The following is a 137,606-nucleotide window of genomic DNA, read 5'->3' as shown; positions in this document are numbered from 1 at the left end:
GGTCCAAAATGCAGCAATTTAGCAGCAATGGTTACAATAACCCCTGATGTTCTCATCCCTGTCTTGACCACATTTCAGGGAGGGCTGTCAACTAAACCCACCAACAGTTGTTTCCACAGATGACACTTCATGTTCTGTTATCTTTGAAAATCTCTTTGGAAGGGGGACTTCACTTCACTTTTCACTTCCTATCCTTGATTAATATCATCCCCCTGCAGTCCCAACCAAAGGTCACCACCGAATCACTTCTGCCATGGGTTAAATCAAACCTTTACTTGAAGCAATCCAGAAGGGACAAAGGCTTTGTGCAATATCATTGCACTGTCCTTTGCTAGTTTATTCCACCTTGGCTTGCAAGGCAAAGTTATCACCCAGTTCAGGGCACCAAAAGTGCTGTTCAGAGAACAGCTGAGGGTGGGCTGTGTTTTGGACAATCTTTCGAGTAGAAAGACACTTGAACTTGGATCTCTGACCATAGGAAGGGCTGATCTGTCCACCCATCACCTTCCCACAGAGCTGCTCTTTGCTCTTTTCTTGATGGCCTGGAGCTCACCTTGCTGAGGAATGGGAAAATTTCTACTCTTATGATTATTTCCCACCCTGTACAAGCTGGAAAGCACCTAAATACCCCACATAAAGGGATGGGAATAAGAACCTCTTCTCATCTTTGTGGTGGATCTTCCCAAGGCACTGAGGCATAGGACACAGGAGGAGGAACCTGGGTGTCCCTGCCAGTGTCAAGCCAGTCTCTTCAGCAGACTTTAAATAATACTTAGGGCTGGATTTGCTGGCACATTTCAGATTTCTTTTTAATGCAGAGTATTTCTCTCTTGGCACTCAAGAGGCACCAAATCAATTCCTTAATCCAGCAGGTCTACATTAGTAAATCATCCAAGTGCATTGGCCAAAAGGGGTGGGGAAGACAAAAAAGGGGAAGAAATCATCTCCTGGTTTTGAGTCTAAATAACCATGTCACTTGACAGCTCCAGGAATGGGCTTGCAATGCACCCACTGAGGCAGAGACTAATGAAAATAGCCCCAGACCACACAGCTGGTGTAATATTTTCTACCCCACACAGAGCCTACACAGCCAGACTGTGTCTGTGCAAGAAGAAAATGAGCACAGATGCTCTAGTGAGGACCTGGAGTGTGGTCCCACCACTACCAGTTGCAACTGAGGTTGGATTTATCCCACCAAATGTTAGGGATGGAAGTCAGCTGACAAATGAAGACATCCAAATTGAGATGCCCATAGTAGATGTCTCCTTGTAACTGGTTGCTTCCATTGAAACCAGTGGTGATGCTGGGCTCCTAAATCTCAGTTTGAAGGACTTTTCCCACAATGGCTTGAGCTCCTGAGCAAAGACACGTTGAAAACCTCTGGCTCTGCTTTCAAATTACCTTTCTGCCCATCATCCCAAGGAGGCAGCAGCCTCCAAAGAGGTAGACTCGAGCATTGCCAGCGTTTGGGATGATCTGTCTGCCTGGATGGGCTCCATGTAACACAAACACAAGCACGCTGAAAACGCCAGGAATCGCCCCATTTTGCTTCAGGGAGGGCCATAGTTACATCATGTCTGTACCATGCTCAGAGATGATCACATGAGGAAAATAAAAACCACAGCCCTGCAAAGCATCAGAAGGAATTTCAGAGCTGGGTTTGTCACTCAAGAGGTGAATGATCCAGGGGAAGATGGCAGTTTGCCACAAAAATGTTCCCGATCTTCACGTGGCATTTCAGGGCTTTAACGCTTCAGACGTGTTCCAGCACGGAACTCGGAGCCTGACGTGCTTCACAGCACTTAACATCGTGTTTGGGGGTTGGAGAGGACTGGAGTGGACATCAACATCCCCCTGGGGAATTCCAGTGGAGAAACTAAATGTTGCATGAGAAAAGGCGTCCAACAGCTCAACCCAGAATTAGCTGATCCTGCATAGCTCAGGGGCTTAAAGGACCACGTTGGCTGGGAGCATCGTTACTCAGGATGGCAACATCTCTGAGAGGGAAGACAGGGATCTGGTCACATGAGTTGCCTTGGGAAGGTGCCTCTTTCTTGAACATGACAGTTGCCCAAATGAGAACATCTGGAGGAGGGAAGATGGAGATATCGTGAGACGAGTTGCCTTGCAGAAGTCTCTCTCTCCATTGACTGTGGTTGGGGAGAGGGTTTGTTTCCATCTCAGGGCACGAATCTGGTCCTCAGTGGGTGTATCCTGAAGCAGAGAAGAGGTAGGGAGACAGGCTGGAAGACAAACCTTGTTCAGGACCTTGTTCAGAACCACGTTCAGGACTTTGTTCAGAACCACGTTCAGGATCTTGCTCCGTCCCTGTTCAGGAAGAATTCATCTGGTGTTTCTGTTCAGCTGCTTTCTGTTTAAAACTGCTGAATGGTAAAAAAGACAAAGTTAAAGAAAGCAGTCCTTCATGGATGAGAGCGTTTTGGGGCTGGAAATAATGATTTAGCAAACCCAAAGTAGACTGGGTCAATACCAGGGAATAAGGTGGAGCAGGCTGGAGGGTGGGTGGAGGAGAAGGATGAGGTGGGACTTGGGTTATTAAGGACACACGCCATCCATTAATCAGAGGACCCTCTCAACTACATCTCACTGTGTAACAGGAGTAGGTTCAACACTTTGGGAGATTTCAGGCTCTGAGAAGGTTGTACCCCAGGTACAGCTGGACAAAAAAACCTGCACCTCCATCAGCACAGAGGAGACAGAGAACTGGGGCTGCAAAACCAGAGCAAACAACAAGATAGTCTTTTCTTAAGTCCCAAAGGACTAAAGACAAGGAATTGCACCGAGGGCAGTTTATGCTGCAGTCTTGGGCCACGTTAAGCACATCCAGCACTCCCACAGGGACCAAGATGAGGCACAAGCCAAAGTCAACATGGGACTTAAACACCAGGTCATGGGAAATGGGTTTGGAGAGCTTTTCCAAACCAAGGGATGGGAAAATTAGTTGTGCTATTAATGTGGAGGAGATCACCCATGAGGGATGTTGCCACCCACCATCTCCCTTCAGGATCCACGTGTCCTCGAGGCTTTATGGTGAATTATCAGTTGTGTTGGAGCTTCTTGCAGTAGGTGGGAGCTCTTCAGTGCAACCTGGACATGCAAAATAGGGTAGGCTCAAGGACACCTGAGCTTTCCCTGATGGCAAACCATCTCCTCAAGAAATTCACAGCTGGGGAGGGACAGATGGTCTGATAGGTGAGAAGAGATACGGGTGTGAAGGTGGTGGGCAGCGTTGGATGGAGCCCCTGCTCGGCACCCATCAGTTTTAGGGGTTGAAAAAAAAGAGCTTTTAGTACTGCCAATGATTATTCTTAATAATTAGCACCACCAGCCACCACATCCCTCCCATATGCTGGCATACATGTGCTCTCAAAGTAAATTTACTTTACAAGGAGGCTGAAAAACGTGCACTTTGAGAGGAAGGGAATAGACCCAACTCGTTTACACAAACAAGCAGGAGAACAGGCTTGTCACATTCCAGGCGTGTTTCCTCCAGCCCCCTCCCACCCTGCTAAAGGAAAAGCTCCTTTTTCAAAAGGAATCCAGCAGGGAAACCTCCCCATCTGCAATGATCTGGAGGGGAATCTATTGACAGGGTGATTTGTACACGTGTAGAGGTTATAACTGAGCTCCCACGGCAGTTTTTCCATCCCTGCCTGGTTGGACAGCAGAAAACAGAGAGGATGAAACTTCATCTCCCAAAGAGCAGCTGCTCAGCAGGGGCTGTCACCATCTCATCCCTTCCCCTGAGCAAAGTGGGATGGTCCCTGTCAGGATGGGAAACTGGTTAGTGTTGGAAAACTTGAGAAGTGGTCCTGAGTCCACTGGGAAGGCTCCAGTGAATCCCACCAGCACCCTACTGATGCTCTCCTGGAAAATCTCAGGCCTGTGAGCCCCAGGGGAGAAAGTAGCCTTGGTTTGCAGGATGGGGGGAAAACACACACACACCAGATAAGGCACATTCCTGGGTGCACATTACTGAAATGACTTCACGTCGCAGCGCTAATGCCCATACTTGACTGGGGAGCTACACAAACCCACTTGATTTATGGAGACAGAGGCACAGGCAGAGAGAGGCTGAGAAGGCTGTTCCCCTCCCCTCCTGGTAGCTCGAGGAACAGTGACAATGTCTCTCTTGTGCTTGAAGTGCTGCAGGAGTAAGCGATGGGAGAGCGATAAGCGGTGTTCCAGCCGGGAGGGCAAAGCCACTCTAGGGTCATCACTCCTCAGCTGTTCACTGGCCATCTGGGCACCCTGAACCAAGCCATTCTGCCTGCTCAGGCCTTGCTACCATGACATAAAGCCTCAACATCCACGAGGGAAGGAAAAGCAGCCCATGGTTTGACTTCACCCCACACACGTATCACAGGGTTGTCCCTTCATGTCACCAGGCACCAGCAACAATCGGTTTCCATCAGCTCTCTATCTTCTGCCAGGTCTCCTCCATCCACATCCCAACACCAAACTGATTTTCCCTCTCTTTGGAATGTCATAATAATGTTGAGAGCAGAGATCAGTTCCATAGCTCTCCTTGTGCATAAGGGGAAACTGAGGCACGACAGAGACAGGAGGCTCTCCACCCTCAGCACTTGCAGCCAAGCCTGAACATGAGCTGGAAGCTTCCTGGGCTGATGCCTGATCTTCCCTGGGAGAAATTTCTTTGCCTTCACGCCTCAAACTGGAGGGGGAATTCAGAAGGGTGTGATGCAAAAAGCCCCGCTGGGACCCAGCCCTGACAGCTGATGTTTTGGGCTGTTTATTTTCTGCACTGATCTGGCAGAGAGAAAAGAAACAGGGGTCATGGCTAGGGCTCAGAAACATGAGCTAGCACCTCCCTGAGTGCTCCCTGCCTCAGTTTTCCCCCCCCTCCACTGACTTCTCAGGGGATAACTTTGCTTTTCTACCTCCCCACTCCAGAAATCCCAGGGGAGTGCTGTGATTTCACCCACCATCCTGACTGGAGGTGCAGCTCCAGCAGCCTGGGTCTGATTTCACCCACCATCCTGACTGGAGGTGCAGCTCCAGCAGCCTGGGTCTGATTTCACCCACCATCCTGACTGGAGGTGCAGCTCCAGCAGCCTGGGTCTGATTTCACCCACCATCCTGACTGGAGGTGCAGCTCCAGCAGCCTGGGTCTGATTTCACCCACCATCCTGACTGGAGGTGCAGCTCCAGCAGCCTGGGTCTGATTTCACCCACCATCCTGACTGGAGGTGCAGCTCCAGCAGCTTGGGTCTTCTTCAGCTGCCTAAAGCTGCCCTTGCTTCCTTCACAGCCACCCCAGTGCTGCAGTTGTCAGCTAAAACCTGCTGCCTTGAGTCTTGCTGCTGTAGTGCAGACATACCAAGCCACTGACTTTTACCTTTGTCCATCCCAGCCATGGAGTTTCCTGGCTTGCTGCTTGTTTATGCATGTTTCCTCTTCAAGCTGTGACTCAAGCCTCAGGTATTTGAGAATTTGGTCATTACTGAGCTAAGCCACCTTCCCAGCACTGGGAGTGACTTTTGAAGCCCTCAATTAAGGTGAGCATCCAAGCTCCCACTGCCTGGGGCTATGGCATGGCTTCCCTTGCCCTGGGCTTTGCACCCCAGCATGCTGGAGAAGCCTGCAAGGTCTGGTGGCCCCAGCATCTGCCTTGGCCCCAAAGGAAGGGTTTGGGTGGAGGGGCCAGGGCAGAGAAGCCAGATCCACATCTGCCTTCATGGGGAGGTCCATCTTGAGTAGGAATAAGCAGCTCCATCTCCTTTAGGGTCTGACAGATGCCCTATTGGATGAGGGTCAAGGGATGGGGGTGTTGGGGCTCAGTTTGGGTTTGTCCTCACAGCATAGGGATGATGTGGGACATAAGCACAAGATCCTGCACAGGATTGACTGCTTCTTGATGTGCTCCTACAAGTAACCCCTGTGAAGACTGCTCAAAGCCATGTTGATGCCCTGATACACCCATCAAACAGTAGGAGTTGGCAGTTGGACACTTTCTTGAGTCCAGGCATCTTCAGGGACCAAAGAGCCCACCTGAGCTGCAGAACCCCACCAAAAGTCAAGGACAAACAGGAGCTGAATACAGGTACAGCTACCAAAGGCCCAAAATCCAGGAGTGTGGACACAAAACTAGAGTCAACAGGATGAAGAGGGACCATTCAGCTCTTGGTCCTGCTCTTTTCAAGATGGTGATGATGATGGGCCCATGAGGGAGAGGTGTGGGTGGAATGTTTAAAGCTGCTCAGGTTCATCGAAATCTATTAGCATCCTCTTCTTCTTCACAGAGGTGAAGAGGACAATTTTTACCCTCAGACTCATTTATCCTGCTGCATCACTGAGAGGAGAGTACCAACCATGGGTACCAACCACGTCTGGGGACATCCTTCATACACCAGCCCCCTAAAAAGGCTGATGTAAAGGCTGTCCTCTAACTCATATCAGCACATCATGCCATGGAGATACCAGCCAGGTGAGATACAGCTCACAGGTGATGCAGCAGCCATGAGACATGAGGGAAAGACACACAAGTAAGGCATTAACTTAATATAGAATTAACCTTTTAATAACACCCCAGGCAGCTTCAAACACTTTCTCAGCATGTCCTGGATCTCACAGCACTCCTGGAGAGCTGGGATGTATGCTTCTAGCTTTCATACTCAGAGGTAAACTGAGGCATCAGTTTTCAGGGAGCTCTATCCTGGAGGCTCCTGCTCATCCGCTGAAGAGGGTGTTTCCTACAGAGATGACCAAGCCTGAGGGACCACAGCATGTGCATCCTCTTGAGTTACTGAGGGAAAAGCCTTTTCCTGGCTGAATCATAGCAATATAGAATGGTGGAGGTTGGAAGGGACTGCTGGAGATCCAGCCCAACTCCCTGCTCAAGCAGCTTCCCCTGGCTCAGGAGGCACAGGAATGTGTCCAGGTGGGGTTGGAAAGCTCCAGAGAAGGAGCCTCCACACCCTCCCTGGGCAGCCTGGGCCAGGGCTCCCTCACCTCAGCAACAAAGGACTTTCTCCTCCCATGACAGTGGAGGTTCCTGTGTTCCAGCCTGTGTCCATTGTCCCTAGTCCTGGCTAGGGGCTCCCTAGGCTACAGAAAGAAAATATTGCCTCATCCTCTCAACACCTGCCCTTTAGGTACTTATAAGTGTTGATGAGGTCCTTCCTCAGCCTTCTCCAGCTGAACAGCCCCAGTTCCTGCAGCCTTTCCTCAGAAGGAAGATGCTCCAGTTCCCTGATGGGTGGCCCTGCTCTGGCCTCTCTCCAGCAGTTCCCTGTCCCTCTTGAGCTGAGGAGCCCAGAACTGGACACAGGACTCCAGATGAGGCCTCAGCAGGGCAGAGCAGAGAGGGAGCACAACCTCCCTTGACCTGCTGCCCACAATATACCCCAGAATACCACTGGCCTTCCTGGCCACGAGGGCAAGAATCCATCCCATTGAGTCCAAACACAGATGTCCCAGATGGATAAGAGATGGGAAATATGTCAGAGGAGGAAGGTGCAACAGTGTTTTCCCCTGTGCTCTGAACGCTCAGGGACAAGCCAGCCCAGCTCATGCCACCCCAGAGACCTTCACTGTGAGACCCAAGCATCCCCCTTAGCCCTGGAGAGCTTCCCCCAGCCCCTTGCAGCCAGCTCATCCCCACAGCAGGATGGCTGATGGACAGCCAGCCACCAACACTCTGTGTTTCAGACCCAGATGTCTGTCCATCACCTCTTAATCCCCAGCCTTTGACCTTCTGCCTTTGTGCAGCCGAGGAAAAAACGCTCGTGTTAAGGCAACAAGGAAATGACCCCGAGTCTGATCCCCCTGATCCTTGCTTCACCTCCTGGGATGGGCAATGTCTCCAGGGGCCAGACCCTAATCCTTCAGCCACAGAAGCCAAGCAGCTCACCAAGGGATGGTCCCCACCACAGGGCTCTGAACAGCCACTGAGGTGTGGCAACCTGCCTGAATGCTGCAAAAAGAGTTGTTCTGCCCCAAATTCCCTTCAGGCCCCAAGATGCAGGGCAAGAAAACAATGACTTAAAGACAAGGGCTTGTTTTACTCCTTCATGTCTAGGGTCACTGCACCATCTAGCGTTGAAAAGGTCCTTTCAGCAGACAGTGCTTTCCCACCAGCAGTGTCAGGGCTGGGCAGGGGACAGGCAGCAGCCTGGAAGCTCGGTGAAGCTCTGTTGGAGAAACACTGAGCCCTAGTGATTTCTTTAATTACCAGGAGGAGCTGTCCTTTAGTTCCCACACATCCCAAAAGCTTTGCCAAATGATATGCAAAGGGGATGGAGACTCCCCCAGCTCCTTGGGCAGCCTGGCACAGGGGCTGACAACCCTCTCAGGCAAACACTTCTGCCTCAGCTCCAACCTCAGCTGCAATCTCAGCCTCCTCTGTTGCAACATGAGGACATCTCCTCTGGGCTTATCATTCATTGCAGGACTCATCCAGGTGGCACAGTCTGCAGCAAAACTGCAGGAGGATGCTGTATGGGCAGTGGGGTTTGGCTTCCCACAGAGCAGCCCTAAAATACTGTCCAGAGCTCAAAGTGGGAACCTGAGGCATGGAGCAGTGGTCTGCTGTCCTCCAGGTAACCCCCTGCCTTGAGACCTCCTCTGGGGGTGGCACTGCCCTGGGAAGGAGGTGATGGGGTAAGCAGGGGGATGGAGGCATCCTCCCGAGTGGCAGCTGGTCCTTGACCATTGGTGTCTCAGGGCCAGGAGGAATTTTGGGGTGCAGATGTTTAGCAGCTCGAGATGCATCATTGCTTTTTGTTCTAGAAATGGAGAGAAAGGGAAGAAAAGCCACAGTGACAGGGGCTGTCAGGGCTCCTGACCATCACACAAGCCCCTCTGTGCATCCCATCTCCTTGGTCCCAGCCTCACACACCCCCTCCCATATCTGCCCTGGTGCCACTAAGGACTTTATCCAGGTCATACCTTAAAGATGGTGCATCCAGCCAGGGCTGTAACATGAGGTGCTGAATGCTCTTTTGGTTTCCCTCCTTCCCTTGAATACAACCCCCCCAGCAAAAGGTTATTTGGAAAGGGAGGTTTGCCCACCAGTTTGGGTATTTATATCAGCACTAGGAGTGCTTCAAGACAAGAAGTTACACAGAAAATGCCTTTTGTCTGGCACCACAATCTGCTTTTTTGTTGCAGGGAAGCCAAGATAATTGGAGCTGGGAAGCACTACCTTAACACCCTTCCACTGGTCATGGACTTAACTCTGGGCAGAATAACTCCCTGCAGCTCTTGCTGTAAAGCAACACAGCGATTCAGAGCAACCTTTTCACTCACTGATGCTGGGGGGGGACCACCCAGGCACTGGGAGGACAAAGCCACCCCTCTGCGAGGGGCACAGAGGACCTGGCTGGATGTGGATGCTCACTCCAGCAATGGTTACCCCCCCACACACTCAAACCCCTCCCCATTTTAGGGAAGGGATGCAGCTTGGAGCCCCAGCCCAGTGATGTGCATGCCCTGTGCATCACATGAGCAGGAGGCACATGCAGAAGGAGAAGCCAGCCTTGCTGAAGGCTTTGCTGGCTCCACATCCAGCGTGTGTGGGAAGGCTGTGGGCAGAGGGATTCATGGTTTAGGAGTCACATATAGACAGCCACCCCTTCACTGCCATCTCTTCCCCAGCTGCAGAGGTGTTTGCCAGCTAATACATGCAAATCTATGCATATCAATACATAGAAATGTATGTTAAAGGAAAAAAAACCCATACAAATCAACCCTTTCTTGTACAACCATCATCTGCCTTCCACCCACACAGCCTCCCCTTCTCATCCTGCCTCCCAGAGCAGGTCACAGACATCAACAACTTAACAGCAACTGTCCAGAAATCTAAAGTAACTTTGGCAGAAACAAAACCATCCCAGAGGAGGGCTGAGCCACCTCTCCAGCCACAGCTGACTGGCTGCTTTGTGCCCAGTCCCCAAGGGATGCTCAACAGGAGCACACTATCTCCCTCCTGATGGACAGCAAAGCTTCATCTCCCCTATGATAGAATCCAGAGGGCATCTCTGCCACTGATATCACACCTATGTGGCCTTGGACATGTTAATTGTCCCTGTTGCCCTCTGGTCTCATATTTGCACCAGGCATAGGTCTGTCCCAGGTGTGTAAGCAAGGGCTGGATGGCTGCTCCCACTGGAATTTCATCTGCTGATTGGGATGGGCATTTGTCTAAACTGAGACTGAAATGGGATGAAATGAGTCTCTAGAGTCATAGAATCACAGAATAGTAAGGGTCAGAAGGGATTTCTAGAGCTCATCCAGCCCAACCTCCCTGCTCAAGCAGGTTCCTTTGATCAGGGGGCACAGGAACATGTCCAGGTGGGTTTGGGAACCTCCAAGGAAGGAGTCTCCACACTTTCCCTGGGCAGCCTGGGCCAGGGCTCTCTCACCTCAATAGCAAAGCAGTTTTTCCTTCTGTTTAAGTGGAACTTTTTGTGTTCCAGTTTATGCCCATCACCCCTCATCCTGTCACTGGAGACAACAGAAAAGCCAGGGCTGCCTCATCCTCCTGACATCCACCTTTTAAATCCTTGTGTTACTGACATCTCCCCTTAGTCTTCTGTTCTTTAAGCTATTGGTGGAGAGGATGCACACCCACCTCATCAGAGCCCTCCCTGATTTCACAAAGTAAGCTAGAAAAGGGACAGAAAAAGGGGAGAAACCACGTTCATGAGGATGCACAGACTGCTATGAGACTGAGATTCCAGGGGGAACGCTCACTGCAGAGAAATAAGGATAAAGCAGACAGTCTGTATCTGTCCATCCATCTGCCCCAGCTCCCAAACATCACAGGAGCTGATTCAGCTGCAGCATCAAACATACCAAGATCTCTGGGGTCGTTTAAGCTCTATATAGACCTTCTGAAGAGGGGGGAGAAGAGATTACACAGCAGAGCTGAAAGCATCTCAACCCCTGTGTTAGACACTGGAGAACCCACACAGGTTAACCCAGGCACCTGGGTTTTCATGCTGCTGAATGCAGTAGATGTTAGCTCACCGAGGGAGCATTTTGTGTCCCATCTTGTGTCCCATTTGTGTCCCATTTTGTGCATCTCTCCCCTGTCCCAGCTGCTCAGCCTGGGCTGTGGGTGCTGCTGAGCACCCAGCAGGTCCCTGCCATGGCGTCTTCCCAAACCCACTGCTGCCATCTGCTGCCAAGAAACCTCTCTGGGAGCCAACAACCACAAAAATAGGGCTGGAAAAGCCTTTTTTTGAATACAATCTTTCCACTGCTGCAGTTTTGGCCGTGCCTCAGTTTACCTGCGGGGTCGGGGGGATGTCTCCCCTGAGCACAGCATGAACTCACTCAGGTTTTGATGTCAGCATCAGGGGTGTTTTGAAATGGTTGTCACAGCACTGCTGGGGAACATTTGCTCTTTCTGAGGTACTAAAATACCTGGGGCAGCTCATTCAATCCCCTCTCTGCGAGGAAATAGAGACTTTCCAGTGGGACAAACCCTTCCCTGCAAGTATATTAACTCATGGAAAGCAAAATGAGCAGGAAAAAAGAGAAAGAGACACATTTGATGCTGCTTCTCCCTGGAGAAGAGTGCTCAAAATGTTTAGTTTGGGTGGGGTTTGAACTGCCTGCTTGTTTTCCTTCTTTACCCCCTTTCCCTCCCTCCAATTTTCCATGGTCTGCTTGAGTTCAGGCCAGCTGCCTGGTCTGGCATTGCAAAGAGTTGCCAGTTTGCTTTCAAATGTTCATTTCTCAGGAGCTTTGCTTTTGCTTTCGTTTCACTTTGGAATGGGTATGAGAAAAAAAAAAGGGGGAAGAAATGAAATGAAACTGCAGAAACCTCTCACAGGTCCTTAAGAGCACGTTCTGCTTTTGCACTGGCTGGATTGAGAGCTTAAAAACCAACAAGGAGCTCATTAGAACCAGGGGAGCAGCCAGCATCCCTCGAGCAACAGGCCCCTGAAAACAGGATTAGACCCTACAGGACCTCCAAGCTGAATTCAGGGGTTTCCTTGGTACCCAAGGGGACAAATCAGGTGGATGGTTGCTGGTTTAGGAGATGCTGTGAGGACAAGCACTAGGGAAAGCTATTTCAGGACATCTTGGAGCAGCTAGTGGAGGCATTTCAAGCCAAGGAAACTCACTGCTGTAGCTTGTTCCTTGGAAATAAACCAAAGGATCTGGGCCCAAACTCTTTCCAGGAGGTATGGAACAGAGCAGCTGAAGTGAGACATGGTCAGTCTGAGCTGCAGCAATGTGGAGGTTCTTCCAGGGTGACTCAGTCTGAGGACTTCAAGGATGAATAGTTGCTCCTGGGGGACTTTTCTCCACCAAAAGGCATGGGGTACACCCACATCTGATAGCAATTCCAGGCAACACATCCCAAACCCATGTCCTCCCCTCTGCTGAAGCCACCAGCCAACCTTCCCACCTGGATATGGAGGAAAAGATCCCCAGAAGAAGATCTGTCCCCTTATGACCTTTATCTCCATGAATTAACCAAGCAACCCATCCCAAAGCTACATCCCCACCACTCTCACGCTGTGCCCAAGGGCCAAGCCCATGATGGGCTCATTAGTGGGTTTATAACTACAGGCTTCACCCTTCTGGACACATGTGGCTTTGGATTCTGGGTGCCAGCTTGGAGTGGGTGAGGAGAGCTGTCCCATGTCCAGCACCTCCTCCACTGGGGGCCCCAAATCTTCCTTTTTTAACCCCATTTTCCCATGCCTGCCTCTCACATGGCAAAGGGAAGAGGCAGACAGTCCCCTCCGAGCTCTCCATCTCACAGCATCAGGAACAAGCCCCCGTGGCCAGCTCACATCTGTCCTTGCAGAGTAAAATAGGGCTCCAACCTTTCTTTTGGCTGCAGAGGCATAACTTTACTTTCACAGCTGCAACCAGGATGTGCCTCTCATCCCAGACAGTGGATCAGAGAAGAGTGGATCCTTTTCCACAGCAGCAGTACCAGCAATAACATTATCTGCTGAGCACCCAGCTCCCACCCCAGTGAGTTTTCAAAGGTTATAGAGCTGATTATTAAAAGCCTGATTCATTACATTGCCTTTGTAACTGCCTCATGGGTATGGGCTTAAATGTTAATTGCAATCTATCTCTTGAGGATAAATCACAGCTGTTTCTCTAGAGACCAGCGTGGTACACGGGCTGCAAACATCCAGGAGACAAGTGAAGTAAGTGAGTGCTTGTCCAAGGGACTGAAGAAACCCTGAGGACAGATTATAGCATGAGCTGGGCACAGGTTTCCCACTGCATCCTGGGACAAGATCAAAAAGACACTCTGGGATCTCAGCCTTGACCAGTCCTTGCTTGGGAGCTGGTAGATAAAAGTCCTTCCTCTGCTGCTGTGTGGTCTTGGGAAAGGAGATGGCCTTGCAGATGATGCCCTAGCTAAGAAGACCTCTCAAGCTCCCCATTTGTGATGTTTGTAGGTACCACATAGGGCTGCAGTCCATCCATGGCAGATCTTCCATCTGTGGAATGCTCAGGTCCACAGCTAGAATCACAGTCCTTGAGAGGTTTTTCCTCCCATGAGCTCTGGACCTCTATGAACTTTCAGCACTGACAGCACCCTGCAGCAAGGATGCTCCCATCTGCAGTTAAGTGGGAGGATGCTCAGGCACTACTGCACCACAAAGGCCATGGGCTCAGGTTAATTTACACTTCCATTCCAGCAGATGGGACCTTGGGAGCAGTTGTTTGCTTGATTTCTTCTCTGCATTGCATGCCCAGCCCTGCTGCTGAGATCAAACTGCCTTTGACTTCAGCAGATTTGCCTTGAGTCAGAGAAAAACCTCATGATCTATCTCAAGGGAACCCACAAGCTGAGTCTGCTGAGCTTCACACAAGTGCTGGAGGCTGCTCTGTGAGCCCATCACACTCATGCTGTCCTTGCAGATCCTTTGCCCCGTGCTCAGGGCAAGACAGAGGAAGGTTCTCAGGTTTGTGAGACAGTGCAGAAGCTTTAAAACACACAGAGAGGGATCTCAGGGATAGCTCTAAGACCTCTCAAATCTCACCTGAGGCAAGTGGAGAGTGTCAGCCCAGGACCTCTCATCCCTCTAGCCCTGCTCTTTTTATTCCTGCCACACAGATCTGCTCAAATGAAGACAGCAACTCCCAGCTGACACTGCAGATTCCTCTGAAGATCTTTGGTCCATCACTGACCAGAGCTGTCACAGTGGGGCTGAATTTAACACTGCCTCAAGTTGCTCAGGGCCTCATCTCCTAGAAAGAATACATCTCCACTGGAGCCAGAGCCCAAGGCAGATTGAGCCAGTCCTACTGGTGATGATCATCTCAGATATCTAGGAAAGGGTGGTCAAATCACAACTTGAGGTCCCTGTTTCTCAGCAGTGACTGCAAAAGCAGGTGTTAGATCTCCCATCCCTGGAAACATTCAAGGTCTGGTTGAACAGGGCTCTGAGAAACCTGATCTAGTGGAAGATGTCCCTGCTCAGGGCAGGGAGGCTGGATTAGATGACCTTTAATTGTCCCTTCCAACTCAAACCATGCCATGATTCTGTGATAAAAGGGAATTACCTAGGCAAGGGATCATTTAACCTCACAGAGATGCACAACAAGGTTAAATGATGCCATCCTGCAGTGGCTGAGGCATTCACCACCTTTTTTACCTCCTTTCTGTTCCATACCTTTCTCCTAACTCCAAACCCTTCTCTATGGTCTTTCCAAACCCTACTGCAAACAGGATTCCCCTTGCACACTGGCATTTCTCACTCCTGCCATTCCACCAGTTGCACTGCAACGTTCATCTTCATATTTCCAGCTCCAAACTGATGCTGGGTTAAGAGCAGCTCTTCAAGGTGACAGTTTTTTCCCCCAGCCCAGAGTGGCCACAGCATCTCAGTCGGTTTCAGAGCAGCTCAATCCCAATCAGCACCATATGGCTTGGGGTTGGGTTTTTTTTCTCCATCCCACAGGTGTCCAGCAGGGTTATGTGACCTGACATTGATGGTATAATTAGGCTGGTCTCCATCTTTCTCCTTGCAAACGAAACAATCGCCGTCATTCTTGCAGGCGGTCAAAGTTCAGCCTGGGCCTGGGACGCCCGTGACATTGATTGGCAGGTCCCAGGGCAACTGCTGCCTTCTCCTTTGAGGCAAGTTGTCAGGTTTAGGCATATCAATTAGTGGCTGTGCAAGCTTAATGAGGTTTTGATGATGGAGAATAGTGGAAAGCTCGTTCCCATGCAGGAAAAGGCTGTGGTGATAACCTCCATACCTCTGGTGGTATGTTTTCCTCTAGATCTCCATAGCCAAATGACTCCACGTGGAAAGCCAGAGAGCTCTCCTCTTTTACAGCTCATTAACTGAGAATCCTGTCTGGAAACAAGCCAGGGGTGACAGGACATGATATTAGTGTTTCAAAGGTGGCAGCTTTGCTGGCAAACCGAGGGATTCCAGAGCACGGTGCTGCTTGAGCTGTTTCAGCTGAGTGCTTGAAATGTGGGGTTTCTGTGTATGGGCATTAAAAGCAGAAGGGGTTTTATGCCACATCAAATCATGGAATCACCTTGTTTGGAAAAGACCTTTCAGATCATTGAGTCCAAACATCCACCTCACACTGCCGAGCACATCACTCACCCTCAGCACTTCAGCTCCAGGGCTTTGCACTGTCTCCAGGGATGGGCACTCCCCCACCTCCCTGGGCAGCCTGGGACAAGGGCATCAACAGGAGACCTACTGAAGGTGATGTCTGGAGCAGGATGGGTGAATCACTCCTCTTTGTGCAGCTGAGGGACTTGCTCAGCAGGGACATCTGCTCTGTAGCAGCTGAAGGAAGGAGGGATGGATAGATGAGAGTGAAGGAACCAACTTGCCTTTTCTAATCCATTTTCCCCAAGTACCAATCCACAAGGCTGCTCAAACAAGGCATCATCCCACTGCACAGCAGCTCAGACCTTTATCCAGAGGTGTCAGCAATTAGCAATGCTGATGTTATATAAAGCTCTTCTCCCCAGCAGGTTACATTGCACGTCACTGAGTCATGAAGTGCAGCTATTTCCAAATTCAGGAGGGAAAAAAAACGAGGCAGAGAGAGCTGCAGCAATTTGCCCAACATCCCTGGGGAGTTGGCATCATGGGCTGAGCTGATCTGCTTCCTTTGCTCTCCAGGCTTCAGTCCCACACCTAAGATGCTCTCAAAAATGCTCTGGCTGCTGCGTGGGTCCTTCTGCAGCCTGAGGAAGCTCTGACTGGAGAAACCATGGCAAAATAAAAGCTCTTGCTGCAGATATTCTTGTTTTGCTGCCTATCAAGGGAGCCATTTAGAGTTCAGCTTGCTTTTCTCCCCATTTCCACCTTCCTCTTGCTGTCAGGGTGGTAAAGCCTGAGCAGCAGGATTAGATCTCTCAGCTTTTCCACAGCCTAAGCCCATCTACAGGGGATCACAGGACCACAAATAGAGGAATGAACTCTTTTTTTACTAGTAGACAAGGTAGCAAATTGCTTGGGTGGAGGCAATGTCTCAGCTCCTGTGAGTAACCACAATTCACACCTCAAAGTGAGAGACTCAAAGATGAGAAATCCCTAAGACAGGAATCCCTAGGGCAGCAGAAAGCTGAGCAGTGATCAACCCTGGTGCCCTGCAGTCCCTTCCACGTGGGTGCTCATCCTGGCATCAACCCAAAATACCCCAAAATGACTTCACCATCACACTCAGGAGGGATTTTCAGTGGCTGGACGTCGCTGCCCCCAGCTCAGAGGTCTCCACCTCCCCGTGATACCAGACACGAGGGGAATATCATCAGGCAGTAGCATCTCCATAAAGACAATTCATCCACAGTGGGGGAAAAGGCTATTTTGGGGGACCCTGGAGTTAGGGCAAATACAGGCTGTGGTATTTTAGCCAGGGCAGATGCAAAAGGAAAGGTATTGCTTGAGCAAGTGCTTTGTGACTCCAGATGATATTTTTATAAGCTCAGAAACTCACCTTGCACAAACAGTTTTTTCTTCCTTTAATCATAGAATCAAGAAAAAAAGCAGCAAGAACAGGGTGTAGCTCAGCTGGCACATTTGTCACCCAAATCTCCTGGCACAGAGGAAAACTCTCCAGCTTCAACAGGGCCATCAAGGAAAAGCCAACCCTGGGAGCACCCAGCAAACGAGCTGAGCTGCCCTGAGGGATCCCTTCCCATTTTGTCCTTCTCTCACATTGGCTTTTCACAGAGGAGGGAAAGCAAGTGACATGTCCACCCTCCCAGCTGCAAGAGGGAAAAAAAATGAGACCTCTTTCTCTCCATGAACATCATGAGTCACAGGGCAAAGTATTCACCTTGCATCATTCATGAATCAGCTCCACGGGGCCACGTTTCAAACGGCTCCATGAGTACAGCATCAGCTCGAGTCTCCCCCAATCATGAAATCATTGATCATTGATGACATATCACAGATGATATGAATGAAATTACCCCCCCCTCGACTCACTTTGCACCCTGGGGAGGGCAGCTGATGGGATGGTGGGACCAGCATCTTCTCTCCTCCTCACCCCCCCCCCAGCCTGTGAGATAGAGCAAGGAACTGCTCTGGGTTAAAAATAAAGCAGAAAGAAAGGAGGGGGGTGGGGGAAAAAATGAGAGAGAAGGGTTATTTTTAACCCAGAGCAGTGTCCTGATCCAGTTCACTGTCCAGGCATGGAAACAAGGCTGTAAAACAAGCTGGCTGCTCGGCTCAGCAATGGCCAGGAGGGGATCTGGGGATCACAGAGTCACAGAGGGTGGGGGTTGCAAGAGACCTCTAGAGATCATCCAGTCCAACTCCCTCCTTGAGCAGGCGCCTCTCAATCAGACAAATGCATCAATGGGGTATTGCTGTTCCCTTGAGAGCAGCTTTCCCACATCACCCAGCACGTGGACACACAGAGCATGACCTTCCAGCACAGCTCCTATCCCAGAGCTCACTCAATATATCCCCAACCAGCAAGCACAGAGGCAGATATTCCCCACAAGCCCCAGGCAAGAGCAAATCCTCCTTTCCTTTCTCTAAGGTGTTGACAAAGGGTTAAATCCCACTTTGTGTTTTGTGTTGGACTCTGTATCTCCTAAACCCCTTCCTGAAGGATGCCATGACCCAAACAATTCACAGACCCAGGGCTGCACAAACAGGGGAAGGGGACATCTGCAATCCCAGTGGTAGGTGTCCATGCCTGGATGGCAAGGTGGGAAGCAATCTGTTCCTGGCAACAGCCACTCTCCTCCTGAAACCCCCCATTTGAGACAAAGTGGCTCCTGCAGCCTGTGAAAAAAAGAATTCATTTGGTTTCTTGGCATGTCTTTGCTGCCACTGTCTTGGGCTGTCTCTGGCTGTTTGGGGAGATCTTAATGCGATTTAGGTGCTGCCTTAAGGAGAATAATATGAACTGCTCATGCACAGGGATGGTGCCTCTCTGGAAGAAGCAGAGATCTCACCTCCTGGCATTTCTCAGCCCTGTTACTGCCATCTCTCTTGCTTGTGACCCAGTTCTTTTAGGAAAAGAAGCTTTTGGGCTCACATCCATCTGTTTGTCTCTCTTCTCTTGCTTGTGTGTAATGTTTTCAGCTGCTGGGCAAATCTCAGCCCCATTTGACAGGGGGATGGAGGTCTTGGGGGAATTAGTTTCCTATGAGCGCCAGGGTGGAAACCTAGAAGTAAGCAGATTTCAGGGCTTCCTGCTGTCTTTCAAAACTCCTCTTCCCGTCTTTAAGAAAGGAAGTACTGAGCATTCATGTGTAGCATTTAGCCTGGGACAGCACATGGACTCCATCTGTCTTAAAGTTACCCCCAAACAGAAAGGAAGTGATCCTGAATGTATGGTGTATGTGCATTGGAAGTTGTTTCTATACCAATCCCTTGAGCTTTCAAACCATGTGCTTTTTTTTTCTTTTCCAAGGGGTACCCAAAAATTGCTGCATGTTCACCCATCCCTACGGCTGTGTGTTAAGGTGAAACAAATAGAAAGGGCTTTTCCCTGCGTAACTGAGGCACAGAGAGACAGGAGCAGCACCAGGCACACTCCATCCTGTGGGTCCTCTCCATCTATTTAGTTGTGAGTTAGTGGTTGCCACCCTCCTCTGACATTTTTACCTTTCCCCCCACTTACTGCAAATGTTTGATGACTCCATGCTACTTAGGCACTAGCCAGCTTTTGGGCCTTCTGAGGCAGGAGGTTCCCCCCTTATCAGTCTCTAGTCCTTCTTGAAGGATACAGAGTAGTTGGGTTCACATAACGAAGCTGCTGATTTATAGACATGTAACCTAATCAGTGTTACAGACCAGAATCACAGAATCATTTTGGTTGGAAAAGACCTTTAATATAATTGAGTCCCAGCCTTCTCTCACCCTGCCCACCCCACTACTAACCCCTGGCCCCCAGAACATCACCTTTGGGATCCCTCCAGGGCTGGGGCTTCCCCCAGCTCCCTGGGCAGCCTGGCACAGGGGCTGACACATCTCAGGGAAAAACCTCTTCCTCAGCTTCAATCTCAGCCCTTCCAGGGGCAACTTGAGGCTGTTTCCTCTTGGCATTTATTACTGAGGTTAGAAGATTGACCCCCCACTTCCCTACAACCTCCTTCTAGGGAATTCTAGTGATCATGTCTCCTCTCAGCCTCCTCTTCTCCAGGCTAAATAACTCTAGACCCCTGAGCTGCTCCTCCTAACACTTGTTCTATAACCCTTCCCCAGCTTCACTCTTATAGTTCCAGTGCTGATATCCCGGGCATTAACCCCTTCTTCTAACCATCAGAGACACTCAGCCCCTTGTCCTTGCTTAGGGGAAGAATGTACATCACTTTGGTGCCTCTCTTCCGAACTCTACCATCGTGTGACAGCACACAGCCCTGAGCACAGGGGCACACACACACACACACACACACACGCCCCACATCCGACCCCCACACCAACCGCCCCGCACCGCGTGTGCGCATCACGCCCCGGCGAGGTCACGGGTCGCCTCCCCGCGCGGCCGGGCGCAGGAGCGATGACCGCACGGAACGCGCCAAGCCCCCAGGGCGAGTCCTTGCTCGCTTCGGCAAGGGGCAGAGCAAACGCGTGTGTGTGGGGGGTGACAGCGGAGTCCCCCCGGCCCCGCTCCGCCCCGCGGGACCCGCGGCCGCTCACGCGCCAGGCGCGGGGGAGGGGGCGTGGCCACGCGGTGTGGGCGTGGCCATCTGGTGTTATCCCGTGTGGCCACGCCCCCTCGCGTCAGGCCCCGCCCCCTCCGGCGCTGCCCTCCTCGGTTACCCGTGGTGCAGCGCGCGCGGGGCTGGCACTGACGTGGCCGCCGAGCGCCGCCATCTTGTGTGCTTGGGCGGAGGAGCGGCTGAGGGGAGCGAGCGGGACAGCCCGAGGACGGACACGCAGACCCACTGCCCGCGGCAGCTGCTGACGCCGGTGGGTTCGTTAACGCTTTCCCTGTCCCTTCCTTCAGCCTTTCGCCCTCCCTCTCCGCCCACACCCTGCGGCCGCCTGGGGAGGCGGCGGCGGCCCGCGGGCGGCTGAGGCGCCGCGGCCATGGCGCTGAGGGGAGGGGGCGGCGGGCCCGTTGGGGGGGGGGGTTGGGCCCGACCGCTTCCTTCTGTCTTTCCTTCTCCCCCGCAGCGCTGCCGTCGCTCGGCGGGTGAAGGCGGGAGGAGGAAGCCGCAGCCAGGCCGCAGCGCCGGCCTCGGGCAGAGCGGCGGGCCTGGCTGGGGCTCTGCCCCATCTGCAGTCCCGCTGCCGCCTGTGGGCCTGGCTGCGGGCTTGCCAGCCCTTTCTCATCCTTGCTGGCGGGGCGTGAGCAGGGGCAGGAGAAGGGGGCCGCTCGAGCCTCCCCCCTTTCCCCGGCAGCTGCACCAGGCCCGGCGCCGCTCCCTCTGTAGGAGGGATTAGAGGGGATGCGGCGGGATGGGCTTGTCCTCCCTTCCCCAAAACGCTCACTCCGGCCTCTGCCCCGCCCGTGAACGGCTCTGGGGAGAAAGATATTTCCTCGTTTTCATCTCCCCCGCAAACGCTCGGCGATCTGGCAGTCGGTAGGCTAACTGAGGCTTGAATGAAACTCACAGGAGCGAGGCTTTTTTTCCCTCTTAAGCCCGTGGCAGCTGAGTAGGGCTTTCTGCTGGGCTGGGGCAGGGGGTGGGTGTGATGATAAGAAGTCGAGCTTTAGCCTGAAGCAAACTACCTTTGCCATCCACGGCGTGGATTTGATGATCTAGGAGATCAGTTTTCCTTGGTGTAGCAGCTCCCAGTGGGAGGATATTATATTCTGTCTGAAAATACTATATCCTGCCACCGTGAGTAGTTTAACATGATACTTCGGGCTGATAACCTCTGTCTGATAAAGTGATAGGCCAGCTATGCAAACCTTTTCATGGAGGAGTCCCATTTGCCCCAGCAGAGCACAACCAAAACCATGCTGGGTCATAAAACTGCCTAAATGTTGTATTTGACATTGACCTTGTTGCTTTGCTGCTAGCCTCTTGCCAAACCAAATTCCACAGGTTGATTAGAGTTATATCCAGAGGTCTTGTTTTGAAATGTAGCTTTGTCAATAACTGAAATGCAGACTATTTTGTACAACACTTTGAACTGTTGTTTTGCAAGGAGCAAGGCCTACAGCATGTCTTTGCAGGATATTCCATTAACCTTCTATTTCAGGCAGAGAAGTCGAGTCAAAGCAAATTGTCCAAGGTCATTTGGCAATATCGTTATTACTATTTTTGTTACTGATTTGGAGCACTTCTGTAGGAAAAAGGAACTGCAGCTCAGCTGGAGGATCAGTGTTTGGCTTTTGTTTATGGGTTTTACAGTCAAATTGTCAGTTTAAGTGCTCACAGCCTTACAGATGTAGAAAGGGAATGTCTGAAAGGAAAGTTTCCAGGATTGGTGTGATGCCATGGACTTGAAAACCATATCTTCAGCGCTTGAGAACCTTGTTGGACTGCTTTCCCTGTTGTAGTAATTACATTGGGTGAAAGGGTGAGGAAACTTGCCTCACTTGAACCTCTTAAACTCCATTGATCTGCCAGGTTTGGTGACTCTTCCACTGGGTAGAGCATCAGGAGTAAAAATGGCTCAAGCAGATTGTCATCTCCACTCTGCCTTTGCTGCTGCCGTGGTCAGTGGTACACATCATAGCTGCTGGATCATGTTAAAAAGCAAACACCTGGAAGTAAACCCCCTCCCCTTCTCAATGGTCTGAGACATTTACTGAGCTTTAGGGATGGCCTTGTTGTGAAATACAGTTGGAACCTGAAAAGGGACTGGGCAGGAGTGGTGTGTTTTCACTCTGTGCACGTAGTTCCCCCTGTGTGTGTTAGTCATGCTGACCAAGTGGAAGAGGGGTCAGGACTAGTCACAGCTTTTCAAGGCAAACAAAGTGAGTGTGGGAGTAGGGGATGGGATTCTAGTCTGATAATTCATCAGATTGTATTGGGCTCCAGTTCCACTTGTTCCAAAGCCTGCTTTAAGCACTCATGTGTCTCCCTGAGACACAATTGTCAGATAAGCCATTGATTACATTAATTGGTGGAAGGAGGGAAAGCTCACAACCCAAGATTCCAGCTGAATTTGCAGCGGTGAAGTTAAAAGAACCCTCTTTCTTAAAGTAAAAGATGGCTTTAGAAATAAAAGCTGCTGAAAAGCGTGGAGATGGACTTTCAAGCAAGAATTTCCATGTGATTCAGCAGCCTTCAGAAGCCTCTAGATTGTCTTACAGGGGATAAATTTGGTGAACATAAGTTGATTTCCTTCAGAAAAGGAATAGTTCTGATTCTCTTTTTAGAAATCTCTTGAAAGTTTTGCTACTGGAGTGCTCCAGAGTTTGTATTAGAGCACTGTCCTCAGCCATTATTCCCTTTCTTTAACTGATGAGTAAAGAAGTTTATAATCAGCTTCCTACTACAGCAGCTGTTTTTCTGTGTTATTCAGCATTTTTTTCCTCTCTGCTCGCAAGTATCCAATTTTATTTCTCTTTTCTAATGCATGCAGACATTGGGGGACTGGGGGACTACTTCTGCTGATGTTTCAGTTGTAATAAAACTCTCATGGCTGATAAAGCTCTTATTCCTACACTCATCTTGTCTCTGACAGCTGTCTGTGTAGGCTCTGCGTTAACTCTTTCCCCAACCCAAAAGCCAGTTTGGTTGCACAAGCTCTCATGTGAGTTCTTGCTGCTTCTACAAGTGTATATGTTGACTTAGTGCCCAGTTACTGGGAATGAATAACAGGATGTTTGGCTTAAAAATTCAGATTGTTTTGAACTTGTGAGTAGTTCAGCCTCAAAAACACCCCCCCATATACATTGCTTATCCTTGCAATAGCTGACTCTCTCACAGCAGTGCACCTACTGTTTCACAGGTGAAGTCACAGCCCAGGCTTGGGTGCTTTATTTCCTGAGCAGCCTGTAGGGAGTTCATGCATGTTCTTTATCTAAAAGCATGAACAGTGACTCTTTCTGTACTTTTCTTACCTGGCAACCAATCCTTTAAATAAAATATCTTTCAGACCAGGTGTGTTTTCCTTCGTGGTGGTTTGTGTGCTGTTGAGTTCCACATGGTAGCATAGAACTGCTTAAAGTAGCTAGAGATTTTGCTGTAGCTTGCTTCCCCCTTCCTGAAGGTGAGAAGGCAATAACTCTGGTTTGGATTTTGAGTAGCAAGTCACAAGACCTGCCCTCTTTGCCTGATACTGGCTTGTTTTATTCTGACTGATACTGTAGGAGTTCTTGTGCCTGAGAAACAGGCGTGACCCTGAAGGAAATTTGCCCTCTTTTGCCCTTGTTTTGATCTTGTAAATGGAAGTATTTTCTGGTTTCCTGCTGCTCTGAGCTCAGTTCTCTCAAGAGAATGTTACAGCATGTGGAAAATGCACTATGTGGGTAATGTGTACAGACAGCAAGATGGTCCAACCTACTTAAGTTGAACGAAGGTGCTACGGAAGGAGCAGCTCTGTGTTGGATTTTCTTTCACCCAGCGTCTCGCTTGCGGTTGACTTGACCTCCATCTGCCTTGAACACACAGTGTACATCTGGGTGCTTTTAGTTGGTCACTGCAAGCATTTGATGACCAAGTCCAGGATCTTGGTATCATATATCTTTACCTTGTGTTTCACATAAACACTTCAATGCCAGTAACTTTCCTCTGACCTCTCCTAGGAGATGTGTAACAAGTTTATGGTCACTGAGGACACCTTTTCCACCTCATGCTTGACAGAAGCTCCTCCAATGTGAATCCCTTGGTGAGGAAAGAACCTGGCTTACTTGTTAGCTCCTCTTAAATATTGTGTCTAGCCTTGTGCCTAGTGATGTTAGTATGCTCTAAAGCCTCAGGTAGTTCCAATCACAATTATTTAAGCTAAATTCCAGCGTTAAGTCCCCAAAGTTAAAGAGTTTGAGTTGATAAGTAGTCGTCTTTGCAGTCCTTCCACGTTTGATAACCTGAAACAACTTGTAAAAAGTGGTGACTATAACTGTACTGGATAGCTGTGTGTCTAGGGCCACCCTGGCTAGATGCAAAGAAGTGTTTTGATGGAGAATGTTTTTCAAAATGTGCTGTAGTGGAACACTTTAGTGCATCAAGAAATTGCTTTGGAGTTCAAAGGAACACAGCTGTACTTAACTGACTGTACCTGCTGAGTACTGGTGTGAAATACGGTGGCCTTAGATGAATCCTAACTTGTAGCAGGGTTCTGTTCTTGTTGGATCACTTCTCACATTCTCTTTTAAATCACACTTTATGTTGTAAAGAACAAGCTGCCAAGTTAGATTTGCACTTAAAATTATTTGCCAGTTGTTCACACATGTAACAGCTGTTGAACTTGAATATTTTTTGCAAAAAGCTTTCTCACCTCTTGGTTACACTTGGATTTTGTGATCTTTTGTCTGAATATTTTACTTCTCTTGACATTTTAAGCTGAAACCTTCTGGAATGCTATAAAATAGAAACATGACACAGGTCAAGTAGTGAGAACTGACTGAATTTCAAATCAATACTTCTGTTAAATAACAAATTGATCAATTTTTGTTCTCCTGTGACTGATATAATTAGTGTGTTAATACCAGGCTAGGAATTATGGGTTTGGGTTTTTTCTAATTGTATTAGAGGAGGAGTTAATGCTTAAGCCAGTGTCAAGTAGACTTCCTTTTAAATGGAGACATGCTCTTGGTTGTAAATTGGTTGTGTAAGCTCACCAGTTCCAGTTGCCATAGGGGTGTCTCATCGAAACAGGCGTTTAAAACAAAATACCAATGTCCTGGGGGGAGTTAATAGTTCCCAGAGACAACCCCTGTCCTCTGTGCCTCTGTATCTCAGCATACTGGGCAGAGAAGGGACAGAGAATTAAGCTCTTATTGGCCCATTTTGTCATTGTTGGTATTTTATTATGCAGAGATTTCAAGCTGTAGGTGTGTTTTTTTTGATATACTGCATACTCTTCTGGTCACGCTTCTGCAAGATGACTTGTTAACAACCAGCTCATCCAAGAAGTTTGGAGATCAAGAAGCATGTTTGACTTCTCTCAAGATAAGCACTCTGAATGAAATGACAGTAAAATGCATTAATGTACAGTTCAATATTAAATGCTGCAGGAGATTAAGTGTTGAACGATCTTTGGCCTTGAGATACTCCTCGGAGCTCTTGTTCTAACCACCTACAATTAATAAAAAGCAAATTGTAGTTCTCATGGGCCATATCATAGAATCACTTTAACAGACACCAGGCTGCCTGCTCTTGCAGACAGTCATTTTTAACTCATTACACTAAGCCCTTCTGAAAAAGGCTGCCTGTTCTCCTAATTGCTTATCTAAATGTATCACTTAGCAGAAAACAGGCTGTTTCCTGAAACAAAACTGCAGTCTTATCCCATGAGTGTCTTTCTTGCTGTTTGCCAATGGTATGTTATATCTTCTTACATGAACCTGCCTAACAGGTTTTTAATGCTTGGTGGAGGACCTTGAGGTGGAGTAGACTGCTTTAAAGTGTGCTTTGGGACTTCTGGGGTGATCTGGGTTTGGTGAGAGGTTGTGAACTTCCATTTCTAGAAGCTGAAGTCGTGCTGAAGGAACACAAACTCTCTGCAAAAGTAGTCTGTGCTGTTTATTCAAATTGTTGTGTTCCATACACAGATCTTTGTACTTAGCCTGGTGGGTACCTCTTTTGAAGATGTGCTAAAGGACTACAAGTACCACCCAAGCCGTAGTCTTTTATGTTTTCAGGCATTGTATTGAGTTTGTGCTACTAAAATGATCAGTGTAGCAATTACTGACAAGGTTTGGGTTGAGGAAAAGGTGAAGCTTCAGTGTAGAATATAGGTGATACATTGGTGAGTCTTGGTATGGATTACAAATGTTGAAGATGCCTGAAAAGCAACGTAATTGCTTGGTTAACCTAAAAGGATCTTAAATCTCCTTCTGTTTTCAGACTATGGTACTTCTTGTAGCCCAACTAATGGGCCAACGTGAGAATTAAAGTAAGCAGATTCAGCTCTGCAGTGGAAGTGATCACGTGATCCCTCAGCTGAGTTGTATTAATGGGGGGCAGCAAAGTCCTGGGAAGCAGCTCTGAATGCTCCTGGCAGTTTCTGCTGGGGTAGTGTCTGTGATCATTGACAGCAAAAATGGCCCAAAAAGCAGAGACCTGGTGCCTGGTCACAGTTGTGATGGTGATTCGGTTGAGGATTTTAATGATATTGAGCAAAGAACTTGAGGCACTTTAGCTTAGGTAATAGAAATAAATGAAATACTGTCAGGGGTAGTGCAGCAAAGGGCTGTAATATACAAAACTGGGAGTACAGGCTCTTTTTCTGTGGCAAGAGATGAACACAGTCCTAGATGCTGCTCAGAGGATGGTCCTGCTGATGGTAAAGACAGAAAACTCTTTGTGCCTCAGCAGCATCCAACAAGTCACTGCTGGGACCCACAGTGGTTTATGGGAGTTCTGTAGATGGGTTTCTCTTAGTGTTTTTCTTTTAGACTGAATGATTCTGCTACTTTCCAGGCAACATCTAAACACACTTGTCTTGCAGGGGTGGGCTAGCAACTGCACTACCTAAGTCAGACTTTCTGCAATGTCACCTACCCTGAGGTACCAAACAAGTCACAGAAGTGGTTTGTGTAGTAGGAATGTGAAGGAGAACAAGAAGGAAATGGAAAGCCAGTGCTTGAATGTATCTTAACTTCTACACAGAGTTCTATTTAAACATTGGGCAAAACTGTTTCACCATAGAGATGAGGGAACCCTGACACAGGCTACCCAGGGAGGGTGTTGGAGGTTCCTTCTCTGGAGGTCTTCAAAACCCACCTGGACACATTCCTGTGTGACCTGATCTAAGTGGACTTGCTTTGGCAGGGAGGTTGGACTGGATGATCTCTAAAGGTCCCTTCCAACCCCTCCATTCTATGATTGTATGACAAGGATAAGTGGTATAAAAGCAGCTTCAATGGAGGAGGGCAGACTTGACTTGGAAATAGCTGCTAGGGAAACAAGGATCTAACGGGATTTGCTGCTGTTAGTGCCAAGCTTAAGCAACTCGGTAAGCAGGCTGCAGTTTCTGCAGTATGTGGAAAGATGCTGTGGAAGTAAAGGCTGGGACTGGGCAGTGTTACCTGATTATGTGTATTAATCCAAGCATTTCATAGCCTATTATGCTTTTAAACCGAGGAAACAAAAGAAACACATTCTTTTGCAGGGCTTGCAAGGTACTCTTGCTACGGAAGTTCATTTTGGAGGGTTACAAGAGCTCCAATAAAAGGTTTACAGTTCAACCCTGGCTATTGCTTTCCAAGTGAAGCAGGAGATAGAGATAGCATGAGCAGCTGGACAAAGGAAAGCTTTGCAGCTTCCTTCTCCTGCCCAGCAAAAGCTGCAGTTGTGGGCTGGGGAGCAAGGTTTCCTGCTGTGTGAGTGACTTGGATAAATAGGGACCCTAGCAAAACTGTTTTCTCTACTTCCTAATTAGCTTTCCTGTTTATACAGCTTTCATATAGTCAAGGGGGAGTTGAATATTCATGGTTGTGCTACAGAAATATGAAGGAAATGGTGTAATAATAGAGCTTTCAAACCTTCCCTTTGGTTTTAATCCCCAGGCTGCCCTGTCTGGCTTTTAGAGGAGCTTAGTTTTAAAGGTTTGATCATGTTGAGCTTCAGTCACATAAAATAAACAAATCTTTGACTCGAGTTACTTCAGCAAGTTGACGTGGTGACTGATGTCATTCAGGAACTCTGGAGTGGACTCTGAACTGCGCTGGGGAGCTGCTTGTGCTCAGGCAGGTGCTTGAGTAAATGTTACAGCCCTTAACTTTTGGGTTAAAAATTGTATCCAGCAAAGCTTGCTGAGAAGGGCAGAACTGCTTAGGCCTTTCCCAGTGCTGAGCGAGGGCACCAGATTTCCTAGCACAGAGCTAAACAGAGCAGGACAAGGTTTTTGTTCTGTGGTGTGCTTTTCAGTTCAAAGCTTGTTTTAATGTTCTTAAATAGGTGTTCTGTTTAAAGTCTATTTCCAGTGAGAATTTTGTTTCAAGCCCACAGCTTCATCTTGAAATACAGACCATTCAAACTTCATATTGCCTTTCAAATCGTGTGCCTCAGTTTACAAGAAATCAATCCTTTGAAAGTTATATGGCTGTGTGTGCTCTGTCTTGAGTTTGTATTTTCAGTTGGGCTCAGTCTCTTCTTTTAAAACTGACACCTGAGAGCTTCTAGACAGAGCAGCAGCAGAGGTGTGAATCGGCACTACCGCCCTGTAACATCCTCATCTACACTCACAGCTTTCAGGCTGCTTTTCTCCTTCCTTATATCAGCAGAGCTGTAATTCTCTAGGTGATGTCAAACTCCTGTAAACTGGGTGGTAATAAGTTTGGGGAAAATGGTGGATTTTGTGGTGGGGTGGATCCCGTGCCAAGGGTGCAGGGAGTGTCTGTGAGGGCTGGAGTGGAGAGGCAGTTTCTCCAGTTCCCAAACAGGAAGCTCCTGGTGATGTTAATTGCTTCTAAGTGTCCAAGCAGAAGTGTTTGTTCTAAAGGAAGCAGCATTCATTTCTAAAGCTGCCTTTATTTAACATGGCTATTCATTTTTTGAGCGTTAAGTTTCAGCAAATGTGGATTTGCTTCCTAGAGAAGGTCTCCCTCCACTGTCACTGAGAGTAACACTGCATCTGTCATCTTCATATTCCTTCAGTGTGGGGAAAACTCACAGACTGTTATGGCCAGGGTGTGTAGAAAGGATTGGTGTTATTTAATCTGGTTTAGTGGTTGATTATGCCCTGGTCAGAACACAGCTGTTGGTAACTCATGATTGATATTGTGGTCTTTTTTTTCCTCTAGACTTCACTGGCCAGTGAGAACATATCTCAAGCATGGGAAATATTTTTGCTAACCTCTTCAAAGGCCTTTTTGGCAAAAAAGAAATGCGTATTCTAATGGTTGGTCTGGATGCTGCAGGAAAGACTACTATTTTGTACAAACTTAAACTTGGTGAAATAGTAACTACTATTCCTACTATAGGTAAGACTTTTTCTTTACATTTTATATAACTGCTTGCTTTGAGATTTGTATCTTACTGTTTGCAGCAGTATCTTATCTCTGCTGCCACTCTGTTGATTTAAATGACTGTCAGAACAAACACTGGCTACAACCATGGGAGGAAGATGGCTCTGCCAAATGTTTGGACATGACAGGGGATTATGTGACTTGTTTCACTCCTCTCCCTCTCTTCAGTCACTGTTGGAACGAGCCTTTATGGGCCCCAGAAGGGCAGTCTGCCCTCCTAAACATATTGTGGCATCCAGGAGATCAGACTGAGAAGCAAAGGGTGACTGTGAGAATGGTGTGGTCAGAGACATCCCTTGTTTACAGTCACAGAATCATAGAATCATGACGTGATCTAGGTGACCCTGCTTCTGCAGGGAGGTTGAACTAGATGATCTCTAAAGGTCCCTTCCAACCCCTACCATTCTGTGATTCTATGGTTTGGAGAAGACCTTTAAGATCAAGTTCAGCCCCTCACCTCACACTGCCAAGCCCACCACTGAACTAACCCATGTCCCTCAGCATCTCAGCTACATGGCTTTGCAATATCTGTAGGGATGGTGACTCCACCTCCCTGAGCAGTCTGTTCCAATGCTTAATAACCGTCTCAGTAAAAAAGTTCTTCCTAATGTCCTTAAGGCCCAAGAATTTCTGATCCAACAGAGTCTGCTCTTTATTTTGTAGCTGCTCGGGTAGCAATTAGAGTTGTTGTTCATTAACCCACCTGGATCAGTTCCTGTGTGCCCTACTCTAGGTGGTCCTGCTCTGACAATGGGTTGGACTGGATGCTCTTTCAAGGTCCCTGCCAACCCTTGGGATTGTGTGATTAACTTGATTATAGTGGAGGTGGGAGCAGGAGTTCCAAGATCCCGTATTTGCATTGAGGGCTTCAATGTAGAGTTCTGCTTATTTAAAGTAGACTTACATTTTAAGATCACCTTCTTAATGATGACATTCTGAGTGCCATTTGGTAGATAGAACAGGTCCAAAACCAACTTTATTTGACTGAGGTTTTTACCACAACTTGTGTTTTAGGTTTCAATGTGGAAACAGTAGAATACAAGAACATTAGCTTCACGGTCTGGGATGTAGGTGGCCAGGATAAGATCAGACCACTCTGGCGCCATTATTTCCAGAACACACAAGGTGAGTCCAAACACTTAAATCACAGGTTTCCAGACTCTTTACCATGTCCTTCCTAAAATAACTTTGCAGGTTTCTTGGAGAGGGACGATGGAAATGTTCATTATTATTAAAGGCTGTGTTGGTGTGCTGCTCTTCTGTTTAGCTAGTGCAGGTTCACAGAGGGGTGGGAAGCAATCTAGAAGCCAGCCTTCCTTGTCCATGTGACTCAGAGTGAGTTAGGAAATACAGCTTTTCAGAGAGGATCACAGCTCTCTGCTTTCACTTCAAAGCAGAGTCTTTATTGCAGGCTTTAACAGCCCCAGGAACTGAGACTTTGTCACTTATGCCAGTGCTGCACCTTTACAGTGTGCTGCATGCACTTGGGTCCTGCCACAGGATTTCAAGACTGGAAGATCGCAAGTGGTTCTGTTGATGGAGCACAGAAGCTCCAAAAGCACAAATGCAAGCTAACACCAAGGACAGGCTTTCAGACATGAGATCACAGTAACAAGGAAACTGTATTTTTCTGATATATACTGAATTGCTTTGCATTATTTTCTCTTCAGAGCTTGGTTGTGACCTCTGCAAGTGTTTATCATTTGTAGATGAGTCCTGGTGTATGCTTATCCTGCCTGTCTGCTTATTTCTAGGTCTGATTTTTGTGGTTGACAGTAATGACAGAGAACGAGTGAACGAGGCCAGAGAAGAGCTCATGAGAATGTTGGCAGAAGATGAGCTTAGAGATGCTGTTTTACTAGTGTTTGCTAACAAACAGGTATGGTATGCCCAGGAAAGGGGTCTTTCTGTAAGAACTCTTGTGAGTGCTGGATCTTGAACTTGACATTTGTGTTGTGTTTTCAGTTTAATAGCAGATGAGCTCTCAGTAACTGTCCATTCACTTTTCTTCAGTACAGCAAACCCATAGATCAAATTACCCTGTCCTCACCTGAAAGGAGCAGCCTTCTAAACAGTCTTGGCTGTCAGTTTTAGGGAAGAATTCTACTAGTTTGGGTTTTTGAAGGTTAACTTGTCTCAAGCACTGCACCTGCCCAGGCTTCATCAAAGTAGAAGGGAAGGCCAGAGTGCCTGAACCTCTCCAGGTTCTTCACTGGGCATCTGCTGGTGTTGGAAGAGGCACTGGGCTGACTTTCCGAGCACTTGTGTTGACGTGTGCTCTTCCAGGCCACAACGTGAACTGAGTGCTGCCTTCTAGTACTTAAAAAGGCTTTGATAACTTAAACCCAGATGTTGAGGGTCTTAAATACAACTTGAAAATGTAGAGAAGAAATGGCATCCTGCTTCATTGATGGCCCAGGGTCAGTGGTGAAGGGTAAAGAGGCTCTAAGTCTTGTCTAGGAGGGGGAAAGCTGAGCTATGAACAGAAGCAGTACTAAGCTGAGTAGTGCTTTATGGTAAGACTTGATGTTAAATTGTAACTGCAGTCACAGGAAACTCTTCCTGAGGAGAAAGTGAATGAAGTGGACCTTGAATTGTAAGTGGGTGGGGCTTGGTGACTTATTCCAGGCATCAGCTGTCTCACTTCTGTTTTCTGAAGAGAAATCATCCGTGATGTGTTTCTGATCGTGGTGTTAAACCTTCGAGACTTCTGTCAGTATGAGGGAAATACATCTTGAGTGTAGAAGTAATCTACTGAGCCAGTCTGAAAGGGAAGCTCTGAACACTCCCCAGCTTTCTTCTCATGGCTTTCAAGCCTCTGATCAAAGCTGGTTGAGGAGAGGCAGGCAGTAGGGGAGAAAATGACTCTTGTTCCTTCCCTCAGGACCTGCCGAACGCGATGAATGCAGCAGAAATCACAGACAAACTCGGACTGCATTCCCTTCGTCACAGGAACTGGTACATCCAGGCAACCTGTGCCACTAGTGGAGACGGTCTCTATGAAGGACTGGACTGGTTGTCCAATCAGCTCCGAAACCAGAAATGAAACCATAAACCTTCCTCCTCTTCCCTCTTTTTCCACCCCTCCCTCTTCCTTCCTCCTATTCGCCCTTCGCTTTACTCTAATGTGGCAAACTGTGCTACTTTGTGGTATTGAGTGCCGGAAGCTGTTTTCATTCCTTTTGTCACAGTATATATTGCATCATGCTGTAAATGTGGCAAATCCAAGCCTGAAAACAGTTAGGTTTCTTATTTAATGTAAATAGTTTTTGTTTCCAATGAGGCAGTTTCTGGTACTCCTATGCAATATTACTCAGCTTTTTTTATTGTAAAGAATCACTGCTCAGTACTTGGAAGGGATTGCGGTGGGTTGACGGAAGGGGTTGCCAGCGGTCCCTGTGCAGTAGAGCTGAATACGATCTCAGTCGGGTTGTGAGATCTGTGAGATCCCATTTTGGTGGTTGGTTTTTAACCTGAATCCTGTATTTTTTTAAAAATAGTCAAGGAAAAGTAAAAAACACTTTCAGCACACAAACGTTTGCCATGGCTTCTGCTGTTCTAGTTCTTAACGTGGCGGCTTCGGACTCTTTTGAACAGTTGAGTGGCTCGACGCAGCCGGTTTAGCCTCATCTGCTTTGAGAACAGATCGTAACTAAAAGCTCTCTGGCTCTGTAGTTGATGGTATGTGCTCATATTTGTTTCATACTCGTTCAAAGAGTTCTCAGATCTGGTTTACATGAGCTTGCAGACTCATGCTAAACATCAGACTTTGGGTTCAGGTGAGATTTGTCACTTCCATTCAACTGGAATCATTTCCAGAGCTCAACATTGACTTTTTTTTTTTTAGCCCTATGTATTTGTCCAAAGTGTTTTGTACTTTCCTTGTGTGTAAACCACTCCAGAAGGCAAACCTTTCCACAGAAAGCACAGCCTCTACTAATCCTTAAGCTCTATAGGCAGAAAGTACTGTACTTAACAATTGCCATGAGAAAGAAAAACACCAAACATCTATGTTATAGCATCTAGGGATAAAAAATACCAACAAAGCATGAGAGTTTGGAGAGTCATTCCACTCTAGAAGTACTCAATCCCATTTTGGAACAATCCCATATCTGTATATGTGTGAAAACCCTTGGCATCCCTCATACTGCAAGGTTCAGATTTGCCATCAGAAAAAACCCACAAAAAAAGACCTCTTTACTTTTTGTTTTCTTTTGTATTTTGATAAAACACTGAAGAAGCTGGAGCTGTTAAAACTTTAACTCGAGGAACTATCAGAACTGGTTTACTTAGTGTTGTGGAAACCTTTCTTGCTTTCAATACACAACTAGTAATCAACTGTTTTGTATACTTGTTTTCAGTTTTCATTTCGACAAACAAGCACTGTAATTAAAGCTGTTAGAATAAAAAATCTCTTAACTAGTTCATGTTTTTTATGCCTTGCTGTTCATTTGATCATCTTGGCAGAATCATGATGAGATACTTGTTGAATAAAAAGTTTCATGAATCTTGCACTGGTATCATGTTGTTTTGTATCATCTTTTGGATGGACCCAACTTCAGCCAGTGTTTTTGCCACATCACAACTGGTGTGAAAATGGGAGGAGAGTGTGTTTTCTAGATCCTATATCCTAGTTGGACTCCTGCAGATGAAGAGGTGGGGAGCAGGTCCTGCTCACTGGTGATTGTTGCCTTCTGCTGGAGTCCCCTCCTTGCCTCAGGGGCATCTGTTGAGCTTCTTGAGTAGCCCCATCACCCCCACAACAGATTGTTCTTCCTGCTGATCCCACCTCGTACTGGGATCTGTGAATTAGCAGCTCTGTGGGGAAAAACATGTTGTCTGCCTCCCTAAACAGCATGTCTTGTGTTTCTTCATTCTGCAGTTGCCTCTGGACCTGAGCTGTGGCTCCTGCCAGCTGATCCCCCTGCTTTGGCCTCTCCTGGCCAGAGCTGCAGCAGATTCCCCATCCCAGAAGTGTAGGATGAAGGGTCCGAGATGCAGGTCAGAGAGGTCTCAGTGGGGGTACCTGGGGCTCAGCACGGGTGGCAGAGGAGACTGTGGCGATGCCAGAAGGACATGGGAGCGCTGCTCTGTCAGCTGCTGGCCTGGCATCTGCTTTCCCAGTGATCTCCTGCTCTCTCTGTGCTACAGATGACACTTCTCACCCCCCACATTTGATTTTTCCTTCCTGAATCCTTGAGGCAGCACAGCAGCTGCTTACCATGTGTGCACAGAGCAGCTCTTGTCCTGAGCACAGGTTTGCTCTAGGGCTGGCCTCTTGGCCAGAGGCTTATCCAGGGGAATTGGTGGCTTCTCTGCTCCATCTGAGCTGAGGAGCTGTGAGGGAAGGTGGGGTTGGTTCTGGTTTCCTCAGCCCTCTTGTCAATTCCTTGCACTTGACTCAGCAGTAAAGGATAAATAGTAAACAACAGCAAACAATGGGATTGCAAAACTCCTGCAGGTCAGGTTATTCTCTTGAAGGCTGGAGTTTCAGCCCTCACCCCTAAAAAAGTGGGTGACCTGCTGGGACACAGCCCCAAGGCAGTGCAGGTTTTCATCCAGGGCACCTCTGCACAGGGGCCAGGGGCTGCCCCAGCCACAGGTCCTGCTCCTCTATGCACAGAACTTGCTGCTGGCTCAGGCTGGAAGGAGAAAAAAATGGGGAATGTGCTGATGTTATCTGAGATCACTGAGCTGTGAAGAGCTGTGGGAGCTGTGCCCTCTGCTCAGGGCAGCACAGGCTTTGCTCTGTTCTGGGCTGGGCCAGCCCCGGGAGAGTTGGGGCTGCACAGAGCCACAGCTGCCTGTGGTTCCTCCCCTGTTCACTGAGGAACAGAGCTCAGCAGTGGGGTAGATGGGGTGGGGATGGGGTCACTCCCCCCCCATTTGTGCCCTGTCTGTATTTCTCTGATTACTTTCTGTGAGTGTGAAGTTGGTGGCAGGCACCTCCTTGGAACAGCACAAGGATTCCTCTGTGTGGGGTCAAAAGATAGGAGCTGAAGGTGGGGATGCAGCCTGGGGTGAGCTGTGGCACTGTGGGGGCTTATCCAGGGACCATCCCTGTTTCCCCTCATCCTCTGGACTGTGCTGCCCCTTCCCATCTCTTTGGGAGATGAAGGCAGGGGAAGCAGGAGCCCACAGAGGGACTGGGAGGCCAGGAATGGTGTGGGCTCTGGGTTTTTACTCTGCTCCCTGTGGTGTTTCAGCTCTCCCAAAGATCCCTTTTCAGCCTACAGCCCATGGTGCTGAATTCCCGCTAAGCACAGCCTTGGCATGCTCCCAGTCCCAGCCTGGACCCCAAAACTCCCCAGGAGGGTGACCCCAAGCTTAAGTGATGCTGGCACAGCCAGAGCCTGTGGCCAGGGAGCACATGGGCTCGAGGCCACCCCACTTGTGCCATAGCGGCTGTGGGAAGGTTCTGGGGTTGCAGCTGCTCTGAGCCAAGAGGAGTAACCCTGTGACCCTGCCAAGAGGTTGTGAGTAGCCCTGACAAAACAGCATTTTGGGGCAGAGGAGGGGGATCACAGAAGCTCGGAACTGCTCAGCATCCTCCCGTGTCGGGGTTAAGCACGTGCTCGCAGGCAGGGGAGCAGGACAGAGGGGCTTTATTCCAGCTCCTCTCCCCAGTCCCGCTGTGCCCCCCCTCGATGAATGCTGCCCTTGTTCACCCCGGGCAGGCCTGCTCCCACCCCGTGCCCCTGCCTGGCTGCGGGCAGCACCGTGGCACTGCCACCGAGTGACAGAGGGAACCCCCCTCACTGCCGAAGCCGCTCGCCAGCCCAGGGCCTCGTGTCTGCCAAGACACACAAAAGCCCCCTGTCTTCGGCAGGAGAAATTGCATCATGAATTACACAAGCGAGGCCCTCGTGCTTGGTGCCTTCTGCTCGGGACAACCCCCTCGCCACTGGGATCAATATTTCTATTTACTGATGTGACATCCCCTTTTCTCAGTCACACAAATACTGGTGTTTGGAGGTTTAACTCCTGGGTGGGAAGGGAGCTGCTCCCTGCCCTCTGCTGTGGGGTGGGAAATGCCTGCAGAAGACCCTCCAGCCCCATCCATCAGCAAGTTCTCCCTGCAGCCCCTCATTAGGGCAGGTTCCTAATTTATTGGGGTTTTTTTAAATCCAAAATAAGATGGGTTTCTACAAGCTGGAACACAGAAAGTTCCACTGCAACGGGAGGAAAAGCTCCTTTGGTGCTGAGGTGAGGGAGCCTGGCCCAGGCTGCCCAGGGAGGGTGTGGAGGCTCCTGCTCAGGAGGTTTCCAACCCCACCTGGACACGTCCCTGTGCCCCCTGAGCCAGGGGAACCTGCTGTAGCAGGGGCTGGGGCTGGATGAGCTCTGCAAGGCCCTTCCCACCCCCACCATCCTGGCATTCCATGTGCCACCTGGGAGAGAGCAGCTCCTTACAGGCTTTGCCCAAATAAAGCTTTTGGGGACATGAACATCACCTTGGGGCATCCCAGCCAGAGCTCCCTGCTAAATCCTGCCTGGATGCATGGATCCAGGGAGCAGGGTGCCTGGGCTCCTCCTTCCCCCCACACAGCCTGGGGAGCTGCTGGTGCTGCCCCAGGCCGAAGGCAGGAGCTACAAACAGAACACCCCTCACCACACTGAGCCCTGGCAATCACAAACCTGCATCTTGTTTTAATTTAACAGCTTTAAAAAATATATAGAGATCTCCCTTGAAACCCCCCTCCCCCAGGCTCCCCCTCAGTCCTCTGAATCGGTGTCGTGGCGTTGCCTGGTCCCACGGGCCGGGGGGGATCTGCTCCTGCTCCTCTTCCTGCCCCTGTGGTGCGGGGCCGGGGGCCGAGCGCGGCCGCTCCTGCTCCTGCTGGGAGAACCCACGTCGCGCTGCCCACGGCTGCTCTGCGCTTTCCTTCCTTGCTGCCTGCAGGGACAGAGAGGGCTCAGGCACAGCACACACACTGGGGACACCAACAAGCCAGTTCTAGGGATGGAAAAGGGATTTTTGGGGATGCTAGAAGTTGATGGGGCATCCTGATGCCAGCCATGGCCACGGGGCTCTCCTAAGCCCTTCATCTGCAGTAATGAGAGGACAAGAGGAAATGGGCTGCAGTTGCCCCAGGGGAGGCTGAGGTTGGAGCTGAGGCAGAACTGTTTCCCTGAGAGGGGTGTCAGCCCCTGTGCCAGGCTGCCCAGGGAGCTGGGGCAGTGCCCAGCCCTGGAGGGATCCCAAAGGCATGGGGCTGAGGTGCTGAGGGCCGTGGGGTAGTGCTGGGCTGGGCAGGGTGAGGTGACTGATTCGACTTGTTGATCCTAAAGATCTTTTCCAACCACAATGATTCCGTGATTCCATTCTGTTTTCCAATGATGATCTAATCATGGGGAGGGGGATCAGGGCTCAGCCCCCACCCCAACCCAACTACCTCTCTTCCTGGTCTGGAGAGGAATCAGAGGATGATGAAGACGCAGCGTCCCTCTTGTGATGTTTGTCTTTCTTCTTCTCCTTCTTGTGTTTCTTCTTTTTCTTCTTCTTTTTCTCCTTTTTGGATTTCTTGCTGCTCTCTGGTCTGTGGGAAAGAGATCAAACCATGAGGATCCCTGCTCCTGCAAAAACTCATTCCCATCCCTCCTCACATCCCACCACACCCCTCCTTGGGCAAGGAGAGAAAGAAATAAATGTGTGGATTGTATTTTGAGGGCAAAACAGAGCTTTTGGGGGTGATTCAGTGCAACCCCCTGCCACAGCAGGACCACCCAGAGCAGGTCACACAGGAACTCATCCAGCTGGGTTGGAATGTCTCCAGAGAAGGAGACTCCCCAGCCCATCTGGGCAGCCCCTTCCAGTGCTCCCTCAGTGTTTCTCACCAAAGCAGTTGTCCCCATCCTCACCGTTTGTCCTCCACCTTCTCCTCTTTCTCCTGCTTCTCTTGCTTCTTCTTGGAGCTGGATGTCTCAGGGCTGCTGGAGACTCTCTGGTGCTAGAGGTGGAAGATGGGGGAAAACAGGGAATGAATCCATGAGCCCACAGCTTTGAATGGTAAGAAGAAGGGACTTTCTCCCTTTAAAAATGAAACGCCATTTGGAAAACAACTAAACTAGATTAGGGGGAGAGCTGCTTCCAAAAACCCACCCAGAAACCAACTCTGTGCAACCAGGACAAGGGGAGCCCTTGAAAGTCTCACCAGCTCTGCTTTTAAAGGAAACATCCTGAGCACAGAGAAAAGCTTTTTGCTTTCTTCCATCTCTTTCCTGCTCTTAAACCTGACGAGGAAGGTGTGACCGTACCGTGAAGACTGAGAGTCCCATCTTGGCCGCCTCCTTGTCCTCTTTGGAGAGCATCAGCCGGCCGGCGCTGCCGCTGGGGAGACACGTGGCAGGGCGAAATTAAAAGCACCAGAGGAAAAAAAAACCCCACAGCAGCAGCATAAAAATAGCAAAATAATCAAATGGAGTTGCCCTGAAATAGGTGGGGTTTGGTGCAGGGCTCCCATCCTTTCCCATACCTGGAGCTGCCCAAACCCACCACCCGGTCCACGTCCTTCTCGTCCCGCTCGCCGTCCCGCTTGCACACCTCGGCCAGATCCTGTGGGGAGTGGGGGAGAGCATCCTGTGGGATCCCCCCCCAAACAAAGAGACATGGGGAGGGATACCTGCACCTACACGTGGTGCCCCCCCTTACCTCCTTGCTGAGGCCTGTGGGCTGCCTCTTGACAGTCTTGTAGCCCCTGTGGGTTCAGAAGCGGGTGATGCGGTGCTGGGGAGTGATGCTTTGCACCTCGTTTCTTTGAGGGGGGGCAGGGGGTGTGTGTGTGCACTCACAGGGCTGCCATCATGGCCTCCTGCTCGGCCAGGCGCACAGCAGCCAGCTCTTCCTCACGGGACAGCGCAGGGCCTGTCTCCTTCTTGCCCTTGGCATACCAGGTCAGGTCCTTCCCCTTCTGCCACCGGCCCACCGGGGCCATCAGGGAGTTCCCTGCGGGGAGCAAGGACCCGCCCCAACCCCCCCGCCAGAAAAAGTCATCACAGCCAAAATCGTCCATCCCCACCCCAAAATGGTGTCAGGGAGGGTGGGGACGGGGAGGCTGGCAGAGGTCAGCCCTTACCCAGGTAGTTCTCACGCTGTTTGTCCGTCTTGACATCCTCCCAGCTGAACTGGTCCTGCCCGCCCCGGACGCCCCCTCGGGATGAGCCGAACATGGTGCCGGACCCCAGGGCGGTGTCGGAGCGGGGGGAAGCGGCTGCTGACCTGCGAGGGGATCAGCCCGGGGCTTGTCCCCTCCAACTCCTCCGTGTCACCCTGGGGGCTGTGGTGGGAGCAAATGTGCCCCCTCCAGCCAAGAACCGGTGGGGTAACCAGAGCCCCGCCGTGTTGCACAAGCTGGAAGGGGGCGGCAGAGGGGTCGTAGAGCCCAAGGGGACGTTGCACGACCCGACGCAGCAGTTGCTTGCGGGGCGGCTGCTCGGGGCGAAGGGGGATTTGGGGAGGGGGGGTTGCACGGTTCAGGGCGGGGAGTACAAACGCTCGCCCGGGGGAGGGGGGTCACTGCACGCCCAGGGGCTGCACCCCGAGAGGGGACAACGACCGCGGCCGCAACCCGCGGCCACAAAACACGCTTCTTCTCCCACCCCCGCCCCCCTCCCCGGGCCGCCATGGCTCCGGCTCCCCCCCCCCAGCACGCACCTCGCGCGCCGCTCCGGGCCGTGGCGCGCGCCCTCCCGCCCCCGCCGCTACCACCGCGCTCGGGGCAGGGGGAAGCGGGCGATACCACCGCGGCGGGAGGGGAGGGTGGGGGCCGCGGCGCCGCCTCCATCGCGAAGCCAAAGAAAATCCCGACCCCGAAGCAAACCACAAACGCGCTTCGGTTTGGTTTCGGGTTTATTTCACACGCTCGCTTATTTCTTCCAAAACCGCTTGTAGGTGTCCAGGTCGATGCCCTCGAACGTCTCCTCCGCGACGGCCTTTGTCCTGCTCGGGAAGTGCCTCCGCAGCCGGGCCCTGCGCTCGGCCTCGGGCAGCGTGTTGCTGTCCAGCGGCAGCTTGAGCGGGGAAGCAACGGCGTCAGCGCCGCGGCCGCCCGCGCCCGCCCCGCCGGCCCCCCGCCCGCCCGCCTCACCAGCAGGATCCTCTTGGGCTCCCGGTAGCGGAGGCGGATGGTGGAGCCGTCGGTCTTGACGAGGAGCACGGGGTAGAGGCGGCCGTAGAGCTGCCTGTGCAGGTGGGAGATGGAGGCGCGGCTGGAGCCGCGGCGGACCGAGGCGGTGAGCGGCGGCAGCAGCGCGGGGACGGCGGCGGGGCGCAGGGCGCTGGAGGGAGGGCACAGGGGAGCGCGGTCAGGCTGGCTGGTGCACCAGAGGCTGTGCTGCCAGTCAGCGGGAGCTGGGCAGGCTGAGAGTTGGGCAGAGAGGTCACCAAGGGCAGAGTCGTGCAGCTGGGCAGGAACAAGCCCCTGCCCCAGCACAGGCTGGGGGGGACCTGCTGGAGAGCAGCTCCAGGAGAGGGACCTGGCAGTGCTGGTGGGCAGCAGAGAAACATGAGCAGCAGTGTGGGCTGGTGGGCAAGAAGCCAATGGCCTGGTGGGCAAGAAGCCAATGGCCTGGGGGCATCCAGCAGAGTGTGGGCAGCAGGGCCAGGGAGGGTGTGCTGCCCCTCTGCTCTGCCCTGCTGAGCCCTGTGCCCAGTGCTGGGCTCCCCAGCTGCAGAGAGACAGGGAACTGCTGGAGAGAGGCCCACCAAAACGCTGAGGGGACTGAAACATCTCTCCTAAGGGGAAAGGCTGCAGGACCTGGGGCTGTTCAGCCTGGAAAAGGCTGAAGTGAAGCCTCATCAACACTTCTAAATACCTTAAGGGTGGGTGTCAGGAGGATGGGGTGACACTTTTTTTCTGCAGTGGCAGGACAAGGGGTAACGGGCACAGGCTGGAACACAAAATGTTCCACTGGCACAAGTGAAAGTGCTTTGGTGCTGAGGCGAGGGAGCCCTGGCTCAGGCTGCCCAGGGAGGGTGTGGAGGCTCCTTCTCAGGAGGTTTCCAACCCCGCCTGGACACGTCCCTGTGCCCCCTGAGCCAGGGGAACCTGCTGTAGCAGGGGCTGGCACTGGATGAGCTCTGGAGGCCCCATCCAACCCCCACCATGCTGGGATTCTGTGATCACCTCATGGCACAGCCCCACAGAGGCTGCTGCTGAGGGACCCGGCTGCTCTCCCAGGGAGCTGATCGCACGCTCACCTCAGCGCCCTCACACTCGCTGCCATCTTAGTCTTCGGGGTGAGTGAGGCCGAGGCCGGATCCTGCACGTAGGTCAGGCAGGGTGGGAGCTGAGGCAGCCTCTGGGCACGCTCTCAGCGACCAGGAGCTGTGCAGGGGCAGCCACGTGTGTGACAGCCCCGCGTCCCCATCGCAGGGCCGCCCCTCACCTCCCCTCCCCAGCACCCATCAACCCCTCCGCGGTCACCACCCCCTTCCCTTCGCCATCATGGCTCAGCCCAGCGCGGCTTCATCGCAGCGCCGGCTCTCCCCACCGAGCCGTGACCCCATCCTCGCCCGGGCTGGACCCGACACCCCGTTTCCCTCCTCCTTTCCCCGCCGCCATCGCCGTTCGGCCCCGATCGCCCCCGGCTCCCGCTCCCCTCCCCGCGCCGCGCTCACGTGGCCGCGCCGCCCGGTGGCGTCACGCGCGCGGGGCCTGGCGGGACGCGCGATGCTGCGGGGGCGGCTGCGCGGCGCCATCGCGCGGGCGGCCGGTGAGCGGGAGCGCGCGCGTGCGCGGGCCCCGCGCGGGCTCGGCCCTGAGGGCGCGGAGCCGCCGCCGACCCGGAGCGGCCCCGAGGGGGCTAAGCTGAGGCGAGGAGGGACCTTCCTCCCTCCCCTGGCGGCGGGGCTTGAGGGCGCTGGGCCTGCCGGCGGAGGGTGAGCCCCGGGCGGTGCGGGGATGCTGCGCTTGCTGCCCTGGCCGGGCCCGGGTTGGCTGTGGGCGGTGAGGCGGGCTTGGACCCGCACGGGCTTGACCACGGGCTGGCGTTGGCCCCGTCCCTCCAGTCGCACCGGGGTCCCGTCACTGGGCTGCGTGAGGGAGGCTCTGAGAGGATGGGCTGACGCTGTTTTCTGCAGTGGCCAGTGACGGGACAAGGGGTAACGGGCACAGGCTGGAGCACAAAATGTTCCACTGGCACAGGAGAAACTCCTTTGGTGCTGAGGTGAGGGAGCACTGGCCCTCTCCCTGCACGAGGGAGGCTCTGAGATGTGCCCTCTCCCTGCACGAGGCAGGCTCTGAGATGTGCCCTCTCCCTGCACGAGGGAGGCTCTGAGATGTGCCCTTTCCCTGCACGAGGGATGCTCTGAGATGTGCCCTCTCCCTGCACGAGGGAGGCTCTGAGATGTGCCTTCTGCCTGCACGAGGGAGGCTCTGAGATGTGCCCTCTCCCTGCACGAGGGAGGTTCTGAGATGTGCCCTCTCCCTGCACGAGGGAGGCTCTGAGATGTGCCTTCTGCCTGCACGAGGGAGGCTCTGAGATGTGCCCTCTCCCTGCACGAGGGAGGTTCTGAGATGTGCCCTCTCCCTGCTTGAGGGATGCTCTTAAATGTGCTCTCTCCCTGCACGAGGGAGGCTCTGAGATGTGCCCTCTACCTGCTTGAGGGATGCTCTGAGATGTGCCCTCTCCCTGCATGAGGCAAGCTCTGAGATGTGCCCTCTCCCTGCTTGAGGCAGGCTCTGAGATGTGCCCTCTCCCTGCACGAGGCAAGCTCTGAGATGTGCCCTCTGCCTGCACGAGGGAGGCTCTGAGATGTGCCCTCTCCCTGCACGAGGCAGGCTCTGAGATGTGCCCTCTGCCTGCACGAGGGAGGCTCTGAGATGTGCCCTCTCCCTGCTTGAGGCAGGCTCTGAGATGTGCCCTCTCCCTGCTTGAGGCAGGCTCTGAGATGTGCCCTCTCCCTGCACGAGGGATGCTCTGAGATGTGCCCTCTGCCTGCACGAGGGAGGCTCTGAGATGTGCCCTCTCCCTGCACGAGGGAGGCTCTGAGATGTGCCCTCTCCCTGCATGAGGCAGTCTGTGAGATGTCCTCAACTCACATCAGCCAAAGGTGAATCAGTCAGGTTTCGTGGGCACTGTGTGAGCTGGTGAGGTGAGACAGGAGGTTTGGGGTTAGCATCCTTACATCCAAAAATAAAGCTCTCTGTGGGGAAACACAGTGTAAAGGAGAGGAAGTGGGTGGTGAAGCTGCACCTGTCTGAGCTGAGCTCTGTAGATGTTTACCCAGCTCGGGCTCAAACCAGTTGGTTAGTTAAACTGGTCCCACTTTGCAGGAGGACAAAACCTGGTCTTGGAGTGACTCATGGCCTGGACTGGAGTGATTTCTGCAGTGACCTTGAGCAAAGGGTCCTTGTTCCTCCTGCTGCATCATCCTCTGGGAAGTGAGCAGTGTGAATTAACACAGCCAGTGAAAAGGCTAATTAGTGCTTCTTAAATAATTGTTTCCAGGATGAAAGGTGGCTGAGTGTTGCCTCCAGCTACTGCAGTGAGGATGCTCTGCTCCCCTTTCCCCACTGCAGATAATTCCCTTTATTTAAGCAACCTGCCAGCTCTCAGGTCAGAGACTTTTGCATGTGGTGGGCAGCAAGATGCTGAGTGCTGCCTGCTGTCAGATAGTGCTGAACTTTGTTGTGTTGCTGGCTTTGCAGAAAGTGGCCCCACATTTAGAAAGGTGCAAGTGACAGCTTTGGAAGGAGTCTGCTAAAAATAGGGAATGGGATTATAATCCTAATCCAAGAGACCTTTCTTGGGGCTGCAGGGAAACTGGCCTTTAATCTTCTTTTCTGCTTTGTTAGGGGGCTTTGCCTTCTGTGTAAAGCCTCTCTGCTAATCAGCATTAGTTTTCTTTAACTCTTGTGATGTCTGTCCTTTGCTTTACTGGTCAGGATAGCAGTTCCCAGTTAAAACCCAGGGCAAATGGGAGCAGACTGAGGAACATTCCTCACCCTGGTGACGTCCTCTTTCAGTGACCACCAAGTCTTTGTGCAGCCCAGCCAGGTGTATGTGGCTGTTTGTCCTCAGTTTTCACTGTCCTCACTTGATCAGCTGTTTCATAAAGACCCTCCTCAGATAACAAGGACCTTTATGAAACAGCTGCTCAACTCCAGCCCACCTTGGTTTTGATGGTGTTTGGTGGCTAAGATGAATCCCAAACTGGTTCAGGAGTCAGTAGGGCTGCCAGACCCTCCCTGCTACGTTAATGCTGCTCTGAAAATGCCCAAATCTGGGCAAAGGAAGGGAAGATGTGAGTTCCTGCTTAAAATAAACACATGCCTGCAATGTGACTGCTGCAAACAGCTTGAATAAATGAGGTGTAGGTGCCTTACCGGGCTGGGAACCAAAGGGGAGATTTAAAAAGCCCCAGATCTGTTTTCTCAGGGGTTTTTTTTTGATGCTTCACTTGTGGTTGTTGAGGTTTCAGGGTGCTGCAAGAGAGGAGCTGTGTTTGTTGTGAAGTGGGGAAGCCCCAGGGCACTGACACTGTCCTCAGGAGCATGTGTGGGGGTGAGGACACCTGCTCCCAGCTCTGTGCTGCTCACGTTTTGAGGCAGAGATCACCTCCAGCCTATCTCCATCCTCCACATCTTCACCCCCCAGCATCAGCCCCCAAAGTCCTGCACCTTGCTGAGTGGTGGGCACCTTCCAGAGCTGCTCTGTGGGAGATGTTTTTGCTCTGTGCTGGCACAGATGCCTTGTTTGCCAGGTGGGTGTTTGCCATGTGCTGCCCTCCAGGCCACAGCCCCTTCATCTGACAGGGCAAATGGCTTTTTTCCCCCTACACCCCAATAAATTCCATCTCGTTTTCTCTGCAGATGTTTTGGAGGGAGGCAAGAAGAAACACCTGTGAGTCCCTTGGTTTATTTGTAGCCCTTCTTCCCAAAGTGAGGCCTGGGGCCACCTTTGAGAAAGGAGGTGAGCTGGAGACCTCCCGGGGTCTTTCCCAGCCTGAAGGAGCCGGTGGCCTCGCTCAGGAGGTGCCACAGCTCTTCCTTGTGTGTGGCTGGAGGGGGATGTGTGACCCATGAGGGGAAGGTTCATTGATGTCTGACTGCAGCTTTACCAGCCAAGCAGAGCAGAGAGTGGAGAAGGAACCACCAGAGGAGATGAAAAGACCAGTGAGTGGTTTTCATTGGCCATCTTAAAATTGCAGCTCGGTAATTAAGGCTTTAGGCAGCTCACAAATAGCTCAGCTTCCCACTGGCTCACTTGTGCTGCTAGCCTGTTGCTGCTGCAAGGAGCTGGGCTTTAGACCTTGGCTGAAAGGGATTCAAAGCAAAAGGTAAGGGTGTGTTGGAGCCAGCACTCTGCTCCTTCCTCCTACCCCTTCCTGGTTTGCCTGGGCTTAAATGAAACAGACATAAGGGATCTTTGGGTCTCCCCTTTCCCATCCTTGAGTGAAATTTTGAGGAGGGAGAGAGGAAAGCTGCCTTCCCTCTAGCTGGGATGGGAGAGTCCTGGCTGGGAGCTGCAGGACTGTGGACTTGGCCTGTGGAGCAGCTCTGGGTGACACAGCTGCATGGTGGTGCAAGGGAAGCCGTGAAACACCCGGCCGTCCCAGCGCCACGCGGGTGCACGGCCAGGGAGCGTCGTTTGGGAGCAGCAGTGTGGCAGACTGCTGATGGAGGGTGCCAAACTGCATGGCTCCTCTTGTGAAGCCTTTCACAAGTGATGGTTAGGGCTCACCTGTTTCCTTCATGTGGGTGAGAGGAACTGGCAGGGAGAGAAGGGAGAGGGAGATGCTTTGGACAACTGGGCGAGGGGCCTTGTGCTGCCTCGCTGTGAGCACTGAACAGCATTGGGCAGGTGAGGGGGTGCAGGAGGGTGTGCTTTCCTCTTGGTGTTGAACAGTTAGGCAAAACCTGTGATACTTGGAGGTGATCAAAGCTCAAGGGTTAGGGGACAGGTAGGACAGGTCCTCAGAAGGACTTCCTAGGGTTGGCTCAGCCTTTTTGAATGATGGGTCTGGTCCTCCGAGGTTGCTGGAGAACATCAGATCTGGTGGCTCTCTGGAGCTGCAGGACCTGGAGGACACTTAACAGCAAAATAAAACAAGCACTTCCTTTTGGGTGGTGTTTGAACAGGGCTGGTTCTACACTCACAGTAGCTGCTGCTGGCATCTACTTAAGCTTTGTTAATACCCCATCCTTTCCTACTGGTCTGGATCAGACAAGCACAAAGCATCCTCAGGGAAGGGAGGGCAACCCTGTGGGATTTGTTAGCTGTAGTGCTGCCTGATGGATGTGTGTGTGCAGGAGGGATTTAGGGATGAGGAGGTACCCAGCCCACGCTGAGGGGCCGGGGTCAGGGAGGCAGCCTGGTTAGCTGAGCCCGCTGCATGCTCTGTGGCCCATTCTGTAAGAGATGGCATTTGGCTTAAGGCTGTTTAAAAAGTGCTTTGTAAGGTCAGAGTGAGGTTGCAATGATCTAATTGAACTGGGACAGGCATTACACTGTCTGGTGGCTGAGTGCTCCTCAGGCCACACCCAGCACATCAGGTTAAAAGAATGAATTTCCCAGGGGCTCTGCTGCTTGCAGCAACTAATTGTTCTGAACTAGGAGAGAGAGGTTTGTTTAATTTGCCCTGCTCTTGTCTCACCTCTTTTAGAAGCTGCTGAATGGCTGCTGACAGGTGAAGGTCTGTGGTACTCCTGTGGTACAGGGGTTTCCTTTTTGTTCTCATGCTGATAATTAACCTTTCTTCCTCCCCAGAGAGGCAGGCCCATGAAAACACTCATTTTTTTTCCCCCTTCTGGCTGAAGAAACAGCTGCAGAAAGTCTGTGTGGCCTCAGGCTGCCCTTTGGGGTTTTTTCCTATCCCAGGAACCAAACCCTTCTCTCATTCCACGAGACACCTTGAGCTGGAGTTTGAGTGCTGCAGGAAACATGAAAATCAACCCCAAAGCCTGTTCATGTCTCAGATCACCCCCCTGTTCATCCCCCTGTTGCAAGGCTTCAGGGAGTTGTCTGCTCATGGGAAGGGCTCTGGCTGTGGGTTTTTATCCCAGGACCGACAGGAGAAGTTGAATTGTTCTCAGTAGGATGTAAACAGGCAACAGCAGAGATGTGGTGATCTCCCAGGCATCCCAACCCTGGCACAGAGCTGCAGGTGTAACCTTGGCCAATTCCTGCCTGTTTTTCCTGGCCAGCATCTCCTGCACACCCTCCCTGAGGCCTCTCCTGCTGCGACTCTTATCAGGAAGGGCAGGTATTCATCTGGCATTGCCAAGTGTCCATGTCCCATCCTGCTTCCAGCATTTTCCTCTGGTTAGAGAAACTTTTCTTGAGGGTTTGGCTTCACAGAGAACAGAGGTAGGACAGAACTGGCTTGAATTACTCCAGTTTCATGGCAGCTGGAGCCCAGTTTCCTCCTCCTTTGAGTTCAACTGCAGCCCCTCGAGAGCGAGCGTTCATGCTGCAGTGATGACACATGTCCATCATCCCAGGTAGCTGTTCCCTAGGTAAGAATTGGGGGCAGCAGCAGAGCAAGGTGAAGCTGTGCTGCTGCTGCACTGCTGGTGGCCTCTGCTCTCTGCTTTCCAAAACGAGATCTGACTGACTCCTCAGGGCTCTCAGCTCAGATCTCTTGTGGTGGCACAGAGCCCCCAACAGTGTGTCTGCAGCCAGTTTGCTGGTTTCATAGTTCTTTGACTTTCCCCTCTTCTTCCCTGGGCCTTCAGTGACTTCCCATCAGCTTGTGACTTCTCATCATTCAGCTTTGCCTGCAGAGACCTGAGGGTAAAGGATGGATGCTGTTTAGTGGGGCTGAGCACCTCTGGGAATCTATAGCTGTGGGGTTTTTGGGGGGTGTTTCTAAGCAGACATGTGTTTTTCTGTGTCTCCAGCCATGCAGGGACCCAGACCAGTGGTTCTGAGTGGCCCATCAGGTGCAGGGAAGAGCACTTTGTTAAAGAAACTGCTTAAAGATTATGAGAACATCTTTGGCTTCAGCGTCTCCCGTGAGTATCTGTATGTGTGAGGGGCAGTGGAGGTGCTCAGGGCTGCTAGCCCACAGCCTGCTTCTGTAGCTGTGTTTGTGCCCCAAATAACAGACCTTCATGGATTTCATGTGTCAGGATGTCTTTTACTACAGGTATTGAGTGGCAAGTCAAAGGTTTGTCTGGAATTTCCAGGCCTGGTGTCTCCCCACACCTCTAAACAAAGCTCAGAGAGGTATGGTTGTGGGCTGCAGGCAGTGCTGGAGTCCTCCCTCTGCAACAGAGACTCTGGGCTGTGCCTACAGCTCTTCTACCTCATTTTCCCTGGAGTTCTGCAAAGTTACCACAATGTTTTCACTGTCCTGAAGCTTTAGACACTCCAAGTGAGATCCCTCTGTTGAGATCTGGGTTTGTCCTGCCATGAAAGGACAAATACTAGATGTTTCAAACTTTATATGTTACTGGAGGTGAAAACAACCCCCTTAAACTTCCCTTTCCTGTTGTGTGTTTCACCCTGAGCTCTTGGATTGAAGTGACTCATACCATTTCCCCCAAGGCTGCCTCTTAAATCTCCACAGGCCACTTCAACCTTGGCAACTGGTGCTTTGTAAGGACTTGTGTAAATGAAGCCCAGCCTAGTTAAGTCCCACACTGACCACTCAGCCCCTAAAGCTCTTCACTGACTGTTTTCAGGTTAGGTAGGATGGGGTTGATCTGCTGTGTCTGTGCTTTCACTTCTTTCCTGCTCATCCTTCCTGGGGTGATGTACAAAACTGACAGCTGATCTTTGCTTACAGATACCACGAGGCAGCCAAGACCTGGAGAAGTAAATGGCAAAGGTGAGTGTGTTGTACTTGGATGTGTCCCCTTGGAAATCCCTTTGCACAGATGTGAAGGTTCTCTCTGAAGTGCATGCATGGATCCCTGCTAGCACAGAAGTTGGTCCTGCAGGTGCATTTCCTCAGGTAGTGAGGTGCTGGAGGGTTTGTGGCCAGCTGGCCAACTGCTTTTCTGCTTTCTGGTTGCTTTGCATGCTCAGGTAGAGATTGTTCTTCATTTCCAATGGCACTTTTCACTCTGAAGTGAAAGGGGAGGGGGAATTTTAACCAGAGACACAGAAACACTCTTTTTTAGTTCATTAGATGTTGATGTTCCCCTTTGTCTCCCTCTCTCTTTCATCCCATTCTAGGCTTTGATCATAAATGCTTTCAAATGAAGGGCCTTGCCAGTCCTGCTGTGATGTGTTTCACACCTGTGGGGAGTCAGGGGGAGGTTCCTACTGCACTGGGAAAGGGAAAGGGTATGCAAAAGGGAACACAGCAGTGTTTTTCTCCACACAGAACACTCCAAAACCTTTGGAGCAGGTGTCTGGGTCACTGCTGTGGAGAGGGAAGGCTGAATGCAGTGACTGAGAAGCAGCAGCTCTCAGTCTGCCAGCGCTGTCCAAGGCAGATTTGAAGCTGCTTTTTCCCCTAAGCACCTATTGGGTGTCATCTTGACATTGAACTTTACCTTCCAAGCTGTTAATTGCTGGCTGGGTTGGGGTGTTTTTCCCCTCTCCAGACTATCACTTTGTGAGCAGAGAGGAAATGCAGAAGGAGATCGACGCCGGTGAGTTCATCGAGCACGCCGAGTTCTCTGGGAACATGTACGGGACGAGGTAGGTGGTTCAGAGCTGCTGCTGCTGAGCACAGGGGATGGGCAGGGAAGGAGTAACTGAACCCATTGAGACTGTTTTCTCCCAGACACATAGATTCTTGCCATAAGCAGAGCTTTTCATTTTGATAGCAGGGTCTTTTAAGGTGGCAACATTAGCTCTTGCAGAGAGCGGGCTCATGGTCATGAAATGACAGTTGTGCTGTGAGAGTCTCTGTAGGCTCCAGTGTTTGGGGGCTGCTGAGGAAGTTCAGATGTTTAACACTTCCTGCACAGGGGTGGTTTATCACAAGATGATAAAGGGAGTGGATCATCTCCCTTCTGAGGAAAGGCTGAGGGAGCTGGGGCTCTTGAGCCTGGAGAAGAGGAGCCTGAGGGGTGAGCTCATTCATGGTTACAAATCCATCAAGGGTGGATGTGAGGAGGATGGAGCCAGGCTGTGCTCAGTGATGGCCAATGATAGGACAAGAGGCAATGGGGACAAGCTGGAACAGAAGAGGCTCCAAAGAAACAGGAGGAAAAACCTCTTCCCTGTTGAGGTGAGGGAGCCCTGGCAGGGGCTGCCCAGATGGGCTGTGGAGGCTCCTTCTCTGGAGACATCCCAACCCAGCTGGATGAGTCCCTGTGTGCCCTGCTCTAGGTGGTGCTGCTCTGGCAGGGGGGTTGCACTGGCTGAGCTTTGCAGGACCCTCCCAGCCCTTGTGGTTCTGTGATTCTCCAAGTGTCTGTTCTGTCTCCCAGCACTTAGTTCCCTCATCCCTGTGTTACCCAAGGGTCTGAATGGGATGAGTTCAGGAGCAGTTATGTCTGCATTGGCTGTTGGGAAACAAATGCTTGTGCTGCTTTGGGTAAAGTGGCTGCTTACAAAGGGAGAAATTGCACAGCAGCCTTGACTGGGGTTCAAGAGTTGGGGCGGGGGGGGTGTTAAAATAGCCTTGCCCATGGCATTGGTGCTGATGATTGATCAGCCTTTAAGCTGCAATGCTAATTAGAAATCAGATATCTGACATCATTGTCGTAGCAAAGCGTGGCACTGTAGTGCAGGAGCTGCCAAGGAGGAGAGGTCAATGATTCTGGAGGGGTTTCATCAGTTGCATGAAAGAAATTGGTCTGATGAAGGAGCACAGTCCCCTGCCCTGGCCTTGCTGCTGCCAGTGTCACTGGTTTGGCAAGAGAAGCAAAACCTGACAGCTCATTTTCCAAATACCCAGCACCAAGGAGAAACTGAGCTGAAGCTCTTTAATCCCTGGCTTCATCCTGTGCAGGACAGGCTTCCTTCCTTCACATGTGTCCTGCTTAATCCAGCCACTCACAGCGTGGAGGAGGTGGCTGCTTTGTGATGCCTGATACACAGGTGGAGTTCATGTTGCAGAGGGGGTACTGAGAGGACACCTCAGCCAATTTCTCTGGCACTTGTAGGAATTCCATGCTTTAATCAGTGGTGTGATGTGCTTGGGTTTCTGTCTGATGTGCTCTCCTTCCTGGCCCTCACTTCTGTATTCCCCTCTGAGTGTTCACTCTGCCTGTGGGGGACACCCCCAGCCCAGCTCTGCCTTGGACTCTCTGAGCCCTTCCCTCTTTGCTGTGTCCCCAGTAAAGGTGCAGTGCAGGCTGTTCAGGCCCAGAACCAGATCTGTGTCCTTGACATTGACATCCAGGGCGTGAAGAACATCAAGAGGACAGAGCTGAACCCCATCTACATCTCTGTGCAGCCCCCATCCATAGACATCCTGGTGAGCCACCACCTTCCCTTGCCGTGGGTCATGTGGGGGAAATCAGCCTCTCCCTCAGCACCCAGGGGCTTCCCTCTCCTGCCTCACCTCTTGGGCGTGGGAAAGGTGGGGAGGACACTCCTGAGCGCACTTTTACCTCTTCCCTCTCACCCAATGCCAGGCTCCCAGGGATAAAAATACCTGTGCTCTGCTTTCTGAGTCCCTCCTGTAGGCTTTCTACACCTTGTCACATCTGCCTGCTCTGGGTTCCAGCCTCCACATCAGCTGAGCAGCCTCTGGATGTGTTAGTTGTGCTCATGCTGGGGAGAGGAGGAGATTGCTGAGCTCAGACTTGGCTCCAACACTTAGTGTTACACCGAGGGAAGTGCTCTGTCCCTCTGGTCTTAGGGAGCCCTGCAGATTCATGGTGGGCAGAGGAGGAAGCCAACAGCAGCAACAGCTGCCAGAGCCCAGCAGAGAGATTCCATCTCCCAGCAGTACCTGCCAAACATCCCACCCCAAACCAGGGTAAAACAGAACCTGAGCTCTGGGGGGATCTTGAGCCCAAACTCAGCTTGGCCCCTGCTTTGCTCTGGACTGGAAATGAGCCCCTGTGCAGTGTGTTCTCAGGTGCTGGGGGTAGCACACAGCCCTGGCTGGTGGGTAGGGGATGGTTCCTGCCTGCAGCATGAGGATCAGCATTTGTTGCCTGGGTTTGTGGTTGGCTTTAGGAGAAGAGGCTGCGGGACAGGAAGACTGAGACAGAGGAGAGTTTACAGAAGCGGCTGACCGCGGCCCGCGTCGATTTGGAGCTGAGTAAGTCCAGAGGCCTTTGAGTGATGTGCACAGAGGGAGGGAGGGAGGAGGTGGCTTTTGCATGCACATCTGACCTGTGCTTGCAGGGAGGGCTGGGACATCAGCTGAGGCTGATCTCAGCACCACGCTGTGTCCTTCCCACTGCAGTGGCCGCTGGCACAAAAGCAGGTTGGTGCTGGCTGAAAACACCCCAGGAGCTGGGGGCCTGCATGAGAGGTGAGCCAGGGGAGGAACTTGTTCTCTAACTCCTCTGTCCTCATCCCCTTCCCCAGGTAAAGAGCCTGGCCTGTTTGACCTGGTCATCATCAATGATGATTTAGAGAAAGCCTATTCTGAACTGAAGGGGATACTCCTGGAGGTGAGTCGCTGGGGCCCTTCTGCCTCACTCCTGGCAGGCAGAGCCTGGAGGCCCAGCACACCATCACAGACTTTATTAAACCCACATTCCAGGGCAGCATGGAAGGGTTCTGCTGGTTTAGAAGAGCCCCCAAGTCCCTAAAGGCTGGTGCCTCAGCTCTGGGCTCGTTCCTCTGATGCTGTGGAGCTGCTCTTGCCCGTGGCCTCCAGAGAAACCATGGCACCAGCTTCCCAAGGAGCTGTGAGCTCTGGGTTGGCAGCAGATGCACAGTTGTTTTCTTCCCTCTCCTCTGCAGGAAATCAAGAAGACTGAAGAATCCAGGAAGTGCTGAGCTGGGCCTGCCTGGTGTTGGAACTTTGCACATCATTCCTGAAGCACATCACACGTGTCATTGAGACATTCCCTTTAGGCTGACCCTCCTCCCACCCTCCCACCTTCCCCTAGGATGTTTCTATTAAAAGGAAGGAAAACAAACCCAGCTCACCCTCGTGTTTGTGCCCTCCCAGGGCTGTGTGTGTGCCTGGGGCAGGGACCACAGACAGCTGCCCAGGCCTTGGATGCCCTTGCCCTGCCTCAGGGGATGCCAGGCAGTGCCCCTGGAGAGAGGGGAGGGATTCAGATGGATGTGAGCCCCTGAGTCACGGCTGTCGGGATCCTCTGGGCTGCAGCCCCTCTGACAGCCTCTGCCAGGGCGTTGTGTCATTGGCCTTCCTGTGAGCTGCCATCCTGGCAGCACTCTTGGAATCCATCTGTGCTTATCCCACTGCAGTTCAGGTGCAGGTCAGCTTTCAGGTGCTGTTCTACCCACAGCCCTTTCGAGGGCAGCAACAACTCCCTTGCCCCAGGAGGGGTCCCTTTGATGCTCTGGCCCTCTCCCTGCTCTGTGGTTTGGCATGTGAGGAGCTTTCCCTGCTGGGGGCTGGGAGGATGTTTTGCACTTTGCTTCCTCAGCTTTCTTCAGCCTTGACTGGGGATAGCCCTGGGGATACGACCTGGGAGGGGTTGGCTCCTGGCTGGGGAGGTTCCTTCCCCACTGGAGATGAGTTGGGCTGTGTCTGGTACCTCAGAGTGGCTGAAGCTGCGTTTGGGCTGCAGGGCAGGAGCAGCTCTTCCAAGAGGTGTGTGGCAGAGGCTGTTGTCCTGCAGGATGCAGGTGTGTTGTGTGGGCTCCTCGGGGTGAGTCCTGCCCCCCAAAGCGAGCTGAGCTCCAGCTGCCACGGTGCAGGCAGGAGCAGCTGAGCTGGGCCACACCAGCCTGGGATGTTTCCTCACCAAAGCCCCATCTCACCAGAGCACCTGTGTCCCTTCTCAGCTCTGGGCTTTCCTCCTGCTTGCATCCCATCTCTGCAGCTTACCCAGCTGCTCTCCCAGCTCCAGCACAGTGCCTCTTGCTCCAGGCCACCTCCTCACCCACTAAATCCCCATCCACCTTCTGCACACCACAGCCAGACCTTGGGCATCCCTTTGAAAGCTTCGTTTGCATTCAGAAGCCTGTTTGGATGATTATTTTGATCACTTACTTCCCTTGGGCTGTTTCATTTACATCTATAGACCGTGTTTTTCCCCTCCGAAGCGGGAGGTTTTGGTCCCTTTCCGAGGGGCCGCCTTTGCAACGGGGCAGCGTGGCCTCTAGATGGCACAACCCCCAGCAGGGAAAAGCAGCGGCCGCGGCACACGGGCGCGCAGGGAACGGCTCCGGGGACCGTCACCGCATGGAACAGCCCAAGCGCTGCCCGCGCAGCCCTCCCGAGCCCGGCCCGAGGTGAGTGCGACCCGGCACGGCCAAGGGACGGTGCTTCGGCTGATGACCGCCGGGAAAAAGCGAGGGGGGATTCCCCTGCGATCCCTCAGCAGCGGGGGAAGGGGATGCTGCAGCCGGGGAAGCCCCGAGCGACGCGCCCCGTGCCCGGGGAGCTGCTGCCGGGAGGGATGGGGAGGGATGGGGAGGGATGGGGAGGGGGCTGCAGGGGCCGAGCTGGCTGCCGAGCAGGTGCTGAGGCTCCTCGGCATCTCCTGGGGGTCGTTTTGAGCGGCGGCCCCTCTCCTGGCAGGGTGTTTTGGAGGGTCACGTCGAAGCTTGTCACAGGATGGGTGAAGGCACCCGTTGGAAAGCGTTTAATTTTGGCACCTGTGAGGAAGGGTTTCATTTCTGCCCCCTGGAAATGAGATGCCTGGTTCATTCATTCCCTTTCTCAGGCATAAGGACTTTTCTGTGTCCCAGGTTTTTGGCAGCAGCTCCCTGGGGGGCTGCAGCCATCCCCACGCCTCGCTGGGCAGGCAGGGACCACGCTGGGCAGCGCGGCTGCTGCTCCATGCACGTGGCATCCAGGGACAGGCCGTGGCACAGGAGCACCCTCATTAAAGATGCACATCCTGGGGGACTCTACTGCCCACCCTGGAAGGATTTCCAGGCAGGAGGGTGCTGAGCAGACCAGAAGATTGGGGCTATCTTGGGGTGAAGGTGAGCGAGACAAAGGACAGGACGGGGAGGTAACGCTGTCACACGTGGCTTTATTCAGCTATCCCCAAAAACCTGACCCCATGGGACTGTGGAGAGTCGTTTCTCCCCTGGAGTGTTTTCCTTCCTTGGCTTTTCTCAGTGCTTTTGCAAGCAGCTGTGATTCTCAGGCTTCCTTCCACACCACTGCCAAAAGGCACCGCGGGGCAGAGCCGCGCTGGGTGGATGGAGCATCAAATCAGCACCGAGCAAAAGGAACAATCATGAGGAGTAACTGTGGTTTCCTTGCTTGCCTCTTGCTGTGTGGCTCAGTCTGTGTGTGAGCTAAGGGGGAGCACCAGCATTTGCCACCCTGGGGGCTGAGGGGCAATGGGATGTGCCCACGTGGGTGCACACGAGGTCAGGTTGTGGCTACAGGCAGCTGAGTGCTGTCAGGGGTTGTCAGGGGGGGGAAAACCACTTATTGCACCTCAGCCTGGGATCCTCGCACGTGTTTAGCACCTGCAGAGGTCTTTTAGCACATCTGAACGTGTTCAGCAACACAGCTGGGGAAGGGGCTGGAGCACAAAGCTGATGGGGAGCAGCTGAGGGCCCTGGGGTTGTTCAGCCTGGAGAAGGTTGGGGGAAGACATGAGCACTCCTTACAACTCCCTGACAGGAGGTTGGTCTCTTCTCTCTATCGAATGACAGGACAAGAGGAAACAGGCTCAAGTTGCACCAGGGGAGGTTGAGGTTGGAGCTGAGGCAGAACTGTTTCCCTGAGAGGGGTGTCAGCCCCTGTGCCAGGCTGCCCAGGGAGCTGGGGCAGTGCCCAGCCCTGGAGGGATCCCAAAGCCCTGGAGCTGAGGTGCTGAGGGGTAGTGCTGGGCTGGGCAGGGTAAGGGCAGGGCTGGGACTTGATCTTAAAGGTCTTTTCCAACCCAAACAATTCTGATGCTGTGACCTGTGGGGTTAGTGCTGGCTGGCTCTGGCACAGCCAGGGAGTCTGAGACCCCCCCCAGTGCCAAGTTCTCTGGTGTCTCACAGACCACGTGAAGCCTTTGCACTGGAGCAGGTGAGCTGAGGGGGCTCAGTGGGATGGGTTCAGCTTTCCCTGCCTGAGGAATCCAGCCCTGATGGACTGTTGGCTTCATTTTGGGGGGGGATTGATGCTTTGCTTGGGGGACGTGGTCCCTGCCCAGGGATACTGATGCCCTTTGTGTGCTCTCCCACAGGACAGCGAGGTGACCACCACGTGCTGGCTGCTGCTGCCTCCTGCTGAGACCCCCACCAGCACTGACACAGGTACATCTGTAGCACCAGCAGAGAGAAGAGCCCTCCCTGGGGCTCACTGACCCTGCTGGGACCCAGCCCCTGTCTGTACCCAACACAGGGCTCCTCTGGGGCTTGTTTTCCCTGGCTGTGCTGCTGCAGGGAAGCTGCAGGGGGTTGGGCTGGGTCATCTCTACAAGTCCCTTCCAACCCCCACCATTCTGGGACTCGATGTTGTGGGGGAGTGTTGGGTTTTCTCTCTAGAGCATGAACTGGAACATCTCTGTATGAGGAAAGGCTGCAGGACCTGGGGCTGTTGAGGCTGGAGAGGAGAAGGCTGAGGGGGGATCTCATCAGTGCTGAGAAATCCCTAAAGGGTGGATGTGGAGAGGCTGGTGGCCAGTGGCAGGACAAGGGGTGATGGGCACAGGCTGAAACACAGGCAGTGCCCCAGCATAGGAGGAGAAACTCCTTTGGTGCTGAGGGGAGGGAGACCTGGCCCAGGCTGCCCAGGGAGGCTGTGGAGGCTCCTTATTGAAGGTTTCCAACCCCACCTGGACACGTTCCTGTGCCCCCTGAGCCAGGGGAACCTGATCTAGCAGGGGGTTGGGCTGGATGAGCTCTGCAGGGCCCTTCCCACCCTCACCACTCTGATTCTGTGACCCAGCAGTGTGTGGTGCTCCAGGATGCTCACAGGGGCCATTCCAGCTGCAGCTCCATCACTGCATGCAGACAGCAGCTGCCCTGGCAGCTGAGCTGGGAGCAGGGATGTGCCTGCAGTGCTGGGTGCTGTATTTGGGTCACCCTCATCGACTGCATGTGCAACTGTGTCATCCCTGGAGAGCACAGGGCGCTGATCCATAGACCTGACGGGCTCTGTCTGAGGCGGCTCTCCCTGCAAGGAGCACCCAGACACCAGCAGCAACACCCTGCTCCCCTTCCCCACAGCTCAGCCCAGGCTCCACAAAGGAGGAATCCAGCACAGGCTGAGCTTTTCCCAACAAGAGCAGCTGTGACTCTGCTGGTCTGGGACGTGGCTGCAGCCTGTAAATAGCCAGAAGCCATCTGCAATTCACAGGCAACTGGTTCAGCCCCAGGCTGGTGAGCTCAGGGATGCACCCTCCTCCTCACACCTGCTCTCTCTCCTAGCCTTGAAACTAGACAGCAACAGGGTGTTTGCCCAGCTTTTACTTTCCCCATACCTGCTGCTAGAGATGTGAGGAGGAGGTGAGAAGGGAGGCACAAAAGGCAAAGTGCCAGTGCCCGAGCTGAGCTCAGAGGATTGATGTGGTTTGTTTCATTGCCTCAGAGAGGGGACTGTTTTGGTGAACCCACGTGAGGAGGAGACCCCAGGGAGCCAGGACCAAAGGGCACAAGGTCTGCAGTGTTCCAGTCCCTCCTGCTACAACCAGCAATGTGGTCACCTGGATAGACTGGGGAGGGAAAAAGGGGGGGGGGCTATCACTTGTCCTGGTTGGAAGTGCAGGATGCTTGAGCTGTGTTCCCACTCTTGGACGTGGTGGTGGTCCCACAGGTTCCCCCAGACACTGTGACATGGACTGGAGAGAGAAACCAACACCAGATGCAGGTGGAGAGGGGACACTGGTGTCACTGCCCATGCTGGGGCATCATTGCTCTCCTGGTATCTGTGGGCTGAGAGAGCTCATCAGGCCGTTCCCTGAGCAAGGAGGGTGATCTCACATGTTTAATTGGTTCAGTATCTGATTGCTAATTATTACAGCAGCCTGACCTATGGAGGCCAACAAGCCATGGTGCTGCAGTCACCCTGGCCAGTATGGATGCTCTTGTGGCTTCAGTCCTGGGCTGCACATCCCCTTCTGCTCCCCTCTGCCAGCCCTGGGCTCCCAAGCTTGCCTGTGCCAGCAGCCCTGGGGAGCAGCCCAGCTCCCTCACAGCAGCTTGGCCACATTTCATTTGCCTGTAGATACAACTGGGTTTGAATGCAGCATGGTTTTTTCCACCCCCTCTTCCCTCTGAAGCCCGAGTGCTGCTGCTTCCTGGGGCCATCACACTGCAGCATCACCCCAGCCTCTTTAGGACCTGCACTCAGACCCTCAGTCTTCTCCCCATCCTCCTGTTAATAGTTTTATTTGTCAATAAGGACTCCCCTTGTTTGTTCTGCTCTGACCAGACTCAGTTCAGCCTCCCCTCACACATCCCATCCCCCAGCCCTGACTCTCTTGGTGGGCTCAGAGTGCTTCTCCCCTGGATGCAGCACCCAAAGTCCCTGGGAGGATCCCCACACAATGCCACCCAGAGCATCCCTGTGTTTGATCAGGGAGCTGTTAGCTGATGGTGACACGATCCTGTTTCCCTCCTGTCTCAGGAGCCTCACACTGGGCAGTAGCATGAAGCTGTTCACGGGATCATAGAATCACCTTGGTTGGAGAAGACTTTAAAGACCGTGAAGTCCAAGCCCAGCACTACCCCATGGCCCTCAGCACCTCAGCTCCATGGCTTTGGGGTTTCTCCAGGGCTAGGGAGGGCTTGGACTCTGTGGCACTGCCTGAGCTTGGGGTGCCCCAGGACAAGACCCCAGACCCCTTGGCCTCCTTCAGCCTCATCCCACTGCCCAGCTCCAGCCTGGCCAGGGCCCTCTGCAGCCCCTTCCTCTTGGCAAGCCAAACCTGTGAGATCTCTCCTATCCCTAAATCTGTCACCCTGACAGTAAGCCAAAGCCTCCTGGTCCTTTCCAGGGAGAGGATGAAGGCTTTTGGGTGCTTGCAGAGGAGCAGAAGCCTCCCCCTGTGCCACGGCCCCCAGGAGCCGCTGCTCCGGACCGGACAATGAGGGCATTGAGCGCAGGGGCTGAAACGCTGCCCTATTGTGCCTGGCAGAGAGATGCCCAGCACTAACTGCCTCCTTGGCTTTGTTGCAGGGCTGGGGCTGGGTGTCCTGAAGGGCTTTTCCCCCAGGAAGGGCTCCGGTGATGCGGTGAGGAGCCGCAGCTCACACACACCTCGATTCCTGGCTGTGAAAGGTACGGCTGGTGGGGGAGGACGGGGGGGTGGGGACAAAAGGATGCTCTGTTCCTCATCCCAAGGGGCCAGGGCACTCCTTCAGTCACCCTTCAAGTACATTTTGTGTGTTGTGTATGTTATATACAGTCAGGATACGTTAGTGTGTGTGTTATATACAGTGGAGCTTGTGTATACAGTCTCTATAAAGCCAACCCCGAGAGCCACGGGGACTGTTGTTACCTCTTTCTGTGCCTCTGAAACGTTTCATCTTGCATCTATGCTTAAGATATGAGAGAAAAATCCTCTGCTCAGGCTCTGGGCAATCCCTTAAAAGTTTGGAGCCAGGGTTTTGCTTGGAGCTGTTTCAAACAAGGCTGCAGGAGAATTCGCCCCGAACGAGGGGCTGAGCTGGTTTAGACGTGTATTTAAGGGTTGCTTGCTTTTCAAGCTCAGCATCTACAAAAGGATTTACCTCAGCACTTTCTAGGGAGGGTGTTTTCCCTGCCCCAAAACTGCTTGAAAACATTTAAGGCTCAAGATTTTTGGCTTGTGACCACGTCAAGGGCAGCAGCAGCAGCGGGAGGAAGAGCTGCAGCCGTGTCTCTGCTCCTCCATCCCTGGAGCATCCCACCAGCTCATTCTCCCTTCAGAATCCCTCCTGGGGACACATCCCCTCCCTGCACAGCCAGCCAGGCTGGTTCCCAGCTCATTCCTCCCCTGGAGCAGCTGGAGAGAAGAAACACACTTGACAAATGAAATCAGGAGATGAAAACTTGGCTGCCCCATCCCAGCTGTGCTGGGGAGCAGAGCCATCCCCTTCTCCTTGGAACAACAGCTGCTCCTGAGTCCTTTCACATGGTGAGTGTGACTTGAGAAGTGCTGAGGGACGTGCAGGGGGTCCCTGGAGGATGAGGAGATGGAAGAACAGCCAGGTTTTAACAGCTCAGAGCCATTCTCATCCTGGGTTTGCTGAGATTTAGGGGGGATGGGGGGGGGGGGGGATGTTCTTTAATTACAGCAAGGAAACCTTTGCTGATTTGGGCTCCTGGCAGCCAAATCTCAGCCTGGCAGCACGGGGCCTTTAAGGAAAACATCAATTATTGTGAGATCAGCCATCAAATCATGCGAGCTGGCAACGGGAAGGGAACAGATAACGATGTACCAAAAGGTCATCACCTCCAGACGGCGATTGTTTAATGCCCTGCTCCTTGTGTGGGGCGACCGCCACATCCCTCCCCTTCTTCAACCAGAGACCTGCATGGGAGGGGAAAGCAGGAGGGGCTGGGGGAGCAGGGGGAAACGTCCCCTGTGTCCCCTTGCGGCTGTGATCTGCAGAGCAGGGTGATGCTTTGCAGCCCTCCCCTGCCCCGGGGCTGGGAAGGGGATGGAGGAGTGGGATGGAGCCTCCAGCCAACACCAAATGCTGGATCCAACTGGAGCGCTGGCTCCTGCTTCGGGGCTGTTCATTTAGACATAAAACTGAGGAGAGGGGGTGGAGAGCTTTTTGCTGTAGCTGTGGGGACAGGTCAAGCCTGCAGCCCTTGTTCCTTTCTGCTTCTCCCCCGTTTGAGCAGAGAGGAAAAGAAAAGCCAAGCAAGAAGGAAATGTTCCTCATCCCATGGCAGCAGCCCCGCTTCCCCCTCCTCCTCCTCCTCCTCCTCCTCCTCCTCCTCCTCCTCCAAGGAGCTCTCTTCTTGCTATTATTAGCCCTAAACCTTCACATGGGAATGACTCGAGTTTTTCCCCCTGGAAGCCTCTTTCTCCTCTTGTGGCTTTTTGGGTTCTTTTTGGTTGCTTATGAGCGAATTAACAACTAAAAGGGAAGGGACGGGTGTCCCGGCGAAGATGAGACCGGTCCCAGGAGCTTGTCCCGGTCCCGGGGGAGGTTTCCACGTCACCACCTCGCGGTGCAAAGGGGGAAAGAGAAGCGGGTGGGGAGGGGCGGGAGGAAGAGGAGCGGGAGGAAGAGGAGCGGGAGGAAGAGGAGCGGGAGGAAGAGGAGCGGGAGGAAGAGGAGCGGGAGGAAGAGGAGCGGGGCTGCGGGAGGGCTGCGGCGGCTCCGGCACGGGCAGCGATGCAACGACAGAGCTCGGCGCTTCTCCGTACGTTACTGTTTGGTTTATGCGCTTGGGGGTTTATTTGGTTGAGGGTTTTTTCCCCTCCGTTTGCACGGGTTTTGCCGGGCGCTTTTGGCTTGGCCGCTTGCTGCTGCTTTGCAGACCCTCCCTCCATCTGCTTCCAGCCGCTTCTGCCCCCTCCCCGCTCTCCTGTTGCTCTTCGTTTTCTGCCCTTTCCCCATCTGCTCGTGTCGCCTTTCCTGCCGGTGGAAACACACTGAATGTCCCTATTTGGCGCCACTTTCTGCTCACTTGACGGCGGGATAACTCATCCCCTGCTGTGCAAACCCATCAGCGGGCAGCTTGGGATGGAACCAGCAGCTCTGTCCTCATGGAAACCTCAGTGTGCTCTGGGACCCTCTGGCCAGTCCCCATCCCACCCCCTCTCCCCATCTCAGGCCATCAGGGAAGAGGAAGATGATTTTGGGGTCTGGTTTTCATGCTGCTCCTTCTTCTTACTCCCTTGGGTCCCAGTTCTGAGACTTCTGCCCTTACAGCAAATTTGAGGGTCTGCAGCCTGCTTGTTTTGGCAGCATCAGCTCAGGGGTGTTCTCCTCATGCATCCCAAGCTGGTGTTTAAGGAGCAGGCATGGGCAGAGAGCAGGAGCTCAGCCCAGCAGGAGATGCAGCCCTGCAGCTGGTTGTCTCTAACCCACAGACAAAAGGTCCATTGATAAGTTGATGTGCTCTGGAAGGTGCTGTTGCGTTGGTTTTTAAACCATCCCTGAGGGGGGGAGCACACTCTTGCTCCTCACATCTCCAAGCACCTCACAAGGGTGTCCTGAGCAGCCGGGGAAACTGAGGCACGGGGAGGGCAGTGCCTTGGCAGCATCACCACCAGTGGGAGCTGAACCTGCTCCTTGCTGGCCTCATCTTCTTGGCCACTGGGCCTTCCTTGAGGGAGAGAACTCAGCTGGCTGCCAGCCACACAGGTTGCTCCTCTGGGCTGGGATCCCCAGCTCCTGGCCCCCATCCACACCTCTCAACCCTTGGATGAGCCTTGCTTGCATTTCTGTGGCCTTTATCAAATCCATCCTCATTAGAACTCTCCAGATCTTACTTGTGGCTAATGAGTGACCCTTGGCTACATCCCTCCTACCTGCAGGTCGCTGGTGCAGCTGCAGCCACCTTGCTTGCAACCAGCATTCATCCAAAGGAGTGAGGCTGGGAGGAGTGAGCCCTCCTCGTCTCTGCTGTGCCCCTTGCATGGTAGGGAGGCATTTGTCTCTCCCAGGCTGGGAGCTCCATCTCCTCCCAGCCCAAAATGCCCTTCCCATCCACACCAAGCACAGAAACTGGGCTTAACAAATGTGTATAAGCTGTGCTTCATGGCAGAGAGCCGTGTCCTTGCCTGGCAGAGGGTGTCACCACCCCCATCCCCAAGAGCCTTGTGAGTCTCAGGAGGCCACAGGCACCTTCTCCTGTCACCCAACTTACCTTGAAATGCCCCAGGAGGATCTGCCCAAAGCCTCCTTAGACAGTCACGGGAAGGAAATCCACTGTAACCCATCCCAAGTGAGTCATGGGTGGGATGGGAATGGGGGGAAAGGGGGACTGGGAATCAGTGCCTTGTGCTTCTGTGAGCTATGAGAGCTATTTCTGAGACAAATCCTTGGGTGTCATCCAAGACTGAAATACCAGAAGATGGGGTTTTTTTTGGTGTGTGTAACAAGGAAACCCCTCCTTCCCTCCTTCCCCCACACCATGCTGCTGAGGTGGAGCACAGCACACAGCAGGAGCTGTGTCTCTGCAGGTCCCAGGGCTGGGGAGGACTCTCCTCTTTCACAAATCATGGCTTGCTTGGAGCTCTGCCACCCAAGGGTCATCCAAGCAGCACAAGGTTCAGCTGGAAGGCTGCACAGCTCCCTCTGACCTGCTCTCTGTTGCTTGGAGCTCTTGGTGAGCCGCCACGTGCACCGCTCATCGCTGCCAAGGAGAGACAGAACAAAACTGGTGGAGGGTTCCTGCCTCCAGCAGAGCAACCCAGGGCTGCAGCAGCAGGGGACAGGGCATCTGGGTAGACAATGAGGAGCCCTGTCCTAGAAATGAGTTGAGGCAGATGGAGGTAAATTGCAATTTCACTCTGAACCCCCTCCTTTCTAACGTTGCTGGGGCACTTGGTTTCTCCCCCTGCCTCTGCAGAGGGGCCTGGTGGCATTTTTTGGTGCTGTGGGGTGGCCCATCTGGCCTCTGACTGCCTTCCCAGGAGGTGACAGACCCTGGGGCTTCCTGCCAGGGGTCCTGGGCTGTCCCTAGGGCAATGGGCTGGCTCTACACAGGGTCCATTGGCATCCCCCATGGTGCAGAGAGCTTCACACTTACCTTGAGGGCAAAGCAGTCTCCTTGGGAGGATGACACTGGTGGGTGTGGAGGTGTTGAGCAAAGAGAGGACTAATGGGCATGTTGAGGGTGAGTTGTGCAGCTGCAGGACAGCAGCAGTACCTCAGGAGGTCATGGAGTAGGGCTGAGGTTGCAGTTGGATGGAGCTGCTCAGGACCCTGTCCAGCTGAGTTCTCTCCAAGGGTGGGGATCCCAGCAGCTCCCTGTGCCAGTGTTTGTCATGGAGACTTGCTCTTTCCTGTTTGATTTGGCTTTTTTGGCTGCAGCTTGGGCCTTTCATTAGGAGATTTCGAGAAGTGCCTGGACCACCTTCTCACAACCTCCCCAAGGCAGCTGCACACACCCAGACATCTTCCCCTTCTCCAGGCTGGTCAGACACAGTGCTCTCAGCCTTTCCTGGGACATCCCCTTCTGCATCCCACAACCATTCTGTAGGACTCACTCCAGTACTCTTATTGCACTGAGGAGCCCCAAACTGGACACAGTATCCAGCTGTGGTTGCACAAGGGGATCCAGAGGGGATTCTAACAGCCCAGCACAGGGGTGACTGCTTCAGCTGCAAGGCCAGGCTGCTGACTCGTGGCCTATGTGGCCATCAGGACCCTTGGTCCCTGTCTGCAGGGCTGCTCCCCAGCCTGTCACTCCCTGCTGTCCTCTGTCCCATCCCCACCACAGCCACCATTCAGCCTTTCTGTTGGACTCCACCTGAGTCCCACCAGCCTCATTCCTCCCACACAGCAGCATTGCACAGCCCCTATACCCATCCTTTCCCCCCCAGCTGGGACTGACCCCAGGCTTGGTCCCATCACCTTGATCACAAAGGACACTCAGCTTTGGCCCCAGTCACTGCTGCTGGGCTGGGTTGAGGCTGGAGCTGAGGGTTAGGCTTTTCCCTCAGAGGGGTGTGAGCCCCTGTGCCAGGCTGCCCAGGGAGCTGGGGCAGTGCCCAGCCCTGGAGGGATCCCAAAGCCGTGGGGCTGAGGTGCTGAGGGCCATGGGACAGTGGTGGCTGTGGAAATGTGAGGTGAGGGGTTGGACTTGACCATAAAAGTCTCTTCCAACCCAAACAATTCTGTGATTCTGCCCTGTGAGCCAAATCCAGGCACGTTTTTATCATCCCTTTTGTTTTCCTGCCAGGACAATGGCATTGCTCTCTGCTCTGCCCAGCCCTTTCCTCTGTGCTCCCAGACAGAAACAGTTAACAGGATTCACTCTGAAGTGAATGTCCCTGGTTTCCTTCCCACTCCCTGCTCCCAGCCCTGGGGAGGAGCAGCCATCCAGGAGCAGACAGTGTCTCTGGCTCTGTTTGGGTGACCCTGTGGCCTTCAGCAATGGGGGTCCTGCCATGGCCCTTGATTGTTTTTACTACAAAAACACCCCCAGGTTTCTAGGAGCTGAAAACCAACCTTGAACTTGTGTTTTGAGTAGAGGGGGTTGCATGGGCTTTGTGTGAGAGAGATGGAGGAACTGCAGTGGAAGCAGCCAGATGCACTTGAGCTAAGTTTTGTTGAGGGGGGTTTATTCCTTTAGTCTTTTCTTGGTTGGAAACAAAGACATCAGAAGATCAATTCCAAATCTGGCTTGGTTGCTTCAGAAATAAATAGTCTGAGATAACTCTGCCTTGGGGCCAGGGAGGGAAGAGGTGAGGGGAGATCAGCCATAGCTTCAGCTCCTGGTTGAATGCACCCAGAGGTTTGCAGAGGATGGACTGGACGTGGTGTTTGGTGGGGAATGTGGCTTTGGTGGAGTGTGAGAGATCCCACCTCCTCCCAGGCAGGGCATGGTGACCTGCCTGGCATCACAGAGAGGTGAGGAGCTGCAGCAGGAGAGCAGAGCTTTCCTGGACATGCCCAGCTGGTGACACAGACTGTGCCACTGTGATTTTGGGAGAGGGCTGCTGTGCCTTGTCCTTTGTCCCCAGCTTGGGAGATGGCTCAGGGCTGATACTGGCCAGTGCTGCTGGGCTTTCCCCAGGTGGGACCCACAGCAAAGAGACCAGGGCTGGGGCTGGTCCTTGCATGGGGGCTGCTCTGGACCTTCCCCTTCTCAGCTCTCCAGGTTGCTGTAGGGTCTGCCCAAGGCTGTTTCTGCTTGGAGATCACAGATAGCTCCAGTGGCAAGTGCAGGAGGTTGTGGCCTCCTGCTTCAGTCCTCAGCTGTGAGGGTCTATGGGGAACTTCAGAAGCTGGTTTGCAAGATAACCATAGTCCTGGCTCCTACAGCAGAGGAGGATGCCCTGGCAAAGAGGAGGAGATGGATGCAGCCAGCCAGGGGGGTCTGCTGCTGGTCTCTTGCTTCCTCAGAGCGTGCAGGGAAATTGAGAGGAGGAAAGGGAAGAGCTGGGAACTGAGCTGTGTCCCAGCTCAGCCCTCTTAGGTCAGGCAGATGTTGAGCTCAGCTCCAAGGAAGGTTCAACACCCAAGTTTAGGCAACTAAATCCCACCCAAAGTGCCTTTAAAAAAGCCTTGGAGGATACCAGGAGAGATGCTTTGAGGAGAAGCCACCACGCTGCACATGGTCCTGCCTCCACATCCCCCCACAGTTGCTCCATGCCCCTGCAGCCCCTGTCCTAGAAACATCTACTGGGACTCTCCTTCCAGGCAAAAGGGCACTGTACTCCAGGCCAGCTGGTTAGGAAAGATCCTGACATGCTTTAGGCATCCTGTTAGGTGTATGCTACTAGTTATATCCTACCAACCATTGAATGGTAGGGATTGGAAAGGACCTTCAGAGCTCATCCAGTCCAACCCCCTGCTCAAACAGGTCCCATCTAGGTCAGATCACACAGGAACGTGTCCAGGTGGGTTTGGAAACCTCCTGAGAAGGAGCCTCCACACCCTCCCTGGGCAGCCTGGGCCAGGGCTCCCTCAGCTCACACTGAAAGAGTTTTTCCTTGTGTTTAAATGGAACTGTTTGTGTTGCAGCCTCTTTCCATCACCCCTTGTCCTGGCACTGGATACAACAGAAAACTAAGTGCTGCCCCAACCCCCTGACACCCACCATTGAGATATTTGTAAATGTTAATGAGATCTCCCCTCAGTCTCCTCTTCTCCAGACTAAACAGCCCCAGGTCCTGCAGCCTTTCCTTGTATGAAATTAGTCCCCTGATCATCTTGGTGTCCCTGCACTGGCCTCTCTCCAGCACTTCCCTGTCCCTCTTGAGCTGAGGAGCCCAGAATGGGACACAGGACTCCAGATGAGGCCTCACCAGGGCAGAGTAGAGAGGGAGAAGAACCTCCCTTGACCTGCTGCCCACACTCTTCTTGATGCATCCCAGGCTGCCATTGGCTTCTTGCCCACGAGGGCACGTTGCTGGCTCATGGTCAGTTTATTATCAACCAGCACTCCCAGGTGTGTCTCTGCAGAGCTGCTCTCCAGCAGGTCACCCCCAGCCTGTGCTGGTGCAGGGGGTTGTTCCTTCCCAGATGCAGGACTCTGCCCTTGTCCTTGTTGAACCTCACGAGGTTCCTCTCTGCCCAACATTCAAGCTGGTCAAGATCTCACTGAATGGCAGCACAGCCTCTGGGGAATCAGCCAGTGCTCCCAGTTTGGTGCCAGCAGGGAACTTGCTGAGGGTCCCTCTGTCCCCTCATCCAGGTTGTTGATGAAGATGTTGAACAAGACTGGCCCCAGAACCCATCCCTGTGGAACTCCACTGGCCACAGGCCTCCAACTCGACTGTGCCATTGATCAGCACCCTCTGGGCTCTGTCATTCAGCAGCTCTCCATCCACCTCACTGTCCACTCATCCAACCCACACTGTTTGAGCTACCTCAGTAGGTGTTATGCTACTAGAAAGGGAAAGCCAGAGGACTGGAGCATTGCTTTGGGGCTGGTTTAGTGGCGTGGGCAGCCTTCTCTTGAAGGGATTTCTGGTCTCTCTGAGGCTGTGCCACCAACAGAACACTTCTGCTACTGGCAGTAAAACCTTGTCTGGCGTGTGTGAACCTCTAGTGACCTGTGGCCCGTGCTGAGAGACAAGCCTTACAGTAGGAGAGCCCATCCTGCTGTTATTCCTTGTAATGGGAAGCTTCCAGAGAGGAAGCCAAAGCAAATATTTGTAGGCAGGCGGCTGGCTGCGGGAGCTGACGTCACCCTGCTGCCTGTGCTCAGGAATGCAGGGCTTTGCCTGCCCTGCCAGCAAGTGCTGCTCACAAACAGACCTGCCCAGGGATGCACGCTTCACACGGCCCCTTCCTCACAGGGCAGAGGCTGGATGGACACTCCCCACCTTCCCTTTCTCCTCTCCTCGTTCTGGCTTCCTTTTCTGGCCCGTTTCCCCTTGTCCTGTCATTCATTGCTTGGGAGCAGAGCCTGACCCCCACCTCACTCCATCCTCCTGTCAGGGAGTGTCAGAGTGCTGCTGTCTCCCCTGAGGCTCCTCTTCTCCAGGCTCAACACCCCCATTCCCTCAGCCCCTCCCCAGCCCCTTGTGCTCCAGCCCCTTCCCCAGCTCTGTGCCCGGCTCTGGCCACGCTGCAGCCCCTCAGTGTCCCTGTGGCAGGGAGTGAGGGGCCCAGCACTGACACAGCCCTGGAGCTGCAGCCCCTCAGTGTCCCTGTGGCAGTGAGTGAGGGCCCAGCACTGACACAGCCCTGGAGCTGTGGCTGGAGTGCAGGTGGGGGTCAGTAACCAGCAATAAGACAAGAAGAAACAGGCTCAAGCTGCCCCAGGGCAGGTTGAGGCTGGAGCTGAGGCAGAACTGTTTCCCTGAGAGGGGTGTCAGCCCCTGTGCCAGGCTGCCCAGGGAGCTGGGGCAGTGCCCAGCCCTGGAGGGACCCCAAAGCCGTGGGGCTGAGGCGCTGAGGGCCATGGGGTAGTGCTGGGCTGGGCAGGGTGAGGGGAGAGGTTGGACCTGATGATCATAAAGGTCTTTTCCAACCAGAACAGTTCTGATTCCACACCTTGCTTATCCTGGTAGGGCTAACTCGTAAGCAAAGCCATAACTGCCCCTCTCTGCAGCCCTTGGCTTCTCCATTGGGTTGAGTATCCCAGCATCCCCTTTCCAGTGTCTTGAGCTTCTGCCTCCCTGCCCTGCCCCTGCAGCAGCTCCAGCTGCAGCAAACACCGCTGGCCGTGAGGGCAGGTCGGCAGCGCTGGCGTGTCACCGGCGCTTCCAGCAGCGGGGTCAGTTCCTGTGGGAGGGAGGCTGCTGCCAGCATTTCAATAGGTGGAACTAGGTGTAGCTCAGCTGCCCCGTCAGGAGCCCAAACAGGGTGATTTAGTGGTCAGAAAGGCAGGAAGGTTTTTGCTCTGAGTGCCTGAAAGAGGATGGCTGGCAGGAAAGGGAAGCGCCGTGCTCCTGCGTCCAGCCTCGTCACGTTTCCACCAGCTTTGGTTGATTCTTGGCTGTTACATCTGGACAACTCAATCCAGGGAAGGGCTCCAGCCAAAGGAGAAAACCCACTTGGTCAGCTGGGTTTTTTAAACAGGGGTGGAGTGAGGACCTTGGAACGGAGAGCAGCAGAGCTGTGCCCTGGGTCTGCCTCTGCAGCCCCGAGCGTGGGGAGATGTGGCACTAAGGAGAAAGCCCTGCTCGTCTTTGGAGCCAGCAGCACGGGTAAAACCAGTGGGGATGGACACAAACTGGAGCTTGGGATCATGGCAGGGAGATGCAGAGACATTTTGTCATGGCTGTGCACCCTGATCAAGGGGAACACAGGCAGTGCCCTGGCACAGGGAGGAGAAGCTCCTTTGGTGCTGAGGTGAGGGAGCCCTGGCCCAGGCTGCCCAGGGAGGGTGTGGAGGCTCCTTATCAGGAGGTTTCCAATCCAACCTGTGCCCCCTGAGCCAGGGGAACCTGCTTTAGAGCCCTTTAGCTCTGCAGGGCCCTTCCAGCCCCCTCCATGCTGTGACTCTGTGGAGAGACACCTTTAAGCACAAGGTGATGATGTCAATGGCTGGGGTCACCCCTCACATGGGACAGGGTGACATTACCATGGAAGAGAAGCTCTCTGGGACCTCCTGGGCTTGGCTTGGATATCATGTCCTACCAAAAACTCCCTTCCCTGGTCATATCTTGGCCACTTTCCCTCACAGGGCTGTGTCTGGTGCTGGTGATGGGGGCTCATGGTTTGCAGCACTCTTACTGCTTGAGGGAAGGCAGAAACATCCCTCCCTCGTGCTGTTGACTTTGGGAGAGGTGAGTGCCCTGCTCATCTCCACCTGGAATCAACCTAGAGAGTTGTCTGAGCACTGAGGGGGCTCCAGAGGGTTGGAGTGGAGGCTCCCAGGCTTTGAGGTCAGTGGAGATGAAGTTTTGCTTTCAAGTGCTGCAAGGCAGCTCAGAGGCTCTGTATTCCTCATGGCTCTGTGAGTCAGGTACCACCAGTGGGACTCTGCTCCTCCAGCTCCTCAGGGCTGCACACAGGGCTCCACCATCTCCATCCCTGCTCACACCGACCCATCACAGCAACACTGAGCAGGATTTGGGGGGTTTGCTCACATCCTTTCAGTTGTTGCTGCTTAATCTTTCTGAGAAGCACAGATGAGGTTGTGGTCAGTTATTTATGCCTGGAGGCTAAAGGGAGGATGACTTGGAGAGCAAGGGAGGGAAAGAACCAGAGATGGAACGAGTGAATTTTCAAGGAGCCTCCCACAACTTCATCTTCTTTCCCCTGCCTCTGCTAACAGCCAGGTCACTGAGGGCAGCTGTTTGCTCCAGAGAGTTGCCAGGGGATTTCCTGGCATGCAGAAAGGTGGTGGGCTGGGTGCCCAGCTGCTGGCCCCCATCAGAGCCCACGCAAAGAGGGGGGACCTGGGCTGACCGGCTGCAAACCCAGACGTGTCCCAGCGGCTGCCTGTAAGTCAGAAACCCCGATGTGGCATTTCTGAGGGCTATTTATCACAAACTGAAGGAGGATCAGGGTGTTTTTTTTACCTTTTGCACCCTTTTTCTGTGGTGTTGTCCATCCTCTTCAAACTCACCAACGTCCAGATGAGCAGGGGAGGTGGAACTGGCTCAGAGCTGCCAGAGGACGTGGAAGAAAAGTGAGTTCGAGACTGGGAGACTAGGAAGGGGCTTGCTGCATGCCAGGGGGGGATTTTAGATTAAACTGTGACTTAAGCATCCTCTATGTCCCATCCTCAGCCTCACAGCATTTCAGTTGGAAAAGACCTTTAAGCTCCTGCAGTCCCAGCCCTGCCCTCACCCTGCCCAGCCCAGCACTGTCCCATGGCCCTCAGCACCTCAGCTCCAGGGCTTTGGGATCCCTCCAGGGCTGGGCACTGCCCCAGCTCCCTGGGCAGCCTGGCACAGGGGCTGACACCCCTCTCAGGGAAACAGTTCTGCCTCAGCTCCAATCTAAACTCGAGCCTGTTTCTTTCCTCTTGTCCTGTCACTCATTACTGGAGAGAAGAGACCAACTCCCACCTCAGTGCAGCCCCTGTTAGGTATTTGCAGACAGTGATCACATCTCCCTTCAGCCTCCTCTTCTCCAGGATAAATCCTTCTCCAGGAAACACCTGCACCCACGTGCCTGGTGCTCCCTGAGGAAGATCTCCACCTTCAGGACCAGCCTGATGTGTAAGCCAAGAGACAAACAGCTGCTCTTGCCTCAGGCTGTGGATCAGCCCGTACGGTGCAGCATCGCTGGCTCGGACCCATGGCCCTGCCTCTCCGTGAGCTGCAGAGGTTCCCCTGTGTGACAGGCAAGGAAGGGCTGTCCACCTCTTCCTCCTCCTGCATCTCCCCCCCCTTCCCCTTCCACCTCAACGTGCTCATTCATGAAAAGCTCGCCATGGGCTGGCCGTGAGGAGAGGGATGGACGGTGGCGCGTTTTTTCCTGCACACCAGCCAAGGGAAGTTGCAGGCTCAGAGCTCTTTGTTTGCACAGCTGGATTCGATACTGACCCTTCTTCTCTCCAGCTTTTTATTCCTGCTCACTCAACCTGTTTCAAAGCAGTGTGTGCACTCGTGGTGAAGCAGTGCTGGTGGCCACCCACCACCTCCACAGCCCCGTGAGTTCCTGAAGGACCTGAGAACGTAAGAGATGATGCTTCCCTCCAGCTGAGGCCACGCTGTGGCTGGGAGGGAGAAAGGTGCCACTCCATCATGGTCCTCTGAGAGCACCTGGCTGCAGCTCAGATCTCCTGGCTCCTTCCCCACTGATGCTGTGTGGAGTGAAGGCAACTGGGTGGTAGGAACCAGCTTGGTCCATCCTTTGGCTAGGGGCTGCTGCCTTAGTCCTGTGTATGAGGTGTGATGGGACCATGGCAAACCCCCAGCCTCATGGTCCCAGCCTGGAGACATCATAGGTTGGAGGGGCTGTGGCGTTTGGTGAAGGGGGTTTACAGATTGGTGGTGGTGCTGGGGTAGGGTTTGGTGGTGCTGGGGTAGGGTTTGGTGGTGCTGGGGTAGGGTTTGATGATGCTGGGGTAGGGTTTGATGGTGCTGGGGTAGGGTTTGGTGATGCTGGGGTAGGGTTTGGTGATGCTGGGGTAGGGTTTGGTGATGCTGGGGTAGGATTTGGTGGTGCTGGGGTAGGGTTTGGTGGTGCTGGGGTAGGATTTGATGGTGCTGGGGTAGGATTTGATGGTGCTGGGATAGGGTTTGGTGATGCTGGGGTAGGGTTTGGTGATGCTGGGGTAGGGTTTGGTGGTGCTGGGGTAGGATTTGATGGTGCTGGGATAGGGTTTGGTGATGCTGGGGTAGGGTTTGGTGGTGCTGATGTAGGATTGGTTTGTATTTGTGTAGGGTTTGGTGGAGCTCTAATAGTGTTTGGTGGTAGGATTTGGATAGCTGGATGCCCAGCAGAACAGACAGATAGGTGTGTGCTCGTGCTCAGAGTGGTGGAGGAGGTGGAGAAGGTGCTGCCAGCACCCCATGGCATGCCCAAGGGCTTGGAACTCAAGCTTTGCTTCAAGCATCAGCACAGCCTGGGGCCAGGTGGGACTGGCTCCATTCCTACTGGGATGTCAGCCTGAGGGCACCGTCTCAAGCCCACTGCCTGCCTCTGGAGTGGAAGGAGGGACTTGGATTCAACACTTCTCCAGTCCTGTGAGCTCTGGGGATGAAAAGACATGTGGTCTCCCTTTTTGGCATGGGAGTACAGGCTGGGGGTGACCTACTGGAGAGCAACTCCAGGAGAGGGACCGGGCAGTGCTGGTTGAACCGTGAGCAGCAGCGTGGGCTCATGGGCAAGAAGCCAATGGCATCCTGGGGGCATCCAGCAGAGTGTGGGCAGCAGGGCCAGGGAGCTTCTGCTCTGCCCTGCTGAGGTTCATCTGGAGCCCTGTGTCCAGTGCTGGGCTCTCCAGCTCAAGAGGGACAGGGAACTGCTGGAGAGAGGCCAGTGCAGGGCCACCAAGATGCTGAGGGTTCTGGAGCATCTGTGTGAGGAGGAAAGGCTGCAGGACCTGGGGCTGGTCAGCCTGGAGAAGGCTGAGCTGGGATCTCATTAACACAAATGCCTAAGGGACAGGCATTGAGAGGATGGAGCCAGTCTGTGTTCTGCAGTGCCCAGTGCCAGGACAAGGGGTAACAGGCACAAGCTGGAACACAAACAGTTCCACTCAAACATAAGGAAAAACTCTTCCAGTGCTGAGGTGAGGGAGCCCTGGCCCAGGCTGCCCAGGGAGGCTGTGGGGGCTCCTTCTCACGAGGTTTCCAACCTCACCTGGACACGTTCCTGTGCCCCTAAGCCAGGGGAACCTGCTTGAGCAGGGGGTTGGACTGGATGAGCTCTGCAGGACCCTTCCAGCCCCCACCATGCTGGGACTGTTTGCCCAGCAGTGTCCAGATGTGAGGCACAAGCTGGTGACTGTATCATTATCTCTGTGTATAAGTACCTCAGTGGTTTATTTAGATATCTGTCAGACAACAAATGTCAGTGAGCAGAGCAGAGAGGCCTGCCCTGGCCACGCTGGGCAGAAGGGTAGGAAAGCACTTGTAGTAATAACATTCCCTTTCTTTTCCTCTCTTTTCTGGTGTGTCTGTTTTCTAAGGACAGTTGGCAAGAGCATGTCCAACCCCTTTGTTTCTGCATCTGTCACGTTCAGGTCTCTCTCTGTCTTCCCTTTGGACTATATTTAGACCTCATTAGCAATGGAAAAAACGGGGCCATGAAGTCGTAGCCAAGTGTCTGGTCTTTCTTCTTCAGCATTTGCTTTCTTCTCTTCAGTGTCCTTGCTGAGCTGATGCTGGATCTCTTCTTGCTGTGAGGAGTGGTGTCCAGGTAGCCAGGGCTGAGCTCTGGAGGACGTTGTGGTGATTCAGGGTGGGACAGAGTTTGTCTGGGGAGGAAGGATGGGTTTGTAGGGTGGAGGGAAGGGTCTGGCAGCCTTCCCCAGCCCTTTTCCCCCTTTCCAGAACACTTGGGTTATGGAGTGGCCTCACTTGGCAAGTCAGAGGCTCTCCCAAAGCCAAGAGATTGAGAAATGGGTGCCCCAGCAATGACTGTTGGGATCTTCAGAGAGGTTTAGTGTCTTAGATGTCCTGTTTAAGATAAGATTTTGACTTATCTGACATGTCCTTCCCCCTTGAGCTTCACCCCAGCTCCTGCAAGGAGCCCACCTGGCCAGGGGCTGGATGATTGCTTTGGGAAACCAGAGTGACATCCTTGGTAGAGCAGAGTGACAGGAGGCTGCAGTGAGGTGTGGGTTGGTTTCTTCTCCCGGGTAACAAGTGATAGGACAAGAGAAAACAGCCTCAAGCTGCCCCAGGGGAGGCTGAGGCTGGAGCTGAGGCAGAACTGTTTCCCTGAGAGGGGTGTCAGCCCCTGTGCCAGGCTGCCCAGGGAGCTGGGGGAGTGCCCAGCCCTGGAGGGATCCCAAAGACCTGGAGCTGAGGTGCTGAGGGCTGTGGGACAGTGCTGGGCTGGGCAGGGTGAGGGGAGGGCTGGGACCTGATGAGCCTAAAGGGCTTTCCCAACCAAAATGATTCTGTGATCCTTGCAGTTCACCTGCACATGGGCTTTAACCACACAGGTGCTTGGAGCAGTCAGGTGTGAGCTGTGCCCCCAGGATGGTGCAGGATGGGGCCCTGGCTCAGTGTGGCCAAGGCTGTACGAGGAGCATCATCAGAACGAGGTAGAGTGTGGGTCTGATTCCGATCCCTGAGCTGGATCCTGTAGGTAGGTCCTTGTCCTGCACTGGTTTGTGGGGCACTTGCTCCACTGCAGGCTCCTGTCCTTGTTAGGTCTGTGACATGGTTGCTCTAACCTACCCACATACTTTTGGGGCAGTAAAGAAACGAGGGTGATTTTGGACTCAGTTCTCATGCTGGGCTTCTCCTGCACTCAGGGGTGAAAGAAACCTCCACCAAATCTCCAATCCAAGAGCCTTCTTCCCTATTGCACCGTGGTTTGGGCAGGTGGATGTCCCAATAACCTACAGAGCTGAGTCTTCACTTTGGCAAATGGAGCCATGGCTCAGGATGGGTCACACTGTCCCATACTAGGGGCAAAACTGACCTTCACTGCCAAGGGCAGTGGCAGGATCTCCCTGGGCTGCTCCAGCCCATAATCCCAGGATGGTGGGGGTTGGAGGGGCCCTCTGGAGCTCACCCAGCCCAGCCCCCTGCTACAGCAGCTTCCCCTGGCTCAGGGGGCACAGGGACGTGTCCAGGCAGGTTTGGAAACCTCCCGAGAAGGAGCCTCCACACCCTCCCTGGGCAGCCTGGGCTCCCTCACCTCAGCACCAAAGGAGCTTCTCCCTGTGTTTGAGTGGAACTGTTTGTGTTCCAGCTTATGTCCATCACCCCTTGTTCTATCACTGGGCACTGCAGGGAGAAAGACTGGCCCCATGCTCGACACCCACACCATGGCTGTCCCCGTGTCCAACTGATGAGGTGGGAGCTGACACCATCAGTTTGCTCATTGGGACTGCTGATGCTGCACCAAAGAAGAGCCAAGCTCAGTCAGCAGTGTGCCAAAGCATTTTCCACACTAAACCCCAAAACTGTGTGTGCTTGCAGGAGAGGTTTGGTGAGGGAAGCTGGAGGTGCTGAGCGTGTCCTGCTTTGCCTGTGGGGATCCACAGAGGACAAACCTGCTCTTTGGGGGGGTTCCTGTCCTTACCCTCAGGCTGTATCTAAGATGCCCACCCCTCTGCAGAGTTCCTGGCTGCTCCCATCCCCTTCCCTCTCCCCCCACTGACGCTGTGGATGTGGCTTTCACTCCACTGAAGAGCAGGGGAAAGCGTTCCCCTCGGCACGAGCCAGGGACCTCACCCAGCAGCTCTTGAACGGAGCCCAGAAGCCGTGGCTGAGCTCCCACCCTCTGTTCCCACTCCCCTTGTTCCTTCCCCCTTTTTTCCTGGGGCTCTTCCAAGCTCCTTCCTAATGCATCATCTCAACCCATCCACAGGTGTTAGGGAAAAAGGACCACCTCACCTTTCTGGAGCAGCCAAAAATGTGTCCTCTCCACTTCTTTTTTTCCAGCATCCCCTAAGCTTTCCCATGCACCCTGACCTCTTTTCCACTGACACAGGGCTGCTGGGGGAGCTGTGGATGGAGGAGCAGCCGTGGGGGCGATGGCAGGAGGAGGTGATGTGCCCTGAACTTTTGTGCAGCCCTTTATTTTTTCCAGGAGGGGATGGATTTCCTCTGGTTTTTATTGGGGTATTTTAATTAAGGGCTTGTTGTTGTTGTTGTTTCACTCATCTGTACAAGTTCAGGAAGGTCCTTACAACAAGTCAAGCCTGGCTTGGTTTCAGAGGGTTGTGCTGCAGAGCAGCCAGAGCTGGAAACACGGGCTGGAAAGTTTCTTGCTTCCCGTTGTGAGGGCTCAGGGGAGCTGCGAGGGGTTTGCAGGAGGGATGCGGGCAGCGCCAGCGCCGGGCGCCACCCCAACGGCCGTGCTCAGGGATGGCCTTTCATTCCCACTGCTCCTCCAGCCACTTCAGGAAAGGGAAGCAAATAGAGAAGGGAATAATTGCCCCATCTGACCTCTGCCTATTGAGGCAGATGCTTTCTTTGGAGCAGGAACAGAGGCAAGGGGAGGAAAAACTGCTCTGATGGGTCACGTCCCCGGGGGTCTCTGCGAGCCCCTTGTTGCCACCTTTGGGTACATCAGCCCCTGTTATCTCCCCAGCCTTGAAAACTTCAGCAGAAAGGTTCCTGTCAGAACAAAAAAAACAGGTGGTTTTGTCAGCACTGAAGTTTTATCTCAAGAATGTGTCAGTCACAGGGAAATTTTCAGCTGGGAAGGGCTGGAATCAATGGCTTCTGCTTTCCAACCTGGGCTTAAACACTTCCTCTGGGCTCTTGTACTTTGGAATTGAAACCTTGGTGTTGTTGAACCATGTCAGGTTTTCATAGAGTCACAGAATGGTGAGGGTTGGAAGGGACCTTTAGAGAGCATCCAGTCCAACCCCCCTGCAGAAGCAGGTCCCACCTGGACCAGGTCACCTTTTGTAGTTTGCCATTCCAAAGTGCAGTTGCTGCCACCTCCCCACACTCATCAGCCACATCCAAAGGAGGTTTGTCCCTGGTTTGCAGCACAAGTGTTACTCAGCCTGCAAACAGCGTTGGCTTTCTGCTCCAATCACAAATGAAAGCGATCTGAACAGAAACTCAGCTTTGTGACCCATCTTCTGGGCTAACTGAGGTCCAAATTTCATGGCAATTCAGAGCAAGAGTTTCTGTTTCCAGAGTCCATGAGAGACAGCAGCCTTCACCTCGTTTTCACACACGTTACACAGCCAGAACCCCCCCCCCCCGCCAGGCTTTGGGAAAATACTTGTGAGAGCAGATTTTATCCTTGTAAAAGCCAGAGGCCAACCACAAGCTCCTGATCCAGATCAAAAGCTTCTTGGGCTCACCCAACAAGAAGAAAAACAGCCTGGTGATGAATAGGTAGAGACTCTGTGTGATGCAAGTGACAAAGTGGTCCCTGGTACTTCCACAGTTGGCCTTGGCACCATCAGCCATGGATGGAGTTGTTGGTTCAGGTGCTGGCTGATGAGGGAAATGGGCTGTTTCTGTGGCTGGGAATGGGACTGGCCCAAGGCATGTTCCCTCCATCCATAAACCCAAGTCCTATCCCAGGATGTTGCTTCTGCCCATGCTGGAAGGTCCTGTGGTGTGTCCCAGCAGAATTCCCAGCCCAGCCAGCACGTCACCAGGGCTGTGACACAACTCAGGGCCTTGGGTTGCTGAAGGAGACTCCAGGCATGAAGAAGGAGCTCAGGGACCAGCAGCTCTGGATACAGCCAGGACAAAGGCAGGACAATCGAGGCTGAGGAAAGGAGGAGCTTTGGGAAAGGAGGTTGCCACTCCTCAAGGCACATTTTTACATCTGGGGAAAACAAAAGCCTGTTTGAAGGCATTTGCAGAGCTGCAGTGCTCTGCTAAAGGCATGGAGCTGCAAACCCAGCCCAGCCACGCCAGGGACACTGATGGAACTCAATCCTGCCTCTTTTTCTGTGTAGCTGTAAGGTCTTAAAGTGCCTCCTTTGCATGCAGGTAAGACCTCAGCTGCCTTGCTGTGACTCTGCCCTTCCCTGGCAAACTGGAACCCCCCCAGATCTCTTTTTCTCTCCAACTGCCTAAAGCACTGGCAGGGGCTGCCCAGATGGGCTGTGGAGGCTCCTTCTCTGGAGACATCCCAACCCAGCTGGATGAGTCCCTGTGTGCCCTGCTCTAGGTGCTGCTGCTCTGGCAGGGGGGTTGCACTGGGTGAGCTTTGCAGCTCCCTTCCAGCCCTTGAGATCCTGTGACTCTGTGAAATTAGAGAAGAAAACAAACTCTTAGTGCAGCTCAGTGCAGAGCTTTGTAGATTTGCTGCCAGGTTGGATAAGGATGGTTGCTACTCATCACTGAACTAGCAAGGAGATGTTATACCAGATCTCATTACCATTAGAAATGGGAAGGCAGTGAAAAGGGGCCCACCACTGTTTCAGCCTGTACATTCATTCATGGCTAGAGAAGCTCTGTTTGCCTTCCAGTGTCTTCCTTGGGAGGAAGGAGACACAAACTGTGTACAGCTGTGTGCAACTACCCACACAGCAAAGGTTTGGGCTTTCACACCACGTGTTGAGGTGATGAAAACCCCAGCCAGGGCGTGCAGGGGAACATTCACCCACCTGGCTCTACCTCCAGCCCTCTGCCTCCTTCCCCTGGCTCATGGGTGATGGTTTGGTGATGGCAACCACTCGATCCCTGCCTGTGCAATGACCTGAGCTGCTGGGCAGGAGACTGGAGAAGGAGCAGATGTTGCTGTTGTTGTTGCTGAAGCACAGATGCCCCCCCCAAAAAACTTCCACCAGAGGAGACTGCTGTGTGTATAAATAACCTGTATGGTTAGAAAGCAAAGGCTGCATGACCCATGGGACAGGGACCGTGCTGAGCTGCCTTTTATCTCTAAGTTGCTGCTGCAGTCCTGCAGAGCCTGGAAGTTGTTCTCAGCTAGTTATTTTTAACTAACTAATAATACTTCTCTGGAGCAGGGGGCAAGTTTCACCACAGTTCCTTGATGGGAATGAGATCTGGGTAGCCACCCCTCAGGTCTGATGGATCGTTTTGCTGTGGTGGGCTTGGCAGTGTGAGGTGAGGGGTTGGACTCGATGACCTTAAAGGGCTTTTCCAACCAAAACGATTCTGTGGCTCATAGGACTTGTCTTTTAGAAGCAGGTGGTGTGACATGAGCTGGGGGCTGCAGGGTTCTCATGCAAGGACCACGTGGGCACTGCCCCAACATGCTGGAGGCCAAACCCAACCCCAGGAACACGCAGGGGTGACGTGGTCTCAGCTTGCTGCATGTTTTCACTCCCTCAGAGCAGGGGAGATCTCCCCTCTGTAGATCCCCAGGGAGGCTGAGGTGTTGCTGGAGGAGATCTCCAGCCCTAGGGTGCTCTCCTCTGAAGCCAGCTCCCTCATCTTGTGAGAGCACAAGCTTTGTCAGTGTGCTGGAGTTGAGGCAGGCAGCCAGGGATGTGATAGTTTAACTTCTTTTGAGGCTTATTCCCCCAGCATGCCTCCCAAAACCTGACTTCCCTAGGGTGGCTTGTTCCTCCAAGGGCACGTTCATCCCTACACCCAGTTTAGGGCTGTTCCACTTGCCTATCACAGATGGCTGCTTCCAAACAGTGAATTCACCTACCAGGGTGTATGGGTAATCAAGTCTATAACTTAAAACCTCCAGGGAAGCTACTGCAACGTGTCCAGAAATGCCATATACCATGGAGGCCCCATTAGCTGTGCTGTGGTGGTGTCACAGAGCCGAGCTCTGGTGTCAGCAGAGGCTGACACGCTCCTGAGCTCTGGCACAGCACCTGTCAGCACAATGGCCAAAGCGTTTGGCAGCGTGGAGCAGGGCAGGAGATGCTGCTGTGTGCAAAAGCATTGGTGCAAGATACTCCAGCAATCAGGAATTGTCCCTCCAGGTCCCTCTGGGCTCTTTGAGAAACCAGGGGTCTGACAACAAAGGTGGCTGTCCTGCTTTGTCAGGAGCAGGGATGGAAGTTCCTGATAAACCATATGGTTTCTACCAACCCCCTTGGTCAAAGGCTGTGTCTGATCTGTTTAGTGACTTCTTGGCCACTGCTCTCCCATCCTTCCTCCTCCTCACTGGCTCCTGGGGACACTTCTGCCTTGACTCTCCATTTGCATCTTGGCAGATGCCTGGAGCTCAGATCCCACTGGAGTGGCAATGACGAGGCTCCCCAGGGGTGAAGCAGAGGTGACCCCTGGACCATCGGGATGGACGTTTTCTTCTCCGCTTGCCTTAGGCTTCATGTACATCCCCAGGTTTCTTCTTAACTCTTCTTCCCTCAGCAAACAAGCCAAAAAGGCTCTGTGTGTGCTCAAAACCCTTTCCACATCCTTCATCTGCTCTCTGCTCCCATCCAGCAGCCTGGAGAGAGGCTGCACCACCGCTGTGAGAGAAAGCCTCACCTGGGAGAGCAGCAGAGCAGGAGCTTCAGAGCAGTTTTCCTCACCAGGGAGCCTTGCCTCTTTCCTTAACTCTTTTTTTTTAGTGGTTTCTTTTGTTTTGCTCCCCAAAGCAACCCAGGAGCTTTTGCCTAAATGTGTTTTCCACATGCTCCCTGTTAGTCATGCTCCCTGTCTCACAGATCCGTTCCCAGCGCCACTGCCTGATGCTATTCATTTCCTCCTAACCGGCTCAAAGAGCTCAGCACCAAAATTCCAGGCAGCGTTCCTAAAACCAGACCCAGCAGCTTGTTTAGATTTAAAAGTAGTGCTTTTCCTGGGATACATATAAATAGCACCTTCCCTCCTTCTCCTAAGGCTTGGTGAGGGAAAGAGGGGCCGGGAGCTGCGGTGGGTGTAGGGGTGCAGGCAGCCGGGGCAGGACCTCGGTGGTGGTCTGGCAGAGGCGGGGTTTGGCGGCACTTTAAATACTTCCCCTGGAGCTCGGGTTTCTAGGCTCTGGCACACGGCAGGACCGAGGCAAGGGGGAGTTTATCAGCACTGGAATGTCGGGGAGGAGGCAGAGCAGCCGCCACAAGCACCATGTCTCTGTAAGTAAGGAGGTTTTTTTTCCCCCTCTCATTGTTTTCCCTCCAGCTTAAGCAATGGTGTGTACAGTGAGGAAGGACATCCAGTTTTTTCTCTGTTTCTTTTTTTCCCTGCCTCCTGCTTGTTTGAGACTCAGGTGTTGAAGTTTCCCCAGTTCCAGCCGTTGTGCCTGTGACTGCACGGAGGGGGTGGTGGGTTTGGGGATGGAACCGTGGCGAGAACGTGGAGCCAGCAGCTCGCTCCTCTGCCTGGCTACAGACAGTTTTCACTGCTTTCAGTGCTGCTGGTGGGCTGAGAGGTCCAGCTCCTCCTTTGAAACCTGGACCCCCTTTAGTCAGGCTGGAGGTGACGTGTGGAGATGGATGAGTGAATGAATGGCTGGGTGTCAAAGGCAGAGGGATGACGGGTCCTCCCGTGAAATCTCTCTGGCGGATCATTTATCCTCACAAACCATCTCATCTGATCCCTCCACCTGCTGCACATCCACACAGGTGTTTTTCCCCACGGAGATGGGCTCTGTAACTTCCTCACTGCACAGGGGAATTAGGCCTGAAGCTCATGGAAGGTGTAAAATCCATCTCCTGGGCTTTGATAGCTGGCATTGAGAGGAGGTGAGACATGGTCTTTTCCTTGTACCGTCCTATTTGTCAGCAAGAGCAAGGTGAACAAGCTCTTCCTTGAAAGCTTGTTTGCCTTGTAACTGATTCCAAAATACAATGGTGTACTGACCCCCTCCCCAAGCAACTAAAGGCATTGAAACCTCACAGGATGGTCTTTCTAGCCAGTGAGTGGCCAAAAGCACTGGGATTTCAACTGAAGTGATTGTAGGAGGGTTTTTTAGCTCGTTTCCTTTAGTTCCTGCTCTCCAGTACAGTGCCAGGAGAGTGGGTGGACACATGGGAGTGTAACATCAAGGTGTGTTCATACAGAGGGGCCTGAGCGGGGTCCCGGGGGCACAGGAGCAGCTCGAGGCTGTTTCCTGCAGATGTTCCTGCAGATCCAGATGTGCACAGAGGGCTGAGCTGCAGTGTCAGGGGCAGGGCCAGGCCAGGCTGCTGGCTGGGAAGCAGAGGTGGTCTTCTCCAAGCAACAACCCACCACTTTTGTTGCTTTGCAGTTTCTTTCCTTCTCCTTGACTCAGGAGGTCTGGGAGTGCTTAGAACCAATGCTGCCAGGTGGCCCTTTCTAAAATGTGTCTCCCGAGGGAACAGTGGGTGCTCTGCCAACAGCCCTGACTAACACCAGACCAAACTCTGACTATTTACTCCAAAAGCCATCATTACCTGGCTCAGACCCTCCCTGCCCAAGCAGAAGGTCCCTGGGAGGCGAATGTGAGCCTTGGGGATTGCATCCTTGAGTAACACCTGCAAAAGGGTAAATGAGCCTCAGTGGAGACTTCAGGAAGCCTTTAGGTGAGCACTGAAAGGATAAATGAGCTGCTCCACAGGTCGTTTGTAGCCTGTGTTCCAGAACAGTTTGGGACTTGCAGCTAATTGAGGATGCAGCTGGGAGCTGGTGGGTGAACCCAACCCCTGTGGGACCGGCCGAGCTGGGGCTGATGTGTGCTTGGTTCCAGCCCCAGCTGGACCCGGATGCTCCAGAGACAGATGTGCTGTGTCCCACAGCAGGACACTGCTGCACCCAGCAGGGTCTTCCCTTCCCAGCCCCCGGCAGCTGGAGCTTGGCTGAGTGCCTGGATTCATCCTGCAAATCACTCAGCACCCCATTGTGCCCCCACCTGAACGGGCCACACAAACCAGAGGAAGGGTTAAAGACACTTTGAAGTGTATCCACTGAGTCTAAAGAAGCAAAAAGGCATTCAGAGGGGGATGCTTTCCCATCTCACCCCTGAACAAGCCCAGTTTGCTCAATAGCTCTGTGGGGATCACCTTCCACGTTCTTCTGCAGCAGCTGCATCGTCCCATCTGCAGCAGCATTTCTGTGCTGACCATGGTGTCCAAGGCAACACTTTTGGGGCAGGAGATGGGGACTGGGAGCTGTTCTCCACCAGGTTAGTTGAGGGCAGAGAGGAGAACTTCCCTACCTCACCTTCTGGCTTATTACCCAGTCTTGAGTGAGCTGTTCCTCTGCTCCCTGCCTCAGTTTCTCCAGCTCCAGGACAAGAATAACACCATCTGCAGAGTTCTCTCACAGCCTTGCTCTGGCGTGTGAAGACTTGGGGGTTTGGGTTCACAGAGCATTTGTTTGATCTGGAAATAGCAGGGTTAGAAAATTCCATCTGCTTGCTCTCGAGAGCCCTCGACAGCAGAAGAATTTCACTGCATCTTGAGGCTGGGACCACGCTGCTACCTCCTGGGGCAGCACAAAGGCAAGGGCTGAGCAAACCAGGGCTGTTTGGCTCCTGGCCTAAGAAGCAGCGTGAGCAAAGTCACATTCCAGAAAGGCTCGACGTGGAGAGCAGAGACAGGCACCTTTCACTTCTTGCTCCTGTGTGGGGCTGTGCCCATGGCTGAGGCTGGTGGCTGTGTGTCTCTGTATAAAAGCCAGGTTAGGACGAGGCTCATGTCTCGTGGCATCATTTTCCCTCCTGGATATTCATCTCCACTCAGCTACGCTCACCCAGCATGGAGGGGTAGGTTTGATGGCCACACTCTTTCAACTTATGGACAACAGCTTCTTTCTCTTCCTCTGCTTGATCACGGAGGATCAGCGACTGCTGAGCCATAACACACCCCTGCCCTGTGCTACCCTGTGCTAACTTGCTCGTGTCCATGCTCACATGACTGGCTCCTACATCTGCCACCACCACATCCACTCTTTGCTTCTGGCTGCAGTGGTAGGTGTCAGTTCATGGGTGGGATTGGGCTCACAGAGACCTAATCTACTGCCTGTCATCAGGGGTCTATGTGGAAGCACTGTGGGTAAACTCCATCACGAGCCAGGGGATGGTTCAGAGGAGGGGAGCAGAGAGGATGAGCCCATTCCCTGCTGCCCTGGGATGAGAATGGGAGAGCCTGTTCCCTGCTCTTCCTCACCACGATGCACTTTGGGTCTGGGTGCTTTCCCTGTTGCCCTCATCTCCAATCTCCTGCCAGGGCTGCTGCCAGTCAAGCAGTAAAACCACGTCCTGCCTTTACTGATGCCTGGGGTCACCCAAGGAGCTTGGGCTGAGGCTCCATTGCAAGTCAAGCTAAACACAAATGGTTATTACAAGCTCTTCCTCCCCAGCTGCCCAGGTCTTGTGATGAATGCAACATTCTCTCTGAAAGCTTTGCAAGGTTTATTTGGAAAACAGTCTGCATTTGATTAGATGTTTGTTTTGCTTTTTTCCAAAGGCACTTCAAAGGGCCGTTGCCCTGTAAACATAAATTTTCCCATTCTTCTGCTGATTCTTTGCATTTTTCTGGGTTTGCTAATAAAAGATATTTCAGCAGTGCAAGCCTCTGGGATGTGGGCAGCATCCCCTGCTCCTGCTTTCAGCTCAGGCTCCCGAGCTCATGCTATGCAGATAAGAGGTTGTCACAAGTTAAGCAGCTTTCTGTGCCTAGGTGGCTTCCATGGTTCCTCACGTTCGCTTTCACAGCCACTCAGAGCCTTCTGACAGCTGAGCAATGTTTGACAACAGGCAACAAAGTGGGTAATGGTGAATCTAGAAGGTGCTGTGGCTTGTTGCACTATCAGTTTGTGTTTATTGTGTACCCTTGCCCTAGATTGTGGTGATGCAGCTCGTCCCCATGCTGGCCATGGCTCATTCCCTGACGCTGTGCTGTCGTGGTCCCTCACAGGTCCCAGGGAGATGGGCTGTAGCAGGAAAGGTGCCTCTTTGAGCTAAAATGACTTCATCTGTCGCAGATGTGCCAAAGTCACAGCCATATTGCTGTGTGCAGGCACAGATCACACAACCACAGAGTGGTGTGGGTTAGAAGGGCCTTGCAGAGCTCATCCAGTGCCACCCATTGCTAAAGCAGGTTCGTCTGGCTCAGGGGGCACAGGAACGTGTCCAGAAGGGTTTGGAAACCTCCCAAGAAGGAGCCTCCACACCCTCCCTGGGCAGCCTGGGCCACAGAAGTTTCTCCTCCTGTTCCACTGGAACGTCGTGTGTTCCAGCTTGTGCCCGTTATCCCTTTGAACTTCCAGCTGGTTTTTTCTTTCCCGCAGGTTATAACTGAGTAGCCCTTATGACCAACATGAGCTGGAGCTTCCTAACCCGCCTGCTAGAAGAGATTCACAACCACTCCACCTTCGTGGGGAAGGTCTGGCTCACCGTGCTCATCGTGTTCCGCATCGTGCTGACGGCGGTGGGGGGCGAGTCCATCTACTCGGACGAGCAGAGCAAGTTCATCTGTAACACCAAGCAGCCCGGCTGCGACAACGTCTGCTACGATGCCTTCGCGCCGCTGTCGCACGTCAGGTTCTGGGTCTTCCAGATCATCATGATCTCCACCCCTTCCGTCATGTACCTGGGCTATGCCATCCACAGGATCGCCCGGTCGGCGGAGGAGGAGAAGTTCAAGGGCTTCAGGAAGAAGAAGAAGCAGTTTGCCCTGAACTGGCAGGCGGTGCACAGCGTGGAGGACGCGATGGAGGCGGACGAAGAGGAGCCCGCCATCTCCGACGACGCGGCGGAACGCGAGCAAGCCAAAGCCAAGCCCAAGAGCAAAGAGCAGCAGAAGCACGACGGGAGGAGGCGCATCCAGCAGGAAGGGCTGATGAAAATCTACGTCTTCCAGCTCCTTACCAGAGCTTCCTTTGAGGTTTGCTTTCTGATAGGGCAGTACCTGCTCTACGGGTTTGAGGTAGAAGCCTATTATGTCTGCAACCGAGTCCCCTGCCCGCACACCGTGGACTGCTTTGTGTCCCGGCCAACAGAGAAAACCATCTTCCTCCTGGTGATGTACGTGGTGAGCTGCCTGTGCTTACTGCTCAACATGTGCGAGATGTTCCACCTGGGCTTCGGGACCATCCGAGATGCCATCCGCAACCGGAAGATCAACAGCTTTAGGCAGCCTCCCTACAACTATGCCTACCCAAAAAACATCTCCTGCCCTCCTGAGTACAACCTGGTAGTGAAATCGGAGAAGTCCACCAAGATCCCCAACAGCCTGATGGCTCACGAGCAGAACTTGGCCAACGTCGCTCAGGAGCAGCAGTGCACCAGCCCGGATGAGAACCTCCCGGCAGACTTGTCCACCCTTCACAAACACTTGCGAGTGGCCCAGGAGCAGTTAGACATAGCGTTTCAGAGCTACAGCAGCACCCAGGCCAACACACAACCCTCTCGTACCAGCAGCCCCGCCTCGGGTGGCACGGTGGTAGAGCAGAACAGGGCCAACACCGCTCAGGAGAAACAAGGTGCTAAACCCAAGGGCTGCTTGGAGAAAGGGAGCTCAAGCAGCAAAGATGGCAAGACGTCTGTGTGGATATAGCTTTGTGTGCAAGGAGAGAGGGCAGCGTGAGCGGGGATTCGGCTTCGGTCTGTTTCTGGTTTTCGGTGTTGTCTCGCGTTCGTCTCACAGGGCACAGGCGCAGTTTCCATACGGAAGTCGGGAGAGAAAAGGAGTCTCAGACCAACGTCGTGCAGCCTTCCAGTGCGTTAACAAAGGACATTTCTTTCCTGTTCCCAACACTTTCTTTGGTTGGGAACCTACAGCAAAGCCCCTGCACCCCCCAGCCCTTCGGTAAGCAGCGGAGGAGCCCCCAACAGAGGCTGCACAAGAGGAGCTGCTGAGACTTCTCCAGAGAGAAGTCAGGCCGACGGCGAGCAGCTCCCCTCCTGCACGGCAAGGCCAGAGTGCTGTAGGCCAGGCAGCATTTAATTACTAAATATCCTTAATCAAAATTAATCTCAGATCCCTTGATAAGAGAAGAAAGCAACTGACATCGGGCACGAACCTTCCCTCACGGCTGGTGTCCTGCCTCAACTGTTAGAGGCTGGAGACAAAGGCATCGCTGTGTGCTGCGAGCTGGCACCCACATCGGCTCGTGGGGCAGAAACACAGCCACTGTCTTACCCAGGGAGACCTGAAAGTCTGAAGGCTTTGGGGTTTTATTGCTCTGTGTTGAAGCAAAGAGCAAACAGGCTCCAGCCCAGCGCAGCAGTGTCACTGCGTCGTCCCGGTGCCTGCGTAGCACTCGCTACGCGTCTGATGGGAACCGCTGCAGTCTTTGGCTGCTGCATCACATCATCAGAAAGTGCCTTTATGCAACCAGGAAAACAAAACTGTAAAGGGTCTCGACTCCTTTATTTGGTGAGAGCTAGTAGAGACTGAGAGATCGGTGCTGGCAGATGTGTTTTGCTGTTGAACCAGACCCTTACACACAGCGGCAGAGCGACGCGTGGCGTGGGCGTGGGGGGCTGTGCATGAACATATAGATACAGACACAGATGAGTGTGTGTGTGTGAATATAGGCACAGGGAGAGAGACATATATAAATGTAATATCAACCCCTCTGGGAATTTCACAGCCTTCCACCTCCCCTGGGAAAACCCGGCTGGTCCAAGACGATGGCTGATGTCATTCTGGAGCAGTCCTTGGGCTTCCAGCCTCCAGCCTCACCCGGGGAACTGGCAGGTTTCACTCCTTTGTGTGAGGGGCTTAGCAGAAGGTCTGGCTTCAGTGGGGACAGGACAGGGACAGTGGCAGAAAGTTTTCCCCTAGTTTATGGGGAGCATTTCGGGCTTGGCTTGTTTTTAGGATGGTTTTCATGCAGCTTCAGGAACTGAGGGGCATGTTAAAACCCAGCTGCTGAACTCCAAGGCGAGTGCTGAGGATGTGCTTTGCCAGAGTGGTTTCACCCTGTGCATTTCTTGTGTGGCTGCAGGTTTGTACCCTTCCAGTAACACAACAGTGAAAGCAAACCTCCTCACTAGGAGCCCAGGCAGCGTTTCCTGCTGCATGGGAGAGGCTGAGACCAGTCACTGCCTCACTCTGCTGTTTCTCAGAGTGGATCTTGTCCCTGAGATATTCCCAAGATGCCTGTGGTTTGGTGGGTGCTCTCACAAGCTCACAAGAGTCCAATGGTTGTTTTGCTACCATGGAGGACCCAAATGGGCAGAGCTTTCAAGACCAAACCTAACATGAAGGAAGTAAATCTTCAGCGAATGCAGCACCATCCCTGTGCCAGGCTGTAACCTCAGGGCCAAGTCAGCCACCCAAAGCTGCATGCAGGTCCCTGTGCCAGTGTTTCTTATCCATTGGATCTATGTGACTTCTTCCTGGACATCTTTGTCACATCCTTGTGATGAGTCCCTGAAAGCCTTGAGGATGCCTATTCCTCAGGTGGCCAAGCTTAGAGCCTTAGTGCTGGGCACCTCACTCACTACCACAGGGACATTGAGGGGCTGCAGCGTGGCCAGAGCTGGGCACAGAGCTGGGGAAGGGGCTGGAGCACAAGGGTGCTGGGGAGGGGCTGAGGGAATGGGGGTGTTGAGCCTGGAGAAGAGGAGCCTGAGGGGAGACAGCAGCACTCTCTGACACTCCCTGACAGGAGGATGTGAGCTGGGGGATCAGTCTCTGCTCCCAAGTGAGAGGACATGAGGAAACAGCCTCAAGTTGCCCCAGGGGAGGTTGAGATTGGAGCTGAGGCAGAACTGTTTCCCTGAGAGGGGTGTCAGCCCCTGTGCCAGACTGCCCAGGGAGCTGGGGGAGTGCCCAGCCCTGGAGGGATCCCAAACCCGTGGAGCTGAGGTGCTGAGGCTGTGGGGTAGTGCTGGGCTGGGCAGGGTGAGGGGAGGGCTTGGACTTGATAAGCTTAAAGGGCTTTCCCAGCCAAAATGATTCTGTGGTTCTATGAAGCATCCTCCAATGTATCCAGCTGTGAGTAGCCACTATGGCTTTGTGTAATGGCCTGGGGAACACTTTCAAGCTCGTTCTTGCTCCTGCTGAAGGCATCAGTACAATGCCAGCAGTGCTGCCCCCTCTCAGTGCTAGAGAGCTTCCCCTCAGCAGTGGTCAGGAGTATCACACATCTGTCACGTGGCAGGATGGCCCCTCTAACGTGAAGCAGGGGAGACAAACACATCCAACTGCACTGCCAGTCCTCGTCCCACCTGCAGGAATGTGTTCTGCTCCTGGGCTGGTTGCTGATGGTGCTGCTACCAGGAAGAGAAACACATGCAGATCCAAAGCCCAGGGCTGCCGAGGAGGAGAGTAGAGATGCTGCTGTGTGGAAACGTGGTCCCTTGTAATTACAGCTGTCCAGGGCACCGGCTTGTCCTCCACACTGCAGTGACTTCTCCTTTACTGCCAGCCCTGTGTCCCATGGGAAACAGTGTGTCTGTTACTTAAACAGCTGCATGTAAAGTCATGGTCCCAGGAGAAGGATTGAAACTCGGGGGAGTGATGGCTGGATGATGCCTGGATTTTTCTGCTTCCTTTGGGATAAGCAGCAACATCCCAGCCCCAGATAAACTCGGCCTTCCCACACAATGCCAGGAGGCACTGTGCTGTGCAGAAGCCCACAGTTTGGATTTGTCCTGTCCGTGCCAGCAACACCTCCCTCAGCTCCAGATGCAGCATCTCCCAGTGACTCAGAGCAGCCCCTCAGCTCCTGCTGACCTGCAGATTCACCAGAGAGTCACCAAACACAGGGGTGGGCATGTGCCTCCCTTGCTCTTGCTTCAGGAAACCATCCTGACCTCTCCATGGGGAAGGGCAGGAGGGAGATTTTAAGCAGGAAACTCTGGAACCTGATCACAGGGACCTGACTGAATCCTTAAACCCATTTTATACAGCAGGGCTACACCCCCTTCTCCGACAATATGGCTCATCAGTGCCCAATGGGAGAAGATCCCTGGGCTCCATGGCTGAAGGCTCAGAGACACTTGGAGCAACAGGGCTGGGAAGGACCATGGATCCTCTCCCCGTCTTGCCACCATCAAATGCTTCCTTAATGGCCAACACAAACCCCCTCTCTGGCATCTCGTGTCCTGAGTAGCCATGGAGAACTTCTCATGCCTTTAATGGCTGCAAAAGCTTTTGGGTGTTTGAAGATTGAAACAACTCCAATCTCATCAACCTTTCTCCAAGGGCTGCTTTTTCAGCATGGTTTTCCTTGATGTCTTTGAACCACCATCAGCCAGTCCACATCTTCCCAGTGGTGTGGCAGTGCTGGGCCTCAGGCCACCTTCTCCCTCTGCTCCTCTTCACGTGCTCATCTGCCACCCAGGTCTTCCCTAAAACCCCATCTTCTGCAGGCATGAGGATTGCTCCCCTCTTCAGATGTGTTCTTGTAGGGTTGGGATCTTCCTGCCCTTCTTCAAACTGCCTTTTCATTTTCTCACTGTGGCCCTGGTGCACCCAAGGGGGCTTTGAATGATCTGTCAGTCCTGCAGCACATTTACAGCCTCCTCCCAGCCGGTGTCACCATCACATTTCATACACACAGTTTTCCACAGTGAGAACCAATAATTGCAATATTGACAAGTCCTAGGGGCAGGGCAGACTCTTGGGCAATCAATACAACCTCCTCATCAGGCAGGGAGACAGGGTAACCCCTTCCCAGCCATCCTTCCAGCCAGCCCAGCTCGCCTGTCAGGCTTCCAACACTTCCTGGCAGAAAATGCTTTGTGGATGGGGGCTGACCTGGCTTTCCAGGTCACTTTGACAGAGACAGAAGCACGAGGGTGCATTCCCAGCGGGACTGCTCTGGTGTTGTGGGCTGCCTGGGAGAGTGCAAAGCTGCCTGCAAAGTCCCAGCCAGTCTGGAGGCCACTGCTGACTGCTGTGACCTCAGTTCTCCCAGATCCCATCTGAGCTGCACGCAGGAGCCAGCATGAGTCAGACAGCCCTAGAAATATAAAGGATTATTATTCATATGTATGCAAGTTGCTCATTTCCCCCCTTCCTCCTCCACTCCTTGGCCCCTAAAGCCTTTAGATACAGTGTCTTTCCACTGAATCATTGCCACAAAGGCAACCAACATGCATTAATGTCTCTGGAGCAACTGCTTTCAAGGCAGGAGCAAAAATCTCCTCTTTATCGTGTCAGTTTGGGAAGGAAAAGGACAGAGAGGCAAAATAAGCACAAGCAAAAAGCCCATCACAACCACTGCAAACCAAACCAACATCTGGAGGAGTTTCAATCAGACCACAGGCAGTGTCAGGCACAGAAGAAACGCCAACAGTGTAATTACTGCTTTGCTTTAGCGTTGGTTACAGGTTAGTTGTGTTCACACACGAGGCAGGTTTAGCTTTGCAGCTGAGCTCATCAGAAACATCGACTCTCTTTGCTAAAGTTGGTCAGATAAAGTGCCCACACTTACATTTCTATCCTTCCCATCCAGGGCCAGGAACGTCCCACGTAAAAGCCAGATTACCTTGTTGCTCGCATTGCATTCCACTGGGAAATACTTGAACTTAACTCAAGGCCATAACCAGTCTGTGCTGTTAGGAAGTTTCTGGGATTGTTATGTGGTGGGTTTTTTTTCTGGTGGTGTTCATGATTCTGTTTGTTAATGTACTAACTGTATTTGTACTAGGAATCTTTCCAGTATGAGGTTGAATCTGTATTTTTTCAGTGTAAATGTCACATCTGGGCTGTAGTTAGGATATTAAACACTGGTCAGAGGAGAAAGATGCATCAGTCCAACTCATCAAAACTGGTTATTCCACATCCATTACTAATGAAATGGAATAAACCTTACATTTTGTTACAGCATGCAGAGCCTGTGACGTTTCTGTGAGAAGGGCCCCGAGTGCCCATGACAAGAAATTCTTCTCGAGCCGTTCTTTGCCTGTTTGAGCCATGTAAGAGCTCTGTTTTCCCAGATATGGCTATAAATCACAGCAAAATAGTTTTTGCCTTAAGAAGCAGTTGACCTTCTAGTTGTTTGGGACGTGTTGTCTCTCTGATGAATCACTGCCTACAGTTCCTTCAGGCACGGAGCTCAAACTGCTTCGGAGAGCTTGTGCTTTCGAAAGGAAGAAAGCTTTGCAGGATCTGGGAGAAGCTGATGATTCGAGCGATGGGAAAGCACTTGTGAGACTGCCTGCCTTCCCAAACAACCTCAGTCTTCCCTCCTCCCGTTAAACAACAGGCGTGTTCACTCACAACCCCTGTCCAAAGGGTTCAGGGGCACAAATCCTGGGCAGAAACGTGGGGTTTTTTCACTTGAGGACTCTCTGTCCCAACCCCCCCACCCCCCCCATGGCCCAGGGGACTGTCAGCAGCAGGGAGTGGAGGAATGAGGAGCAGCTTCATCCCCAGGTCACCTCCAAACTGCTGCTGCTGGAGAGCATGGTGGGGACAGTGTGCATGGAGGGAGAGCAGAGCCAGAGGGTGAGAGGGCCCGTGAGTCTGTGGAAGGATGAAAGGCAAAAGCAGCACCCATCTGCCTGTATTTTGGGAACACACAAAGCAATTGCAAAAACCCTTGTTTCTTTAGAAAATATCAACTTCTCTGTGGCATCTCATTCTCTCTGGGGGCACAACACTTTTTTATTAGCTGCTTCATGCTGCAGACAGCATTCCCACCAACAGCATCTCACCAGCTCCTCATCCCTCCCCACAGGGAACATGCCAAGAAGAACTTCACCTTCGCTTTCAGCCCCATTGGCACAGAGCAGCCCCTTTGGTGCACAACTCAGCTGCAACTTTGCTTTATTTCTACACCCAGCCTGTTGTCCTTGTGATTTCCCCGTCTTCAGTGGCCTTTGCAATGCCCAGACAAGCCACAACCCATGGGTTCCTCTCCAAGGCTGTGGGATATTGTCCCCGTGCCTAAAGTGCTGTGATGGTTTCGCACAGCCCTGTGTCCTGGCTGCTGGCTGCCCATCATTGACCTCCTGGAGCACAGCTTGGGGAGGATTTAATGCACAGGGTTAGGGATGAACAGTCCCAGCTCACGTGGGTTTGTGGATGAGAGTTTGTGCTTAGCACCTCGTGAAGAAGCTGGAGAAGGAGTTTATTGTACCAGCGTTAACCCGCGGGGCTGGCTGCAGAGAAACAGTGGTTATGCCTGTGTTGTGCCAGTGCAGCTGAGTTATGGATGAATAAACACCAAGGATGAGCCCTCGTGGGGGAAGCCACGGGCTGTCCTCCTGCTGCAGCAGCCAGCAAGCCCCAGACCCGGCAGCTGAAGCCCCAGAGAGCAGAACGCTGATGGAGCAAGAGGCTGTCGGCAGCTTGTGCAACTGCCCAGGGACTGGTGAGGGACAGAGAAACAATCTCTGTCCTTTTCCACCATTTTCATAGCTGTGAGAAGGGTTTCTGAGGTGCTCCAACACACCTGCCTGGAGGAGGGATGTTCCAAGGAGGAGGATGTGCCCTTTGGTATTGGGCTTAGCCAGGGACGTTGTGCCTTGTCACCTTACCACCCTGTGCCACAAACACCACTGGAAATGACAAAGATGGTGAGGGACGGCTCCTCGGGCTGAGGTGGGTGCAGTACTATGGATAAGAGGGAGCTGTAGCTGTCATGGTCTCACCATGACATGGAAAGCTTTAGGTACAGAGGAGAGACTGATCCCCACTACCATTAGATGCCTTCATGGAGCCGTTCCGTGGGGAGAACAGGCCCTCCTGAGGTGAATCACTTTACACAGAGGCTTCAGGGTGAAATGAAGCATTCTGAAAGTGTCACCTCCAAAGGAGCCCAGCCCCCTCTGCCAAGCCTCCTCAGCACCAAGGCATTTTGATGAGAGAGAGGCTGGTGTTAGTGGGGTTTGAAATCACAGTAACTTCACCGAGTGTTGGATGTGAAGGATGAGGAAGAATCACCCAATGTCAAAGCTCTGGGGATCATGTTGTCCCTCTGACCACGTGTCAGGTGCTCTGCTTTAGTTGAGACAGAAACGTGCCCAGCAAGGGCTGGCACAAACCTCCCCCTGACTCAGCATTGCAGGTCTCAGCCACGCTGTGGCTTTCCTCAGACTTGAAACGAACATAATTCTGTGCTAAAAGAAAATAAAAGCCAGGAAGAAGTAAATAAAAGCTGTAAGAAGTGAAAAAAAAAACCCACCCAGTCCAACAAAGAAAGGCTCAAACCGGCTGCCTTGATTCTTTCCCATTTTCACTTTTCTCTCCGTTGCCACCCATTCAAACACGCTCTGTGGAAACGATACCACGCTCATTTTTTAGGCCCAGCACATGCCAAGGGCCAGGCAGAGCACGTTCCCACACCAAGGTCACATCACATCCACCACCTGCTTTTATATCTCCAGCTGCTCTGGCTGTGCAGCTGCCTGACAAGCGGGGCCAGCGCTGGATTCAGGGGCCAAGGCTGCGTCGCTCCCGGCTGCTGGCAGCGGGTCTGTGCCCCCGCACACCGGGGATGTGAGATAAGGTTATCGCTGCCAGGGCATGTGGGGAGCACCCAGGGCTGCCCCAAGGCCTCTGCTGCCGTTGCATTTGCAGCTCCTGGAACAGGAGCCCTGGTGGGTGAGTTTGAGGCTCAGTGGGTCGGAGTCGGGTCTCGGCGCTGCCTGTGCCGATGAACACTGATGGCTCCTTCTCGCAGGGTTCATCTGGGGCCAGCTGAGCCCTCTCCCTGCAGAGCTGCACATGTGCTGGTGTTGGCAGCAGCAAGGGGCAGAATGGCCGCAAACCAGCTTGTGGCAACTGGAGAAAAGCAATCACAAATGACAGGCGTGGCTCACGGCCATTCCTTGAACTGTGGGATGAATTCCAGCGTGACGAGCTGCAGCAGAACCCAAGGCTACCCAAGCCCTTCAGAGTCCACTTCCCAGAGCACTAGTGCACGCTCAGGAGGCAAGGCAACTGCACCTTCTGCTCCCTGCCTTGGATGTGAGGGGCTTATTGCCCTGCAATGTCACTTAGCAGAAATGCCACTGTCAAATGTTTATTCCAGAATAGCTACTGACAGTTTCTCAGTGTTTAAGGAGGATGGAGGCAGATGATAATAGAATCATTTTGGTTGGAAAAGAGGTTTAAGATGGTGAAGTCCCAGCCCTCCCCTCACCCTGCCCAGCCCAGCACTACCCCACGGCCCTCAGCACCTCGGCCCCACGGCTTTGGGATCCCTCCAGGGCTGGGCACTGCCCCAGCTCCCTGGGCAGCCTGGCACTGGGGCTGACACCCCTCTCAGGGAAACAGTTCTGCCTCAGCTCCAGTCTCAACCTCCCCTGGGACAACCTGAGGATAAGAACCCCCTGTGACCGCGGGTTCCGGGGGCCATCAGGAATGCCTGAGGGGGCAGAAGGGGGCGACGGAGAGAGCCCGCGCAGTCCCCCAGCACTCGCACATGAAAACCACACTCGGTGAGTTTATTTTTGCCGTTTCCTTCACTCCCTCCACGGCTCAGGAAGCCGAGGCCGGGCGAGTATGCAGCGGGACAGCCGCGCCGGGGGTGCCGCGGACCGGCCCCGCTGGGCACCGGCGGCAAGGGGCGGAGACGGCGGGACGGGGGCGGCGCCCCCTCCGCGCCGGCAGGCGGCGCCCTCCCTCCCGGCCGACACACACAAGATGGCGGCGGCGGCGGCGGCCAGGGCCGGCGGGCCGCTGTGACAGCGTTCGGGCTCCCCGCCGCCATGTTGGTGAGGGCGGGAGCGGCGGCGGCGGCAACGGCGACTCCGCGCGCCTTGCGGCGGTCGTGGCGGGGCGCGGGGAGCGGCGCGGGGAGCGGGCCGGCCGCCTGCTTCGCGCTGGGCCGGGCGCTGCTGGGCGTGCGGGGCGCCGACGCCGCCCCTCTGCTGCAGGGGCTCCTGACCAACGACGTCACGCGGCTGCTGGCGGCGGAGTTGCCGCGCGCGCTGTACGCGCATGCGCTCAACGTGCAGGGCCGCTGCCTGTGCGACCTCATCCTGTACAGGTGAGAGCGCGCGGGGGCGCGGGGCGAGGCCTGGCCGCACGGCCCGTTCCATGGGGCTGGCGGCGCCCCTGGCACGCACCGCTCTCTGAGGCGTTTCTGGCTTATCTTTGTGAGGCACTGTGCTTACTGTCTGTGGTTTTTCATCACTGGCTGCAATCAGTTGCCTCAGCTGAGTCCCAGAATGGTGAGGGCTGGAAGGGGCCTCCAGAGCTCATCCAGCCCAACGCCTGCCAAAGCAGTTCCTTCAGTCAGGGGACACAGGAGCGTGTCCGTGAGGGTTTGGAAACCTCCCGAGAATCACAGAATCTCAAAGGTTGGAAGGGACCTGGAAAGCTCATCCAGTGCAACCCCCCTGCCACAGCAGGACCTCCTGGAGTAGGGCACACAGGGACTCATCCAGCTGGGTTGGGATGTCTGCAGAGAAGGAGGCTCCACAGCCCATCTGGGCAGCCCCTGCCAGGGCTCCCTCACCTCAACAGGGAAAAAGCTTTTCCTTATGTTTTGTTGGAACGTCTTCTGTTCCAGCTTGTACCTGCTGCCCCTTGTCTTACTCCACACCCTCCCTGGGCAGCCTGGTCCAGGGCTCCCTCACCTCAACACCAAACAAGCTTCTCCTCCTGTTACAGGGGAAATTCCTGTGTTCCAGTTTGTGCCCGTTACCCCTTGTCCTGTCTCTGGGCACAGCAGAAAAAAGGCTCACCCCACCCTCTCGACACTGTCCCTTTAGGTGTTCATAAGTGTTGATGCGATCCTCCCTCAGCCTTCTCCACACTAAACAGCCCCAGGTCTCAGCCTTTCCTCATAAGAAAGACGATCTAGTCTCTGCATCATCTCAGTAGCCCTGTGCTGCTCTCTCCAGAAGTTCCTTAAAGAGAAAGTTAATTTTATTTATGAATATTGTTAATATTTTTCAACATTAACATAGTAATGATGTTTTTAAGCAGCCCTCAAGGCAGGGCACAGGCACAGCATCTGTGGGTATATTTGAGCCGTGTCCAAAACAGGTGGTTTGTGCTGTCTCACAGCACCGATACTGTGATACACCAGCCACAGCCTCCTCTGCCCCCTCAGGCTCCTCCAGGCTGAACACCCCCATTCCCTCAGCCATTCCCCACCACCCTTGTGCTCCAGCCCCTTCCCCAGCTCTGTGCCCGGCTCTGGCCACGCTGCAGCCCCTCAGTGTCCCTCTGGCAGTGAGAGGCCTGACACTGAGCACCGCTCTCGAGGGAGCTGAGTGCTGCTTTTGTGTGCACCAGCAGCCTTCAGTGAGATTCCCAGTCCCTGGATCCACACCAGGATCAAGATAAAGCGGTTGGCTTCTGCTACTGCAGAGGCTTGTTTTTCTGACCTTTGTGGGTGTTACTTTTTTTAGGCTTCACGAGAGTCCAGAAGAAGAGCCACACATCCTGCTGGAGTGTGACAGCGGCATGCTGGACACTGTACAAAAACATCTGAAACTGTACAAGATCCGGAGGAAAGTAAACATCACCCCTTGCCTTGACCTCTCTTTGTGGGCTGTCATCCCTGGGGAGAGGACTGGAGACATTGCCAGTTCCCTCCCTCAGTGTCCAGACCAGGCTCTGATTTTAACACCTGACCCCAGAACAGAAGTGATGGGCTGGAGACTGATTGCAAAGAAAGGAGCAAATCCATCAGAAGTTATCCCGGGGAGTCATATTGGAAATATTCAGGATTACCACAGGCACAGGTACAAACAAGGTAAAGCCAAGCCCCGTTTTACACTCTGTCTCACTGGATTTGGGGAAACTTATTTATGTATTATCTCAGTTGCATCATATGAGCAGAGTCTATGTGCTGATAAAAGGCAGGGTAAGACTGCCCTGTAATCCTAGTCACAGGAAACTCTATCCAGATAGTGATTCTGCCACCAGGCAGGATTGCAACTACTGTGACTAAGATTATGGGGCAGTGGGTCGGGAACACCAACAGCAAAAGCAAACCAAGATTATTCATTTTCTTAGAGGGAAGCTCCTGTGGTTTGAGTCACTTTGATTATTTTGGGATTATGCACAGTCTGTGTGTTTTCCTTGTTGCTAAGGAAGGAAAAGGAAACACCCTACCTTGCTTTCCTAAAAATATGTGACTTGGATTTACAGAGGTAACTCAGAGGCCAAGGGTGGAGGTTTGAGCTGGGAGGGAACTCGATCCCAGGAGCCCCTGGACCTGCACAGAGCTCCTGTTTATTTGATTTTACTGTCTCCACACAGATAACTGATTAAATTAATTGGCAGACTGAAAGATGATGGTCATCTGCTTAAACCTGAGTCCACCTGATTTGAAAAAGCAAATTGTTAGCGGGTCAAACTGGGCTGCACCTCCGTGGAACACCAGCACTCCTTGCTGTGCTGCTGCAGAAGGCTGGATTCAACACTGCTTCAGAAAAACACTACTTTTGTGTCATTGGCCACAGAAAAAGAAGGGCTCATTATATAGGCATTTGGGCTTTAACAAAGAAAAGAACTTAGGAGCTTTAGATCTGAAGAAAATAACTCTTATTAATAAAGAGCAGCCGAGGGACAAGGTTTAGTGGTGGCAGTGCTGGGGGAGTGGGTGGACTCGATCTCCCCAAGTCTTTTCCAACCTCAGAGATTCTTTGATTAAAGTCTGCTTGTGGGCTTTGGGTGAGAGAGGTTTTGCCATTGGCATTACATCTGAGTTGATCACAGAATCACAGAACCTCAAGGGCTGGAAGGGACCTGGAAAGCTCACCCAGTCCAACCCCTCTGCCAGAGCAGGACCACCTGGAGTAGGTCACACAGGAACTCATCAAGCTGGGTTGGAATGTCCCCAGAGAAGGAGACTCCACAGCCCATCTGGACAGCCCCTGCCAGTGCTCTCTCACCTCAACAGGGAAAAAATTCTTCCTTGTGTTTCTTTGGAACCTCTTGTTGCCTTTCTGTGGTCGTCAGCATCATTGTGGTTGCTTTGAATTTCCACTGGGATGCTTGTGAGGTGAGCTTCCTGAAATTAGGTTGTAGTGCAGTTCTCTGTTTAATCTTCAGACTGAACATCATTTATGGCTCATGATTTCACTTAGGCCCAAAACTACCAGCAAGTTCATGCTGCTTGTCATGGGTTCTCTTGGTTTTACAACTCAAAGAAATCGTAACTGATGAAGATCTTACTGCATTTATCCATTGGGTTTTCCTTTCTTCCTAGGAATTCCTGAAGGTGTGAAAGATCTCCCTCCTGGAGTAGCCCTCCCACTGGAATCCAACCTGGCCTACATGAATGGCATCAGCTTTACCAAAGGCTGTTACATTGGACAGGAGCTGACAGCCAGGACCCACCACACAGGCGTCATTCGCAAACGCCTACTGCCGGTCCGCTTCGCAGCCCCTCTTCCCAAGGACAGCATCCCTGAGGGTGCTGAGATCTGCACTGAGTTGGGAAAGTCAGCTGGCAGGTTCCGGGCTGGGGGAGGTGAGCTCGGTATAGCGTTGCTGAGGTTAGCTAATATCAATGAACCTCTCTGCCTAAAGATCGCGGGGGATAAAGTGAAGCTCACTGCAAGTATACCCGAGTGGTGGCCAAAAACTGCTGGTAAATAAAGGAGGGATCACCACTCTCACATTTGCCTTATTGAGAAGGGTGTTTTGTGTGATACATTTGGGGAGGTGTCTCTGCCTTCAGCTGTTGTCTGTGGTGTTTGACGGGCGTCAGAGGATTCCTCAAAGCAGGGCGAAACAGCAGCAACCCAAACCGGCGGTGGGCCACTGAACTGAGGACAGGATGATCATCAGTTAAGTGTTGTGGAGAGACCTGTGCAGGGTACACAGGGAAATGCAGCTTTTTTTTTGAGAGTTCCCTGTATTTAAGGGGTTGCCACGTGTCTTTATGTTGGACTGCTGCTAGCTTTTCAGTCCACCACTCGCCCAGAGCTGTGTTGGGTGCAGGAGGTGTTCGGGCTGAAGCGAGTGAAGGGAGCAGCAGTTTCCCTGTTGTATGCACTGAATGTTTCTGTTCACAGTGACCATTCTGTGGTATTATCATGTGGGGTTTTTCAGTGGAGAGCATGCTGCTCTCATCTTATGTAAGATAAATACTCAGGCTAAAGTGTTCACTGCAAATTACTCCTTGCATTGAGCTGCTGCTTAAACTTATTGATTGGGTGGCTGTTTTTCCCACCTCTGTAACTGCCAATGGTGAGGAATACCTTGTACTTGGCATTTCAGACCTTGATTTTAATAAGTCATCCTGGTGGGAAAGCTCTCAAACAATGTTCCCTTGCTTCAGCACCTGCAGAGGGAGCACAGCCAGCAGCAGCCAGCTCCTCTGCTGCTCCTCACCTCGGTCACAAACACTTCCCTCACTCAAACAACCGTTTCAGAGAGGAGAGTGGTATTTTGCAGGAGGAATGTGCACTGGTGCGTGCCCTGGGGTGACTATTGTATTGTTGTGCTGTTGCTTGGCAGAATAATCTCTTGGAGAACGTGCCCTCCAGTTGCCAACAACAATTGAGGAGTGCATTTTTTTTTTGGCATCAACATTTTTGCTCTGTCATCTTGTACAAAAAAAATCCTCCTTGCTTCCCTGAAGCCGTTGCAAGGGCTTACCTCAGTTCCTCCACAAAGCTGCTGAAGGGACAGCCTGTCCCCGTCCCTGACCTTTGCTCCTTTCCTCAGCCTTCAGACAGTCCCTGAAGAAGTGGTTGATGTCACATGTGCTCTTGGCTTAGGCTGGTGTTCCCGAGGGAGGATTTTCAACACACTCCTTTCTCTGGCTGCTTCACCACCACAGTTGTTAGAGGAGAGTTCTCTGTACCCTTCGTACAAAAATCTCTCCCTGCTGCCATCCTCAGATAAGGTTTTCTCCATCCATCCACTGTCCCCTGTGGGTTTTCAGAGCAGTCCAGTACTTCAGGGGTGTCTTTGCTGCTTTTTTTATGGCTCCTGATGCTCTTTGCACTTTTCCTTGCTTCTGCAGTCAATGTATTCCTCTGCCCTCCTCAAACCAACCATCTCTGTGCCTGTTTAACCCTGCTGACCTGCCATCATTTATAGGAGCCCTGTGTATTTTTGTATTGCAGTAAATCCATTGCACTACTGCTTTTGGAACAGTGCATGTGTGAAGGGGCTCGATGAGAGATGAGCGGGTGAAATCCCATGCTGACCAAAAAAACCCCCTCTTGCATGCATATCCAGACATCCAAAGCACATTCTGCCACTGTCTCAGTGTCACTGTGAAAGGAATTTACCTGTGAAAAATGCTCATATTGATTAAAAACCTTTATGCTTGCTGTAAAAATAGTTTGTGGAATATCTTATTAAAAGGTTGTTGTATCAGTAATCTAAATGTGACTCGCCTGAAGGAGATGGTACCTTTTATTTACCCTGTGTGAAGATACACAATACTTCCTTGAGTTGCTTGCTCACAAGAAATGTCTTTACACTGTTCATTAGCCCTTTGTCAGGTCTGAGATTGTTACCAAAGTCCTTCTGCTGGAAAAATAAATGGAACTGCAGTGCTTCACCCTTCCTGGATCCTCTCAATGTGACAAAGGCGAGACTGTTGATGTTGCTTTGCCAGAAGCAGCTTTTCCTTTGTGCAAAGCCTCCTCAGAATAGTCATATTGTACTGGTATGCCCCCAGCCTGAAGAAACACTACTGTTTCTTCTGTTAGGGGAAGCCCTGCATCTCTTTTTCTGGCTTACACACGTTTCTTTTGTCTTTTTTAATGTATTTGAAAGGCTTTTCTGTTGTTAACAGCTGCAGGTTACAAATGGGGAGGGTTAGACACAAAATACACATGTGGGTTGATTGTTAGAGGTACTAGATCACTTTTGGAGGAAGGATGTGGCAGAAATTGAAGAGGGCAGCCCCAGTCCATGCTATCCTTTTATATCTTACTCTCCCTTGCAGCCTGATCTGTGGTTAATGGCTTGAGCTGGGAGAGCTTGGTCTGTAAGGCCAAGCTATTGGCTGTGTTAGCACAAGGCAGATTGTGCAGGGTTGTTGGCTTTACTGATGATCCCAGTTCAACTGGCTCCCCAGTTCCAGAGTGCTAGAGAACTTCTGGAGTGCCCAGTGCAGGGCTACCAAGATGCTGAGGGGACTGGAAGGTCTCTCTGAGGAGGAAAGGCTGTGAGATCTGAGGCTGTTCAGCCTGGAGAAGACTACAGGGAGCCCCAATCGATAAGTCCCCAAGGGGTAGGTATTGAGAGGATGGAGCCAGTCTTATTTCTGTGGTGGCCAGTGACAAGACAAGGGGTAATGGGCACAAGCTGGAACATGGGAAGTTGCACTTGAACAGGAGGAGAAACTCCTTTGGTGCTGAGGTGAGAGAGCCCTGGCCCAGGCTGCCCAGGGAGGGTGTGGAGGCCGCTTCTCGGGAGGTTTCCAAACCCATCTGGACATGTTCCTGTGCCCCCTGAGCCAGGGGAAGCTGCTTTGGCAAGGGGTGGCACTGGATGAGCTCTGGAGGCCCCATCCAAGCCCTGCCGTTCTGGGATTCTGTGATCCACGACAGAGCAAATCTCCTTCAGCAAAGGTGGGACTGAGTGAAGCGAAGCAAAAACCTTCCCTGCTGTCTGAAACCAACGCAGAGCCTGCCAGAAAGGGGCAGATAACCGCCCGCCTGCCCCTCACGTCAGCCAAAGGGCTGAAATGTCCCCAGGGGCACTTTTAGTAACCGGTTTCTGCAGGAAGAAGGAAATTAGGAGAAATGAAACACTTGCCAGCCCCACACAGCCTCTCTAACGCCCTGGGCGGGAAACGAGCCGCTCTTGTGAGGCAACTGTCAGGTTTTCATGCCCTGCTCAGCACAGAACGAACACGGTGGTTGAGGAGAGCTGTCAGGTAACCTTCTAAGGTTAAACTGGGGGTTCTCTTCTCCCAGAGGCCAACCCCTTCCCGACCCCCGTCTTCTGGCCGTTCTCCCTCTCTGCCTCAGTGTCTCGTTCTGCACGGTGGTTCGTCCCCCCCTTCCCCCCGCGCAGTGGTTCCTCCCACCAACGGCCGTTCGGCCGCGCGCTCGTTGCCTTCCCCGGCACGCGCCGTTCCCGCCCTGGCTCGCGCCGGCCGTTGGGGCGCCTGCCCCGGGTGGGGCGGGGGGGGCGGCGCTCGCCGCTGGGGCTCCTCGCAGCGGGAAGCCGCAGGGAGGATAAGATGGGGTCGGGTAGGGCTGAGCCTCCGGCCCTGCGGCCTCACGGCGCTTCCCGGGTAGAGGTGAGGCGTCAGCGTTGCTGCTCCGCTGCCACGACGGGGCTGGGGTCCCGGAGCTGAAGGGAGTGAGGTGGAGCTCGTGAGGTGCTTCGCTCCCGTGGGGGGAGAAACCAGCCTCTGCGCTGTGAGGAGCGACGCCGGAGCTGAAGCGGGTCTGTTGAGCTCCCTTGGAGAGAGGAGAAGCCCCGTGGCTTCTGGTAGAGTAGAACCGTGTGAATAAAGGATATACCTACGAAATTACGAGGCTATCGTGCTCTTCTGCCTGTCGTAAGCCCCCCTGTCTGAAATCCGTGAGCGGTGTTGCCACACCACAACTGAGTGGTTTGTGCAGAGACAGCAGAAGAGAGCGGTGAAGTAAGAGTTATAGTCAGAAATCCCCATAGGGCAAGGCAGAAGTCACTTTCTGCGACTGTGGAGGGGAATACACTGACATGTTTGGGTTCAGGAAATAGGTTTGTTTGTTTTACTTCCCTTTCTCTGCTTTTGTTTGGTTTACATTCCTCTCCCTGCCTTTGTTTGTTTTGCTTCCTTCTCCCTGCCTTTGTTTGTTTGTTTTGCTTTCAGAAAGCAACATTTGGATTCATTGTTGCGATTTGTACGTTTCCTGTTGTAAAGATACAAGAACATTGTCTTGGTGGGATGAGGCGTCCAGAAGAACGAGTGCTCCTCACTTCAGCCTACTGTAGAAACACGTTATACCGAGTTACTCAAATCACTGTAGTCTGTTACTTAAAATGCACTGTTACCTCTGTGAATTCACGCTGCTGAGGCCAGGTTGACCCTAGGAGGTTGTGTGTGAGCAAGGTCACACTGAGTTACTTGAAGTTAGCGAGTCTAAAAAGTCCCTACAGATATTTATAGCTTAATGTTTTGTTTGCCCACTGTTAAGGTGTTGCTGAAACCTTTGAAATCTTCAGGGAATCCTGCAGAGCCGAGTCACAAATAAGATTTGTGTAGCTCATGTTGTCCAGCTTTTTCAGGGCAAGGGAGCTGAGCACCTTTTATCACCCTGTTCACAGCCGTCCCTGCTGTTTACCCACTTCTGCAGGGACACTGGGGGCATTTTGTGTGTTACTTTCAGGGTGTAGCTACTACCACTTGTAGCTACTTTATAGGAATTTTGTTAGGAGCACAGTGTGAGCTGGATGGTAACATAGATGCTACGTTTTTACTTCAGATTATTCTTTCAACTGTTTGCATATGAAGCATTTTGCTTTCCATAGGCTGTGAGCCCTTCTGAAAAGGCTCTTTTTTGTCTGTAACATACTGTTTTTAAGCTAGCAGAAATAATTTGTGTCTAATTGTTTTTGTGGATCATGTTTGGATTTCCTTTCTTTCCCTCTGCCTGGCCAAACGAGTGTGAATGAGCTGTTGGGACTTCATTTGAAGCTACTGGGATCTACTCCTGTCTCTAAAATGAATGCAAGTACTTTATTACTGTGCTGCTGTAACAGGGGAAACATTGGGGCTTTTCCATTTTCTTTAGTCCCTGGCTTCAGATTTTTGTCTTAGAAGCCTGGAATTCAGCAGGTACTATCAGCAGCTCTGGTGCAAACACACCATACCAAAAACATACGTGTAGAAATGGGTATAAAAGCTTCCTTTGTCATGTATCTGTGTGTTGTCCTCAGGTTGTGCTGCTGTCAGGCTCCTAGAGGAGGAGAATCACCATCCCAGAATGCCATGATAGCTTTGTGGAGAGGAACCAGAGGGAGAATAGCAATAATGGAAACAAAGGCTGAGGTTTTTAAGGAGGGGTGATCTCATTTTCTATTTATTGCCATGTCAGAAAAGCTGTATGGAATACACTGAAGTAATAATGGGGGAAGGTTATACGCTGTGGGGCATGCTGCAGTGGTAGCAGGGAGGGAAGGACTTAGCAGAACAAGGTGATTGTTACCATAACTTAGTGAAAATGCCTCCAGACCAGGAGAAACTTTGTCCAAAGCTGTTGTTAACCCCATCTTTTTCAAGATTATTTGTAGCCTACCTGCCTTAAGTCACTGAGGAACTTAAGGCTCTGAATGGTTTTGTGATTTCCACTGTAACACTTCTAGTTGTCACAAGAGTTTTATCATGTTCTGTCAGGTGCATTTTGGGCTGGTTTTATTGTTTAGAGTGAACAATATATTTTTATGTTTAACTCAAATGATTTAAGTGTACATTGATGAGCAGCTTGAGTGAGGACAAGGTAGGTCAGCTGCAGCACTTTAGCTTGAAATAAAGCCTTTAAATAAAATAACCTTTATATTTTTTTATGGTTAACACAGAGCTTAAGTTGTTTGCTCTGTGCAAGTCCCTCATAGTTATTTGACTGCTGGGATGAGCTGAGTGATAGCTCTTGGTGGGAAGGCAAATACAAGTGGTCGGTGCCTTGTGACCAGTGACAATCCAGTGATTTGTGGCTTTTTAATGAGGAGATAGAAGAGGTACCAAACTTGTCATAAAAGCTCTGTTAAATACAACGTTGTTATATCATATATGTATATTATAGCAGTCAAAGTTTCCTTACTGGGTCCTGCATCCTGATTGTGACTTAGATTTTGGCAGGGTATGATTAGCTGGGAATAATTGCTTGGAAATTGCTTCTCGAGTGGGAAGGAGGAGAAGATGCATTTCAAACCCTCCCACACACTTTTCCTCTCTCCCATCTGAGCAGTGTTTCCTGCCTAAATAAAGCAGTTCAGATGGATTTCTCGGGCAGTCCCCATAAGGCTCTGTGTGGAGGATTCCTAAGGCTTGCCAGCTGCAGTCTTGGATCCTGTCCCTTGTAGCTATTGCACAATAGAGGAAAGACTACAATTCCCATAGTACTTCCACATACTGGTACTCCAGTGACATCAGACATTACATGGCTGAGACTGGTTGTAAAGCAAGAAGACCAAAAATGTAAGCTTGGTGTTTCTTTCACTTCTGTAGCAGGGCCTTTAGCAGTGTGAAATCTTGGCTTAGCAGGGGAGGATTTCAGTTGCTGCAGAGGTATTTGTCAGGGTGTGTACCTGAAGGAAACATGAGGTGACATTTAAGGGCAAGCAATTTGTACTGTTTCTCATAGTGTTGGTGCAGCTTTGACTCCTCTGTCTAGGAACTACTGTGTGTGGAGTAAGTGCTTGATGCCAGCGCTGCTGGTTTGTCTGGAGGGGCCGTTTCCTTGCCCACAGCCCGAAATCTGCCTGTTTCTTTTCTGCTAGTTTTTTTTTGTCCTGCAGCTTCAAGGGGCGGGGGAGAGACGCTGTGCATAGCCTGGCAACAGTTTCCGTGTGCGTGTAGTAACTGGGGTGTGTAGCGTGCGTCCCACGGCAGCGATGTTAGGGGAGGTAAACGAGGTGCGGCGGCTGCGCTGCTTCAGCGCCGTGCGGGCTACGCCGGCGGACTTGGAAGGACGGGGATCAGCTGCTGCTGCAGTGCTCTGGTGTGTACAACTGGCCCGTTCGAGTGCCTGTGCTGCCTCTGCTTCCCCAGTGGCCTGTGTCGGTGGCAGGAATGCAGGCGGGGAATGGCTGGCGGTAACATCTGCAGGTTGGTTCTCGCTGGAAGTTGATTCTTGCACCAGGATGAGGTTTCTGTGGATTTTGTTCTCCAGGAGAGATGCTAGGTGTCTGGGGCAATCCTGAGCTTTTAGAAAGCTGGAAAACAACTCAGCAAAGTGCTTTCTGCAGTGCAATATTTGCTTAGATTACTGTAGTGCTGTAGTTTAAGTATAATGGTTTATTCACCTGATAGTACCCAGCCTTTCAAGTGCTCACATATTGTGAGCACCTGACACAAACATAATTCTCCACGTGTGTCTTTTCCTGTTGACCACTAGAGTCTTCTAACAGTGACAATGAAGAAAGACTTTACAAAGTGAAGGGAAACTTGGGAATACTTGCTGTCATCCTTTCACTGAGAAATGTCCTAACTGGTTAAGCAGGTAATAGATTCCCTTTCATTTCTCTTTTTCAAGAAACAGTTTAGATCTATTAAATGACATTGTGACAGTGTTTGCTCAAGTTTGCAGTCTGGAAGACATCTACTTAGTGTTTGAATTTCACAGAGTGAGGAGCTGAGCAAGTAGGAAAAGTAGCTTTATATCTAATCTTGGTAGTCTAATGACATTAATATACAAATCTCTCTAGAGACTGATACATAATGTATACAAATCCTTGTGCAGCTGCTGTTAAAAAGGTCTATTTATTTGTCCCCATATGCTGATTTGTAACTTCCAAAGGTCTGTTTTTACACCTTCAGTAATGAACAAGTTCAGCTTTTTTGTTTAAAGAGATATTTGAAAGGTGTTTTGGTTTAGTGGAGTTTAAATGGTACTAGCTGGGGTCCCTCTGTCCAAATGAATCTGGAGAAAATATTTGGTAACTTCAGTTGGAATTCTATATTCCTAACCAAAAAGAGTTATACTAAGAGTATGTCAATACCAATAGTCCTGGTTTACAGCAACATGCTTTTAAAAGGACAAAACCTACAAGTTGTGCATTTAAACTGGATTAGTTGACTCTTGAGTGAGTAGAAGTTCAAAACTCCGTATGTGTTTGTTTAATAGTCCCTTGTGTTTCCCTGGTCTACCGGGAGATAATGGAGCGTGACACGTGGTAAGAACGGTAAGCAAAGGTGAATATGTGAAGGTGGTTGGCATTAAGTTCCCTTCTGTTTCCCTGGAGCCTGCAGTGCACTTGTTTAAGGATCTGAAACCATAATTAATGTATTTACTGACAGATATTTTGAACAACATGGGCTATATAGTGACAGACACACTAAAGAAGCTGCTTTTTACCACCACAGTAAAACTTTTCTTTAGCAATCCTTCATCACAAGGGAGATGCTCTACTCTCTTCATCATCTTGGTGGCTCTGTGCTGAACTCTCTCCAGCAGCTCCCTGTCCTTCTGGAACTGAGGGGCCTAGAACTGGACACAGTATTTCAGTTGTGGCTGTTTATCTTGCAGGCATTTACTGTGGTTTCTGTTTGATCAAAGCAAGAAGACTGTGGAAAGTGTGTGTGTCCATATGTATCTACATTTGTGTATGGTGGAAACATCCCTGCCTTCATCAAGGAACAGGATATGTGGGGTGGAGGCATCAAGATTAGGGTGATTATACACATGCTGAGAGGGCTCACTGTTTACAAGGTTCATTTGAAGTTTCTAGTGTCAATTTTAAGTGTTGATGGAGAAATGAGTGGACATGACACTCCTAAGAAAGATGAGGAGGATTGCTTTTTTTTGAGGGTGGAATTCTGCAGGTGCCATGGGAGTTGGCAGCCTCACCAGGGGCACAGCCAGGTTTACATCCTTGCAGGGACAAAGGCTGCTCTGGGATTTTTTTTTTTTAAAGCCTTTGTTGTGGCCTGCTTATCTGGCTCTGAGCTGGTCATTGTTGGGATGAGTTAGGGAGTGACTGAGGAGCTGTGAGGAGTCGGAGAGGATGCAGTAGGGAAACTGCTGCCATTGCAATGAGCTTGGGCCAGAGCGTGAACACGGAGGAAGCCAGGCATAGGCAATACCTGATGATGGAACGACTTGTTTCCTTCAGGTGTTGTGCTGTGGTAATTTTTCTTTTTGCTCAATGTTCTTTTTCAACAATGACAGAAGAAAATGCTTTCAAATTCAGGAGATTATATTAAAGTAATAAATGAGTGCCTTTTGATTTTTGGGAGAGGGGATGTCAATTCAACAGCTGGCAGTGCTGCATTAACTCAAGCAGTGGCTTCTACCAAAGCTGTAATGTAGCACCCTCATATCCTCAAGCTATTCCAAAATGGATTCATTCCTTCTGGGAATTAATTGTTTACCAGTAGTGCATAAACATATGTTTATATCAGCCTCTGAAAGCAATGTGACAGCCACAGGAAGTTACCATCGAAAGTCCAGTTTTCTGAAAGAGTACCTCTTACTGCTTCCCTGTTTTGAACAGCTGTGTAAATTTGAAGCTTCTCTTGAACTCTTACATGGATTGTGAGACCTAGTACAGCACCTGCAATGCTTCAAAAGTTTCCCATGATTGGAAGCAGTTCTTACCATTTCAATGGATTGTTTGGGCTTTCTGAGAGCAAGTGACAGCTTTGTAAAGGCTGCTTGTAAAGTTGCAAATAGGTTGTTTCGTAGAGGTAGTGATTAGCCAAATCATTGATGTGTGTCACTAAGTCTGCTTAGACAGAAGAACAGCTAATAAATCACAAGGAGTTAAAAGATCAGGAAAGGTTAGCAGCTAAGGCACACGTTGACTGAACAAATTGTCATGGGTGGAATAAAGAGATAACTAGTCATCCCTTCTGAAAGGAAACTGGTAAAATTAGCACCTAGGAGCAATGTGTGCACCTGAGTCATTTTGGTACTGAGCCCACTGTCTTGGCTTAAATATAAGGACCTTAATCTTCCCATCTGCGTGGGCCACAGCTTTCTGTAGTGTTGAGGGTTGTATTGCTGCAGCTCTTCCCTCACAATATGGTTGGCGGACTGTACAGGCACTGAAGACCCATTGGCACAAGAGCAGCAAGCTCAGCACTTCTCAAAAGCATCAAGATACTCACACAGATGTTTCACTGAAGTGTTTTGCAGTCCTTTCCTGGCTCCTAGAGGTCTGAGGGTGTTTTTCTGCAGCATGGTAATGGAAAAACTGTAGGAAACCTGACAAAAGTAGCTATCAGGAAGGGGTAAACTAGTTCATCCAGCTCATAGCCTGTTTCCAGCAGGCCCTTGGAACAATGAAGAACAAGGACTTGACTATGGGTTGGACAAATTGTAGCAGAATTTGATTTGGACATCAGATGAGGTAAATTCTTAGTTCTGCCCTTCAGCAGGTCAGAGCAGGTCACCCGCAGTTGGTTGTGAGTATACTCTGACTTCATCTTAATACTTCAGAAGAGGTCTTTGTTTAGTTTTAAAAGTGCATCATAATATGACTGTTGCACACTTTGTCTTGATTTATCTTAATTGTAAAAGCCTTTCCTTGTTCATTACTTCTGCCAGTTAGAGCTTTATGTCAGTGAAGGTGAAGCCTTACCTTTGTGTGGCACACTGACTTGCCAATCCAGGGTATTTTGCGATGTCATGTAAGCGCTGAAGCTGGAGAAATGGCACATGTACAAAGTGTGGGCATGACAGTCAGCAGCAGCAGCCTGATAGTCTGCTTTTCAACAGGGGAATTGTAGGAGGTTATACTGTAATGGGTTTAAATGGATGTACAGAGAGCATAGGGGAAAGGATTTCAGAATCCATGTTGTTCTTTGAGTGCTCATGGGAGGATGCTTTTATCACACCTGGGTTTGGCTAGCAAGGGGTGGCAGGAGCCAACCTGGCTTTGCCATTGTCAGAAGTCATGTATATGAAGACAGAGTGGAACCCTTAAGCAAGTGTAGTCCCAGGTACTTGAGGCTTGTTTGCCCTGTCATGTCATGGGAGTAGATGTGTATTTGTGGCAGATGTATGCCATTGAGCAGGATCATGGGATAAGCTCACGTTACTGTTGTGGTAGATGAGGGCCTGTGTGATGTATCTGTTGGTGTGACAGGTTAAAGCTGAAGAGAGGACTCTTGTCAGGTAGCATGCCCCTACCTGCATGATCCTAGTTGCAGCTTGGTGCAACTGGCTTGCTCCTTCTGGGACTCTCTGTGAACTGTGGTCAGCAACTCTTACATCTGCTGAGCTGTCCTATGGCATCTCACAGCAATAAAGCAATGTCATTGTTCTGCACACGTGTGAGATAGAGGTGGCCCTGGAGAAGCTGTGGGTGGTGTGACATGGGGAGGTGGTGGGAGGAGCAATGAGAGGTAGCTAGAAATGAATTTCATGCATACTAAGTACAACTTTGACAGACCTGGTAATTATTGATTGGTTTTTTTCCTCTTTAATTGCTTTTGAATAGGCTAAGGCTGTCCTTAAGAATCTAGATTTGTGCTTGCACAGCAATGCTGCATACTTCAGAGAAGAGAACTTGCACATTGGTAACAAGGACATGGTCAAACAAAGTGCCACTCCAGGTCATTATAAGTCACAGGTGAGTCTAAAAAGTGAGTTTGCTTGGGTAAACAGAAAGAATTACTTTTAGGATGTGTTGATTTTCTAACTTAAGGTATTGAATAACCACATAATGAAAGAAACTTGATACTTGGAGCAAATGCTAACTTACAGATGGAGCAGCTTTCACTGTTTGTGTCAGTACAGGAGTGTAATCATCTCTTTATGGAAGTCAGCAGTTCCTTGGTCAGTCTGGCTTTGAGTACTTCTCATCAAGGGCATTTGTCAGAGTTGCCACAAAGTCTTCTGAAGAACGACTGCTGGAAGTCACGGTGGACAAAAATAATCTGTGATTACATGAAATGAATGTATCTAGGTGCTAATGTTTAAAACAAACAACAGAGATGTCCCCAGTAGGCCATTCCTAATGGTAGTTGTGCTGTAGAACCCATATACTGAAGAAGCCTCATAAATGTAGTACTTCTCTCCCCCACTCTGCCTTAAGTGGAGCTTTTTTTTATACAGTTTTGACCTAAGAGAGGTCTGAGACTTGATTCTGTTTCTCCTCCAGAGCATTTCCCTTTGCTGCTGCAATGAGCCTTTTAGATGATATGAAATTGGGATTTGGAAGAAAACCTCCAGTAATCTCCTTTTATAGCTTTGTCTCTGATATTAAGAGATATCTGAAAAACTGACCTGTTTTCTTCCCTAGTTTTATTTTTTGACATATCCCTATCAGCTGTTTACCTCTGGGGAACTTCCCAAGTAACTCAAGAAGGTGGTTATAGAACTCTGTTTTTCTACACTCTAGTTTCAGAGAATTGCTGGCAGTGCATCCTGAGTGGGTTAACCAGTTTCAACAAGATTAAGATGCCTTTGGTTAGGAGTTATTAGAAGTCTTAAGAACAAAACCTGAGCCAATGTTTTTCTTGTGTTTGCTTTGTCTTGCCAAGGAAAAACAAGAAATAAACAGGAAGTATTTACCCTGCCAAGAAATCAGAGAAAAATGCACTCAGTATAGCAGTAACAATACTGTGAAGTGCTGTCATTTAACATCATTAAGACAGATGTTTATAAGAAGCATCTGTGAGCAGTGCTCTGTAGTGGTGAGCTCCTGCAGTTTTAGGATAGCTGACTGTAAAAAGGTTTTTTCCTAACTTAGGCCAAGTGTTTTTTTTTGAAAAGCAAGAACTTTATCAGGTGGCACTTTATGTCAATGAAAGTAACTTCTAATTGCGTAATGAAGCAACTACTTAGCTCTGACTTCATTATAACATAATATAACATATTATATATGTTATGTGTGTGTATATATATACACACACATATATATAACATATATGTGTATAACATATCCCTTCAGTGAATTATCAGCCTGATATAAACCATAGACTGTTCTCACCTCCAAACAGGAGAGTGAAGCTCCGTGGAATGTTCTTAGTCAATGTCCTCTAATGCTGCAGTTCAGCAAGGTACCCTAGATATATGTTACATCACTGCAAACATTTCACACAGTTGGCATAAAGTAGTGGTCTCCATGAAAGTGCCTAAAACTCCTTGCAGTCTGCTGAGGGACCTTCACTGCTCTGTCAGTGGCTATTACCATCAGAACAGATGGTTAGAGTCTTGAACTGTTTCCAGTACTCAGCTGACAGCACGAGAAACAAAACATTTCCAGTAATGAGAAATAATATTTGAGACTTTAGCTATATTCACAGTGCTGTCCAATCTTTGGGCAGAGGCTTTTCAGAAGATCATAGATCTCTTGGCTCCTAGCTACCCATCTCAGGCCGTGGTGATGAGGCAGAAACTTCTCTCTGTGGAAAAGTTGTTCATATCTGTGTCTGCAGGTGCAGTGTGGACAACGTCATCTGTCCTCCTCCTCCTTGGCAGTGCTCAGGATCTGACTGCACCAAGCTCCTGAGCAACCTGCTTGGAGCAGGGGCCTTGACTCCAAAAGTTCCTTCTGACCTCTGCCACGTAGTATTCACATTACAGTTCACTGTTCATCAAGTCCTTTACTAAGATCTGTACTAAGATTTGCCTCCACATGTGCTAGAGATTGGGGAATGCACTTGGTTAGGGAATGGGAGGATAGCAGGAAGAGGAGTGAGAGAGTAACAACCTTCCTCAAGGTCTTTGCCCTCGCTGCTAGGGGAGGGGAACCATCTACATTATAACAGCAAATCCTTAGCATGCAGCCTGGATGGAGCATAAGCACAAAGGAGCCAGGGAGCAAAGAGTGGGTTGGTGTGTAGTGGAGCACAGGACTCGCATCACAGATACCATAATAGCAACGTTGATGCCTAACAGCTTTGACACTTGCTACTTTCATATGAACTAACATACTTTTGTGGTTGAAATATTAACATCATACTGATGAAGTTCTACTTGTTTATATCTCCTCAAACAAATGAGACTTTGGATGAGCTTCTAAATACAAAGAACTGCATGAAGCTTTTAGAAACAATGAATGTTTATGGTAAATGCTTCAGTTTGCTCACTCAAGTTGTGATGAACTTCTTGCAGCAGTGAAAAGCCCTCTGTGCATCTGAAGATAGCTGGGATTTGATAAGTGTTGGATGCCTTGGAAAAAAATATGCTCAGTTTCATATGCAGGGAGAGGGTTTAGTGCATGCACACTTCTATTTTACAGGAAAGAACAGAAGCTGTGTATTGCTGTGCTTTGAAAGAAAAAATCCATCAAGATACTTTGTCTAGGTTTTATGTGTGGGTTTTGTTGTTGTTTTGAAAGGTAGTTTAGTGAGGGCAGCAGCTTGTGTGGGATTTGCAGGGTGAAAAGACTGAAGTAAAAGCCCTACTAAAGGCTGTAGCAGTTGTCATTTGATTCATTTTTTGGAGACTGTTTCATTCATGGATTTTTTTGTTTTTCAGGTTGGAATTCTGAGTGAAACACGTCAGTGCTCTGCAGGCAGTTCTTTCTTTGCAAAGCCAGTTATAGAGGTTATGACTCTAACTGAAGTTCAGTGAAGAATTTTGAAACTAAGCTGTAGGAGACAACACACTTTTCCTTTTTTTACTGTAACTTGTTACTTAAGAGATAAAGCACAAATGAGAGTTCCTCAGTAATTCTGGAATTATGTTTAACTAAGTAGAATGATGACACCAGTGTTTTGGAAGTGCTGAGTGATGAGCCTATATCTAGGGTACATGAAGTACCCTCCTCTATTGTTCTTCAGTCACACTGTCCTGCACAACTCACATAACAGTGATTAATGGCTCTGAAAAGATAAATGCATTAGTTACAGATCCTATTTTTAATCTTTGTGAAAGTATTTTATATTCTAGCCAAGGAGCATCATTTATCTCTGTGTTGCTTCCTAGTAGACCAAACAAGACCAGGGCCTGGGCATTGGCATGTACTTGTTGATACAGCTGAATTGTTGCTAAAATGTTGGCCTTGTTGAGCTACTGCTTTTCAAAGTGATACTTGTGTGTGGTTCAGGAGTCACTGATAGCAGATGATTTGGATACCAGCCTCCTCTTCTGCAGGGTAAGAGTTTACCTGTATCACACGAGCACTGCTGTGCCATTTAGTCTCTGAGCCAGGAAGTTGGTTTCGTTTCTTAATTGTCTAGATATTGACAGTGTGTATGTGTGGAATGGTACAGAATATGTGCCTAGCCTCTACAGGGTTATAGTACCTCAAGTTCTGTTACTTAACAAGGACTTGTTTGCATGTGTAAAACAAATTCATAGCAGGTGATAAACTTCTTTTATTAAAGAAGATATTACTACAGGGCTGTTCTGTCCTGCTTGTGGTAGGAGCACACTCAGCCAGGTGATATTTCTTTACTGCCTTTTCAGACAAGGCCCAGGAGGGAAAATCTTTCTGAGTCTGTGGCAGCTTTCACTAAACTAATGTGACTGAAGATTTGTAGCAAGCAAGACTTCATGGTTCTACAGAGAAAAAAAGGAAGAGAGAAAAATGAAATGAATTTAGCCATTGCTCTTTGAAAAGAATGGGGCATGAGACAGTGAAATGATCAATGCTGAAGTTTTCATTCTTTTAGTTTATTTAGATATAAATATCTTTTTAAAAGGTCTACCTATAAAAAGCTTTTAAAGTGGCTCTAGACAGATGGTGCCTGAGGCTGTATTCAGACAGTGTAAATTTCCCTGACTCCCTCTGCTTTCTGTTGGCTTTTTCAGGGATTCAGAGGTGTTTTCTCCAGGAGTAAGCACCAGTCTCACAGCTTGGCAGAATGGCTCCCAGTGACAGTGCAGTTTTTAGCAAAAGCAATAAAATGAGACTTTAGTAGAGCAGTTTGACGTTGTGAAGTATGAGGACCCAGTCATCGCCATAGCCCTGTGTGTTCCTTTCATGTTGTGTTTTTCAGGCTTTCCAGGAATTCAGTAATGACAGGGTTGAGATCTTTCTGCAGTTACTCAATAACAATTTAGCAGGTGGATTCATTTGTTGGATCCAAGGCTAGTTTGACCATCCTGATGAAAGAGCTGTCATTTTTTTTGCTGCCTGTTTGTACCTACTCCAGCTGTATTTAACTTCTGTCACTCGTTCATTGTAACTTTATCCTCATAGCCCTAAAAAAAATCTTGTCATCCACCTGCAGCAGCCAGGCATACAATGCTCAGCATGTTAGAGTCTCAGAGTAAGCAAATGACACTTCTTTCCACAGTACATTCAGAACTTTTCCTCCTGCCAGGTCAGCACACAGGACACCAGCAGCAGCAGCTCTGAGAATTCCCCTTCATTAACTTCCCGGCACCATGCCTGTACTTCTGTCTGTAATGAGAGACTTGGAAAGATGGACAAACCTGCATAGCAGGAAGGATTTACTACAAGTGACATGCACATCACCTTTTTTTAACCTGTTGCTTTTCAGAATCACATAATTGTTAACATGGGAAAAGCCCTTGAAGATGATCGAATCCACTTGTTGCCTCAGCACTGCCACGGCCACCACTAACCCGTGGCCCTCAGCCCCACAGCTCCACAGCCTTGGGATCCCTCCAGGGATGGGGACACCACCTCTACTGTGGGCAGCCTGGGACAGGGCTTGACAATCCCTTTGGGGAAGAAATTGTTCCTCATATTCAATCTAAACCTCCTCTGGCACAACTTGAGGCTATTTGTTCTGGTCCTGTAGCTTGGGAGAAGAGGCTGACCTCCTGCCCTGGCTACAATCTCCTATCAGGGAGTTAGAGTGCTCCTGTCTCCCCTCAGCCTCCTCTTCTCCAGGCCCAACACCCCGATTCCCTCAGCCCCTCCCCAGCACCCTTGTGTTCCAGCCCCTTCCCCCACTCTGTGTCCCTCTGGCAGTGAGTGAGGGGCCCAGCACTGAGCACAGCCCTGGAGCTGCAGCCTCCCCAGGGCCCAGCACAGGGGACAGTGATGTTGTTGACTAAAACCTTAGTGCCTAGTGCATCCCAGGGCAGGTGGGAGTCATCAAACAACAGATTACTTTCTTTACCTATGTTTTGCTGTCTGCAGTTTACAAATGTCCCTCCCTGCATACTGTGGACTTTTTGTTGGAATATTTTGTGCTTTGCAGGAATTTGGCATGGATAACTGCTCTTCCTTTTGTTTTCTCAGAGGGGATGTGTATGCCTGTGACATGAGCGTTTCCAGTCATATAGGTTAGAAGATTGTGAGCTTGTGAACGTGACACACAAACACCTACAATGTGACCATCTGGAGAGAATTCCTCTTATTCTGTAGTAAGTAATTTTTATTATTCACTTATCTTTAAAGGATGCATGTTTATCAGACTTGGAATACTTTAAGGCAGGGGAGGGAACAAGTTTTAGACTCTATCCTTTTGTCATAGCTAGGTTTCATTGTCTTGAACAATCATTTAGCTCCAGGTGTAATTAGAAGGGTTTGTTTTGTGACCTCTACTGCTCATAAAATCATAGAATGGTGGGATTGGAAGGGACCTTTAGAGATCATCTAGTCCAACCCCCATGCAGAAGCAGGTCAATTTAGATCAGGTCATTTATGTAAACATCTGATATTAGAGATATTTCCTTTTCTTTTGAAAAATAGGTTAAAAGCAAGAAGCAAAAAAATGGACACTCAATTGTTTTCACCATTGTTAGGAGCAATTACTAGTACACCCCCTCCCCTGGAATCTTCCCGCCTGTATAGTGACTGGTCAGCGTGTGGAGACGACATCAGCTCAAAAACTTCTTTCCAAGACTGCACAAAGAAAAGGTATGAGCATTCTTGGTGCAATCTTACAGTGGTGTTTGGGAGTGCTGGAGTTGTTATGGAGCAGAACACATGGGATTCTGGCTCTTCTTTAGGAAGAGATGATGAGATAACTAGAAGCTCAATACATTTTCTTGCTTGTATAATTATTATAGAGGTTGTGGAAAGAGGTCAGGGCTCAGTGTGTGTATTGATGTTCCTGTCTGGGTGGGAAAACGTTCTTAAATTTGGAAAGAATATTACATTTAGGGATTGAAGTGGGGAAACTACCATATGCCAAATTGAAAACTCCTTAAGGATTAAGAAAACCAACCCTCTCTCCTTTAGTGCCTCCCATCCCTCAGTACTGGAGCTCATAATGGCCCTGCTCAGTAATAGTTCCTGGAACTTGAACAATACAGAGTGTGTTAGACACAGGTCAAGTGTAAGTGGTACTTCTGCTGCTGAAAGCATAAATACACATACATCCACTCTTGAAAACATGCCTACTGTCATCCTGTGCCCTTAATATAAAGCACTCAAGTTCAATGTTAATAATTCTGTGGTTTTGGATGCTGAATGAATGCAGAAGGTCTTTGTTACTTGAATCACAAAACATTTTTATTCCCCTGGATAAATCCACTGTGCTCAAATCTTGACTATGGCAGGCACTTCTGATCACCCAGTCTTAATAACGCAGCAATGTTATGAAAGAGAGAGAGAAGGGCAGCAAGTCTGGAGAGGGGTTTGGAAGTTTCTAGTGGTGAAGGACATAAAACTCTCCTTCAGTTTTGATAAGTCAGCTCTGCAGAAGAGTGATTTCTGTGAAGTCGATGTGAGACTTGCAAGGAATGGGGGGTGATCAGGGAAACTGGGGAGTACCTGCTGAAATAATTGGTTCTCTCCTCCATGATGCTCAATATATGGCTTGTGTACAGCAAGTGCAGTTGTGATGTTAAAACCACTCCAACCTTAGAAATGCACTAACAATTTTTTCATGTTAGACTTCTCCCTTTCTTCTTTCTATCTTAATGCCAAGTGCTGGCTACATAAGATTGTCTTTTGTGGGGGAGGCTGGTACAGACTGGCAGCTTTTGACACAGTGATGGTGCTGTTAGCATTTCTACCATCCATCCTACTGCATTTTTCATCACTTGCCTAATAATAAAGAGGAAGTTTGAGGTGGGTGAAAAGAGGAATCTTCAGAAGATGTTGCAAGGTAACAATTAGATACATGCAGTGCAATGAGATTAATAGTTCTTGAATTATGGAAGTAAGCACATTATAATCCTCAAGATTTTGAGAATATTGATCCCATTCATCCTCTAAAGGAGACAAACAAGGCTTGAAGAAATGGCTATAAAACAGTTCTGTTGATTGAAAAGAGATGAAAACCTTTTGCTGTTCCTGTCTTTTCACATAACTGTGTGAGAAGTCTTGGGTGAAGCAAGAAGTTAGGGAAATTGTTCTGCTTCACTCAGGCAACAGAAGTCAGGAAAGCAGGAAGAAATTGCTATCTCTGAGTGCTGAGAATATTTTGCATCTGGAACACTTAGCAGCTGCTGCTAAAATAAATTAAAGGTATAATGCTTCACTTTTCCTTGTGTCTGTTTTGTTTAACCTAAAAGACTTATCTAAGGTTTTTGGGTTTTTTTTCAGAGCACCAATAAATCTTTCCTACTCTGGCAGTGGCCCTGACATGTTTGGTCTAGTGTCAAGCATTTTAGAGGAGCCAAGCAAGCCAGAACCAGTTACAGACTGGTAAGTTTGCTCTGAAAGCTCTTATATGTTGCACATTGGGGTTTTTATGTCCTTTGTCACATAGATACCATGCACATTTTGAGTTGTTTCAGAGCCGAGTTAGTAAGGTACTATCAATCTCCCTGAAACATAGAAGTGTTTTTTGTCACTTCAATTGCCAGTTAAAAAAAGGCAACAAACTGTTAGAAAGGCATATTTTTAAAAGTATTCCATCAGCCTACAGCATTTGGTGGGTGTAGAAGTCTCATTTTAATCAGTAAGGAGCTGAAATAGTACACTAGAATCTAAAATACTTTATAGAATCACAGAATCATTTAGGGTGGAAAAGACCTTTAAGATTTTTGTGTCCAACCATTAACCCAGCACTGCCACGGCCACCCCTAAACTACGTCCCTCAGCCCCACGGCTTTGGAATCCCTCCAGGGATGGGGACTCCACTGCCTCCCTGGGCAGCCTAGGACAAGGCTTGACAGCACTTTTGGAAAGAAATTGTTCCTAATATCCAACCTAAAGCTCTGCTGGCACAGCTTGAAGCTGTTTCCTCTTGTCCTGTTGCTTGTAGCTTGGAAGAAGAGAATCCAAAGATGATAAATCCAAATAAACTCTGTAGATCTGAATATTCATATTATAAACAACAGAGAACAGTATTGATTGCTGAATTTCACATAGCATTTGCTCAACTGCAGCAGGAATATTTCCTCCTCCTTATGTTTTGGAGGAGAGCTGTGTATGTTTAGCCAAAAATGTAATGGGGGAAGTACAGGGTTGAACAAATGTGATATGGGAACTAGTTTAATGTAAAGAAAAAAATGGTTTCAATCATGATAAGAGGTTTGTTTAACTTTGCTACAGGAATTCTCTTTCAAGATTGTTTCCACCTTTGTGGCCACCTGATCTTGGAAGCAATGGTGAATTCTCAGGGCTCTCATCTAAGCACTCTGTTGAAAGTAAGGATTTTTCCAACCTGATGGGCACACAGAACTACTATCAGGAACACTTGCAAAAGTCTCATGATGTGGAGATGTTACACAGAGGTTTGGAAGATCTTCATCTCATCGAGTCTTGGCTTTCTCCACCTGGACCTTGCGCTCAACCTGATAATATTCTGAAAACCAGTTATCCTGAACATTGCTCTTTGCTAAGTAATAACACAGTTCACCAAGAACGGTTTTCACTTCCAAATGTAGACTATAATCAGCATTTGTGCAGTTATGACCACGTGAGATTAAATGGAGACTATGAAAAAATCAGTTCCACTTTGAGCACTTTTTCTTCTCAGGACAGAACGAAAGAAGGCAGTAGCATTCAGAAAGAGTATTGGAAAACAGAAAGAGCAAGAGGCAAAGCTCTGAAAAGTGACACTCAAGACCAAACTAAGTACTCCCCTGATCTTTCCAATCAGCCTGTCGATGACTCGTGGGATAAAACATCCCAGGACAACCACTTATTTTCTAAAAGATATGAAAACTTGACAGCTGCTCATAAATTGCAGTCATCTGTTCATCCATCACTATATCTTTTCAGTCAGCCCCCTAAAGAAAACAATTTTTCTGGAGGGACAAACAGAAAACCACAGGAAACCCTTGTGCAAAATGGTCATCAGAGCTTGGCTTTGGGGCATGCTTTTAATAACAGCGAATGTAAGATCCACGTCAGCCCTAAAGAATGCTCTCATAGATTACCTGAATATGATTTATCTGTAAAAAATATTATGCAAAATGGGAGTTGCTCATCATACCATGGACACACGTGGCTGGATGGGAAAGTGGCAAGTCCGATGGCTGCATCGGATGTCCTGTATGGAAAGCGAGTGGTAACGAGTCCACAGTCATCTTCAGGCGTTTCAACCATGTCTGGTGGTTCTCCAAGCCATCAGTCTATCACACAGCCCTCTTACTACTCTCAGATCTTACCTGTCCTCCCTTCAAGGAAGGATGGAAGGTTACAGATATCAAATGGTGTCTATAATAATTTGGGAGTTTCTCATTTCGTCTCGGAAAGCCAGAAGCAAGTGAAGCCCTTTGGCCGATCACCGCACGATTCGGTGGCTGATAAGGAGGGACCAGGCCCTAAGTTCCCCATTAGTTTTTCATCTGAGTGGTTAATGCAGCAGAACGCTGCGAGTGAAGACCCTGAAAAATACTACAGGTTTCCAAAAAAGCAGACTCAAGAAACTAGCAATAAGGATGACAGAAGAGGCAGGAGGAGCTGGGTTCCTCGTTTTGAGTATACAGCCCCGAACCGTCAGCACTTCAGCGTGTTCCCGAAAAAGCACGACCAGAGTGGTGGCAGCATGTCAGATTTCATCAGTCCTTCTTTTCTCCCTTCTTTCCCCTTAATGTCTGATTTTAAGCAAAGCCCCAGCTTTCCTCCTTTTAACCACCATCTGTTTTCATCAGCGAATAACTTCAGCTTTCCCCCGTCGCCGTTTCCCTTCTCGGAACTTGTTGATCTTTTTCATTGCGATGACTTGAACCACTCGAATCCCTTCATCAACGACCTGATCTGTGGGGAATTAACTGCCCCGTGCTTTGCCTTTCCAACACCTTTTAACAAGTACAGACCTCCCAGAAACCGCAGTGGACCTGCTAATGAGCTTCACACCCGCCTGGAGGAGTGCTATGAGCAGTGGAGAGCTTTAGAGAAAGAGAGAAAGAAGGTAAAACGCAACTGACAGTGACTTCTTATCAAAGCTGGTGATTGCATGGAACAATTTGTAGAGGACTCGAGAATTCTGTGCTCATGTTGTTAGTTTTAACACCTAGAAACACCATCTTACAGCCTCTGCTTTGAGTGTGTTTATTGCTTGGCAAGGCTGGTTTTATATTGTGTGTGGCTTTGAGCTTCAGCTTCTTTTTCCCCTTAGACAATGCTGCTACCAAAGCATTTTTCTCTATTAACCCACAATTTTTGCTGCACTGTCATTGAATTATCATTGTCTTGGATGTTTTCCATGTATATAGTCAATAAAAGATCATTAGCTAGTTGTTACTAATCCAACAGGCCTTTGTTACAACTCTAGAGCCAGCAGCCACATATGATGATATAGCAGAGCCCTCGCTACAACAAATAGTTCTTTATCTGCTGGTGTTTTGTTCATCTTGATGCTCTAAGTGTTCATATGGCACAGTTTGATGGACCTCTTTTCTTGTCCCATATTCCTTCTCTTCAACTAAATCTTTAACTCAAGGATTATAAACCTAGGCTCTCCTTTTCCCTGCACAGTCATTTAAGGAGAGGAGTTTTTGTGGTGATTTCTGGGGTTTGTTTTGTTTGGTTGGTTTTTTGCTCCTGATGATTGGATCGAGACAGGTGTCTGTCCAAACTGGATATCTGGAGAACATGTTTTTCTTTCCAGCATCAAAACTGTGAGACCTTGCTAATAGACTTTTGGAAGTGTAAATAGAAGTACCTGTCTCACTTGTTCACTGGTGCTTTTAATCAAGACTGCTTTCTGCCTGTCCAGTCTTTCAGGAAGTCTCTACAAGTAAGGAAGGGTGATGATAATTCTTGCTTCTGTGTGCTTGAGAAAATGCTTTCAAAACCTATTTTTGGGGGTAAAGGAGGTTGTTCCAAACCTGCTCATGGAGGATCTGGGTCAATTAAGTCATTTTGGAAGACTAAATCATAGTTTTTATCTCATAATGTATTCTTTAGTGTTTCATCCTTCAAAGAGGATTGTTCATCCTCATATTGTTCTTAATAATCAAAGGGATTAATTGACTTGATCTGGTCCATTCTAAATGATCCAATTTAATCCTCGTGATGTACCTGGGCTTTCTCAGTCCTTTATTTTTTTGTAGTTACTACAGCTGCAGATAGCTTTATTTATGAATATAAACTGCTCTCAGCTCCACAAGCCAGCTGCCATGACACGCCTCAGAAGGGGATGACTGCATCGTGACTGCCTGATGAGAACGTGCCTGGACTGTGTTAATCCTTGTTTGTAGATATAGTTTGGGAGAATGCTGTAGCTCACCTGCACATGTGTATGTAGGAAGACACTTTATTTTGCCATTCTCTCTCTTTTGATATTCTTATCTTACATGGATTTCTTAAGAGTGTAGACAGAACCTCCTCTCAGCAGGACTGCATCCAATTCTATCGGGCTTGTCTAGTCCCTCAGCCCTTGCAGCTGCTCTGGAGTTCATGGTGCACTGAACATACCTATTTCCTTTTATGAATCTTACTTTTCCCAGGATCTTGCATTTAAAACCTTTCCATGAAGTGTCTGTTTGGAATTGCCTGCAGCATTAAATGTGTGCATAGGTTAGTACTGAGAATTGCTTCTTAGTTGTACTACTGATACCTGATGGTGTTACATGAATTCATGATCCTTTTTCCATCTGTTTTGTGTCTGAATACCTTTCAGTCTTCTGAGATGAATGCACAGGGAGTCAGCCAGGTCTTGGAATTCATGATAGATGAGGGCAGAGACTGAATAATAGTTCAGCCCATATTTTCAGTATGAGTGTGCATAGTATATGTGTGATACCTACTCTTTCTCCCCCAAGTCTATCATGCATTGAAGAAGGAACGAGATACAAACAGCAACTTATTCTCTATCTCTTTTAGTTCAAGTGAAAGAAGTTCCTGTCCAAAAATAGGTTTCATGATACATAGCCACTGCCTGCATTGTGTAGTGCTCTGCCAGTTCTTTCTCGATGGGGAGTTTGCCAGCTGTGGTGATGACTTTTTCAGAGCTCATACCAGTTTTTGTTAAGACTGACTTAATCCTGATGCACTTCAGGTACAATTTACACTGGTGTCATCACCTCTTTAGCTGATGATCAGCATATGTAACATGTGAGAGATGCAGAGAGGCATCCAGTTTAGATTTCTAGGCTACTGTAGAGGGATTTCTTTGCCCAGGTTTACATCTAAGATGGGTTAAAATAAAGTTGTACAGCTTTGGTTTTAAATATTGCTGCTGTAGATCTGAGTTAGGGAAGTGTTCTTGTCATACAGCTGGTTGTACATTTACACAAGCATTTGGGAATATTTATTCAGTGGTAAGGATTTATTTACTTGGAATGCGTTTGAAAATTCTAAACCACTGTGAAAACATGGATTGTAACGTTGTTCTAACTTCAAACCTTTACCTTGGCTCTTTATTTCCCTTTCAGACCGAGGCTGACCTTGCAAGGAACTTTCCAGGCAAGCGCATATCTAGCTCAAATAACGCTCCTGTGTCCCGACTTCCTGCGAACCCATCACGTGTTGATCGTTTGATCGTTGACCAGTTCCGAGAACAAGCCAGGGTAAGCCTTCTTCAGCTCTAGTTCCTGCATTTCTTCCTGGTTTTATGTTTGATTGCTTAATGGACCCTTATAAACACTAGTGATTTCAGTGTTTTCAATGTATCTGGCAGGTGCTGACGTTAATAGGAAAAATGGAAAGGCTCCGTGGAACCCCCGTACACGGCAACATATCCACTGCGCTGGAACAGCACGTGGAAGCCATCCGTGTAACGCAGGCCAGGCGTAAGGATGAGATTATTAATGCTGCTAATCCACAAAGGCAAGGAGGACCACGTTATAATAATGAGAAAGGTAAGTGCTTTCCATTCATTTCCATGCCATTTCCATTTTAAAAGCTTTGTCAAAGATTTCCTTGTTAAAGTGTCGTTTCAAATATGCAGGAATTGGGTAACTTCAATGAAAAAGTGTGGAAATCTAAACTCTGAGAAGGACTTCAGCAAAGCTTTTGACACTGTCTGCCATAACATCCTCATCAGAAAGCTCAGGCAGTGTGAGTTGGATGAGTGGAGGGTGAGGTGGATGGAGAGCTGGCTGAATGACAGCCCAGAGGGTGATGATCAATGGCAGAGTCGAGTTGGAGGCCTGTGGCCAGTGGAGTCCCACAAGGATGGGTTCTGGGGCCAGTCTTGTTCAACATCTTCATCAATGTCCTGGATGAGGGGACAGAGAGACCCTCAGCAAGTTCCCTGATGGCACCAAACTGGGATCTTGACCAGCTTGAATGTTGGGCAGAGAGGAACCTCATGAGGTTCAGCAAGGGCAAATTCAGAGTCTTGCAGCTGGGAAGGAACAACCCGTTCCCCAAGACAGGCTGGGGGTGACCTTCTGGTGAGCAGCTCCAGGAGAGAGACCTGGGAGTCCTGGTTGATAACAAACAAACCATGAGCCAGCAACGTGCCCTCGTGGCCAAGAAGGCCAATGGCAGCCTGGGATGCATCAAGAAGAGTGTGGGCAGCAGGCTGAGGGAGATTCTGCTCTCCCTCTGTTCTGCCCTGCTGAGGCCTCATCTGGAGTCCTGTGTCCAATTCTGGGCTCCTCAGCTCAAGAGGGATGGGAAACTGCTGGAGAGAGGCCAGCAGTGAGCCCTGTCTCACTATGAGGCTGAGTGGATACCTGTGCCACTGTAAGGGAGACAGAGGAGGGATGAAGGATTGCATCAAGCTCATCTTGCTGGAATTGAGTAGGTAGTTTAACTAATAATCTCATTGAACATCATTGCAGTGAGTCCCCTCTGATAACATTAATGAAATAGTCTTAATTATCGTGTCACGGGTGTGACGGTTGTGCCGCTGAATTTTGGACACAATTATGATTGCTGTTAGTGGGAGATGTTGTAGCTGTCATTTGCAACAGTGCTGACTGATGGAGTTCAACCCCTGCAGTACCAGGGTACAGCCTTACCTGTTGAGCAAACTTTGCGTACCGGTGGCGAGTTAAACTAACTTCTCGAGATATGTAATGTATTGATATTACCAGGCTTGTATATTAATTTACCCTGTAACCTGTTGTGTTTGTTCTGTTGTAGATGTTCTGGCTCTGGCAGCTGCCATCAGAGAGCTGGCTGCTTCCACACGCAGGGCTCGTACTGCTCTGTGGTGTGCGTTACACTTGACGTTGCCAAAAATCTCAAGTGCTCCAGTCAAACAAGAAGTTGAAAGGACATTGCAAGAGCTTTGTCCTCTGAACACGAGCTCACAAGAAAAAAACAGCATGGAGCACGAAAACAAAGGAAGCAAAAAAGAAAAACCCGAGGAACCCATGAGGATTCTGGAATAACAGCAAAAAACAGTAGCAATGATGCTATCGAGAGGCTGAGAAGAGGGAGGGAAGGGCCAGGGGTCCTGCACAGTGCCCTGGGAGGTGGGTCTGAGAGGTTATTGACAAAGCCAAAGGTTAACAGAAGTGATCAGTGCTGCAGTTCTGTTATTGTGATTCTGGTGTTGACAGACCTATCTTGTAATAGTGTGAATGCAATTTTAATATTGCTGGTATTGCAATGTGTGCTGCATAAGAATTTCCTTCTTCAGAGGAACTAAGCAGTAGCTGAGCGTTTCCTTGTGTGCTTCTCCAAAGCTACGTGTCAGCTGCGAGTCAAGCCATGACCTGAGAAACCAGAGTGTGGTACAACTTAATTCTCCTTTCTTTGTTAATGGTACAACTTAGCACACTGAAGTAGTTAATAATTGTTCAGGGGAGCTTATTTTTTGCACCATTATGTAGGTTTTTCATGTGCCAAAGTGCTTCCTAAGTAGTTTGCATCCCATCCCTCTGCACAGAGCAATCCACACTCCTGTATTGTTTTCCTGACAGGGAGTCGGGTCATTCAGGTTACCACTAAATGGTTTGATGAGAATAATCAATGTTTAATGTTGGTTGTGTGAGATGCTTCAGCAGTTGTGCTGCTACTTCAGTTTCTAGCTAAACCAGTGTAAACTGAGCCTTTCCAGAGCACAGTCCACTTACAATTCTCCATTAACAGAAAGGATTGTGTAGATTTGCAGCCAGTACTGCACTGAAGTGCACATTAGCAGCTGAGAGAGAATTGTCACTCAGGATTAGGAATTAGATTTATTGATTCCTCAGTGGGTTGAAAAAAAAGTAACTCTAGATCATATTATGCACTTAATTAAAAGTCCTTGTTTGCTATTAATGTAAGTTCCTGGTACTATAGTTTTCAGAAACATTCCATATTTATTTGAATGTGTTTATTGAATGTTTATTTAAAACTCTATTTTAGTAACAGAAAGTTGGATATTTTTGCCAAATCTTCCAAATAATCAGATTTAATGATTTACTCAGGAAATATGTATAGTATTAGCTAAATATCCACGTGGTATATAGGGATTATTTTTGGGGGAGGGGAAGGGATGTTTGCAAAATATCTACACAAAGCTAACTATATAAACTAGGTTACCAAAGCTGTTTAACTCATTAACTTGGTTTTTTGCATGGAAGATTTAATATATTGCTGTTAATTAGTCTCCATTCTGTGGTTTAGACAATCACAAGTGTTTTGTATCAGTGTGAATGCTCTGGGTGAGAATTAGAAGGAATGAGTAACTCTGATAGGGGCACTTAAAAGTATTTTAATGCTTTAACAACTGTCTTACTGTTACACAATCTCTTAACACATACTGGTGACCAACTAAGGTTCTTAGGTATCAGTAGATTAAGGAGTGGCTTTGGCAAGCAGTTCTTACTTTAAAAGTGAATGAAGTTGAGCAGATTTGACAGACAAAAGAGGTTTTTTTATGTTCTGTAGCGTTTGGTGTTGAATTTGCTGTGTTGTGGATAAATATATAACTGTTTCCATATATATGTGTACTTGCAAAATGTTGCAAATGCAGTTCTGTCGTCTTGGATCTGTGGATGTTTCTAGAGCAGATGTAGTCTCTAGCACCATCGTTACCGGTGATGAGGCAGTAGCTACACAGCTTTGTAGACACAAGTTTCACAAGCCTCCTTGTGATCCACTGAGTAAAGATCAAAACCACTAATTGATAGAAATCAGAATCTTAGTATAGCATGATTATGGGGTTTTTTCCCCCTAAAGAAAGTGAATTCTGCTTAAAAGAATATTTTAAGCCTTAGCCTAAAAACCAGCCAGTGAAGAGAGTTTAGTGTGTTTCCTCTGTGCACGGTTCATTTGCACACACTAACTTAAGAAGCTTAAACTTACTTTTGTGAAGCTAATTAACTGTGCTCCATGATTTAAAAAGTGGAGCCCTGCAGTATTTTGGTTAATGAGTCATTTTGTTTCCTAATGACACCACTGTGTTGACAGAAAATCAGAATCTGAAAGCCTTGATTGGCTTCTCAGTTTACAGAACAATTGTAGTCCTGCAGGGTTGTTTGTAGGGTGAATGTCCAGGGCTTAGGAGGTCCTTCTTGTATTGCTCACGTGTCAGTTATTATTGTGAAGGAATGTGGTCTTAATCAGTTCATAATATAGTTAATGTGCCTTTTAACAGTCTCATTTTTCACAAAGGGTCAGTAGCTGTGTGCTCTCTTCTGTTTTCAACTGCAGTTTAAAAATGCACTTAAGGAGGGTTATGGTGTGGCTGTATCTCACTCACAACTGTCACACACTGCTCCTGTTCTTGGCCCAGGCTGTCACACCATCCCCTTACGGGCTCCTTCACAAGTGTGCAGCACTCTGCCTGTGTCACCACGGGTTAAATCTCTTAGGACCACGTTTTTCTTGTCATGCCCTACAAATGTGGCTGCCACATCCTCACCTTGCGTTTTGCCTTACTCGGATTTCTCCACCAAAACTTGGGGTCTTCGGGACAAAATGAATTTGTGCCCATTTCTTTTAAGCAAGTATGGAAAGTATTAGACCTGTAAAGGCAAAAATCCTTTCAGGATGCTTCAGTTCTGTTGTTTCTTACATAGCTTTTTCTATTTCAGGAGCAAAACCACTGTGTTTTGTAAAACAACCAACCTGGAGTTGCAGCAGCTGTTAGTCATAACATGTTTTTAGCTGCCTAATGTTTAATTTAGCAACAACATGCAAGTTCTGTAAGTATTGCACTGAATTTTGGGGATGAATAAGTATAATGCTTCTGGTTTTAGGGACTAAGTATATTCACATCTTACTGACTTGAGTGGAAGCAGAGCTAAGGTATTAGGTCACACTTAAGCCAGAAAGATGTTTCTGCTTTGGAGCTGGGTTTGATTTTTGAAACTTCCCTCCTATTTATGAAGCAATCAGGAAAAATTCACTTCACTCCCTCCTTCTACCCTTCTAGTCAGCTTTGTCAAGGTTTAATTGTTCACTTATTTCTGTGTTGATTCATGCAGCTTGACCTTTTGAGTGAGAAGATCCCAGAGTTGTAGTTAATCATGGTAGCAGTGAGTCTAGATTGTTCTAGTTTAAGAAAACAGGATACTTGAATCTCTTCTCAAGTCAAAGATCATTTTCAGTGTACATTTTGATAGTTGGTAGTGAATCTTCAGTGCTTTAAGATCCCCAGTGATAGTTCAGTACAACATAGGCTTAAGTTTTACAATTATTTCTGTATTTAAATAACTGGAGGCTTCTGGTGGTGCAACCTTCTGGATTCCCAAAAGAGAAGCCAGCATCAGAGTAAACCTTTTCAGGCTGTAGGTGTGGTATCTGTGCTCTTCTCCTGCATCCATGGGATCCCTCTGGCAATTAATTTAGTCTGATGGCATCTGTAGATTGGTTTGTAGTTTTTCAGTTTTTCAGGGAGGTTGTCTAGGTTTGTGGTGCTTGTCTTGCCGTGGCCTTTTCAGGAGTTAATGTGTAAAACTATTAATTCCCAAACTATTGCTATTGAGTTGGGTTTTTTTCTTCCTCTCAGACTGAGTATTCTTCTTTACCCTTGGTGTTTACCACTTGGAAATTATTTGCCTTACAGCTTGGAAACTGATGCACTGGTCTTCATAATAAGTCTGTTCTTGTTATTCTTGGTACCTTTTCTCTTTGGTGAAAAAAAGGACTAGCAGAAGATGGAGATGATGCAAGTGGGAGGCTTTGTTGAGGTACTTGCTGGCCATTTAACCTTTACTGCCTTTATGGAGAAGTGTGGAGACACTGCAGTGTTTTGTACAAAGCCTCCTGGCTTCAGGTCTATGCAGTTTTCCAGAAGTGACCATGAGCACAGCTTCCTGGGGTTGTGTTTCATCTGCTACCCAGGCCTTCTTTATTTCCCTCAACACAATGGGAGAAGGAAAGAGGAGCTGCAAGAAGGAAGGAAACAGCCATAGGAGACTCTGCTTCCAGCAGTCAGCCTCTTCTTTGTGGCTCCTGTGGTCAGCAGGATGGGAGCCTGAGGGGCCAGGACTCCTCCTCTGTTTAAACTGTATTTCTCTCTTCCCCATGTGCTGCTCACAGGTGCTGTCAGGGTTCAACTGCTGAGACATGTGGCAGGGTTGGCTCGTTCTTGTCCTGCTCTGGTAGCCATCCTTCCCCTGTGTATGTTTTAATCATATGGAGTCAATCTGTGTACCAGCTTGAGAGGCTGGAAAAGGGCTTGGGAACAAACCAAAGGGGCATGGCCCTCCCTCTTGGGTCAAGATCACACCTCTTGCCTCTCAGGTTTTCTCTGTGAGGGAAGAGAATGAAGATTTACTTCTGCACAACTTCTAGAGACTGAGGTCATGGCAAATGGCAAGGAGTACTTAGCATAAAGCTTCCAGAAAACTTCAGTTGAAAAATCTGTTCTTCCTCAAGTGGCAGCATTCAGCTTTGCTGCATGTGATGGTTACACAGTTTTGAGTAGGTATCAGCTCTGACTCTGTGGAAGCTGGATTTCTTTTTGTTTAAATACTGTAAAGATTCTGCAACAAACAGACCTTAAACCTAGATGTGTTTTTAAAAGTTATCTTCACTCCTCTGAAGCTAATGTCTGCCTCTCATTCTGTCTGGGAGCTGTGATGTCAAAACACTGCACGTCAGAGCAACTCAGAGCAGTAGCTTTTTGTATGGGTTTTTGTATCTTCTGGGCTTTGACACCATCTGAGTTTAAAATGTTGCTTTACAACTGTACTCCACAACTACAGTTGTCTCTTGTTTTCTGTTAGAGTCATTAAAGTGAAAAACACTTGAGTTCCCACTGATTTAACTCCTAAGATTGTACATGCTACTGAGCAGGGACAGGGGATGCTGCAGCTGGGTGGATGCCTGAGAGCATATGTATTGGTACTGTTATTTTTAGGTGCATTTGCAATTAGGCTACTGAAGAGATGAGTGAGGTCCTGCTTCCATGAAGCCTGCAGCTTTAACAGATGGTTTGTCTTCTTTTCTCACTTTGCTTTCCTGGCATGATATCTTGAGTTGGGTTGGTTCTTGGTAAAGACAAGCTTAGTAGTTCACTTTGAACGTTTGTTATGGAGAAGCTTCAAAAGGATGTGTTCCCAACCTTTTTTATAAGGTTTCTTGCTACGCTGACTGGGAATTGGCAGAATAATTATACTTTCTTTTAAAGCTGAGGAATGTACTTTCTACAGAAACTTTGGCTGAATTGAGTTTGTGGGTTTCTGAGAGTTTTGCACGTTTTATCCCAACGTGCTTTGAGGGAAACGCAACCTCAACCATCCTAAGCCCTTGATTTATTTCCTGTACACTTTGCTCACCAGATTTTTTTTTGTTTGTAGAACCACAGAAAAAATCCAGACACCTCTTATTTTTGGTAGCTACTGCAACTTTACCAGTCAATTTTATCAGTTATACAGAATGGGAGGTCCTCATTTTGCTTCCTTAGCAATACTGTAATCAGAGGTGCAAAAAACCAAATGCATTTAATGTTTGTAGTCTGTGCTGTTAGAGATTGAAAATGGATCAGGTTTAGAAGCAACTTCTTATAAAGAAATGGAGGAACTGTAGCTATAAATCCTCTTTGCTTCTTTGCCAAATGAGCTTTCAAAAGGAAAATATTTGCATATAGTATGTAAAAAAAAGCTTGTTAGAAAAAAATCAGTCGACTTAAAACCATGTCCAGAGGAAGATTGCTTTCCATTTTTTACTGTATAAAATACAACCAATTTCAGACCCGTTTATGCACAGTAACAACAAGCATCGTTTTTGTCACAGAATTAGGCTGTTTCCAGTATATATGGGGGAAAAAAATAAGTTTCCTTTTCTTTTTTATGACAGATATGCAAAGATGAATAGTGTCTATATTTTAATATACTGTTTGGTGTCTGAAGTGTCTCTTTGACATGTTTGTTGATGTACAACAGCCCATTTTACACTGCTAGTGAAGTATTACTGAAGGAGGCTTTTGTGTGTTGATCCACTTGGTGGGCTCGACAGAGATATGTGAAAGTATGACTTAGCTTCAAGTCAATTGTTGATTGCTGGTGATTTTAATCATTAATCAGTTTATGCTTATGTGAGTACTTCACTAAAACAATTGTAGGGGTCTGAACACTGCAAAAATCTTACTTCTACCTCTTGTGTAAGCATCTTAAACTTGTACTTCACAGATCTCTTTGGGAGATTGGCACACTTTAACGTGGGAAATTCATCTGCTTTTCCTTGCTTTCTTTTTTCCCCTGTTGCTTTCTGTGGAATGCTTGGATGGGGCCAGGTTGTGTTCACTCCTGTCACGTAGCATCAGACAAACTGGCCTCACAAGGGTACAAGGGTTGAAAGAGATTGTAAGGTTTGTTTCGTGTGTGTGAGTCTCAGAAGTGTGAGAATTCTGTAATAAATCATGGCCAGTGTACTTTTCCTGTATTTTTTTTCTGTATGTGATTTGATTCCTTTCATTTAAATAATCAAATTTGTATAGATGTCCCTAATAAATACTTACAGCTTCTTGTTTTGTTTAGTTCAACTGACAATATTTATCAGCTGCTGTTCTCCACGTGAGGTGGGTTTGGGTTTTGCCTTGAAAAGACATGTTGTGTGTTCTTTAATGCAGTTAATTAAAATCCTTCATGTTTTACATGACTGGTTTTATTACTTTAGTAAATTCTGTGGGAGAAGAATGTGCAGTTTTGGTTGGCATTTGTCATAGAATCATTTCAGCTGGAAGACACCTTTAAAATCTCTGAGTCCAACCTCTGTCCCAGCCCATTTCATCAGTGCAACACCCACCTGGCTCTGAAACCCCTCCAGGGATGGTGACTCCAGCACCTCCCTGGGAGCTGTTCCGATGCCTGACAGCCCTGGCAGCAAGGAAATTCCTCCTCACATCCAGTCTGAACATCCCCTGGTGTCACTTGAGGCCGTTTCTTGTTCTATTGCTTTTTAATAGTAAGAACAGACTCCTGTGCTACATGTGCTGCATCACAGAACTTCGGATGATCTCCTCCCCTCAGCTTCCTGGGCACTGAAGTCAAACTGACAGGCCTGTAGTTTCCCAGATCATCCTTCTGTCCCTCCTTATCTGTGGGTGCTACACTGGCTGATTTCCAATCAGAGGGGACCTCCCCAGTCAGCCAGGACTGCTGATAAATGATTTTGCTCCTCACCCCTGTGTCTTGGCTTGGGGGGCTGACTTTTCCCAGTGGAAGTGCTGCTGTTACTAAAGACTGAGGCAAAGAAGGCATTAAGCACCTCAGCCTTATCCCTGACTTTTAATACCAAATTTCCTTCTGGATCTAAGAGGGGATGGAGGCTCTCCCTGCTCTTTCTTTTATTGCTAATGTATTTATAGAAACGTTTCTTATTCCCCTTTACCTCTAAAGCTACTTTGACTTCTACCTGGGCTTTTGACCTTCTAATTATCTCCCTACATGACCTAACAATGTTCCTGTACTCACTGTGAGTGGTCTGCCCCTTCTTCCAGAGGCCATAAACTCACTTTTTCCCCCTGATTTTAAGCCAAATCTCCCTATTCAGATGGGCAGTGCCTGTCAGACAGGTGATGTGGGCTGGGATTGCCCTGTTGTTTGCCACCAGAATTCAGCATAAACTGATTACCTCCATCCCTATTTCTATTGCCAGTGGGATCAATCCTCCACCCTGCATGATTTGTGGATGTTTTGCTGATCACAAGCAAAGTGTTGCAGGGCTAATGCAAGAGTTGGGCTTGTGGAGCTGAGGGGGAAATTCCAGACCTCACAGGTGAAAGACTGTTCCTCAGTTTAGAGTTGTCTTTGTGTAAAAATGCCTACCTGGGCTAATGGAAGCAGATCTGTTGGTTGCTTTCTGGGCTTAAGCTGTCTTCATTTACTTTTAGCAGTTTTCTATCATCATTGCAGTTCTGGACCCATCTTTTATAAGTTAGTTTTGGGGATGCTGTAAGAAGTCCCTTTTCTTTCCTCTTCTATGTAGAGAAGAGGATTTCCAAAGCCCTGTTATGTAGCAGATCATTACAGAAACATCCCTCCCCTGATGGATGTCTCTGCTTTTATTCAAGTACAGCTTGGTTGCTTTGATACTGGTTCCAAAACACCTGCAATGGAATAGTTGCAACTATTTTAGTATAACTATGCTGGCAACTTGCCTCTGAAGATACTTTGGAAAACAGACGCTGCAAAATGTTTTCCTCCTGGCCTGTTACCCCCAAATTAGTCTGATAGCATTTGGTGTCTTCTCTTGACTTTTAAATGATGTCCATTGAAAGTCTTAGAAGCTCATGTTTGTTTGATAGGCTGACCTTTGTGAAGCCATACAATGTGGTTGTACTCCTCTGGTTTGAGTCAGGGTCACACATAAAAATGAAAACACCGTGTTTCCACAGGACTAACTCCTTAAACTCACCCAGGAGACCTTTGAGTTCTAGCTGGTGAATCATGCTGTGTATAGATATATATAGTTCAAGAGTGTTGGGTTGCAAGAGATGCACAGCCTCAGTAAGTAGTGAATTCAGTTGCTCTTGAAGAGTTAGTGATCCTAAAAGAAGCAGTGTTCTCTTGCACTGGTTAGAGGACAAGTTTTGCTGCATTGTATGTCTGGAAAACCAATGTTACTGCAAGTGTTTGGTTTATGATCAGTGTGTGGGATGCAGAAGATGGACATCCCAAGTGGAGAAAAGAGATGTAGCATAAAGATCTTGGTCTCCTGTTAAAAAGGATGTAATGATCCATTGAAAAAGTGACAGGGGTTTATAGATGTTGTTAGACCAGTGCTGTAGCAAAGCCTCATCAAAACTCACTGTCCAGAAGAGCAAACCATTCATCTAGAGGGATTAGCCATGAGAAGTCACAGGTGAAATACATTTTGGTTCATGTCTGAGCTCTTGATCTGGGTGCTCAAATGATTGGTGTGTTTGGATATGGTGACCACCTGAAAGAAATGGGAACAGAGGTGTGGCTAGAATTCACTCTGTGTTTACTCAGGCCTTAAGCATTCTCTGTGGACAAAGTTACTACACTCTTCTTGCAGGTCTCATAGCTGTGTTCATCCAATGTGGTGTGTGATCAGCTCCTGGGAATAGTGTTCTTTTAATGGTTGTGCTACTGTTACTGTCCAAACAGGATAGAGTGTAGTTTAATAGAGACCACTCTTGAGCTGAGAGTGGATTGTAGCAACATCTGTTTTCCCTCTGTCCAGCACAGACATCATTTGTCAGTGAGCAAAGTTCTATTCCATTTGATTCAGAATACTTCAAATTTGAGTCTGACTGTTCAAGTTACACTTTGAAGACAGTTACTGACAGCAGTTGTGAGAACTGTTGGATGTGGATTTATAGGTGTGTAAATGAAGGCTTCCCTGCATGCTTAATCACCTTGTAAGTGATTGACCTGGGTTCCAGCCGAGGGGAAGGACTGAATTCTGATGTGATATGGGAAAAATTGCCCTATGAGGATTATAAATCCTTTGTGCAGACACTTTTGAAGTGACTTTGTGTCCTGTTGGGACACAACCACGCTGAAGTTCTGTAAGTGCCACTGACTACAACCAATAGTTGTATAAATAATGGAAGAATTATCTATCATCAGGTATCTTGCAAAACAAATTGCTTTGAGATTTAAGGAAACAAGGTACAAGAGCCAGGCTTACACTGGCATGGAGATCAGAGGTCACAAAGTCACCCCTCAGACTAGAAGTGACTGCAGGAGTCTGTAAATCTGACGCCACCCATCCGTCTGCACCATGGAGAGGAAAGAACACACCGTGAGTTTGAACATTGAATGCAGGAAGATTAAAGACCATCCTCATTCTTCTGTCAGCTGAGCAATGTCAATGCCTTTGCTATTTCAGTGTAAGTATGTTCCTATAGTCTGCTTGTGATTGCAATATGGAGTATTATCACTCTTATTGTTGTTCTAACAGGTTCCTTGTGGAAGAGAGGGCTGGATTAAAAACTTTGCACTTGCTCCTTCCTTCTTTCCTAAGGGAGCTTTGCCTGCCTGCCTTCCAGAGGAGAGTGAAAGAACCCAACCTCAGTTATTTACACAACCTGATTTTCACCCTCTGAACTAAACCTTGCCTCACCTATCAGCTGCTGTGCTTACAACCACTTTTCTTAACCCAGAGCTGCAAATACTGTATCTCTCTTAGATTCAGCCTTTGAACACGGGCATTGGTTGTGGTGGGGTTGTACTCAGCTTGGTAATGGGGAGTTTGGGAGCAGTTAGTGGTTAGACATCAGTATCAGCTTCTCCAGCATGTCCAAAATAAGTAATAAGTAGGACATGCACTCCCATAGGGAATCCCTAGAAAGCAGAACTCACCCAATCAGAATGTAAGCATTAAAGTTTTGGTTTTGAGTAAATCTTTTTGTCATTGATCACAGGGCAGTGTATTAACAAGAAGGAAGATGCTGTCTCTGCTGCTACAAGCTCCTACTCACAATAAAGTACGAGATGGATGAACTGGAGAGGCAGGAGAAAGACTGAGGTGACATAATTCTCTAGCACCTGTCCACCCACAGCCAGGCAGTGGTGATCTGTAGGCACTGGGATGAGCTGAGTCATCTGTCAAGCTCTGGAGAAGGCTTGGGATGAGGAAATGAGATAATTTCGTCAAAGCTGACACATCTTTCTTAACTGGGACCACTACCAAGGAAGAGATTTATGTGTATGGCATGCTTAGAGTGTCTAAGCACACTGACATCAAGCCCTTAGAAACAGACATTACTGCAGGTAACTTTCTGAAACAGGTTAGACTTCTTGTGGAAAAGGCATTCCATAAGACAAATCATCTTCTAACTGCTGATGCCCACCTATTGTGTAAACATTTACTTACCAAAGCTTCTGACCTTCTCCCTGATTTCTTCAGTTAACTGTGTGATCCAAAGTAACTGAGAATTAAGATGTTCAGCACTCAGCAAAGCAGCTGCTCACAGACAAGCAAGTGCTCTCATCAGGATCAAGCCCTAATAGATCCAGCATCCTGCCTTTTAACCTTGCTATTAAAGCTTGCTGGGTGCCAAGGCAAGAGCTGGCAAACTACTGACACACAGTGATACAAAGCCTACAGCAAAAATGCTTCTGGATCCAAACCTTCAGGAAAGGGGCGTTTGCTCAGGGAGCAATACTGCTTGTTGCAAAGCAACTCTGTGCTCCAAGAATCTGTGTGTTTTCAGAAAGGATGGAATATGTGAAGGTGTGAAGTTGTGATAGAGAGG

At 50.4% G+C, this 137,606-nt stretch overlaps 7 protein-coding genes across 19 annotated transcripts; 5 read left to right on the top strand and 2 right to left on the bottom strand.

The window, feature by feature from the left end:
* Positions 1-20,252: 20,252 nt before the first annotated feature.
* On the top strand, positions 20,253-34,020 carry ARF1 (ADP ribosylation factor 1). Its single transcript, XM_061996187.1, has 5 exons — positions 20,253-20,381; positions 29,284-29,463; positions 30,523-30,633; positions 31,263-31,387; positions 32,393-34,020. Exons 2-5 carry the CDS (start codon positions 29,316-29,318, stop codon positions 32,552-32,554), a joined length of 546 nt encoding a protein of 181 aa, XP_061852171.1. The 5' UTR covers positions 20,253-20,381; positions 29,284-29,315; the 3' UTR covers positions 32,555-34,020.
* A 3,118-nt stretch (positions 34,021-37,138) lies between these two features.
* Positions 37,139-40,207, bottom strand: C5H1orf35 (chromosome 5 C1orf35 homolog). 3 transcript variants are annotated; one of them, XM_061996906.1, is made up of 9 exons: positions 40,163-40,207; positions 39,585-39,859; positions 39,301-39,454; positions 39,161-39,206; positions 38,985-39,064; positions 38,767-38,839; positions 38,371-38,459; positions 37,905-38,048; positions 37,139-37,405 (listed from the first exon to the last, which is right to left on the bottom strand). In XM_061996906.1, the coding sequence occupies exons 2-9, from the start codon at positions 39,676-39,678 to the stop codon at positions 37,225-37,227; spliced, it is 861 nt and encodes a 286-aa protein (XP_061852890.1). In that variant the 5' UTR covers positions 39,679-39,859; positions 40,163-40,207; the 3' UTR covers positions 37,139-37,224. The 3 variants fall into 3 exon arrangements, with proteins under 3 accessions (XP_061852890.1, XP_061852891.1, XP_061852892.1); XM_061996907.1 differs by having other exon boundaries at positions 39,585-39,727; positions 40,163-40,206; XM_061996908.1 differs by having other exon boundaries at positions 39,585-39,785; positions 40,163-40,194.
* Positions 40,208-40,339: 132 nt separating this feature from the next.
* Positions 40,340-42,191, bottom strand: MRPL55 (mitochondrial ribosomal protein L55). The gene is made up of 4 exons (XM_061996777.1): positions 42,128-42,191; positions 41,708-41,769; positions 40,596-40,785; positions 40,340-40,518 (listed from the first exon to the last, which is right to left on the bottom strand). The coding sequence occupies exons 2-4, from the start codon at positions 41,731-41,733 to the stop codon at positions 40,375-40,377; spliced, it is 360 nt and encodes a 119-aa protein (XP_061852761.1). The 5' UTR covers positions 41,734-41,769; positions 42,128-42,191; the 3' UTR covers positions 40,340-40,374.
* On the top strand, positions 40,465-53,462 carry GUK1 (guanylate kinase 1). Of its 5 annotated transcripts, none has more exons than XM_061996772.1 (8): positions 40,465-40,740; positions 48,354-48,467; positions 49,244-49,285; positions 50,010-50,106; positions 51,697-51,835; positions 52,546-52,630; positions 52,903-52,988; positions 53,284-53,462. In XM_061996772.1, the coding sequence occupies exons 2-8, from the start codon at positions 48,356-48,358 to the stop codon at positions 53,317-53,319; spliced, it is 597 nt and encodes a 198-aa protein (XP_061852756.1). In that variant the 5' UTR covers positions 40,465-40,740; positions 48,354-48,355; the 3' UTR covers positions 53,320-53,462. The 5 variants fall into 5 exon arrangements, with proteins under 5 accessions (XP_061852756.1, XP_061852755.1, XP_061852757.1 ...); XM_061996771.1 differs by lacking the exon at positions 40,465-40,740 and adding an exon at positions 42,170-42,222; XM_061996773.1 differs by lacking the exon at positions 40,465-40,740 and adding an exon at positions 42,246-42,388.
* An 8,205-nt stretch (positions 53,463-61,667) lies between these two features.
* GJC2 (gap junction protein gamma 2) lies at positions 61,668-92,170 on the top strand. 2 transcript variants are annotated; one of them, XM_061996682.1, is made up of 3 exons: positions 61,668-61,780; positions 81,462-81,556; positions 85,674-92,170. In XM_061996682.1, exon 3 carries the CDS (start codon positions 85,694-85,696, stop codon positions 86,939-86,941), a length of 1,248 nt encoding a protein of 415 aa, XP_061852666.1. In that variant the 5' UTR covers positions 61,668-61,780; positions 81,462-81,556; positions 85,674-85,693; the 3' UTR covers positions 86,942-92,170. The 2 variants fall into 2 exon arrangements, with proteins under 2 accessions (XP_061852666.1, XP_061852665.1); XM_061996681.1 differs by lacking the exon at positions 81,462-81,556.
* Positions 92,171-95,639: 3,469 nt separating this feature from the next.
* Positions 95,640-101,600, top strand: IBA57 (iron-sulfur cluster assembly factor IBA57). 3 transcript variants are annotated; one of them, XM_061997182.1, is made up of 4 exons: positions 95,946-96,009; positions 96,172-96,284; positions 97,657-98,003; positions 99,465-101,600. In XM_061997182.1, exons 1-4 carry the CDS (start codon positions 96,004-96,006, stop codon positions 99,854-99,856), a joined length of 858 nt encoding a protein of 285 aa, XP_061853166.1. In that variant the 5' UTR covers positions 95,946-96,003; the 3' UTR covers positions 99,857-101,600. The 3 variants fall into 3 exon arrangements, with proteins under 3 accessions (XP_061853167.1, XP_061853165.1, XP_061853166.1); XM_061997183.1 differs by lacking the exons at positions 95,946-96,009; positions 96,172-96,284 and adding an exon at positions 95,640-95,733; XM_061997181.1 differs by having other exon boundaries at positions 95,911-96,284.
* Positions 101,601-106,302: 4,702 nt separating this feature from the next.
* LOC104556520 (meiosis-specific coiled-coil domain-containing protein MEIOC) lies at positions 106,303-132,998 on the top strand. 4 transcript variants are annotated; one of them, XM_061997075.1, is made up of 9 exons: positions 106,303-106,358; positions 111,326-111,457; positions 116,996-117,120; positions 117,449-117,616; positions 119,252-119,353; positions 120,206-122,012; positions 124,480-124,614; positions 124,725-124,905; positions 126,140-132,998. In XM_061997075.1, exons 4-9 carry the CDS (start codon positions 117,471-117,473, stop codon positions 126,388-126,390), a joined length of 2,622 nt encoding a protein of 873 aa, XP_061853059.1. In that variant the 5' UTR covers positions 106,303-106,358; positions 111,326-111,457; positions 116,996-117,120; positions 117,449-117,470; the 3' UTR covers positions 126,391-132,998. The 4 variants fall into 4 exon arrangements, with proteins under 4 accessions (XP_061853059.1, XP_061853061.1, XP_061853060.1 ...); XM_061997077.1 differs by lacking the exon at positions 106,303-106,358 and adding an exon at positions 106,802-106,881; XM_061997076.1 differs by lacking the exon at positions 106,303-106,358 and adding an exon at positions 106,890-106,988.
* Positions 132,999-137,606: the final 4,608 nt, after the last annotated feature.

Source organism: Colius striatus, chromosome 5 (assembly GCF_028858725.1).
Source record: "Colius striatus isolate bColStr4 chromosome 5, bColStr4.1.hap1, whole genome shotgun sequence".
Lineage (NCBI taxonomy): Eukaryota > Metazoa > Chordata > Aves > Coliiformes > Coliidae > Colius > Colius striatus.
Note: the sequence above shows the minus strand (reverse complement) of the source record. Positions and strands in the feature narration are given on the sequence as shown.

Coding starts and splice junctions, on each gene's coding strand:
- ARF1 (XM_061996187.1), top strand. CDS start 29,316: ATGGGAAATATTTTTGCTAACCTCTTCAAAGGCCTTTTTGGCAAAAAA. Junction 29,464..30,522: donor AACTACTATTCCTACTATAG/GTAAGACTTTTT, acceptor CTTGTGTTTTAG/GTTTCAATGTGGAAACAGTA. Junction 31,388..32,392: donor TAGTGTTTGCTAACAAACAG/GTATGGTATGCC, acceptor TCCTTCCCTCAG/GACCTGCCGAACGCGATGAA.
- C5H1orf35 (XM_061996906.1), bottom strand. CDS start 39,678: ATGTTCGGCTCATCCCGAGGGGGCGTCCGGGGCGGGCAGGACCAGTTC. Junction 39,455..39,584: donor ACAGCGTGAGAACTACCTGG/GTAAGGGCTGAC, acceptor TGCTCCCCGCAG/GGAACTCCCTGATGGCCCCG. Junction 39,207..39,300: donor GAGGCCATGATGGCAGCCCT/GTGAGTGCACAC, acceptor CTGAACCCACAG/GGGCTACAAGACTGTCAAGA.
- MRPL55 (XM_061996777.1), bottom strand. CDS start 41,733: ATGGCAGCGAGTGTGAGGGCGCTGAG. Junction 40,786..41,707: donor GCGAGTGTGAGGGCGCTGAG/GTGAGCGTGCGA, acceptor CCCTCCCTCCAG/CGCCCTGCGCCCCGCCGCCG. Junction 40,519..40,595: donor AGCCCAAGAGGATCCTGCTG/GTGAGGCGGGCG, acceptor TCCCCGCTCAAG/CTGCCGCTGGACAGCAACAC.
- GUK1 (XM_061996771.1), top strand. CDS start 42,180: ATGCTGCGGGGGCGGCTGCGCGGCGCCATCGCGCGGGCGGCCG. Junction 48,468..49,243: donor CTTTGGCTTCAGCGTCTCCC/GTGAGTATCTGT, acceptor CTTTGCTTACAG/ATACCACGAGGCAGCCAAGA. Junction 52,631..52,902: donor CCGCGTCGATTTGGAGCTGA/GTAAGTCCAGAG, acceptor CCCCTTCCCCAG/GTAAAGAGCCTGGCCTGTTT.
- GJC2 (XM_061996681.1), top strand. CDS start 85,694: ATGACCAACATGAGCTGGAGCTTCCTAACCCGCCTGCTAGAAGAGATT.
- IBA57 (XM_061997181.1), top strand. CDS start 96,004: ATGTTGGTGAGGGCGGGAGCGGCGGCGGCGGCAACGGCGACTCCGCGC. Junction 96,285..97,656: donor TGCGACCTCATCCTGTACAG/GTGAGAGCGCGC, acceptor TACTTTTTTTAG/GCTTCACGAGAGTCCAGAAG. Junction 98,004..99,464: donor CAGGCACAGGTACAAACAAG/GTAAAGCCAAGC, acceptor CTTTCTTCCTAG/GAATTCCTGAAGGTGTGAAA.
- LOC104556520 (XM_061997075.1), top strand. CDS start 117,471: ATGGACACTCAATTGTTTTCACCATTGTTAGGAGCAATTACTAGTACA. Junction 124,615..124,724: donor AGTTCCGAGAACAAGCCAGG/GTAAGCCTTCTT, acceptor TGTATCTGGCAG/GTGCTGACGTTAATAGGAAA. Junction 124,906..126,139: donor ACGTTATAATAATGAGAAAG/GTAAGTGCTTTC, acceptor GTTCTGTTGTAG/ATGTTCTGGCTCTGGCAGCT.